We start from the raw sequence: 143,766 nt of genomic DNA, 5'->3' as shown, positions 1-143,766 counted from the left end.
GTTCAGTAAAATCCCCCTCAACTAGGGCGTACCAGAGTGACCTTTTATCCCTGCTGAGAGGAATTGCTGGCTAACAGAAGACAGTATTTCTGTAACAGAGGCAGCCGCGATCCCGTGTGGTAAGAGGCTGCAGACTGGGGTCTATTCCCAATTCAAGGACTGACTGCATAACCTCGGACAAGACACTTCATTTCTCTGTGCCTCAGTTACCCTCTCTGGAATAATGGGGGTAGCAGAGCTCACCCACTTTTGCAGAGCACTGTGAGATGTGCAGGTCTGAAGTGCTACACAGATGTATGACTAGTATGATCACTGTTGCATAGCCAGTCAGTTACGGGAAAGGCTCTGGAGTTGGTAAGTACTCCGGGAACTGAGCTCGCTGCATGCCCACCACTACCAGTAACGACAGCGTCAAGACACATGGCGTATGCACTGTATTAGTGGGCTGGGAAGCAGCAAAATGACAGCTGGGAAGAGATTTGATTAAATGAATCCAGACTGTTTTTGCCTGTGTCCCAGCTGTGGAGGGACTGAAATCTCCTACCAGAGGAGCAAATAAAAAGAGGCAGCCTGAGACTGAGACATTCAGCTGGCCTAAGCCCCAAACCATGTAATAGGTGAATAGATTTTTAAGGCTAGAAGGCACCATTAGATCACATAGTCTGAGTTTAGTTCCTCAGACCCCAACTGCCCATTAACTGAAGTTATCATTCGTATTAAGCAGTCCTCATTGCTGGCTCTGTTCAGTGAGGTTTAATCAGTTTCTCAAGCTTTTGGATAGCAGAAGTGCATACACCACCCTGAAATATGGTGTGGAGCACAGATGAGCTTGTGTTTAAGGCACTGGACTGGGACTCTGGTGATCTGAGCTAAATCCCTGTCTTTGACACAGGCTCCCTGTGTGTCTTTGTGCAAGTCACTTAATCTCTCTGTGCCTCGGTTCCCTCTCTGTAAAATTAGGGTAATAGCGCTTCCTTTCTCCTATCCTTTGTCTGTCTTGCCTGTTTAGCCTGTAAGCTCTTTGGGGCTGTCTCTTGCTCTATGCACGTACTGTGCCTAGCACAATAATGAGGATATCTAGCTCTCTTGTAGCACTTTTCATCCACAGATCTCAAAGCACCTTCCAACAGAGGTAGATATCATTGTTCCTATTTTAATAGGGGGAAACTGAGGCATGGGAGGCAAGGTGATTTGCCCAAGGTCACCCAGGAAAGCAGTGGCAGAGCTGGGAATAGCATGCAGATCTCCTGAATGCCCTGATCTTGGGTGGGACCTCTAGACACTATCATATAATAATAAAGGTAGAACTTTATAATTTATCTGAGGAACCCACGTACGACGAATGGTACATAGAGACACACAGATGGAGATATACTCTGACAGATACAGCTGGCTCCTGAGCTTTGAGAGTCTTTCTCCATAGTGAAACTTCCTGCTGCTCCAGGCTGCACTGCGCTGGCCTGGCAGGGGACCAGCTCTCTTGCGTGCTGCTGGCTAGTGCTCTTGTGCTTTGGGAAGAGAGGGGAACCTTTCCCTTCCCAGCCTGTGCTTCTGGCGCACATCTGAGCCACTCCGGACTGCCTTGCCCACAAGGAGGGGTATTCCTGAGCTCCCGAACACAGCACCCCCGCCCCGGAACTCCTGCTTGGTGGGGCTGCGCAGGCTGACGCATGTGGCTCCAGCCAGGCAGTAAGGATGTGACCTTTTCCTCTTGACAGGCACAGGGCAATCCCTGGTCATGCTGTTAATCAGCACTCCCAGTCCAGAATCATATTTCAGCTCTGGGAAAGCAGAAGCCCCCCCCCCTCCCCTACACTCTCGCAGGGTGAACGGGAATCGGAACCACAGGGCTCCCAATTTCTGCTGCAGTGTATGTCCAGATCTGGGGGCTGGGAGAACAGGAATTATTTTTATTTAAGTTAGGACACGACACTGGGGAGTGTGTGTGTGTGTGTGTGTGTGTGTAATTTTAGACAACACAAAATCACCCCAGATGAAACTGACAGAATCAAAGACTATCAGGGTTGGAAGAGACCTCAGGAGGTATCTAGTCCAACCCCCTGCTCAAAGCAGGACCAACACCCACTAAATCATCCCAGCCAGGGCTTTGTCAAGCCGGGCCTTAAAACCCTCTAAGGATGGAGATGCCACCACCTCCCTAGGGAACCCCTTCCAGTGCTTCTCCACCCTCCAAATCAGCTGTCCCCCATCCCTCCCTGTGTTCCTGTTAGCGACACTTGCAGCTGCTGTGGTTCATCAGCCTCAGGGAGGTGGTTCGCTTTTCCACCGGGGCTGGGCACAGCTCTGAACACGCGGGCGGAATCCGTTCGCAGAAGCCAGGCAGAAGACCTCAGTTCCCCCCACAAAGAACCCAGCTCCTTCCCTCACTTTCCAGCGGGGACCGTGGACCAGGCGAGCCGCTCTGCAGAGGCTGAGGCTTAACACATGGACCTGCCCGCGGGTCTGATAGCGCACCGAGGCGGCTCCAGTTTCCAGCTCAGCTCTGCGGCGTGCGCTCTGCGTCCTAAATCGTGTCCGGGGATCGAGTCCTGCCCCCCTGGCAGTGACTCTGGGGAACTCAGCAGCGCCCCCAGCTGGCGCTGGAAGCAATGTGAGCCTAGAGCCCCCACGATACAGGCTACAAATCTCGTTTCCACTTTTTCCCTCTGGTTTTCCTTAGTAATCGCTACACCCCCTTAATAAATCCTCCACTCTGCGCTGGGAGGCTCCCGTTTAATGCTCGGGATCTTTACCCGAATAATACGCGCAATAATATCAAATCTGATGAACTAAGAAGGGGCTATTAGGGTACGCCACATGGCCTCCCTACCAAACAGGCAATCCCTCCCAGAGTCAATCCATATTCAGCACCCACCGGCTGTTACACCCCGCGTCCCCTGGCAGGCGGCACCGTTTACTTCTCACGCCTGTGGGGAAAGGGGAGCTGGGCTCGGGGTTTAAAGCGTCCAGGCGGGCGTGTGGCAGGGACACGTGCCCGTGCCTGGAAGATCTGCTCACACCGTCTTGTCTCTTTGCAAGTAGCAGGGGAAGCGTCCACACGCAGCAGTTCGTACCTGGACCGCAAGGCAGAGTCGGTACATAACGATCCCCGTAATGTTCCCACAACTAACCTCCTCCGTTTGCCCTGGATCCAAACGGGTCTCTTGAGGCGCCGGAATGAGCCCCCCCCCCCCCGCTTGCTGCGCGAAAGCACTTTTCAGGGCTGGGCTCAGACCCCCGAAAGCCCAGCTCGGGGTGGGGCGCGCTGGGTGTCCCCCCACCTAATCCGGCCCACTCCCTGGTGCGGCGAAGAGCCAGGCTGTTATTCCAGGGCCAGGCGAGTTCAGAGGGCGGAGGGGGGCTGATTGTTTTCCAGCAGGGCCCTCCTCCCAGCCGCTTCCCCCCCTCCCTGCAGACAATGAGTCCCCCACCCTCCCTCCCTCCGCCCCTCGGGTGACCGTGATTTGCTCCGGCGGCTGGGGGGCGATCCCAGCCCCGGCCGGCGCTTCCTGCGCGGCAGCGCCCCTATAAAGCCGTGGGCACGGAGCGAGCGGAGGCATGACCGAGGTTTCCCAGCGCCGGGCGTGCAGGGGAGCCGCCGATTGCTCGCGGGCAGCCCCCGGTGCTCCGCTCCGCCGCCCCGCACCATGCTGCGGCTCTGCCTGGCGCTGATGGCCACGGCCCAGCTCGGGCGCTCGGCTCCCGCCCCGCCGCCGCCCGCGGGCGCTCAGTGCATCGAGCACGTCTGCTTCGGCGTGTTCTGGGGGCGCCAGCGGTTCCCCGACGCCGGCCGGCTCTGCCAGGCCGGCGGGGGGCAGCTCATGACGGTGCGCTCCACGGTGGCGGAGTCCGCCATCGCCCTGCTGGTGCGGAACCGGAGCGACGCCAGCCTGTGGATCGGGCTGCAGCTGCCCGCGGGCCAGGCGTGCTCGGACCCCGCCCGCCCGCTGCGGGGGTTCCGCTGGGTCACGGGCGACGAGCGCACGGACTACACCGGGTGGAGGCCGGGGGGGCCCGTCTGCGGGTCCCAGTGTGTCGCCGTGGTGGCCCCGGAGCTCACCTGGGAGGAGAAGCGGTGTGACTCCGAAGCAGACGGCTTCCTGTGTGAGTACAATTACCCCGGCACGTGCCCCAAGCTCTCCCCCGGGGCAGGCCTGGCGGTGACCTACACCACCCCCTTCGGGGCGCAGGACAGTGACCTCCTGGTCCTCCCTCCCCAAACCACTGCCTCGGCCCCGGCCCTGGGCGTGGAGCTGGTGTGCCAGGAGCACAGCAGCGGGGGCATGCGGTGGAGCTCCGCCAGCCCCGGGGCCTGGCACTGCCAGCTGGAGAACGGCGGGTGCGAGGCGTCGTGCCAGTGGGACCACGGGACCCCGCACTGCACCTGCCCCCAGGGGAAGCGGCTGGACCAGGATCAACGCAGCTGCTCTTCCCTGTGTGCCGACGCCCCCTGCGACCACCACTGCGTCCTACTCCACATGAACTTCACTTGCATGTGCCACGAGGGCTATGAGCTGGCTGAGGATGGCATCAGCTGCAGAGACATCGATGACTGTAAAACCAAACCGGACCTTTGTGACCAAGTGTGCATCAACACCGATGGGGGCTTCCACTGCCAGTGCCACCCGGGCTATGAGCTGGTGGAGGACAAATGTGAGGACGTCATCGATTGCTACGAAGAGAAATGTCACCACCAGTGTGTTGATGTGCCCGGGGGTTACAAGTGCAGCTGCTTCAGTGGATACGCCCCATCCCCCCAGGACCCCAACAAATGTGTCCTCTTTTGCAACCAGACTGAATGCCCGGCAGACTGTGATCCGCATACACAGGATACGTGCTACTGCCCCGATGGCTTTGTTTTGGATCACCACAATGGTAGTGCAAAGATGTGTGTTGATATTGACGAGTGTGAGCAAAGCTATTGTGAGCAGCTGTGCACGAATAAGCCAGGCAGCTACACGTGTCAGTGCTGGGAGGGGTACAGCCTCCACAAAAAGCACTCATGTATTTCTGACGATGAGTTTTCAGGTGGGACGGATTCCTACCCAACAACAGCCGCCCCCACCCGTGTCCCACCGAAGTCAGACAGCCTCCACCCCGGAGTGCTGATTGGAATCAGCATTGGCATCTTGTCCACAATTTTGGTCCTGATGGCCATTCTCTACCACCTGATGAAGAAGCACTTCCCAGGTCATGTAGCCATGGATTATAAATGTAGCAATAGGACAGAAAAGGAGGTGGTGCTGCAGCAAGTTCCCCCGGGATGCCCCTCTGCTACCCAGAAACTGTAAAGAATCCCACTGGATTGAAAGGAGAAAGACGGAATTGGTTGGAATTTTTCACATTTCCGATGAAAAATTTTCAAGGAAAGTGATTAAACTAGCTGCAGAAAAATATGCTTTGCAGGAGATGAGAAAACTGAATGGCAAAGCATATAATGCTGAGCTAATCCCATTTGTGCATCTTTAAAGAAACCAGTAGATGCCTTTTTAATGTCCCCCCTTTTCCAGACTTGGCGATCTTTCCGGGGTTTAAAGAGAGAACTTTATTTTTTGTGCATTGAGAACTGCCCTTGTTTGGAATGGACTATTGAAATCTGACTATCAAAGAAGAGAATATATGCAATGGACTAGTCAACAATAATAGACTTTGAAGTGGTGTGGTGAAAGTGACTTTCATCCAGAGACAGTGTCATGAGTTCGTTCCCACATCAGACTGGAGCTACTGAGCAATCAGGAAGAGTTGGAATGCTCCTGCGACAGACATAGGTTTGGCTTATTTTTAAAAAACTGCTAATTACTAACAAGTACCAAAGATCTTTCCATCAGTTCTTCTCCTGCCTTCCATGGTCCTGTCCTCTTTGTTATCTGTAAGAAATTGTAGCTCCCCACGTTTATCTATCTTAGGGGTTTGTATTGACACCCATTACCACAGTATCTGAGCACCTTTCATGTAAAATCAATAGCAAAAGCAAAGCCCCTAATGGACTTTATGGAATCTCTGTCCCTTCCCCCTTTCAGGGTCAGAACTCTGCTTATTTGGTTGCTGTTTGTTTGTTTGTTACAGGTTTCTTTGTTTTGGGTACATGTAGCTGTCAATGGTGTGTCATTCTTGCTATGGTGGAAAAGCCTTCCCATGTGATGGTTGTGTCTTCCAGTCACATTTTCTCTAGAGGTTTTGTTCCCCTTCTCTCACTGTCAGATTAAAACGCCATTAACAAAACCACTTCATATTCTCCTGTTGATAAGAACGTATGAACCACCATTTTGGGTCAGACCAAAGGTCCATCTAGCCCAGTATCCTGTCTTCCGACAGTGGCCAATGCCAGGTGCCTCAGAGGGAATGAACAGAACAGGGAATCATCAAGTGATCCATCCTCTGTCACCCATTCCCAGCTTCTGGAAAACGGAGGCTAGGGACACCATCTCTGTCCATCCTGGCTAGGGACATCATCCCTGTCCATCCTCCATGAATTTATCTTGTTCATTTTTTAAATCCTATTATAGTCTTGGCTTTCACAACATCCCCTGGCAAGGAGTTCCACAAGTTGACTATGCATTGTGTGGGAAAAAATACTTCCTTTTGTTGTTTTAAATCCGCTGCCTATTAACATGATGGCAGGGGCATTTTTGCCCAGTGCTGCTAAATCCCTCGCCCCCTGTCCAGATGGTTGCTATGGGCCCAGTCCTACCCACACAGTGGCAAAACTTCCATTGACTTCAATGGGAGCAGGCTCAGGTCTTCTGTCTGCCATCCAGTATTATAGTGGGCAAAATCTGAAAAAAAATTCACATTTTCCTTTTCCAGGTCCTTTTATCAAGTGTTGAGATGAAGGGTTAGGAGGCTATAAAAGCCTAGGGTCAGACCAGTGTTCAAAGGAGACGGGTAGTACAACCTTCATGAGATTGTGGGAGAAAATACGCCCAAATGCTCAGAGGACTCTGAGGGCCTTTTTCTGCTTCTATTAAGCCAATGGAAGCTTTGGCATTGGCTTCAAGAGGAGCATGGTTGAGCTCTACTGGATAGGGCCCCGTGCCTATGAAATATTGCTATGCAGCAGTGCTCAGTTTTCTAGCAGCACATTTTACAATTCTGGGATAGCAAACCCAGACACAGAGGTGACGGCTTGCAAACGAACTGATTGATAAAGAAGCATGCAGGCTACCAGCTGGTTGTACTTAAGAAAGTTTACTGTTAAGAGATTGAGAAACTTGATTTTCCTAATCTTCCTCTTTTGGGGTGAAAATAACTGTAGGTACATACAAAGTGAGACTGCTATCACATGGTATTCTTTTTTTCCTGATATGTCAGAATGATCAAAGTACATTTCAACTTTTGAAAAAAAGAGAAGAAGAAATGTTACCTGAAATCTAGCTTTCTTACTGTAAATGGTTCAATCCACAGTTTTGTAAATGCGGCACATTTGTAAATAGTTATTTATTTATTGGAACTATACCCTATGCAATGCATCATCACTTTGTGATTTCACAGGCATACAAATAAAGCTTGACAAGCCTGGTTTATAGAAAATGTGGTAATGAAATGTTCTCTCTCTCCTCTCCCCCCGACCTCCCTGAATAACAGCAGATGCCAGTAACGAAATCTGGCTGGTAACTAAATCATTCTTGGTTATCAGAAGTGCCCAACTCCCACAGATCCCATTGCAGTCCATGAGTGCTGCAAGTTCCAGCACCTTTGAAAATCAGGCCAAATGTTCTTTTGTGACTATTTCGCAAGTGTGATTATTATCAGTGATAGTGGACTGTAAATAATGGAGAACAAGATTAACATTAAAAGATCAACGTTAACGAAATAGAAATAAAGTGATAGCTACATAGGGCCAAATTTATCCTTCGTGTCACTCCACTGAAATATCTATCTATCCACACGTACAAAACTCCTTTGAAGTCAGTGGATTTTTGTGCATGTGAACAGAATTTGGCCCTGTGGGAGTTCCCTGTGGCTGAGACAATTTGGCCATGTGTCTTCATCCAAATCCTGTTGACTTGAATGGGAGTTCAATATGAGCAAGGACTGGGCCTGGAGTTTGTACATTACTGCAGATAAAATCAGCTGTAGTGGCACCTGTGACAGTAGAAATGCAGCTCCTGCTATTATCCTCCTTTTCCAGTTGCTCATAAATTTGACAAATAAATTTGGGCTGAATTTATTCCCATTCCCAGCCCAGGGGTGAGTTTATAGAAAGTTTCAGCTAAAAGTTCTCAGCTATTTTTTGAGTGCTGCACAGGGGAGAAGAGAATCTCCTCCATCTGTTCTGGTTAGAAATTGTGGCGCTGGTGCATTAAACACAAGACTCAGAGTGGGGAGGCCTGGCGGGTTCCACCCTCTCTTTAAAAACTCTGTGCTCCACTTTCCCCAGGTGTACAAAGGGGCTAAGATTACCTTCCTCTCAGGAGGGTTGTGAGGATCGATTAATCCTTGTACAGTGTTTTGAGAATGAAAAGTGCCGCATGAATAAAAATAATCACAGAAGAAATGTCCTGCCAAGTATCCCAGTTTTACTGACTTCTGCAGGGAACAGAGGGTCCTATGGGCATATATGTTTTGAAGAAATGGGGAGGGATCAAGGGGAGGGGAGGAAAGGTTACCAGAAGCATTTTCTTGGGCGAGAAAATGCAATTCAAAGGTGCTGGGTGAAACTCTGGCCCCATTGAAGTCAAGGGGGGTTTGGCCATTCATCTCCGTGGGGCCAGGATTTCACCCCCGAGAGAGAAGATGACAATAAAAGATGAAGGGGTGGCCCACTATCCATGCGTGGTGAGGAGGTTTTGGTCAAGGGTGGCTGGTTTTGCAAAGCTTCCATCCAGCGTGGCTGGATTCCAGTGATCTCATTCAAGGAGGGTTAGGAACTGGTCACCTGGTTCAAGGGCAGCAGCTAGGTTGTGGAGCCAGTCCACGTAGGTGCAACTCAAGGAACTTGCAAACTACTGGCAATTTTTATTGCGGTTCCCCTGCCCCCTTTCTGTCACTAAACCAAACCAACACAGCAAGGAGAGTCCCAGAACCAGGAAATTAAAGGGAATTTACTGTCCATCCAGGCTGATAAATCAGAACCCCAACATCATCGGGAAGTGCCCTTGTTTCTGTCCCCCCATTGAGGGGCTTGTGTTTGGCTGCAGGAGTTACCTTTTAGTTATTTTTTCTCGGCTCTGCTCACTGTCCCAGGATTCGAGCCCAAACGCTCCTACCCGCCCCCAGCTGCACGGGTCCAGCTCCTTGGAGGCCGACGATGTAACTGAGAGCAGGATTTTCCCCTTTGGTTTTCTAAGAGTCGATTACCACCACTAGCTGCAGCAACTCCAGTACCCGTCATTAGCCATTTTAATAACGGCCCTTTCACAGAGACTTTTTGGCCATGTCCCCTTATTACTCACAGGCTTTTAAAGTCTCAGGGCCTGATTCTCAGTGACCTTAAAACCACTTTAACGTAAAGGAACCTCAAAGGAAGGGATGAAAATGGCCCTCTGAGAATACCTGGCCAGTGAAAAGCTGGTGAAGTGCTCTACCCCTGCCTGGCTTCCAGATCCCAGCACAGGAGATGGGTCAGGGGCGTGGCTGGACTGGACGGCACTACGGCTGCTCATTGCATCTCAGCGCTAATTGAGAGCCATGGGAAGCAGCGTGTAAATTAGAGCCACCCTGAGGCTACTCTGACGTATACCAAAGGGCAGGCAGAGCCCTGCACAGCCCCAGAATACACTTACAGCAACTTAATCCCCCCTCTTCATCTCTGCCTCTCCCTCCCCCCTGTGCAGGAAAGGAGCAACTGGGAATCAAGCTTTCATTATTCTAAGAGGTTTACATTATGTATGTCCACTTCAATTTTTATTCAAAGCAGCGACAAGTAAATGAAATACAGATGTTTCCCCTAGAGCTGCTTCAATGTATGCCCATAAATAATATGGGTTTGTTTTAAAACAACCCCAAAAGTTTACATCTGACAGTGCATCCAAATGTTTCCCTTTGGGTGGCATATGAAAGACTCAATCCTACACCAGGAGGCTCGCTGGAGTCCGGGAGACCCATGGGACAATTCCTATGAGTAAGGGAAGTGGGACTTTGTGTGATATGATGAATTCCAGCCCTACAAATACCCCACCTGCCACTGATGTCATCCCTTGAATATGGGTTCCAGATGATCCACCCCACCCTGATTTACGTATGGGAGATCTTGGACGGCAAAGTCAGGTCAGGGTTTAAACTCCCAGCTGAGCCTTCATTTGAATGAACTCTCGGAAGATCCAGCTGTGGGTGAACGATTCCCCCTGATTTTGGTCCTTTTCTCCCTCTGCCTTTTGAGCTTTGCCCTGGGCTGCTGGGTCAGCCAGCTCGCCTGGCCGCAGACAGCGGGAGAGCCACCAAATATTGTTTTAACTGTTCAGGGTGAAGCAAAATGTAATTGCCAGGCTCTCTCCGCGGGCCGTGGAGGAGATGCACACAAGGAACTTTCCATCCCGTTCAAGCGCCTTCCCCACACGCCTGTGACAATGGGGCAGAGGCTGCTGCCTCTATGCACCCTCCGACGCCCGAAAGGGGATGGAGAGGAGGTGGACCAATCATCCTTGTTCCCCTGCCCTCCAGGCACTGGTCAGCTCTGCTCCCAGGCACTCAATGGGCAGTATGGTGCCTTCATTGGAAGCATGTAGCAACAGGCATATTCTTTCTGTGCGTTAGGGAGCACCAGCACAAATTCCTGGTAGTACAAACGGGGGAAAAGCACAAGGAGTCTTGGTACAGGGGCCAAGTAATTGAAGTTAAACACAGTGACTGCTCCTTGTTGGAGCTTGCTAGGGTGCGGCCTACCTCATGGCGGGAGGGAAGCCTGTGGAGGCAGTGCCCCTCCCCTTGCCATCCACACACCAGTTAGCAGAGCAACCAGTTATAGAGAGGAGATATGCTAACCAGTCATGGAGAGGAGAACATGCTGCCATGACCCCCGCAGCCACATACTTATAAATAAACAACACTGAAAAACAACTCCTCCTCCCGCCCAGGAAATAGATTCCTCTAGGGACTGCCAGTGGAATTCATGTCCTGTTCACACTGCCAGCTGTAAGGTCTTGATCTTGCACCTTGTTACTTTGCTCCTTGTGCAATCGTTTACACCAGTGCAAGGTGCGTACAAAGTAGGTGCAAAGCAGTTGCATAATGCTACCTCTCTGATTTGGTAGCCTTTAGCATTCGCTTTGTCTTGGGGTAAATGACCCGGGAGGTTGAATAGCAGGGAAAATCAGGAGGCATTAAATACCCAACACTTGAGTTTTTGAATTTTGATTTTTAAGTGACAAAAATAACCAAGCTAGAGAAATGAAGCTTCATTGAAACTTGGTGATTCATGGGGAAACTGATCCAGACTTTTACAAAGCAAAGCTACCAGTCTGGTCCAGATTCCAAGTCCTTCATTTGGGACAGGCCACTTTTAATTGTTTAATAAAAGCAAATGGAAGGTACCATGTGCACGGCTCCTCTGTCCTCATGTTAAATGTACATTGAACATTGTCCCCTTCTCCGGTGAATCCAGGCTTGGTAACTAGGTAACGTCCTGAACAGAAAGGGAAGGCCAGAGAAACTTCTGAACACCAACAGTAATGTTCTTCCCCAGGATATATGCTGGTCCAGAGTCCCTAAGCCTCAGGTGGGACGTTCAAAAGCAGTCAGTGTTGGTCTAAGGCAGGGGTGGGCAAACTATGGCCCGGGGGCCACATCCGGCCTTTCAGACGTTTTAATCCAGCCCTTGAGCTCCCGCCGGGGAGCGGGGTCCGTTGCTTGTCCCACTCTGGTGCTCCAGCCGGGTAGCGGGGGCTTGCCCTGCTCCATGTGTGCCATGGCTCCGCATGGCTCCTGGAAGCAGCGGTATGTCCCTGCTCCAGCTCCTACACGTAGGGGCAGCCAGAGGGCTCCACACACTGCCCCCAACCCAAGCACCGCCCCCACAGCGCCCATTGGCCAGGAACCATGGCCAGTGGGAGCTGCAGGGGCGGCGCCTACAGATGGGGCAGCACGCAGAGCCGCCTGGCCGCACCTCCACGCAGGCGCTGGAGGGGGGACATGCCGCTGCTTCTGGGAGGTGCCTGAGGTAATCGCCGCTTGGAGCCTGCACCTCTGAGCCCACGCCCCAACCCCATGCCCCAGCCCTGATCCCCTTCCCACCCTCCAAACCCCTTGGTCCTGGCCTGGTCCTACACCCCAAACCCCTCATCCCCAGCCCCACACCAGAGCCCGTACCCCCAGCCAGAGCCCTCACCCCCTCCTGCATCCCAACCCCCAATCTTGTGTGCATTCATGGCCCGCCATACAACTTCCGTACCCAGATGTGGCCCTGGGGCCAAAATGTTTGTCCACCCCTGGGCAAAGGCCTTAAAAGTTACGTTGACATAGCTATGGTGCTCAGGGTGTGAAAAATTCCCACCATTGAGCACCTGGCCAGTCTGACCTCACCCCTGGTGTAGATGTGGATAGGCCAATGGAAGAATTCTTCCTTCAACCTAGCTACCAACGCTCAGGGAGGTAGATTACGTACAGTGATGGAAAAACCCCCTTTTGGTGCTGTAGGAATCACCTACACTATGGCACTACAACGGTGCATCGCGGCAGTGCCAGACCTGTGCCATTGTAGCAACTGCAGTGTAGTCTCACACTGCTCCCATTGAAATAAAGAGGAGTTTTACCAAATGGGAACAGAGTTAGGTCTGGTCTATATATGAAAGTTGAACTGGTATAAATATGATGGTTAGGGGTGTGGTATTTTTTCCTGAGACACTTATACTGGTACAAGCTTTAAGGAGGATACAGTTATGCTGGAATAAAGAGGCTTTACACCAATACAGTTTATTCCCCACCCCCACCTCCTACCAGTGTGTGTGTGTGGTTGTTCCTCTTTAACCACACCAGTATAGCACTAGCCCTGTACCAGCATAGTCAAGAGGCACAGCTTTCTAGTACAGACAAAGCCATAGGCCGACACTGAGTGCTTCTGAAAATCCCATCCAATGTATCTGAACTAGCTGCAAAATTAAGAAAAAGGACCCCCCCTTAAATTGATAATAGTAAAAGTCTACTATGTCCTCTGACCCTTCTACTGGGAATAATTTATACAGCAGAAAAACAATGGAAAAAATCAATTAAATAGCCACTGGTGAAAAAGTCACAACATAAACAAAAACCTACTCTATAGTCACCCCTATAAGAAGCCATCCAGTGGGATTTTTCTTAATGTTGTCATCCTAACTCAGTCAGAGTGGAAATAAGATGCATGTTTTTATCAGTGAGGGTAATTAACCATTGGGACAGGTTGCGAAGGGATGTGGCAAATTCGCCACCACTTGGAGTCTTTAAATCAATATCTGACGTCTTTCCACAAGACACACTCTAATCTAGTTCATCCTGCAGTGCTGGGTTTGATGTAGGACTCACTGGGTGACGTTCTGTGGCTACAGGGGGTCAGATTAGGTGACCATTCTGGTCTTAGATCTCTGAATCGAAGCCACTTAACTAAAGCACTCTCGAGAGTTGACAATATCCTGAGTTACATGCCGTGCCAAGGCTCCTGTGAGCAGCAAGGGAGAGAAGGGCGTGTTTCGATGTTGGGAACATTTGTAGTCATGGGGCTGAGTGCTGTTGTACACACCCAAGGCATGGCAATATCCCAGCACAGGACACACCCAGAAATTAGCTTTGTATTTTTTTATTGCTTGAGCATAATTGAAATGTTATTAAAGAACCTCTTCCAGGCCAAGATCCCTTTGCCTCCCCTGTGTGCAATTGAAAGTTAAGAACAGTGTAACAGTTGTCAAAGTCGAAAGGGCAGCACAGGGTTGTCCTTTGGGAACATAACCTTTGCCTGTACCTCAACTGGCAATGATGCAGTTGAAGAGTGATCAGCAGCTCTGGGAAATCGTGCAGGGCCCAGCACCGGCAGTTGTTGTGCAAGCGTTTGTGGGGCCTGAGTCTCCGTTGCCCTGCATCTTGTGCTGTCCTTTACATGAAGGCAAAATGGGAGCGAAATGTTACCGGATCAGAACGCTAGGGCACATTACACTGGTGGAAAGGACTGCAGAAAGTGAAGAACCAGGAGAAGCAGCCCCATGACGAGCTGCCAAGATAGTGCAGTGGTTAGCCAGAGGCCATGAGTCACTTAATGCCATTTTACAGGGCGTATCCAGCAGATGGAAACCCTGACATAAATCTTCCCAGGACCACTATGGCTCCCAACGCCCTAATCTCGAAAAGATAGAAGCTCATGTTTATCCACGCTGCAAGCTGTCTCATCGACTGAGAACGGGACTACTCGCAGTGCGGAATGGTAATCACAGGCCTGGTGTGGGCCCAAATTTGAAGCATCTTAGATAAACCTGTCCACCTCAGATTCTTGTACTCCTTTGTCAACTGACAGTGATGAGGATTAAGGTGGTCTCCAGTGTCCATGTGACTACTTAGATTGTGAGCTCTGAGACCGTCTTTTGGTTCTGGGTTTCTAGTGCAACAGAGTCCTGGTCTCTGACTAGGTGCTATGGTAATAATAATAATTAACAGGAATGCGTTGTAGAAAAGAAGACCAATGGGACCATGTTGATGGATGTGGCCGTACCAGCAGACAGAAATTTAAAAAGGAAACAAGACGAGACGATAGTGAAGTACTATGCAGAGCTGTGCCACAAAGTGGAACGATTATGGAAAACGCGGACGACGATGAGTCCAGTGATTGGAGCAGTCGCTAAGGGTATGAATGGGCAACTCAAGAACATGGCGGGACATCATGATCAGTGACTTCCGGGAGGCAGTGTTTTAGGTACTGCAAGAATTTTAAGGAAAGCCAAATGAGAACAAGTGCATTTGAGCACCTAAAATGCAGGAATTCCGCAGAGGGTGGAACAAAACCCCTGACTACCCAAACCTTTGGAGTCGGTTCATGGTTAGGATTTATTGCTGATTCACTGGGATACATTTTAGACTGTAGCTCCCCACTTTTAATGCCTAAAGATCTTGTATGCTGTGAAGGCTGTTTGTTTAAAAAACAAAACCATCCCCATAATGTAATACTTAGGGATAATAATAACAGCGTTACAGGCCAACATTATGGCTTTTTATTTTTCCATGGCACAATTACAGATCGGATCATTCATGGCACAACTACAGCTCAGTCCTACCCACCACTGCTCTTTCTAAAGAACTAAAAGAATCTCAAGCATTTCAAAAGTCTGGATTCTGTTTATGTTCATGTCAATGGCAAAATTCTCATTCACTACATCGGCGGTAGGCTGTGCCTTAAATCAGTATTTTGGGGTTAGGTTACTGTCACTCATTGAACTTTCTGCAAACTAGGGTACTATTTTCCCTTTAGAGACACTTTATTAGGTTAATGGGTGGATTTTCAAAAGGACCCCGCAGCCTCCTTTGCTCTTAATAGGAGTTGTGCCCTTCTGAAAATCTAGTCATAAATTGCTAAGGATGGCGCATCCCCTTCCGAACACTGGTCACAAAAGATTAAAGAAGATACATTCTCTCTCTCTTGCATTTTAATTACCAGCCTGGCCTTAGAAGGGCTGAGCCTATTCCCAGTGAGATCAGCAGAAAAACTCCTCCTGAAGTCATCAGGCTCAGGATGTGGTCCCAATGCTGACCATTAACCTGTATCATATCCTTAGCCTCTTGTGCTGAGCAGGCTCATAGAATCATAGAATATCAGGGTTGGAAGGGACCTCAGGAGGTATCTAGTCCAACCCCTTGTTCAACGCAGGACCAATCCCCAACTAAATCAAAAATATTTTTAAAGTCATGTTGGCAATCAGTTTGATAGAGAGAGAGATTTTTTTAAAATATGGAGATATACTGATCTCATAGAACTGGAAGGGTCACAGCAGGGCCAAAAATTGTCCCTGACAGATTTTTGCTCTAGATCCCTAACTGGCCCCCTCACAATGCTGGGTTTAGCAGGCCAATGTTCAAACCACTGAGCTATCCCTCCCCCCATAGGAAACAGCCCATGTCAGAGAAGCCCAGCATAGAACCCTGCCCTGTGAGCAAGTGCCCAGGGATGGGAGTGGCTAAGAGTATCCTCATTCTAGGCCCTTTGCCACCTTGAGTGGCTCCTTACTCCAAGCATGGCCCCCATGGTCTCAGTGGCGAGGGGCTGCTCAGGCTACAGAAGGAATCGATCAAGACACAAGCCCGGCCACCCAAAGAGAAAAAAGCAGGTGCAGGTCTCTCAGCCAGCTTACCCAGCACCCGTACAAGCCCCATCCCAGCCGCAGCCAGAAGCAACTGGCCCTCACGCTGAGGACTCACGCAGGCTTCTTTACCCCGTTCGTCTGTTTGTGAAGGGTGAGATGCAGCGGCGGGGCGATGGTGCTCATTACAAGATGCTGGTCCTGCCAAGACGGGGGCTGGGCCAGGAGGAGGCACCCTTTCAGAGGGCAGCGGTCCCGAGGAGGAGGACACGTGCCGTCTAGAAGGTGGTGGTCTTTGCAAGGAGGGTGCCAGGCGTACAGCAGGGCTCAGGGTGCACCGGCTCCCGCTGGCAATGCAAAGATGGGCACATGCAGCCCTTGCTCGTCTCCTCCCCCTTGGGGACGGCACAGTAATCGAGCGGCTCCTCCTCCTCTTCCTCCTCAGCGGCGCCCAGGTCCGGGTGGCAGCAGCAGCAGAAGCGGGCATCGCAGCACCGCCGCAGCACCCCGTGGAAGGAGTGCCTGAAGTTCTCCGAGAGGAAGCCATAGAGGATGGGGTTGGCGCAGCTGTTGGAGTAGCTGAGGATGACAGAGGCATTGTTCACCGTGGCATCCAGGTGGCCGGGCAGCAGCAGGTTCACCAGCTGAACCACATAAAAGGGCATCCAGCACACCACGAACATGGCCACCACGATCAACACCAGCCGGGTCAGCTTCCCCTCCGAGCGCCGCCGCTGCTGCCAGCCCACCCGCTGAGCCACCGCCCGCATCTTGCCCACAATCAGCAGGTAGCAGAGGCCCATGGCCAGCACTGGCAGCAGGAAACCCAGCAAGGTCGTGTAGACCACAAAGGCAGCTGACCAGGCCGGACTAGGCCACAGCAGGTTGCAGGCCACCGCTCGGCCGTCGTGCGTAGCGGCTGTGCCGGCGAAGATGGGGATGGGCGAGGCCACCAGAAGCGAGAGCAGCCAGACCCCTCCGTTGACCATCTTGGCCACCCTGGGCCGGCGATAGGTGGCTGCCCGCAGTGGGTGCACCACAGCGATGTAGCGGTCCAGGCTGAGCACGGTCAGGCAGAAGACGCTGGTGAACATGTTAAGCCCGTCCACGCCCAGCACGGTGCGGCACAGGGCCCGGCCGAAGGGCCAGTGGTGCAGCGCAGCGGAGGTCGCCACGAAGGGGATGCTGAGCATGAGGAGCTCGTCGGCGATGGCCAGGTTGAGCAGGTAGATGTTGGTGGCCGTCTTCATCTTGGCGTAGCGCAGGATGACGAAGATCACCAGTGAGTTGCCGAGCAGGCCTAGCAGGCACACCAGGGCGTAGACACACTGGATCACTACCGTGCCCGCAATCTCTCCGGTAGTGCCACCCCACTCCTCTGCCCTTTGCCACTGATCCAGCTGTGCCAAGGAGGCGCTGGCGTTGGGAGGGACGTCGGAAGCCATCCAGCTGGATGGAGTCCAAATAGCCCCACTCGCCTCCTGGGAACCCGCAGGCAGGTGGCTGGCATCGGTGCTCATGCTGGCAGCTGTCCCATCGGGGGGAGAGAGAGAGCAAGAGGCTGCAGGGCCTGGATGCTGTTGGGGATGGATGATGCTAGAGCATGGGTGATGCTGGGGAGGGGGTGACTGCTGTGGCGGGGGATGGCTGGTTTTGCCTGCTAAGGAATGGAGGCTGCTGAAGGATGGAGGCTGCTGCCAGGAGCTGGATTCTGGTGGGGGACGAATGGCTGCTGCCTGCCAGCGGATGGTGCTGCCGGGGGATGAAGAATATCGCCGGGGTTGGAGGATGCTGCCTGGCAAAGTACGCTTCTCAGCATGCAGATGGTTCAAAGAGAGAGGAGGAAATGTGAGTTTTCAGTGCCTGTAGCAGCAGCAGCTGCAGAATTGTGCTCTCCGCTGCTGCTGCCTGAATTGTCAAATCGCTGTCATACACCTCCAGTAGCTCCAATCACAGGCCGCCCTCTCGCAGGCGAGGGTGCCTTTGATTTGCTTCACGGCTAGACAACAGTATACTGCAAAATGCAGCCCTCGGAAGGTTCGGCATTGACCGATTCAGACAATGGATGCAGAGCCAGGAGTGTGCTTTTGCTGCGACGCCTCTGCAGCAGTGGCAGCTGGCCGTTAAATAGAAAGGAACAATACTTGAACTTTTCAGCTTTACTCGGGCGCTCCACAGACCTTGATTATTTCATTAGCCCCTGCAAGGAAGGGAAATAAATGAAAAATCTTTCCTGCAGCTGAGCAGTAATCCGACTCCGCAGACAGCCGCAATGACATCAATAGGCTCCTAATAAGGTCAGCAATAAGGTCCTAATCAAGGTGAATAAAGTTAGCGGGCTCTGGCCCCTGTAAAGGCCACTCTCCTTCCATTTTCATCTGAGTTACTCTCATTTGCTTGAATCATTTCTGGCCTGTAATAAACTGTTTCCACAAGGAGGTACAGCTTTCTGATCAGGAGTTTCACATTTAAAATCAATGCCCACCCTTCCCCCTTCTGTTTGATATTCCCCTTGCCAGTGCTCTGAAAATGGCTAAGGGAAATGCTTCCTTTTTCAGTATCTCCACTGTCTGTCCGAGCAGCCTGTTAGAATGGGGTGGGGGGGAGTTCATAACACACAGATCAAACAGTTGCCGGTAACTCTGCGTAATAGCTGCTGGTTGCATTGCAGGGGCAATACGGGCATCTTGCCGAGGGGGAAAGCGGCTCACGGCAAAATTGTCCCCGATCAGTAACAACATTTACATTTATCATCCCCAAGGACTGCGCAAATTGTATACATACAGGAATCAAGGAGGTACCTGTGGGAGATGGTGATGCAGGCAAGCGGCACACAGCACAATCCAAGGTGTCGCCACATGGGCTAGGCTTTAAAGGAAGGAAGGTTGCCTTGGCAACTAGAGATGGCCCTCCCTGATTGGCTGGTGCTCAGGTGTTTGGTTTGAAATCACTTCCCACTGCAGAGAAGAGCAAAGGGTTGGGGTTTGCCTCCCCCTCCCCCTGATGGAATTTCTCTTGCCAGGCTGGATATAGAAGCAGAGTTGGGGAAAGGAAGGAAGCAAATCAAATAAAACAGTGGTTCTCAATTTGGGGGTCTGCAGACTATGTCTGAGGGGTCCGCGCAAGGCTTAGACTGAAAACTGACTGAACAGAATTCAACTATATATAGATTTCCAAAGGGGCCCACGCCTCCATTCGTCATTTCCAAAGGGGTCCGCCAATGAAAAAAAAAAGGGGTTGAAACCCACTGAAACAGACCAAGCAAAAACGGAGCGCAGAAGTCATGCTGATCCCCTCACTCCACGAGCAGTCCCATTGGCTTGGATTATTCGTAAAGTCCCATGAGGTGTGTGTAAGGCTATCGGAATCCGTCCCTCCGGGAGCAAGGGAGGGATTCTCTGAACAAGCCCAATGGGGAAAGGGCAGAGTGGGCTGGATCTCTAGAATGAGGCACACAGCAGAGAAAGGGACCTGGGGAGCAAATGTGGACCCTAGTTATGCCTAGTGAGGTGCAGCTAAAGCAATGATCCCAGCCTGACCCAGAGCAACTGACCAAACCAGTGGCTCAAACAGGCGTGATGTGATGGAAAATCAAGGTGCAGCCATCAGCCTGTAGAAATGGAGTAGTCAGCTGTGGTGGTAGCAAGGGATTTGACCACCCGTGTGTCTATTCTTTTCTAGAGAGACAAGGTGGGTGAGGAAATATCTTTTGTTGGACCAACTTCTGTTGGTGAGAGAGACAAGCTTTCAAGCCACACTGAGCTCTTTGTCGGGTCCCCTTTTCTATTTGTTTTCATTTCGCTTTTTCTGTTCATTCATTGTGAATGTCTTTCTTTGGCATTGCTACCTGGGGGCCGCTATCAGAACAAGCCAGTCTTATCTTGGTAGCGGAGTTGACAGGGGATTTGTCCATGGCTCACATTTCCATCAGAAGATGTAGATTCATGGAAACTGCAACTTTTTGCGTAAAGGTATCAGTTCAGCCAAAGTTTCATTGGGAAGATTTCTCAGCTCTCAAGTGGAATTTCTGGAGGGAGGAGAGATGTGGGGGATGGGCAAGGGGAAACCCAGGTTCAAGTCCTTGCACTGCCTGATTCAGACCAGAAACTTGAACTTGGATCTTCCACCTCTCAGGTGAGTCTCCTAATCATTGGGCTATTGGCTATTCTGGGGTGGGTCTCTTGCTCTCATTTCCCCCCCCCCAAATTGGAAAGGTCCTGGGTTTGTTCCGATGTAGAATGGAAACGAATGTTGAAATGCTGAGGGGTTTTTGCAAAACAGAATTCTTGTTTTCCAGCCAGCCCAACTCTGTAGTGGCTGTGTGGTATCTATCGGGGTCCTTTGAAGATATTTTGATCATGTCTGTGTGTTTGAGTTTTCATTCCAGGGCTGGAGGACTGTGGCGATGGGAGTCCCAACTCTCCCCAGGAGATAGAAAGGAACTGGATAGTTTACATAAGGGAAATAATTGCTCCGGGTTTCTGCTCTGAAGTGAGCACCACTCACAGCATCATCTACATGGGTGTCTCCACAGCATATTTTATTTGGAAAATACGTATGTATATCTTGTAACACGGTGGCTTGCTCGTGGGCTGGAGAGCCTGAGGCTAAGGCAGCCTGGATTAGAAGAGGAGACTTACCTGAGGGGAATCGGGACATTTAACATAAAAGGCAGCAGGAAGCTTCAGGGGTGTGGCTGGTTGGGAGGGTGGGGGTCAGATGGATGCATGGCCAGAGGCTGGAACTCTGGCCAGAGAGGGCTGGGAACTGGTGGCTTCAGGTAGAGCGTATGATTTTGGACTTTATGTTGAATTATTTTGTGATCAAGGCTCCTATTGTATTTAGTATTAAACCAGCCTCAGAAAGAGGTGATAAGCCACAACAAAGACTCTGTGGAGTGTGAGAGGGAGGGCACTGCAGAGAGACCTGTGGCCACAAGTGGGTGCTCAGGTGATGACCGCCTCTACATAGCCCCTGAAAGCTTTGTGCTGAGAGGTATCATAGTAGACACACTGCTTGTGGAGTAAGTGACCAGAAATGGGACTGGTTGAGCTGTCTATTTGGGACATGCAACGTCACCAAGAAAACGACACACTTCTTTTTATAAATAAAGACATGATGGAAGGAGGAAATCTAATAGGCTGGCAGAGGTTCTGGAGCAGGTTGGCTGTCCCCTCACCTTGTTAATTAAAATATTCCCAACGCATTATATAAATGTTATAACACAAAGGGTGTGTCTCCAGTGGTCTGGGGCACCTGATTCTAAGCATTTCATCCCAGGCCTGTTTCTTGTTCCTGAGGAAGGAAATGGTGGTACCTTGCGAAGGAGTGTACTACCTCTTTAAGGGACAGCCAGGTGCTCACAACTAAAACTACCTGGGGTAATCAAGAAGGCTACCTGCTCCACCTTAAGGCTGTCCTGTTTAAACAGGAGCAGGAAGCAGAGCAGAGAGGGGACTAGAAGGTATCCAGTTTGCAAGTAGTGGTGAGATCTCCCTCCAGAGGCTGTGGCCAGTTAATTCCGATGCAGCCCGCAGTCTCCTCCGATTTCCAGCGGTGCCAACGCTCACGACTTAGACCACGGCTGGAGCCAGCTTCACAATGTCATGAAAAACTCCAGCCCTCGTCCAATTTCTAGCCCTGCCCAGGGGGAAGGCCCCTCTGATTGGTTGCCTCTTCCACTTCCCTGCCTCCTGGGGAAGAACAGCCAATCAGGGCTGCTTTGGCGGCAGGGAGAGCTCTCTCCTCCCCAGCCTTCGGGACCCAAAAGGAGATTTTGGGTAAGGGAAAGCAGAGAAGGGAGCAGAAAAACCCCAGCAGCTTGGGGCGACCCTGCTCCCTCCTCTCCTCTCCTCTCCCCCATCCCACATGAGCAATGGACCAGTCTGCTCTCTGCTCCTCCCCTCCCACCCCTCTCCAATCCTGCAACACCGAGCGGGGGTGGAGGTGGAAGAACCCCTGGAGCTGCAGGAGGTGCAGAGGTGCACTGGGGGGCACAGGGCAGTTGTGGGGCTGAGGGCTGGGCAATATTAATTGCTAGGTGGGGAACAGGCAGATATGGGGCTGGGAGCGCAGAATGAATTAGAATTTGGGGGGTTAGGGAGAAGCTGGAAGCTTCGCCCCACCCGGCAGTCAGCGAGAGCACCCAGAGCAGGGGCTAAGTCACCCCACGGTATAAAATTGGGGGAGATGGCGGCACTGTAACTGTCTCACACAGGCACACACTGGGGCGAGCAGAGGGAGGTCAACAATCAAAAGACAGCCCCAAATCCCCAAGCGTCGCCTTTAGAAACAAAACCCAGCTCTTGGTTTTTGTGGCCGTCTCATGATTTTCTGGAGTCTGACTCCTAATTTTTGACCCTTTGAAGTTAGCGATCCTGTTTCTGGCACGTGTTTCGATGGCCTCCTCCTTGCCCTCAGCAGTCTGCTTCCACACGTCCAGCCACCCTCCATCGTCTCTCCTAGAAGATGCCTCCCTCCACAACTTGTTTGCAGTGGTGGTGTAGCCGTGTTGGCCCCAGGATATTAGAGAGACAAGTTGCGGGAGGTGATCTCTTTTATTGGACTGACTTCTGTTGGGGAAAGAGAAGCTTTCCAGTGACACAGAGAAGAGCGCCGTGTGGCTCCAAAGCGTGTCTCTTTCACCTACAGAAGATGCTCCAATAACAGAGATTTTCTCCCGCACTTTGTCTCTCCCTTCACAGCTGACTGCTGTATGGAAAGCACTAAAATACCTGGGGCCAGATCCTCAGCTGGTGTAACTGGCACAGCTTCAGCTTCATGCTGATTTATACGAGTGGAGACTCTGAGGAGGTACAGGTGCCGGGAATCCCGCCCAATGCATTTCATCATAGAAACTTCCCCGTTGCTTTCTGTGTCTTGCTGGAGGATCCTGAACCTTTGAGTGTGGTGAAAGTGAAGCCTCAGTCTGGCAAGCTGATATGAACATTCCTAAAAGAAGCTATGGCCAAGTAATACATTCTGTTCTGGAGGTGGGGGTGCCGTGTTAAACAGGGTTCCTGTTACAGCACTAAACCGGAAGGTGTGCAATAAAACAGGGTAATGGAATGCAGATTACATTGAATTGCTCCAAGGGCTAGAATTGAACAGGAAATGATTAAATACTCCTTTACTGTAAAAGAGGAAAGTGGTGTGCTCCACAACTTCTTAGCAATTACCGAGGTTTTAGCAATTACTTATTCTTACCATGGAATTTGGCTTGAAACAATAAAAATTAACCCTGTGCCCTGAAATCTAGTGTTTAATTAGTATATTGAGTCATTAGAAACATCATCAGCTGGCAAGTGAGATCAAAAGTTCCATGTACTGTGTTAATAATATATCATGGGCTTTCATACATGTCTGAATGCATGACATTTTGCAAAGGCATACTATGCCCATGCTCACATTGCTCTGAATATTGTCAGCCGGACGTGACATAGTTGAAACAAACTAGTGACTTACAGATGAGGCAATGCTGATGTCTTAGTTAAAACACTAGGCTGGGACTCAGGAGATCTAGATTCCATTCTTTTCTCTGTCACAGATTTCCTGGGCCTCAGTTTTCCATCTGTAAAATGGGAATGGTAAATCCTTCTTTTCTCCCACCATTTTGCTGTCATCTCCATTTAGACTGAAAGCTCTTCAGGCCAGGGACTGTCCCTTACTGTGTGTTTATGCTGTGCCTAGCGCAATGAGGCCTGATCTTAGTCAGGACCTCTAGGTGTTACTGTAACACAAATAAATAACAAAAGTTATGCAACTATCAACTCACGCACTATTTAAAAAAAAAAAAATCAACCTGCCACAAAAATCTCTCTTTCCACTCCCTCCGTGTGAAATTCCCCCAGACCTAAATTTCCTTGGTCTGAGGCCTAGGACAAGCATTAGTAGTGCTGGACTGTTGACGGGTTTAAGGACTAATGTCTCATAGCCCATTTGGACTTAGAATTTAAACTTTGTACCATGGGATAGGAGATAGTCACAGCTTTCCACTGAGTGCCTGTTTCTAACCCCGACAGGTCCTGAGATCTAGAACTTCAAGGTCATGGCATTTGCATGTCCAGAAAAGCTATTTGAGGTCATTGTAGAGGACTTTTAAATTGATTGTTTTTCACTTTTTTCTCCGTCTGAGCCTTGCTCAGTCAGACTCATGGTAACAGTGAAAATTGGGATTTCCATCCCAAATTGGGATGAAAAGTCAAAAATTTTTGTGGAAAGGAAAGCTTGAAAATATTTCAGTTTGGAAATGGTGAAACATTTCTGATTGAAACAAAACATATTTACAGTCCCGAATTCAGAACTGTGATTTTTTTAATTTGGTGAATGGAACGGAAACATTCCATTTCAGCATGGTTCAACTTTCATCTGTGTCCCCCTTATCTGCTGTGGTACCTCATGGGAGACGTAGTTTGAGTTGTTCATGCCTTCATTATCCTCCCTGGGCGAGTTTCCCTGGTCAGATTATATCTCACATGAAAAGGGAAAATTTTCAGAAAAAAAACAAAATATTTTGGCAAAATCAGAAACTGCATTTTCTGCAAACAAAATAAGAAACCAAACCTAACTATATCAATGGAAAATTCCCAACCAACTCTAGTGTAACTAAGGAAATTGGAAGGTTAGAAAATAGTAGTCCCAACAAAAATTTGAAAGCAGTTTAAAAAACTCCTGAATTTGTGAGACAAACTGGGTGAGATAATTTCTTTTAATGAGACCAATTTTTGTTGCTGAGAGAGACAAGCTTTGCAGCCACACAGAGCTCTTCTTCAGGTCAAAAGACATGGTCTCTACTTGTAGGCGATGATGTTTCTAGTGACTCAGTATACTAACAGCTAAATGCTGCACTGTAGCACACAGGATTAATTCTTAGTTTTTCAAGCCAAACTCCATGGTAGGAATAGGCTGGTGGTAACTGCTAAAACCTCAGTAATCGCTAAGAAGTTTTGGTGCACACCACTATCTTGGGACCAACATGGCTACGATACTGCATAGATCCTGACTTTGTGTGTAAAATAGGTGCCATACAGAAAATATACAATGGTGCGGTGTAAAGGTTTTGCAGGCCTTCATTGAGATGATTAGTGTAACTCACTTGTGGTTTTCAACTCTCAAGTGGTAAGAAAATATATATGGGAATTTGTTTAAATTTTGAAAAATGACAACATCTCCCCCAGCTCTAGAGTTCAAAATTACTGGGGAAAATATTATTCAAAAATGTCTTTGTTTTGGGTCGGAAACTGAATTTCCAATGAAAATGTTTGGTGAAAACTCAAAATTTGGAAAATGCCCACCGGCTGGACTCATGAGTGATATGGCCATTCCCAACCCACGCTTATGAAGCCTTTGTATGACACTTCCTGTATCCTCATGTATATTCTCTCTCTTGCTCATTTGTTGTGAATTTTAGTGCCTGTGACTTAGGTTGGATCCACAGCTTTGGAAGCTCCCTCCTTATCAATAATAATAATTAATAATTAATAATATGTCTTGCCTTAGTGCCTAAGAGCCCCAATCACAGACAAGGACTCCACGGTACTAGGCACTGAACAAACACATAACAAAAAGACAGTCTCTGCCCCCAAAAGCTTACAATCTAAGTAGAGGACGAAAGACAGCCGGTGAATACACACAGACAAAGGGGACACAAGGAAACAGTGAGACAATACTAGTCAACTTGATAGCAGTCTTAGCATATCAGCTGTCTAACCATTGTCAAGTGTTCTGTAGGCATCATGGCAAAGGAGAATTTTAAGGAGGGATCTCCAGAAGATGTGTTGCCCAGGACAGAGTGATGCAATTTATCCCAGGCTCACCTACAGAATTCTCTCATACTCTTAACAGGTGGGACGATGCTAAGTGCTATATGGGGCATATTCTGATCCCATTAATACCACCGGACTCCACAAATGCTTTCAGTGCTACTCAGCCTGAGCAAAGGGAATCAGGATCTGCCCCAATGGCAATGCCTATGAATAAATGAGAACACTGTGTCCCCTCTTCTAAAGTATCAGAGGGGTAGCCGTGTTAGTCTGGATCTTTAAAAGCAGCAAAGAGTCCTGTGGCACCTTATAGACTAACAGACGTATTGGAGCATGAGCTTTCGTGTTTGAATACATCCGACAAACTGGGTATTCACCCACGAAAGCTCATGCTCCAATACGTCTGTTAGTCTATAAGGTGCCACAGGACTCTTCTAAAGTTGTCTTTGTGGGTGCCTATTGCATGCCAAAGTCTGTACTGTGCTAGACTTGGCGAAGCACTGCCAAAAACACCAGATGAAACAGATCTCACAAAATGATCCCTCCTGCTTTATTGGAAGAGCTTATCTTAGGAGCAAATCCACCTCCCAGAACCCAGCTGAATCCTTAGGAGATCCACAGGAGGTCATGAGAAGGAGGAATCCTTCCCGGAAGACATGGAACAACAGCAGAGCTATCCCACAGAGGCTATTCCCTCCTAGTGCCTCCAGTTACAGAGGGAAGGAAAGCAAGAGTATGTGTGGTGCAGGGCATTAGTCTCTTCTCTTGTTCACCCTGCCCCATAACCAAACTCCCCTATCCCCTGCTGCACAGAGACCCACCCCATGAAGGATGTGCAAGTCTCCTGCCTAGCCCCCCAGTCCTACCAACCTTACATTGCTGTGTCACACTGGTTCCACTGCCAGGGGCTTTCAGCGCCTGTAACGGGAATCAGGATTTACCCTTTATAGAGAGAAGAAAATACCCTTATCTTGTAATGCCTCCTGCTCTGCATGTGTCTGATCAGCGGGTTAAAGACTGTGTTTGCTCAATCTGGATTTAGGGAAACTGTTCCCTGCACTGTGTTTATCTGCTAAGCAATCAATGGGTGAGGCTTTGCATTTTTTGACAACTGGCTAATGAAAATACGTCCTGTCCTCCCTACAGTATGATCAGTCTGGAGTTTCATCTTCAAGCAGGAAGCTTTTCTCTTTGATGCATCTTTTTGGACTCAGCAACTATGGAACCCACCCCTTCTTGATTTCATGAACTGTCTGAAGTCATTTCACATGAGATACAATGCTAGTGCTGAAGACTCACTGCTTCGACTTCCTTACCACAACCGGTATGCGTTAAGGTAATGCATTCAAAGCCCCTGTCATCTAATACATGTAGGGTGAAATCCTGGCCCCATGGAAGTCAAAGGGAATTTGACTGAATACTCATAATTTTTGACTGTATTATTGTGAAACACTCACTGAGTCCACAGGGCTCATTTTCACTGTAACATTAAAAAATGTTCCTTTCTATTTGTATAATTACATTTATTATTTGTATGATGGTGGCACCTAGAGGTTGCATCTGAAATCAGTGCCTTCCAGACCAGTGCTAGGTAGTTCATACACGTGGACAAAGATAGCCCCTGTCCCAGAGAGCTTACATTCTAGACAGAGAAAGGCGGGGAGGCAACAAAGATTATGGGGAACTCAGGCTTGGACACCAAGAAACCCAGGTCTCCCAGGAAGTCTGTGGGAGAGGCAGGTAGAGTAGAACCTTGGTGTGACGAACACCCTGGGAATGGAGGTTGGTTGTGAACTCTGAAATGTTCGGAACTCGGAACAAATAGTTCTGGGTGTTCTTTCAAAAGTTTACACTCACAGGTCATGCTCCCGTGATCCCCTGGGTTTCCCCCAGACCCCCATGCACAAACCTGTTCTCTGCCTGAACCCCACAGCCCTGATCCCCCTTTCCTCTGAAAACTCCCATGTCCCGGCAGCCCCACTCCTCAGTGAGTAAATTTACTCAGGCAAGTCTATGGGGCTACTCTGCTGAGTAAAGTTGCACATATGCTTGAATGTTTGCGCCTTACCGATAGGGCTCTCTGTGGGGAAGGAATCCATTCAGTGGATTGCCAGGGGGTGTTGGGGAGGAGCACGGCTCGGTAGGGGCATACCATGGATAATATATATCAACACTGAGAGCTATTTGTTTGTATAACTGTCACTGCTGATACTTATTAAAAAATACTGGGAAATTGCTCAGTGTCCCTAAAGCCTCACATTAGGCAGCAGTTCAGATTTTTGTACGAAAATGCACAAAGTGTCATCACATTCCTTGTTTGCCTCTAATATTAGTGCAGACCAGCACTTCCCTCTTCATTCTCCACATCAAAGGTTCGGTGTTTTTTAAAGCCAGAAGAGGGCACTGTCATCACCGACCACAGTGTTTCTCAGCCTTTTTAATACCAGGGAGCAGCTTGCTGCCTTCCTAAAGTGAACCTTACTAGGGAGATCTCAGGGACCGGTCATTGAGAAACACTGCTCTAGCCTGACCTCCTGCATAACATAGGCCAGAGAACGGCACCCAATAATTCCTGCAGGGGAGGGAGTGATATTGCCTTTTTACCTTGGTGACCATGTTTGAGTCCAACAACTTGTGGTTGAATCAGATTGCATTTTGTAAAAAGACATCAATCTCCATTTAAAACCTTCAAGTGGTGCTGAATTTGTCACTGCCTTTATTAAGCTATTAATTACTTTCACTATTAAAAAGTTGCACCTTATTTCCAATTTGAATTTTCCCTACTTCAAACTCCAGCCAATATATCTTGTTGCTGGAGGGCTGAGCACTACGCCTGACGAGAGGGCTAAAGATACTAACTAAGGGTACGAAGATAGGCCATGTTGGACTGATTGAGGTTTGAGCCCAGGGACAGGGCTACCAATAGAGACATAGCCAAGAGCACTGTGAGAAGACTGTTAGACTGTGTCCCCCTTAAAGGGGCCTGTTTTCTTGTGCATTTACAGGACATTTCTCAAGATCGGGGGACAAAGGACAAATGATGTCCCAGGAGGTTCCAGGAGGTGAGGGTGGCAACTGTGATGGTGCAGTTTGCTCCTTCCCATTTTCTCATCTTCCAGTCATCCAGCTTTGTGGGAGACAGCTTTCCGCCCAAAGTCTTTTTAAGGCCCCTAAAGGGAGTAATGGGCAGAAAATCCCGTCCCCTTGTTTACCAAAAATGATCTTAACACAGTCCTTGAATTATGGCAGTAGGCCTTTCTATTTCGACCTGTGGTTTTCGACCTGTGGGTCTGCAGGGGTCTGCCGACTCTGCCTAAGATTTCCAAAGGGGTCCACACCTCCATTTGAAATTTTTTAGGGGTCTGCAAATGAAAAAAGGTTGAAAACCACTGATTTAAACTAAGCCAGTCCCTCTGTCTCCCTTTTGCACCTTTCCCCCAACAAAATGTATTGTCATAGGTTATTGTAACACTTTATAAACTTTTATCCACTTTCCCACAGTTAGGCGGACAAGTGGGGTAGACCTACCAGGCCCCAGTTATCATTCCAGACCTGGCATGGAGGCAGGCACCACTCATCATGAGTAAGGGTAGCAGAAACCTGCACTAGGAATCAAGGGTCTAAAATACATTCGGCCTTTTCTTTTTCATTCTTTTCTCCCTTACACGTCCTTCCTTTTCTGTTTCTCCAGCACATCTCTTACTGCCCTTTCATTTCTCTTTGTAAGTTCTGTTCATCTTTGCCTTCTGATCTCCTTTCTGTGTCTGATATCCCTCGAATGGCAAACGACTTTCAGATCTTAGTTAGAAGCTGAAAGAAGCAAATAACATAATGGAACCTTAGATCTGAGGACTGCAATGACCTTTCTTCCAGGAGTGGCACCAGTATCTGTTCCATGAATTCTCTCAGGTACCCAATGCTGGCAGAGTGTGTTATTGTGGTAACTTTGTCTCTTTGCAGTAGCCAGGGTCTGAAAATGTTAATTTACATGGGGATACGGTTGGAATGCATAGCTGGCTATTCTTTCCCTTCTCTAGACCACTGAGCTCAGTTCGGGGTGGGTCAGATTAGGAAGGGAATCAAATATGACCCGGGGATGTAAAACCTTCTGTGAAATTGAGACTCCATGACAAACTCTGAAGATCCATTTAAATCTGCTCTGATTCTCTCAATTAATCTGTGGAAAAGGTACCAAGAAACCACAAGGAGCAAGAAAAGAGATTAGGAGGACAACAGTTCATGCTAATAACATAACCTACCTAGAGCTTTAACTAAAGCTGCTGCTTCCTTCCTGATAAGCAGTTACTGAGACAATGACCTTTAATTTGAAAAAACAATGTACAGTTATCCTAGAATATTAGGGTTGGAAGAGACCTCAGGAGGTCATCTAGTCCAACCCCCTGCTCAAAGCAGGACCAATCCCCAACTAAATCATCCCAGCCAGGGCTTTGTCAAGCTGGGCCTTAAAAACCTCTAAGGATGGAGATTCCACCACCTCCCTAGGTAGCCCATTCCAGTGATTCACCGCCCTCCTAGTGAAATAGTGTTTCCTAATATCCAACCTAGACCTTCCCCACTGCAACTTGAGACCATTGCTTCTTGTTCTGTCATCTGCCACCACTGAGAACAGCCCAGCTCCATCCTCTTTGGAACCCCCCTTCAAGTAGTTGAAGGCTGCTATCAAATCCCCCCTCACTCTTCTCTTCTGCAGACTAAATAACCCCAGTTCCCTCAGCCTCTCCTCGTAAGTCCATTAGGACCATTATGCCATTAGGGCCTGATTTGAAGCCCATTGAAGTCAACAGCAAGACTCATGAGCTGGTCAAGTTGAGATATTACATGCTAAATTATTTTTCCTCTTGGTTTAATATAGCTAAAATTGCAGCATCTGCTCAGGGTAGGGTCTAGCATCTGTTCCCATTTTGATGGTCAGGCTTAGGGCAGGTTATATGCAAATGTAGCAAGGAGCTAAAATGTATAAATGGACTATGCTTGTAAAATGCTGTTTGCTTAAGCAGGTCTAATGAGAAAATTCTAGTTGGCACATTGTGTCCTGTCAAGAAAGAGCTGTCATGTTTTATTTTTTATATTCTCCTGGGATGCCTTACAACAATTTCTATAAATTGTCTTTGAAAATAATGACAGTGTGGTTCATGGAGCTGTAACCTTCTTCTCCACGGTTTTGGATATCCAGGGAGAGTGCATGTATCCTCTGTTAATAAAAGCAAATGTCTGCACTTAATTTAGTTTAATGAACTTTCAGATTGAAGAGGGGTAGAAAGCAAAAATGACCCAGATGTTCAGCGTGGGCAAATCTGCACTGCTCCATTGACGTTAGATTTGGTTGGGAAGTGAGACGGTGTCCCCTGGCTCCATGAGCAATTTAGGTAAAACCAAACACTTTTTTTAACTTTTGCTGAAAATCTTTAAAGTTCACCAAAAACATTTGTTTGTTTTTTGGCAAGTCAAAAACCACCGAACTGAAAAAAACTTTCCCTCTGGGTTTTTGACAAAACCCAGAACAATTTCGAAGGAAACAGAATTTTTGTAATGGAAATTTCCACTTCCTTGAAATGGCATTTTAAAAAAAAAAACATTATTGAAAACATTTTGAACAGCTCCAATTGACATTAATGCCAGTTTACACTGGAATAGGATCTGTCCTAGTTAGCTGAAGTGACATAGCTCCAGATCAAGTTGTTTTAACGTGTATCCTAAAGCACTGGTGAGTAAAACCAGCACCGCTCACAAGCCCTTGCTAGAGCATATAAGAGCTCATTGTAGCATAAGAAAACAATAGGCTGTGGCATCAGCAACAGGTTTAGGCAGAACTCTTTGCACGGTCATGGAAAGAACCTTTCTTCCTGTTAAGAAGAACAGCCATGACCTGTACGATGGCTCAAAGTAAGGGATGAAGAGAGGTGGAGACTATATACAGAGGAAAATAGGCTCAGCATGGAGAAGAGAGGTGGACCCCGCAGGCGAGTGTAGAATTCTTGTCTGTAAATCGACTCCTGCAACTAACCTGCGCCATCTAGCTGAGTGTTTGCAGAGTGGTGCCCAGCCAAGGGAATCCTTGTTAAAGCAGCTAGATGTGTCCATACAGGGAGAGGGCTAGGGCAGTAGCAAACCTTACAACCAGACATGCAAAGTGCAAGCTGTTAATTGCGAGCTGGCATCACTGTGCGAAGTGAGTTGGTTATTAGGCGTATCCAATAACTATTGTCACAAGGGAAGATGCTGCAGAGCAATAGTAATGGTGATGAAACCTGATTGAAGATAAAAGTAAAAGGCCTAGGTATTTCACTCCCCCACTCTGCCCTCCGGGTTACGGACACTAACCTCGCAGTATTGTGGCAGGGGGATTCTCCGAGTGGTGAATGGCTCAGCTGAGTAGGTACAATAAGGCTCACTTGTGTATCCAAGACCAAGCTGTCTCTCAAACCTCTTCGGTACGTCTACACAGCTTGGGTTGATGGACACACACTAGCTCTGCTCAAACTAGCACCTAAGAATAGCAGTGTGGTGGCAGCAGCAGCTTTGCCTGGTTGCCCAGAGTCTGTACCTGGGATCTCAGATGGGGTTATCTCCCAGCTGCTGTGTAGACATACTCTTAACGGCAAGCCTTTGACACCGTTATAGAAGGAGCAAAATGTGACCGGGTTACATGGTAACACAGGTTACAGTTTCCATAGTAGTGCAGGTGATTTATATTGAAGGGAAGGGAATTGCAGCTAGCATAGCAGGTAGATAGCAACTCTGTTTCGGAAACAGAATCTTTAGAGGAGGAAATTGTCAGGTGTACTAATGACAATACCCCTGTTGTGAGGGGTACTGGGGAGAGTCTGTTAGGCCAGCTGCAGGGGATAGTTGATAAATAGTTGGTCCAGGGCCTGTTGAGCAATGTGGCCTATATCTTTGGGGACTGCAGACCAGGGCAGTACCAATATAGTGTCTCAACTACAGGGAAGGGACAGTTCAAGTAGGTGCCACAAGAAGGGGGGAAAGAGTATAATTTTCTCATAAGTAGGTCAGGGAAAATGCTGACTAGAGCTAGTCAAAAAATGGGATGAGCTTTCACAGAAATATGTTCCCAGCTGTATTGCTAACATTTAGTAGTTGTTAGGGTGGAAGGCACCGGGTTGTGCTGTTACACATAGTCTTACAAGTTCTTTTCCTTAGTGTGTGAGCAAGCTTTTAGCCTCTGAAGAAATGCTGAATTGTTAGTTTTGTTGTTGCAGATTTTTATGATCAAATGTGTCCAGCAGCAGGGGAATTTGCTTTCTGCCTTGATCCCAATCACTAGAGTCAATCTTGGAGACAGAAGCTTCCTGGATACTAGGCACTGGGATAAGGCTGAGATTTCTGGAAGAGTTGTTTCTGACTAGGAATACTGTATATAGTGTAAATCATGTTATGCTAAGAATATACCCAGACTCCACATCACTGATTTGGGAATCCATGTCCTCCAGTGGGAAGCTGACCTGTGAGCCCCTGGACATGTGCAGAAGAGCAACATTATCTTATTTTATTTTACCTTTTAGGATGATGTTATTGACCTGACCGGAGTGTAGCTATGTTCATGTTATACTGTAGAAATGGTATACTGCTGAGTGACTAACACAGAGCGCTGCATATGTAGGAGACCCCAAGTTATGAGCTTGTTGTTGAAGATGAGGAGGTGTTACAGAGGTGAGAAGTGTGTGCTCATCCAAATAATTTTGGTTTGGAAAATAAAGTTGATGAAGCTGGTCCTCTCTTGAAAGTGGATTGCAATGGTTGCATTACATTTGATATACAAACTAATAATTTATTAAGGAGGCACTATTTGTGGGGCTATAGTTTCAGGCTGAGTCAGGATTTTGCCTTTGACAGGATTAGCAAACCTCTCTGGATACACACACACACACACACACACACACACACACACACACACACACACCTTATGTTTATTGTGTGAAGTCTATTAGTTCTTTGCATTGTATTAATGAGTAAAACCCTGATTCTTATTGTACGCCAGTCACATGGGCTGACACGTGATCTTTTGGAAAAGGTATAAACATATTTGATTTGCTCACATCTGTTGGAAGCTGGCGTCACAGGTGTTGCCCCCTTCAGACTGCTGAGTTTGAGATCACACAGATCAAAGTGTAATACACATAGTTTTAAACATCTCTATTTGTTAGAGTGGCATCTGGAGAACCCAACCGAGATGAGGGCCCAAACTTTTTTTTTTTCACTTCATGTAGGTTTTTGCGGGGGGGGGGGGGGTCATTTGTTAAAATAAATCTAGCTAAATCTCAGAACTAAAGATCATTTCCAAACATTTTGTTTAAAAAAGTTGAACTAAAATTTGACTTAGGTTTGGCTAATAAAAGGGAAAAAAATCTTTTTGCCAAATTTGACCCAAATTTCTGACTAGTTTCAGTTGACCCCAAATGACATTGGTGAATAAACTATTTGTCCAAACATATTTGCTCAGCTCTGTACTGGAGACATAAAGCCCCAAATTCTCTTAGATGTAAACAAGTGCAGACCGTAGTCCTCAGTTTTTTGCTGTGATCTCCTTACTAATGACAAACATGTGGCTATGATTCAAATGTCTCCCATTTATTAAACCGCAGCGTCTGGGGAAGAAGGGGAAGGGGGCTGAAAAATTGATGCCAAGATGTCAGTCACAGCTCAAAATAGAAACAATGAGCACTGGAGGGAAAAAATGCAAATCAGGGATTCAAATGCAGTGGTGTGTGATATCAAGTGCACTTACAGCTTAGATAATAACCCATGTCTTCAGTGCACCTTGAGGTATTAAACACGCACAGGCCCTTAATAACTGTTACTCTTTATTCTGATTCCTGAAACAAAGCAAAGCGAAATATCTGAGAGGAACTGAGCTGAAAGCAAGAGAACTAGACACATTCAGACTAGAAATAAGGCACACTTTTCTTATCAGTGAGGGTAGTTAATCACTGGCACAATTTACCAAGGGTTGGGGTGGATTCTCTATCACTGGCAATTTTTAAATCAAGATTGGATGTTTTTCTAAAGGGCGCAGTCTAGTTCAAACAGGAATCAATTCAGGGGAGTCCTATGGCCTGTGTTAGACCAGAGGTCAGACTAGATGATCACAGTGGGCCCTTCTGGCTTTATAACTGCTGAATAAGAACAATTTTTCTGGTGCTCCTACGTTTGAGTCCCTGTGTTTATCAGCAGGGCCGGCTTTAGGCACTGCGGGGCCCGATTCGAAAGAGCTGCCGCCGAAGACAGCAGCGGGACTTTGGAGGCAGCGCAATTGGCTGCCGGTGCCTTCGGCAACACGTCGGTGGAGGGCCCTTAGGGACGTTGCGGGGCCCTCTTAGGGGAGCGGGGCCTGATTCAGGGGAATCGGATGAATCGCCACTAAAGCCGGCCCTGTTTATCAGTGAAAGCTTAGGCCCTGCTCCAACAACTCTTAAGCATGTGTGTAACGAGTAGTCTCATTTAACTCAGAAGTACTGCTCCTATGAGTAAAGTTACACAGGAGCTTCACTGTTGGCTGGCTCGGTCTTAAATAAATAAAAACTCTTTTTGTTTTTTTAAAAAGATGTTTGGTAAAAAGCCCTCCTTTCCTGATGGCAAACACAACCCATGCCAATACAAGCTCAGTGCACCTCAGGAATTTACGCCAGATTCTCAAAGGTGCCTAAAGATCCCAATACGCGCCTCGTGGGAGTTTCAAAAGCGCCTACGCTGGTTAGACACCTAACCCCTATTGAAACCAACCCGCTTAGTGACTTTTGAATATCTCACTAGGCAACTGTCTGCACCTTTAGGTGGCTACATTCCTTTAAAAATCTTGCCCTGTGTGTGTTAGGGGGCAAACAGGGTTGTGTGCCACTTCCCTGCAGCCCCTCTGGGCCCTGCAACAGATTGGAGCAGTCTCATGTTACTTGGCTAGATAGTACGGAACCCTTCCAGCTGCGGTGCAGACATACCCCGAGGGGCATGCAGTGAGCTCGCCCTTCCCGCTGCACGGGCTGTAATCGCAGTGGTCAAGCGGCTGGAAATTCCTACTGCTTTGCCGCTGTTTCTGGTGAAGGAGGTGCACAAGCCCAAACGTTTCTGTCCATCTCCAAGTATCTTGTAGAGCAGATTCACTGGCCTCACTCATTGGCGTGGGCAGCTTCCCAGTCCTGGTGCTGCCCGACGGCTAGTTTAACGGTGTTAAACCACACACAGCTTGCTGTGGCCTCAAGGGGCCATCCTCCAGATGGGGATTACTGGAGTGCAGCCGCACTCCTGTGTCTACCCCAGACACTGGGAATGTCCCCAGCAGGTCCCCTAGACTGGGGGCTGCACGGGGGGTGAGGTGGAAGCCAGCGTGGGCTGTTTGTGTCAGCAGGGATCCTGCTGTAGCGGTGCCAGGGACTATGACAGAGCTTGGGATTAGCCCGTTGGGAAGAAAGGGGTCATGGATTGATCAGCAAGGAACGGGAGCATAACTTCACCGTTGAACTGGACGGAAGAGGGACCCGACATCCCGCACAGGTAGGCATCTACCCTGGAGAAAAACACTGGTTCAGAGAATTTCATGTCCCCGATATGTGTGGGCGTATTGCTGTGCCCCCTCTGTGGAGGATATGAGAATGCTATATCCTCAGCTAGGGCACTGTTGCTCAGGAGGTTCCTGCTTCGACTCCTCAGTGTATCCACCAAGATGGTGGCCGTTCTATATGGTTCTTCTCATACAGCGTCGCCTTTAACACGCTGACGAGCTTCACCAAATCCCTATGCTAGCAGCAGGGCCGTCCCTAGAGGGGTGCGGGGCCCGGAGCAGAAGTGACGTTGCTTCCGGGAGTCGGACTGTCCATGCCGGGGGTGGATAGGGGAGGCTGGGGGAGGTGGTGCCTCTACAAACAGCCAGGTGTGGCCTCGTCCACATTCTGACCCCCAAAAGGGCCCCGCTTCGGCGGCGCTGTTGGGCTCCAGGGGGCTGAGGCCACGTCGCCTGCCTTCCTGGGGCTGGTGAGGCTGCAACGGCACCACCGTGCAATCTTCCTCCTGGCGTGCTCTCCCTCGGGTGGAAGGGGCGGGGCTGCCAGCGGTTCACACATCACCCATGGGGCACTGACCAATTGCGCCAGCCCATGGAGCCCCCACCCCCTGTCCCGATTTTTCACACTTGCTAGCTGGTCACCCTAGCTCTGACTACCAGAGTCCTATAATGAAGGCGGTGAGACTTCTTTATGATCGATATCACAGTTCCCAAGAACTTAAGATGATCCAAGATCAGGGCCAGCCCCATTGTGCTGGGCACTGCACAAACACCTAGCAAAAGCCAGCTGCTATTCCGACGAGATTATGGTCTAAAGAGAACAAAGGAAATTTTGGAGATCTAAGGTACAGAGAGGTTAAAAAGCTGGGGCTAGAACCCAGGCTTCCTCCAGCCTTGCCTCACTTCAGCCACAAAACTACCCTTCAAGCTGAGCTGCTGTCCTCATCAGCCCTCCCTGTGCTTCAGAACAGCACTGGTATTCTGATAACAGTGAAATCACTGCCCGATGGTAAATGGCTAATCTCCCCGTGAGTATTTTACTGGGGGATTTGTATAAATACTGGAAGTGTTTGTGTAATGATATAATGGCCTCTTTGAAGGGATTTTACTGGTGATCTCATTTTATACAGAGGTTTACACAGACGTAGATTCAGGAGCTGTGGGAAACTCGTTTGACGGATTCTTTGCCATTAGCAGCTCCTGAGATTGGAGCTTGGCTTCTCTTTCATTTCTTCCCTTGGCCAATTGATTAAGTATAAACAAATGTGTTTAGAAACAAACCATCCCCTGCTTTAGACTTGGATTTATCCAGACTAGGAATGAATGGAACTGTCTTTAAGCTTTGAGGAACAGATTCCTGAATAGAAGCCAATGGAATGATACTGATTTTGGGTGGGAGTTAGTGGAAAAACGACAAACTCGTTTTCCAAAAAAATGTTGGAAGTTGTGCTGATTTTGAAGGAATCTAAACAGACCCATTTTTCATTTTTTGTGGAGATGATTTCCTCCCCTTACCCCCGCAAAATGTTTGAAAACACCATCAGAATATTTTCTTTGCCAAACCTCAGGTTTCTGGTCAACAAATGTCAATAAACATTCTTGATTGAAACAAGTGTGAAGAAAATCGGAAAAAATGACGTTTTAGTGAAAAATATTGGCACATTTTTATTTAAAACATTATTTTTGAAGAAAAAGGCGAGTTTTCAATGGAAAAACTTTTTGTTCACAAAACGTCAACCAATGATCTGTCCCTGAAAATGTGTTGCTAAGCACTCCCCGCCCCCACCTCCCAATGACTTGTATAACTCCCATTCCTCTGCTCCTTCTTCCCATTCTTACCTGGGACTCTGCTCCTCCTGGTGGAGGTGTCCAGCAGCTTTCTCCCTGTATCACCAATCCCATCCTTGGCACTTTCTGGAGAAGACAATTGCTTCCTTTCTAGATTTTTCTAGGAGACATCTGGGTTCTAGCTACCTCGCCCTCCACATGGATGGAAAAAGTCATCTCTGGGCCAGTCGCCCTGACCTTTCATCCACAGAGCGGCAACAGAATATGGAAATCGCCCACTGATCTCCACTGCCTTTGAACCAAAAAACCGCTGATCTGTAGACAATGCCAAAGGCTGTTTGGGCAGAAGTGAGGTTTGAGACAGTGCCTATGCCCCTCCCCCCCGTACTCGCCATGGAAGGAGAAATGAAGGATTCTTGTCCTCGAGGAGATCCTAGGGAGGTAACCCTGAGTCCTCCCCACAAGAAGACCCCATAAGGTAGTGGAGACCCAGGCTTGTTGTGGGGCGAGTATTTATGTGGGCCTGGGAGGAAGGTTGCTAGAGCAGGATTCTGGGGGTGAACTCAAAGCATGCAGACATTTGGCTGGTTATATGAACTGAAGCTGAACTCTGAATTTTTGCAGGTTTGCTCTTCACTGGTAATGACCGCTTTCACTCTCTGTGGGGCCAGAACTCACCAGAAAGCTAGAAACTGGTTAGATGTTCATGGATTATTTTGAGGAAATTTTCACTTTCTTCCAACATTAGCTGACAATTCGCTGCATCCATGAACACCCCTACCAACAAGCCGGTTTGCTGGATTACCGGCACACTGCAAACCTAGAGGGGGCACACAAAAAAGAGGCAAAAGCATTTTAAAAAGTCAATTGACCATTCATGAAGCACTTGGGGTTTTTTTTTCTTTGTGACACAGGGCCAGTGTGGTATTGGGGATTGTGCCTTTAAGGGCTGAGCTTCCCAGACAGAGTGGACAGGGTGCTGTGAAGCTCTTGGTGGTATGCACAGCCCATTGGAACAAACACAGAGTAAAGTTGTGCTCCAATGCCACGCCCAGCACTTGCAGTCAGAACCCATGTCCACCAACACAGCACAGGTGAAACTTTTAAGTATCCTCAGACTTGCCTCTAAGGACCTGGTTGTGACTGGTCTGTGAATGGTGGGATGGAGAACCATGTAAGGCACCTCTTCCCCATGAAACTTACAACCCCTCTGCAAGTGTTGTGTGATGTTTCACCCCATTGCCCACAAGACAGAGGATGTGAGTTGGTTACAGACACAGCTATGGAGACTGGCTCTTCAGCCGTAGCTGTGGAGATTTGGGCTTTCAGTCCCTGGGTCATTGTGACACAAGAAACTAAGTGCCAACAGACATGGGACACAGAGGGGTGTGCACAGGGGTTACAAGAGTCTCCTGAGTCTGGCATGTACATTCTAGTTTGCCAAATAATGTCCTGGGAGGTATCAAATGAAAGGTGGTGTCACCCTGCTCATCAATACCATTGCGAAATGCAAGTACGGCTCTTGTATATGGAGTTATGAATATACACTGAAAAATATGTTCTTAAAGCTCTGTGTCTAGGGACTGGTCCCCAGCAAAAGTGAAAAACAAGTTTTCTGTTAGACAAGAAATGTTTATCTAGCTGGCCGTTTACATGTAAGATAAGGATTGTGTAGTTCACAGTGGGTTTCCTCTCACCAATCTGAACTGAATACTAATGAAGGGTTGTGAAAACTTAAAAGAGAGAAAAGTAACCAGCAAAAGCAAGCAGCAGGAGTGAGGGGAAAGCCTGCCTTGAGGTGCATATCAGAGGTTTGCTCGAGTATATTTGTGGGACAAAGAAGACACCCTAGCATCTTTCACTGCCCTAGGAAGCAAACAGACAGCATGGTTGCTTCATGAAAGATGGGTCCCAGGCAGGTTTGGTTGAAAACACTGGTGGGCACTTTGGGTGAGATGGGCTTCTTTAGACAGGAAGTTCACCTGTTAAGTTTAGTCTCTAGAAAGTGTGCTCTGATTTAGTTTTATCTGGAGCCATTTGTTACTCTTACTCACTATCACTTACATCTCTGTTCTTTAATAATACATTTACCCTTGTTTTCAGTATCAATATAGCTAAGAGCTGTGGTGCTAAGCATGCTGCTATAGGGAAAGATCTCCCAGCATGCAATGCTACTCCTATTTGCTTTATCCTTGTACCACCAATCCCATTTAAGCCACTGAAGCACTTCTGTCTCTTATCCCTCGCCCCTCAACCCACGATTTCTGTGCACTTTTACTTGGCTGCACTTTGAAGCAGATCTTGAACTTAGTTTGAATATCAGGTTTATATATATATATATATCTCCAACTGTTTTTCATTTATAAATTACAATTTTAATATTGAAAGTGCTGGAAATGTAATTGCTTTGAAATTTTGTTGGCGGAACTGCAAATGTATATTAAAAAGTACAGTATATCCAGAGGGAATTTATCTGTATTTCCCTTCATACTGGAACTGAGGTATGCTTTCCTGACGCGTGGGACTTATGTTGCAAAAGCATGATTGGAGAGCTGCAATGTAATCATGAATAATCAAAATGAAAGTTATTCAGGAGGAAAGCAGAAAGATGAGGGCCAGTCAAAGTAAACCAAGAAAGCCTGGGTCCCTAATGACCCTTTCCCTTCTTAACTTTTCTTGCATCTGTTTTAGTTGGCTGTACTGAGCGCATGTTGTCAAATTCATCATTGATAATACCTGGATGGAAAACCATATGTAAAGTGAATTAATGAAATCAGTGTGTGTTCTGCGAGGGGTACGTGGAAGTGCATTGAGGCTATTTTCAACCTTCTTAAGCCAGTTTGAATTTGACACAGAGCAACTGGTGTAAAGACACTTGGAGGCCGTAGTTGCTTGAAGTGGCTTCTAAGGCCCAGATCTTGCAATGAGCTTTATAAAGGCAGAGCCTTGAGTCCGCACAAAGCCCCACTGAAGTCACTGACATTCCCTGTGAGCCAGAGGCCTGTCCATGCAGAGCTCATAGCAAGACTGGAGCCTTGATCTATGAAGGCACATTTTGTGGTTTTGTAACTCACTGTGCCTGACTCCACAGGGGACACGAGTCTGTTAGAGCCCCATTATGGGTGTTTAGCCATTAATGTTCCTGGTTCAGTCCCTGGTGTGTCAGCCAAAATGGCAGCTGTTGCATTTGTCCCGATTTGTGCAGACAGAGCAAATGCATTTCTGTCGACACAGTCAGTGGGTACGTATCTGGGGAGCATGCACAACTTTGGAGGCCAGTGGAAAGTTTGCCCTTAAATGTCATATTGTTACCCAAGCAGCTAGTCAAAGTTTGGAGCCCTGGGAATGTTCCAGTTAGGAGGGAAAATTGTGCTAGGTATTTCTTTGATGCAATCTTGTGTATTTACAAGGAATGTCCAAAGTCCAGAAGGAATCAAATAGCAGGAAACAGCTTATTTTGCTCACAGCACCAGGAACACTCTTTTCAGCCTGCACCTCTGACCCAAAAAACCTCTGCCCAGGTTTCTTCCAGGGCAGACATTGTGCTTTCAGCTGCTGCTTCAGGCTGCAGTGTTTCTCTCTGGTCCTCTGTGTTCTGCCTTCTCTCTCTCTCTCTCACACACCCACCCACACACACACACACACACACCCTCTCTCTCTCTCTCTCACACACACACCCCTCTACCCAAAACAATATCTGGCAAAAGCTCCTTTTGTCCTAGGTGGGGGGGGAATATCCTAATAGTTATGTAAATTGAAGGATACATTCAAACCTATCAATCTCAATGAACTCTTAGCTCAGCCTATAACAAAGTTTCATCCAGCTCCCAACAATATTTATATTATCCAGCTATCTGGGTTTTAAAACCACAGGACCTTGTTAAGTAACCCTGAAATTGGAATTTTAAGACGGGATTTTTAGCTGTGCTCAGTTTTGCTGTCATTGATGTCAATGGGAGTTTTCCCAGTGAGTTCAGGGCTAAGCCAATGCTGAGTGCTCTTGAAAACCTCTCCCTTAGCTTTGACTGAATCCTGGGCCATCTCCTCAGCTGGTGTAAACTGCTGTAGTTCCATTGTCAATGAAGTCTGTGGGAAAGACAGAAACAGAAAAAAGTCAACTTAGTCCCAGTCTGTCCACTGAACCATCCCCCTGCCTACCTTCAACACCAGACAGAATCCCTTTGGCCACCTACAGGGAAGTGAGTGCAAGCCACACTAAGGGCTTGTGTAGAAAGTTTGCTTCTCACGAATGGGGCAACTCCTCACCTTCCCAGACCTGAAGATGAGCTCTGTGTAGCTTGAAAGCTTGTATCAGGGGGTAGCCGTGTTAGTCTGTATCCACAAAAACAACGAGGCGTCCGGTGGCACCTTAAAGACTAACAGATTTGTTTGGCTAATGCCCAAATAAATCTGCTAGTCTTTAAGGTGCCACCGAACTCCTCGTTGTTTTCTCGAAAGCTTGTGTCTTTCGTGAACAGAAGTTGGTTCAATAACAGATATTACCTCCCCCACCTTGTCTCTCTATTATATTTATTAGATGTTTTAACTAGATAGCGGTTGGTGGTGGTCTTGCTTTGTAAAAGCAGCTTCACAAATACGTCAGACACAGAAATTCCAGTCTGAGCCTAGAAACTCCAAAATCCTAACATAAGATGCGTAGCTAATTATATGTGTTTTAAATATATTTTACACAACGTGAGGCTACCTACTGGATTGCAATTTATTGTAGGTAAGGATCTTAAATGCCTACTTTGTAACCAAACACAGAGGGTAGCTTTACAGAGACTAAATTAACCAGCGAGTTGGGTACAATAATTGTTACTCTGAACATTTTATTTGTTGTTTTCTTCAAAAATACAAATTATTTCAGGACATTCCCACTGTAACCCCAAAGATCATTATTCCTCCACATCTTCTCCAGTATTTATGACTTCCACTTTCTTTATATATATATATGTCCTTAGCTTAAATAGAATGAGATATCATTGATGAAGGATTTTGCAGAACTCGTGGTCAGAAAACAGAAATTCTAACAATTCTGAAATTTTGTTTTCATCCTGAATTGGGATGAAAAGTCAAAATATCAACAAAAAAAATCGTGCAATGGAAATTCCAAAAACTTTGATTTGGAAACATCAAAAAAACCCAACAAAACCTTATTGAAATGTTGCATTTCTCTATTGTCAAACCATTTTATTTCTATAAGGTCAAAACATTGTAATATAACTGTTAAATATAATATATCTATAGAGCTTAATACTGTAATATAACTGAATATAATATAGACGTCTTAACAAAATCAAATTAGAGAATTGAAACAAAATGAGAAAGTCAAGATGAAATACAATGTTTCTGTTTTGAAATGCTTCCATTGGAGATTTTGTCGAAATTGACATGTTCCTTGTCTACAATGGAGACAGCGCGTGGCAAGCCATGATAAAGTTGCCATGTGGCCCCTGCTGTCATGCACTCAAAGTTCTGTTATGCATGTTGACTTCCTGCTGAGTGGAGCAGGAGTACGTCAAAGTGCACTATGGAATATTTGGTGCATGGTAACAGCATCCACATGGCCACTTAGCATAGGGCAGCCTCACATGCTGTAGATTTACACCCTGGTTTACAGAGCAATAGTGTCCATACGGACAAGCCCTTTCATTTTGACAAAATAGTGGACAGAAAACTGTTCCCTTGAACATTTTTTGACCAGATCTATCATTTTGTAGTCATCTTCCCTCATGGCCACACAAACGGACGGGTTATACACATGCAAGAATTGTACGCTTCCCCTCCCAGTCCAGTTTATTAGCAATCTGTCATCTGTTAGCATGTATTTTTGCCAACATCATGGTTTAAAAGGCTGTGGCTCCTCTCAGCTACAAGGCTTATGTGTGGGGCCTCCATCTTGCAAACACTTGTGTATGTTTGGCTTTACTCATGGGAGAATTCCCGCTGAAAGGTCCGGCTTGGAATGATGCATCCGGTCACTGTTCTGTCTTGCTATCTGCAGTATCTTTAAGCATTTGAAACTTCTTTCTTCTTACTCATGTCGGAGAAAACACTCTGCCCCCATTTGGAGGCATACTAGCTCCAGAAACAATGTGAGACCTTGCCTTAGTCACCGAGACGATCTGGTTGCAAAATGCACCTAAACCTTTCCAGGCTCTCGTAACATTTAAGTTGACCTTATTTAATATAACTCTGCCTTAGTGCTATGCTGTGTAATTCCCAATAAACTTCTTATTTGTGATTGTGATTGGCTACGCTGCTTGTCATGCAGTAGCACCTAGAAGCTCCGATCAGGGCTGGGTTGTGTTAAGCACAGTACACAACTGTAACAAAAAGACAGCCTTTGCCCCAAGACGTGTATAATTTGGGGTCATAGCACAGCTTTCTGTATGGGGGGGGGGGGGAAGAAAGCAAACTCCAGAAGCAAAACATCCTGCTCGCACATGGGCAGGAAAGGGTGGGACCCTCCCCCACGATGCACCTGGCAGCCTATGGGGAGCATAATGTCGCAAACTCTCCCTCCTAGACTGATCCAGGGGCAGTGCAACGAGGTGCTAGCTGATCCCAGACGGACAGTTGAGCCCTCTGGGAGCAGCTGCTTCCCTAGAGCTTTCCATTTGTCAATCTCGCTGCAATGCGGGGAAGTGAGTAACGCTGCCCCTGTTTTCTCCGGCGGGGCCTTTCCTCTGCCAGACGTGGCCACAAACACAGGGTGACGTCCTCACGTTCATTCAGTCGTCACGAGTTTTTCATGAGTTTCTTCAGTAACAAATTCTTAGCACGGGACTGTGACTTTAGGCCCAGCCCCAGGCTCTGGGTCCTGAGTCAGGTGCACTACCCCAGGGGTAACCACAGGGGGCACTGTGCCTCCAGAGACATCCTTCCTCAGAATTCCAATTCCTACCAGCTCCCATTTGCTCTAGACATCAAAATGGTGCACAGCCTGCACCAGATCAGCTGCACTATCCAGCCCGGAGGAGAAGCAGAGCCAAGACTCCTCCCATCCCCCACTCACTCCTTCCCCATCTGGGTGCCTGGGCCAAAGGCTTGATTAGCCTATGGGTACAAGGGGAATTTCCTTTCCCTTTTCTGGAAGGGCTGTTATCTTGGCTAACACATCAGGGACTGAACCAGGGACTTCTGGAGTTAACAGAATGAGCTGTTTCAGGCTGTCTCCGGAGGTGGGACTGTCACAGACTGATCTCCTTTGCTGATTGGGCACAGAGGGAGACCTAAATCAGACAAGTCGAGGGGGAAGGCAGGAGACACGTAAAATCTGCATTTCAGAAAAGAGAGGTGGGAAGAAACAGCCTGCAGCTTCTTTCACTACCAGACACCATGTTGTCTTCCTTACTTTTGAGTAGCCTTTGCTTTGAGGGGTAACCTTCAGGAAAAGGGGGACTGCATTATACAAGTGAGGGGCAAAACCACCCCAGGTTCTCTCTCTCTATCCATCTCTCTCTTGTCACCTAGGAAGACAAAAGAAACAGCCACTGGACTTTGGAAGCAGATCCTGACCTGAGCGTTTGGTCAGCAACGTTCATGGGAACATGTGGTAAGGGACTTCCTCTGGGACCAAGTCTAGTTAAGTTTAGAAAGCGTTTTATCTTCATTTCCCTTGTAACCCTTTCTGACTTTAATGCCTCATTACTTGTACTCACTTAACATCTCCCTCTTTGTAAGTAAATACACTTGTTTTATTCTTGAATTAAAACTAATCCAGTGTTGTGAACTGTGTGGGTAGCTCCAGTTAAGGTAACAGACTGATCTCCTTATAGAGGCAATGGACCTAATATATCTGGACTGTCCCGGAGAGAGCTGGACAGTGCCGAACACGTTTTTTGGGGAAAATCTGGGACTGGGAGTGTGTTGGGGTCACCCTGTGAGTAGTAACCAAGGCTGGTGGAAGTCAGAGTGTGGCTGGTGTGTTGCTGACAGGCTGGTGGGGTCAGAGCTGCTGGACCAGGGCTGTGGGTGGCTACACACAGACACTCAGGGTGTGGCATGTTTGGCTGTTTGAGAGGAGCCCAGGTTGGAAGCTACAGCATCAAAGCATTATGAGGCACCCCAGGTTGCAGAGCAAGTGGTGACTGGAGGCCTGGCTTGACATAAGTAACTTGCTTCATTTCCTAGTGGGCATAACTGGGATGGTGTGGAAGGTTAAGTTGTACGTAGGGGCTTGACAAACAGTATCCTGGAGTGAGGATGTCTGTGCTAGCTAAGATAAGCAGCAACACCCTGATGCTAGGGACTATGGGCAAGATAAACCTGGAAGGTAAAGATCAGATTCGACATGAACAGCACATGGACAAAGCATGCTGTACAGGGATTGGTTCCTGCAAAGTAACCAACCCAAGCCAATAATGTGTGATTTAATGCATAACAAACACAATGTAATGTGTATAAAGGAAGAGATGGTCTGTGTAACTTTGGATATATGATACGCCCGATACCCACCCCCTATGCTTGAGTCTGATCAACTCAGCATAGCTTTGCTGTGTGCCAAATAGAGGAACCTGAGTGATGAAAGCCAGGGTCAAACTGAGTGTTTTGGATCCCTGGGAACAGGATGAAATCTTCTCCCAGAAGTGGACAAGGTGCTCTGGATAAGCTAAATGGAAAAGGTCTCGGGGGGAATCTCAACAGTGACACAGCCCCTCACTGGTCTGGATTGCACCCTGGAATGTCATACCCATATTCTTGATCATCCTTCCATATACCAATGTATACATCAATTTTAAACAAGGACGCATAATTAGAGGCATAGTTCCTAGTAAATAGGGCACTGGGCTGGGAGTCAGGAGATCTGAGATTGATTGCTGGTTTTGCCACTGATCTGCTGGATGACCTTGGGTGAGTCACTTCATCTCACTGTGTGTCTCTTTCCCTTCCCATCCCACCCTGGGTGTGTCTTGTGTATATATAGATTAAAAGGTCTTCAGGGCAGGAACTGTCTCCACTATATATCCGTACAGTACCCAGCACGATGGGGTTCCAATCTTGGTTGGGGCCTCTAGATGCCAACACAACATTAATAATAATAAATAATTGGCTGGAAGCAACCCCCACACAGAGCTGCTCACATACAACATTCTCCCCAAAAGTATAAATAATTTGGGTGTGTAAGGGCTGTGCATAAGGACTATTGCTGTGTCAATGTACAGTGGCTATGGAGTCATAAACAGGCACTGGTGTAAACTCTGCTTTACATAGGTGCAGTGCAGCTACATTAGAGATTTGCACTGGAGTAATTATGTCACATGACTTCATCATGGTCTATAAGTACCTACATGGGGAGATGGCCAAAGTGCTGGCTATGCACATGCACCGAACTCCAGTTTGGTGTGCTTGAACAGAATCTGAGCTGGTGTAAATCATCAAAGCTCTGGACCTCTGACAATTTACACCAGCTGCGGATCTGCCCTGCTATGATTCCCTATTTTCTCTGCTATTTTTGTCTGGTCATTTGAGAAGCACAAAAACTCTTTTTTTTTTAGATGTGTTAGAACAAAGACTCTAAGAATATATGATGAAATTTGAGTCTGACAGAGGACATCACTGGCATGAAAGGTACTGTGATGGGGTGTATCAGGCTCTGAGGCCCCCTGCTGGAGGCCTTCTAGTCCTATCACACCTGCCTCAGAAAAAGAGCAGAAGAGGTGAGTCCTCCAAGCTGCTTAGAGAGGCTGCAGGGAAGCAGCCAATCAGATCCCAGCAGATTCATATAAAAGGAACTGCAGGGTTTAAGCAGCTTCAGTTGCTGGCTAGAGCTAGGGGAGTAAGGAAGGTTCTCTTGGCTGGCTGCTGGAACTCAAGCAAGACTTTAGCCTGAGGTGAGGTTGAAGCTGAACATGCTAGGGCTGTGGGGAAGTGGCATGGGGAACAGTAGCAGCAACACATTAGCTAAAGGGACCCAGCAGGTGGCTGCTATTTGTAGGGTTCCTGTGTTGGGACCTGGAGTAGTGGATAGGCCTGGGTGTATGTGTCTCCTCCTCCAGATGCAGGTGATGTGGCTGAGTGACCTGAGGAGAGAGCTTATCTGGGCCATGGGAATGGGCTGAAGACTCCAAAGGTGGGCAGTATGTGTTGAACTTTAATACCCTGGGAGGGGGATGCATTGAACTGAAAGAGAGAGTCAGCTGGGGTTGATCAAGGCTCACTATAGAGCAAAGAGTCTCCGGGGAGGAAGCCCTGGGGGCACTGCTCCATTCCTGAGCAGGGACTATTTGAGAACTAGCCCTGGTCGGGCTGTGGACACCAACCAGGGTACTGGGAAAGGCCCTATTGGACTTCTACCCTGGAAGAGGTTTGTTTTACACATGAACTGTATATGACTCAGCTGAGTCACTGAAAACCCCCTTGAACAACAGGGAGTCCAGTGGCACTTAAAGACTAACAGATTTATTTGGGCATAAGCTTTTGGGGGTAAAAAACTCACTTCTTCAGATGCAAGGAGTGAAAGTTACAGATGCAGGCATTATATAATGACACAAAGAGAAGGGAGTACCTCACATAATGCCTGCATCTGTAACCCTCACTCCCTGCATCTGAAGAAGTGAGGCTTTTTTTACCCACGAAAGCTTATGCCCAAATAAATCTGCTAGTCTTTAAGGTGCCACTGTACTCCTTGTTGTTTCCATGAATACAGATCAGTTACCCCCCTGATACTTGCCACCTGAACAGAGCACTGTAAAAGCTGAGAGAGCAGGCATATGCACACCTGATAGAAGGCACTCACATGAAGTGAGTGGCCACCCATCACTGGTGCCTTTAAACACCTCTAAATATCTGATTCTTAAAAAAACCCAACAATATAACGTCCCGTGTAAAGCCTGATCCTGTGAGCAGGGGTTGGAGTCCACCTACTCCAACTCATAGCAGGACCCTCACTGCATAGTGCTGGTATTATTAAAAAAAAAAAATCTCTGGGGGGGAGAGAGGGGGTGTTGAAATGTTCCTGACCTTCCAGAGCTGTCCTCAAGATTCTATTTTTATACCATCGATGTGCAGATCAGATTCATTCCCTCTGTCCTAAAACACTCAAATGTTTTAGGAAGGATGGACTCATCAAGACATTGTTTTAAAGAACAATAACTTGTGATAAGCTATAGGGGAGGATTTGGAGGCATATGGTAACTGACCAATAAAATACCACTCATAGTGAAAACCTGCTTTTTTTCCCGGCCAGCAGATTAACTCTTCTACTGTATATTTCCTCCTCCTCCATATAACCACTCATAAAATCTGCCCTAAAACACACCTCTGCTCTGATACCTACAAAACCATGTCATAATGATTCAGGACAGGGCCAGCCAGGACTGCTGCTTTCTATACCAGCTATGATTTCACTGGGATCTTGTTTTCATCCCTCAGTCCCTCTGTTCACATGCTGTCATATATTCATACTGTGATCTCTTTAGGGCAGATTCCTCCTTTTTTTATTATAGCACCAGAACAATGGGGCCCCATAATTTCCGCCTATATGTGGCCTACTATTTGCTGAGAGTTCACATCAAAGATTTGCTTTGGCAAGCTTGTTTGTTAAGCTTTCTCAGGGTTCTTTACTATTTCAGCTTGGATATTTGCATACATTGAAGATACAGTGGTTTGGGGCTGATTTCATTTAAGTTCAATTTCCTGTGGTATAAATGAATAATGCAATAACTCAGTTACATATATACTGCAGACTATTCTGTAGTGCTGCATTACAATGAACCCCCTGGAAAGGACATACCATGCTGCAAACCCCCCAGCTATAAAGAAACACACTGCATTAGGAGTGTGAGCTAGACTCATAGCCATCTGGGCTGGTGAGGCACAGGATGGAAACACTGAATCCATTGCTAGTGAACAGGGTCAATTTTCCCTCTTGAGTTTAGGCTCTTGTAAGCTGGTCTACACACCTTGAGTCCATTTGAAAACACCCCCATGCAAAATGCATCTGCCCCTGTAACGGGTCCATGCAAAGACTCTATTACAATCATCATGTGACTCTACCACAGAAACTTCATGACATTCTGAGCTATGCCTTCTTGTTAAGAATCTTATCTGATCCAAATGCAGAGTGCCTGATTTATTTTTCTTAAAATAGAGATTTTCAAACTGGTCCTCACGGTACTCCTGCGTGGTCCACAAAGCTTCTCTCGGTGACTATGCTCCTCTCATTTTCCAGATGTTGATGTCATAGCAGCCCCATCTAGGATTCTTTTTCTCTTTTCAGAGTTTAACCACCTCAAATGGCAAAAAACAAGGCTGTTGCCCACAGTGCAGAGAGATGATTATTTCTTTGGATTAGGTGTTTCTCTGGTGGTGGTTTACACCATCTGAGGATGGAGCCTTTTCATTTTAATCATGTATGAATGTAAAACAATGATTTTTTTAAAATTTCAGATGAGAGAAAAAAGATAAGGGTCAGATTATGATCCCCCTCCTTCATGCGGTGTGCCACCTTACTCCACAAGTAGTCCCATCGATTTACATGGAACAACTCGGAGTTAAAGTACTACTCAAATCACTTTCCATTGGGGGGGGGGGGGGTCAGTTTTGCAGTGACACTCGCTGCAGGCACACTGCAATAAAACTGGTAGCATTCTTGGCTCTGACCATTCGGAGGAAGCCAGTGTCCATTTTTAATGGGGCATTTGACATTCTAATGGGAACAAACAGAGTGACATGCAGTCCATCTCCCAGAGGATGTTATTCTAAATCTTAGAGGGCCACTATCATTTGGGGAAACAGAAAAAATTGATTTTCCTGATATTGTTCTGCCCCCTTCAAAGGAAATTCCAGCAGTGGGAACCTTCCATGAAACAATAAAATGAGCTCATCCTGGTCAGGGTGCAAGGGCTCAGACAAGGCGACCCCTGTGGGTTTTTTCTAAGATTAAATGGTATTTTCCTCCTCCATCTGAAAGCTGATCTTGAAATAACAAGTGGATGGATTTTGCTTTCTCTGTCCAAATGTAAGAGCATTTATTAGCACTCTATGGTTATTACAGTTCTCTCTCCATCAAAGGAGTGATGTTCTGGAACAGCCTTCCAAAGGGAGTAGTGGGGGCAAAAATACCTCACTGGCTTCAAGACTCAGCTTGATAAGTTTTTGGAGGGGATGGGATGAAGAGACTGCTTACGAAGGCATATAACCGATCTATGACTGCTAGCAGCCAATATCTCAACAGCTGGTGATGGGACACTAGATGGGGACGGCTCTGAGTTACTACAGCAAATTTTTTCCCAGGTGTCTGGTGGGTGAGTCTTGTTGATGTGCTCACAGTCTAACTGATCACCAGATTTGGTGTTGGACAGGAATTTCCCTCGGGGTCAGATAGACAGAGACCCTGGGGGGTTTGCCTTCCTCTGCAGCATGGGGCACGAGTCACTTGCAGGTTTACGCTAATATAAGTGGTGGAGTCTCTAACTTGAAGTCTGATTCGGACTCCAATAACACAGCCTGTTACAGGAGTGGTTGGGGGAGGTTCTGTGGCCTGCAATGTGCAGGTCAGACTTGATCATGATGGTCCCTTCTGGCCTTTAAAGTCCAAGTCTACAGTAAGGCCCTGATCTCGCAAGCTTTCCCCTGCTGGCAGACCTCTTCTCCCACATGGGGCTCCATTGAAGTCACTCGGACCCCGGGCAAGCATAGGGGTGTGCCCGAATGGAACAGTTTACAAGATCAGGGCCTAAGGCTCCAGTTCTTCATCCACAGACACGTGCTTAGCCTGTGCATTCCCATTGCAGTCAATGGAACTTGGAGAGTTAAACCACATGCTGACTGATTCGCAGGATCAGGGCCTGAGATAGGAGATGGCAAACTTGTAGCTGTCTAGTAGAGCAGCACCCATCTGGCACCTCCTGAAGACTTGGAGGATCTTCTCTGGGTGTGGTACCAGGCAAAGGAAGGCCTCCATGTCCCAGTGGGTGCTAGGCTTGGCTGATGGGCTCAGCTAGAGGCAAGTTGTGTCCCATTTCCTGCTCTAGGCAGAATAACAAACCCAGAAAAGCTAAAATAGGAGGTTTGCCTCTGCAGGGCCACGTGCCTTACAGTAAGTAGGTTCTCTAGGGATACACTTCATGGTTTTTGGTGTCCGTGGGGGTATGTTAGCAAATGTTTGGCCGTGTTCCGTGGCTTTTTGCAAATCTAGGTGCTGTCATAACTATTCAGGCAAACAAGCACAGACTGACCCATCTACCCCCAATCCATTCCCTGCCACATTCATTCTCTAGGCTCCTCTGACTATCTCTCTCTCCTTAGCTAGTCCAGGTGTTTCTGATCTCCATCTGGTTACTCTGAGCCTCTTCAATCTCACTCCAATCCATACAGCAGTGAAAGCTTTTTGAAGAGTTTAGCTGTGCCCACCAAGAAGCAAGTTCTGGCCTACACATGAGTAGTTAAAGTTCAGGGGAATTCACATCCACACTTGTGAGCAGAACTGAGCTCCACTGCATACTTTTTGCTGTCACCTTCTGCTCAAATGTTTACTCATGGAATCTTGAAATCAATTAGAAGTGAGATTCCAGTGATCCTTTGTCACTGCTCCTAAGTCCCTTTATAAAATGGGATATAGAGTTCTAAGTCACTTAGTGCTTCTGAAAATTTTCCCTTTAATTTGTGTGCATTTCATATGACACTTTTTTTGCTGATGTGTCTACACTGCACTTACTGTCATTCATTAGTGTTAGACATGCCTGGCAGCTTAGCAGGACAGCAGTTTTCTAGCTGTGATGCTCCTTCAGGAGGTCCAAGGTTTGGGCTGGAACGAACTTTGAGAATTACACATGAGACAGTTTTTGGGCAGCTGTCTTGTGTTAGATTGCTTTAGTCCTCTTGCAGAAAAGCATGGGGGGCGGGGGCTGGTGTTCTGGTATCTGCCCAGAATGGGAGAGCTATTAAGGACCATCAACAATTCAATATCCTATAGATGAAAGAGGGAGAGAACTTTACCCCCCAAAAATCATGATTTCCCCCACTCCCAATTTTTCACTTACACACTTGGTCAAAAATGTTTTGAAACTCAAACTGTGGATGACAGTATCTGGGCTGGTGTGGGGAACATACCCCAGCACAGGAAGAGTTGAATTAGGCCAGGTGAGCCCAAACAGCTAATTAGGCTGCAAGCAGGGGAGCTTCAGGCTGGAGGCTGCTAATTAGGAGCAGGCAGACCTGTATAGGGATAGGTGGGGCCTGTATAAAGCCAGGTAGCTGGCAACAGAGAGGTGGCAGTGGCTGCTGTGGGGAAATGGTCTGCAGTCTCTCCCTGAACAGAGAGAGCTGGCAAAGCCAGAGAGAAGAAGCCAAAGGAAACAGTAGCTAGGGATAGGACTATACAGGGACCAGGGCTGCTTGTGACAGGCTCCTTGGGCTGGAATCCAGTGTACAGGGTGGGCCTGGGTTCCCCTACCAGCCACTGGGAAGTGGCATTGGAGATGCCAGCCAGCAGGTTGGGAAAGACTGAGTTCCCTTGAAGAGGACCTTAGTGGCCAAGCCACAAAGAGGAGGCAGGAGGAGCGGGACAGCGGAGCGAGGGAAGATGGAAGTAGCTGCTACTGGAGGGAGAGTGCAAGCTGGTGGCGCTAATCCCCAAAATGTCCAGCAGGAGGCACCATGAGCTGTAAGTGAACCCAGTGACAGCATACATCAAAATCTCAATGAAAAGAGAGAAATTGTGGGAAAATGTCACCATTTTTGTTCATCCATACGGAACATTTGCTTGACTGGGTCTGTCTGAAGTAAATCTTTCTCTAGGTCCTCTCTCCCCAGCTGCTCGCCTTGTGTGAGGAGAGCTCCTTTATCAGAGGAAGAACCTCTCTCCAATCTGAGCCTTCCCTGCTTGCATAATCAAAGCAGAGGAGACAGGCAGCAATACCTGGTCAAGCCCTGCTAACGAGCTGCTTTCCCCATCCCTGTATCTGTACCCCATAAAAGGCTCTGGGGGAGGGGGAGCAGCATCTGGCCTTAGAGGGTTCCCTCATAAACCCCCCAAAGTTCTATTCTAGATCTGCTTGGAAACTGTTCCCCCCCACACACACACACACACACTGGAAAATTAACTGTTCATTTAAAAACCACAACCCCATCCAAAACTTCAGTTTTTTCAGTTATTGAAAATTGCTGTAAAAAATATTTTGCGGGCTGAATTTTGTTTTTTGGTTTTCTGAGGGGGGGAGGGGGAACCAACTTAGAGGAAAGCAGATGCTTTTTGTTTAATTGAAAATACAATTTTCCATTTAAAAACAAGTTTGACAGACAATTAAGATCTAGCTTGTACATCCAGCTACACTAGGTAACCTGCGATCAAGCACAAACGCAGTGTTACCAGGAAGTTGAGGGGGCTTCGCTCTCTAGTTGAGCTGAAGTAGTTGCACTTGAGTCAGTGGTGGTGTATATCTGTAGAGGTTGTTATGCGGTGGAGAATCAGATCCAGTGACTTCTCCAGGACCGCTCCTGGTAGCGAGCACTATACACGGGATGAGCACTCTGCCCCCAGTTCAGGAAAACACTTAAGAACATGCTTAGTTTTAAGCTTAAACCTGATTCAGCAAAGCACTTAAGTGCTTGCGGGATTGGGCCCAACCTTTGTAAGAAATTATGTGCATGCAAACTAAGTGTACAATCAATCAGTAGCACACATGGCAATTAAAACTCTTTCTAGAAGAGATGCTCTAGCTCAGCCCCAAGATGTCTGCAGGCTGCACAGCAAGTAATTCAGTCTTTGGACACTTTTGCAAAAACTCAAAACTTCAGGGTATGGCATCATGTGAAACAACGTCAAAAGTGTCTAAATGCTCACAAAGTTTTGCGTAGGTCTAGAGACTGTTGTAAATACCATTCACGCTAGTGTTGGTTCCAGCAGTGAGCCCTGAGTTATGTCTGACACTGCAGGAACACAGTGGTTCTTTGTCAGTTGTAAGATCAGGGCCTGCACTGAGAGATTCTTTGAAATAAAAATATTGTAAGCTTTTTTGTTTAAAGCCAACTAAGGGCCCAATCCTGTAATGTCAGGGGCCTGACCCTACAAAAATTTATGCATGTGCTTAACCTACTCTTGGGAGCAGTCTCATTTGCTTCAATGGAATTACTCACAGGAGTAAAGTTAAGCCCATGCAAAAATTGTTGCAGAATTGAGGCCTCATGAGGCTAACCAGGACCTTTATTCATGTGTAAGTGCCTGTGGGATCATGACATAACAAAGCCAGTGTAATAAGAACTAGATATCCAGGCAGATGATTACAAAAGGGGTAATACAGGAAATCATAGACTATGCCAATAATGAGTTGACTTTTATGTTCTTTACTCCTGTCCTTTGCAGATAGCAGCTATGATGAACCTCCTGTAGCCAGAACTGTGAATTTCATTTTCATTGTTCTTCCCATAAACATCATTGTTCCTATTCACGTGTCTTTCTTATCATCTCTTTGCAAACAGACGCTCCTTCCTTTGAAATCTTCCTGCCATGTTTTACTTTGAATGACGGTTTTCCATTGTCCAGAGAAACAGATGATTGTGCTTTGTTCGAAGAGCTCAACAAGGTGCAAAGCAAACATTGTGAAGCAGTCTTAGTACTACTTTAAGTGAAAGTGTCAGGATAGGCTGGCTTTTTTTAAATCGGTGTCTATTTGCTGCATTTTTACTCATCCTATCGCATTCAAATAGAAAGCTTGATTTAAATCTCTTACCTGGCCCAGATCCAGGACAGCATCTGAATTTGTTTCATTTTAAGCATGTTTAAATCTGACTGACTTCAATGGGATTTAAGCATGTGCAGAAAGTGTAGCATGTGCTTAAGCGCCCTTCTGGAATAAGGATCCTTTCCTAAATCAGGACCTCAAATAAAGCATGCGTCTCTAGATGCCAGAGGAAAGTTCAAGCAAATAATCCCAAGCTTGTCTATACTGTACTTGGAAAGTCCCATAGTAAGGTAAATTGCAATTTGGGCTACCATATTGCTCTAGTTCATTACTATGGCCAACATATAGATCTGGGACGCGTTCCATATGGCTCAGCTCAACATAGGGCCCATATCAGTGTAGCATCTGAGCACCTCAGATTCTTGCATTTATCCTCCAACACCCATGTAAATCCAGTGGGAGTTAAGCTGCTAAATACCTTTTGAGGATCTGGTCCAGAGAGACTGACTTGCCCAAGCTCATAAAAGAAGTCTTCAGAAGTTGAATCCAGGCTATCTGTCTAACTACCAGACCATTTTTCCTTTTGTATGTCACTTCCCAGGAGGTGTACTTAGAATCCCCTTCCTGTGCCTAGTGACATATGAGGCAACCCATTTTACCATTGCTGTCTGACCAGAGCAAGATGTTCGACTACATCATAAGTTGTCTCCATGATCACAGCAGCCTTGATCATCTTTAACTTTTATAAAGACTTGTAGGATTGATTGTGTGATTGGGGTGTTTTTCTACCACAGGAATAAAAATGAACTACATACAATCCTAGTCTTTGAGCTCTTGTCATCTCTACTTTCCAGGAGTATTTATCTATTTCTAAAATAACAGAGCTTGTTCTGATTTCCTTGGGTGCCCTGTAGTATCTGTATATGTTCTGTGGCTCTGTACTAAAATCCAGTCACAAAGGGGAGAAATTTGATCTTGGCAATGACAGCATCTCCTTATAATTTAAGCTTTCCTTCAAGAGCAGATCTGATTGTTTGCTTACATGTCACAGCAGGATCTCCTGGTAATAGTTAACTGACCACTATCCCCATCACATAAACCATTTTTTGTAGTCCCTTCTGACAAGGCAGTGCTTGCGGAAATGGTTGCATACAACAGACATTTTGCTGCTGCAAAGGAAAGGTTATGGCACACTGAGCCACAGAGACCCAAATGAGATTAAATTCCCATTTTATTGCAAAGTTTTCCTCTCCTGGGGAGAGATCAAAGTGCTGGAATGGGATTCCACTGGATAAACATTTGAGTATAGCATTTCACTACTCATTTGAACTCTCTAATTATCACAGCTCTAATAATTTAGATGAGTTTAAACATCTCTTTGAATACAGAGTTTCCTTACTGCATGAGGCTTCTTGCTTTTGAAATATCCAGTGGGTATATTTACAGTTCAGGGCAAGCAGGAATTAAAGTCCTCATTGAGGGGTGGGAGGTGTTCACCTTTCTCGAAAGCTTTGATCATTTACTTATGGGCATTAGACACGCAGAGCTCCAGGACTGCTCCAGGAAGTTTAGTGCAGTCTAGATGAAACCTGTTTGATACTGAAACACTCAGGGCAAGATTGGGATGTGCATCTCACCATGAGCAAGGCATGGCATGCAGCTGAACCACCCCTGGGGAGGATTTGTGAATCTGAGGGTCACCTGGTTCTCCTCTTGCTTCGGGGCTGGGGGGAGGGTGTAGTAATCCGCTATTCAGTGGTACCAGTAGCAGAATAGTTTCTGCTCTACAACAGCCAGCACAGGATGGAGCCTTGGTTCTGCCTGCACCCCCCCCCTTCTCCACCCACTCTTCATGCATCTGTGCTGCCCCATGCTGCCTTTTCTCCTCCATGCATCCACACTGGCAATTCAGAGGAGGCTCCCGGGGATAAGAGGGGCATCTAACACTTCCTTGCATGATGATGCAGGGAAAGTCCCAGTTGTGCCCAGCTGTTTTGGGCCGATCAGATTCAGCTGCACCTTGAGTTTGGTGGTTTGTGTGTTTGCTTTTTTTCCCCCACCCCCTAAGGCACAACTTCTGAGTACCCTGCAAAGTGCTTTGGGATACAGACTGCAGGGAATGACATTGAACAGAGCAAGGTCCTGATCCGGCAACCAACTCCGCTTATGCAGACCTGTCTATATACAGCCCCGTTTACTCTCTCTGAGTGCTTGCATGAAACAAGCTGCTGGATCGGGGATTAAACCTGTATTGGAACAATGCACTTTCTTAACGCTTTTTAAATGTAAAAAGTTCCATAAAAGCACTAGGTAATTTGCCTGGTATTTTTACAGGTTTGAGCAAATGCTAGAAACACAATATTATCACTTCGTATTCTGGAACAGTCACACTTGTTACTTATGACAATGCTAGTTTTAGTCATAGGCAGTGGCAGATGTACCACAGACTTCTTGATCATTTCAAGCTATTTTTCAGAGCTAATTGTTTTGCTTTGATTTTGACCATTTTAAAATTTGTTTTTAAAGTAAAATTAAAGGATATTTTGAAAATTAACTAAAGACACTGTTTTAAAAAGCACAATGTAGCTATTTTAAAGTTTGATTTTTAACCAAAACAAATCAGTAAAATTGACACATTCACAACTTTTTGTTGCCAAATCTACATTTTTTCCCTGCGGGGGGGGGGGGGATTTTATCACTAGTTTTAACACTTATTAGCTGGTTGAAGTCAATCCTATGTTTTTTCCAAGGTTGATGTCAACCAGCTGTCTACACTTTAATGTGTTAATGCATGTTAAGACACCTTTTCCCTCATGTAGACATGGTCTACTTTACAAGTCATGACTGTTTCAACTCCCCTCTTCAATTGGGGAAAAATGTTAAATTCCTAGCTTAGAAAAACATGGTTCACTGTTTAATGGATCATTTGGGGTTTTAGCTGAGAGCCAGTTCCTTTACAAATTAGTAGCTGGACGTTAGCCCTTTAAACAAAATAAATGACTATAAAACTGCCATTGTAGCTGGTCTGGAATTAATTTCAGCTGGCTACAGAATTTAGCACAAAAGCCAACATATTGTTATTTCTTTGGGCTTTTTTAGTTAACTTCAGATCTGCAAAGGGAAGATTGTGTTGCAAAGTGATTATGAAAACTCCGCTTAAGAAAAGAGTAAAAATCAGGCATGACAATCCTGAAATTTTGGATTCATCTAGCATAGTTTCCCTGAGCTGCATCTATGCTTGTCCCCATTACAGTAGCATGTTTGTTTTCTGCACTGAGAAAAATATTTGTTCTAACCACCACTGTAGCTTCCTGCATGAAAGAAGGTCCTCTATTGGAGGAGGAGCCATCATTTGTTATCCAGGCCAAACTTTTCACTTGCTTATGCTCCTGCAACCTCATTGAAACGAACTGTATAGATCTATTTCCTAGCTGCTTTGTACCTTGTACAGTCAACTACATCTGTGAAATGGGTGTAAAATGCTATTAGTCTGCTAGACATCTTATTACCCCCTGGGACTCACTTTATTCTGGAGCAGAGCTGGGCAAAAGCTTGCAAACAAATTTTTGCAGTTGAAAAAATGCATATTTGACAACACCCAAACATTTTGCAAATCTGTGCAGTTTTTGCTGAAGTGTTTTGTCCAGGAAAAAAACCCGTAACTTTGGTTTTTAATTAAAATGTTTCACTTTGGCATGTTCAAAAATATTCAGTTTTAGGCTCATTTAACATTTTCATGAATGTGTTGGTTTTTTAACAAGTGTATTAAACACTTGGATTTTGTCAACTTTTTGTTCAACCCAAAAGGAGAAAAATGATTCAAATTTTTGATTTGCCAAAAAAATAATTTTCAGTTCAACATAAAACAATACATTTTTTTCAGAATTAGCAACAAGCCAAAAAATCTGTTTGCCCATCTCTTATGCGGTATCTCCATTGCTGGCAGTTTGCAACTATAGTAGCCCAGTCTGTATGACCTCATCTTAACCTTTGTGAATGAATAGTCCTTTAGATCTACCCAAGATAATCATCCATTCAAGATCTTTTTCTGCTTCACATTCTTCTGCCCTCAACTTTCCCTTCCAGTGCCCATAAATATGCATCACTCACTGAACCTATTAAAATGCTCCCTGCAAGTCAAATCTTCTCTTCATAAGATCTGAGTAGTGGAATGGTTCCAAAACCATAGGTTGTAACCCTACTTGTGGGGCTATGCTATTTGATGCTGTGTTGGGGACACCATTTAATGCTATAGATAAGTGTCCTCCTTGCCACATAACTTCGCATGCACTGTACATAGTTGTGCTGTGTGGAGGATGATGTTTCATAGAGCAAAATGGTGTCCTCCATCATCCATGTGGCATGACCTTGCATGTATGGTGCATGTGAGGTCATGTGTAGAGGATGCCATTTTTCTCTACATAATGGAGTCCACCATGCTGCCTGGGGTCATGGGAATGAATCAACCTCAAAATGGAGTTATGAAGACAGTTTGGGAATTGCACTAGCATTTGAGTTCCAGTCATCTCCAGTACAACTCTCCTTAGGTGTAAATGACTAAGCAAAGTGAAAGGCAGTGGAGAATCAGCCCTTTTGAGCCAGGTCCATGAAGCTGCCTCTGGGTCCACCAGCTCGGGCTCTGACTCTGTGTTTAGAATGAGCTAGGCATAGAATGGGAAGGATGTTGTCGTGTATAGGACTCTACAGTGGGATTCAAGAAGCCTGTGCTCATTTCTCAGATCAGATTATTTTTCTTCTGTGCATGTAAATTGCTCAATCAATGCCTCAATTCTGATCTCTAACTTGACGGTCATCCTCCTTTGCTGCACAGGGGCATTGTGAAGCTCATCAATTGATGACTGAGATGCTCAGGTGTTAGAGGAGAACTCTGTGTAGTTCTATACTATATGTGAGCTTTGTGCTGTTAACAGAGTATCCCATCTCACGGATGTGTGATCGTTTGGAAAATAACATGTCATTGTTTGAAATCAGGTGGAAAGGGTTACATACATAATGCAGCTCTGAGATGTGGCTACAGCCTTCACCCTCTTCTCCTCAGGGTTACAGGTCCTTGGCTCAATAAGGGCAACTGGTGCCTCCACCCACAGAAACCCCTCCTAGTGCAGAGAACACAGAGGGCCTGTCCCTTGGGACAATATTGAACATAATCTATTTCAGAGGAGTTTTCAGTCAGCTAGTTTATTTTTTGTTCTCTGTCTCAATTCCCCGAGTAATAAAATAACCAGGGCTTTATTAGGTATGGGGAACTCAGGATAGGGAACAATGGAAATCGGGAGCAGGTTAATACAAGACAAAATACATAAATTCTACCCCACTCAACATTGACAGTCAGTACAAACCACCCTATGCTACTGTCCAGAACCTGCCAAGGCAAATAGTGAGTTTAGACTCAGTTTTGATGGGTAGGTGTGAACAAAAGCACCCTGTATTCACACCCTACACATTATTGTAGTAATCTTTGTGTAAAATATGTCTTGTGAGGTATCATTTTAAAAACTAATGATCAGTGAGTTGTTAATCTATAACGTGTATACAAAATGTGAGTTATGAAATTGTGACTAACATCTGTTTACCAGACAAGTCTGGGCAGGGGGGTAAACCTGTTTCTCAAAGATAAAGGACCAGACACTTCTAGCCAGGTGCCAAAGTTGATTGGCAGTCACCTGTCAAGTGGTCACTCCTTGGCAACGAAGTGGAGGCTGTAACAGATCGATCTGCATCTTAGCAAACAACATGGAACCTCTCTCACCACAAGATTCCATGTTTCCTTCCTCACAGCTGGAATGAACTTTATCTAGAGGTAACCCTCAGGAAAATGCATTTCAAAGGGTGACTGGACAATAAAAGGGAGGGACAAACACTGCAGGAGATGGATAATCTACATAAGAAGACAAAGGAACCAGTCCTTTGACTTTGGGGGAGATCTTGACCTAAGCATTTGGTCACCATGTTGCTGGTAACATGGTAAGAATTTTACTTTGAACCAAGTCTAGCTTGCTAAGTTTTAGCTACTAGAAAGCATTTTCTTTCTGTTCTAACCACTTCTGACTAATATCTGATGTCACTTAAAATTTAACAAAGAGATAGGATTTTTAGTTTTAATCTAAACAAATCCAGTGCTGTGTTCAAACTGACCTGTTTGGTAACTCCAGTTAAAGTAGCAAACTGTTGAATATTGGCAAAGGACCTTTACTACCAGGCTGGACAGTGCAGAACACACATTTCTGGGGAAAATTTGGGAGCGTGGGGTCACCCTGTGAGTAGCAACCAAGGCTGGTGGAAGCCAGAGTGTTGCTGTTGGGGGTCAGAGGTGCTGGGGCCGTACACAGACACTCAGGGTGACCTGCATTCTGTTTGTGAGAGACCTTGCTTGGGAGCAACAGTAGCAAAGCCTTGTGGGGCACCCCAGGTTGAGGGGCAGACAGTGACACAACCCTCCCTGGTCTGGATTGCATCCTGGAATGGGGCAATGCTGAAGTTGGTGACTGGCTTAAAACACAATCAGCTCTACTACTGCTGTCAGCTACTTGTTTATTTTGATTTTCTCTATTGTAACACCCATACAATACTTGTTTAGCTATGACCAATTCCATCCATAGGGCCTGGCTCTAGCTCCCACTGAAGTCAATAAAAAGGTGGTTGTTTACGAGAGCTGGTCAGAAAACATTTGTCCCAACAGTTTTCCATCGGAAAACGTCATCCTGACAGACTGCTTTTGTGAAATTGTAATTTCAACACTTCATTTTGCCAGAGGGAGCTGAAAGTCTAGAAAAATCACCCCGTGCCACTCCAATATTTTAGAGTGAAAAGTTGATTTGTTTTGAAACGTACCTTATTTAAATATATAATAGTTAAAAATCAAACTTTTCAAGTGTCACAATGAAACATTCCATTGGTCCAAATCAATATTTTTTGGAATTTTATTTCATGAAAATTTTCAAAATGTTAGCTTCTTGTCTTGGTTCAGGACAAAATTTCAATCTCAGCATTTTTCATGGGATGGAAAACACATTTTCCAACCAGCTCTATTGACTGCAGTCGGCGCTGTATCAACACTAAGCATGTGTAAGAATCTGCAGTGGCATCTGTCTATAGCTTTTATAGGCAGTATGGAAGAAAAATGCATGCTGAAGACTGCATCCAGTCTACGAAGACTGATGTATCTTGAGAAAGACGATGGTGTGGTTAGACACAGACCAGAAAAGGACATGCTAGCTCTTGACACCTTAGATGCTCGCTTTCTGTTGAATGTCCATAGGGAAGAATCATGGGAGGCACAAATTTAATTTACTCGCATCCCAGTTAATTATGTCAGATAAGAAATGACGGAGCTTAAGTTCTTCCATGATCTGACAACCTACATCATATAGTAGGTGCTGTACTGACATAATAAGGCCCTCATCTTGGTTGGTTAGTAGTTTTGTTAAGCCAAACTTTTATGACTAATTATAACAGTGCCACCTTCGGACTCTAAATAATATTACATCTGCAATACATTATAAATATGTCATTGTTCTACCCTGTCCCCTTCCTCTTTACATGGCAGCATTGCCAAAAGTCTGATACCTCCATGAAAAATTCCAATGAACAAAACAGAAAAATCCAGCATTTTGATCTATACCTGGATTTGGCCGTTCACATTGTGAGGGAGAAGAAGTCTGAGCACTTAAAAACAAATGAAAACTAACCAAGACCACCCAATGTTGGGAATTGGTCCTGCTTTGAGCAGGGAGGTTGATTAGATGACCTCCTGAGTTCCCTTCCAACCCTGATATTCTATGAACACCCAATGAAAAATTAAGTGCAAAATTTATGGAAAATCCTGCCCAGCTTTCCATCACTTCAATATGAGGTTTTACAATTCTTCTGAACATTAATCCCTAAACTCATGAGGTATTGACAGATAAAAACATGTCCGATCTGATTTGGGGGAGGGAGTAAAGCAAGGCGATGATCAGAATGACATGATATTCAGGTCCTAGCTCTCTAGATTTCTCAAGGCTAGAAACACTTAGCAGACCAGCATAAATGCATCCAGCATAAATGCATTTCCCCAAAGATTCATCCTTGAGCTGATGCTATAAAGAAACTGAATGTTTCATAATGTGAACAATATTGAAATCCCAAGTTGTGTCAAACTGCTTTTTCTAAATCACCATATCCTAAATACATCCAAAATTCATTCAGTGTCTGGTGTGAATGTTCTCTAAACAATCAGTTTACCATTAGATTCTTGGAACCAAATCAGGGCTGTCTCTGTCATTACTCTGTACTGATAGACCCACCATTTATCCTAAATTGATTTTAAATACAGTTTTGGCAAAGGCATAAACTTGGATTGTTTGGGAACATTGCTGCATTTATATACAGTAAAACTGATGTCCAACAGTATCCAATTTAATAGTTGTTAAGAATTTCATAAAATTACATGATATAGATTGGGATGGCTTAGGGAGTTAGCAATGAGATGTACCATATATTGCCCTTCATCTCTAGGTGACTGGTTCAATTCCATCTGAGTTTGGCAGTGAATCGAAGCTGTTGCTATCAAACAGCTCTTTCCCTCACAAGAATGGCCATACTGGGTCAGACAAAGGTCCATCTAATCCAGTATCCTGTCTTCCATCAGTGGCCAGTGCCACCTGCTTCAGAGGGAATGAACAGAACAGGCAATCATCAAGTGATTGATCCCCTGTCACCCATTCCCAGCTTCTGGCAAACAGAGGCTAGGGACACCATCCCTGCCATCCTGGCTAATAGCCTTTGAGGACCAGCCAGATCCTAGTTTTCTAACGTGTATTTGTGGTGGTGAAGTCCAGTATTGCGGACAATTACAGGGAGCAGAAAGCACTGCTATGGGTCAGCAACAGAGGTGAGATTTTTTTTTTTACTGAGAAATGCAGTTTTGCAGGTAGTAAAGGGTTCCATGAAAACAACCTGATCACAACAGTATTTTTGACTTTTTCTCCAATAATTATTTTTGTTCTAGTTCTGAAAAACAAGCCCAAATGAAAAATGCATTTGAAACTATTTTCCATTTTCTCTCAAATGTTTCTGGTGAAAAGTCAATTTTCTGATGGTTTTAATAACATTGCATTAAAATTGTTCATGGGCAGCAAATTGGACTTTGCAGCTCCCCACAGTTTTACCCTGGTTGAAATTTCCATTTAAAAATCATGGAATATCCTGCTAAATGTTTCATTCTTCACTGGAACAAAACCAAAGTATGAAATTTCCCAAATATTCTTTAAAATTTCATTTTGTTTTGATTAAATTTAAGTGACAACTTATTTTCTTTTATATTTTCTTTACAACTTAATATAGTATGAGAAAACATTTCAATGTGTGTTTTGGTTTTGGTTTTTTTCCAGAAATGAAATTTTGTCCAAATTGATGTTTCCCTGGAAAGTTTAGATTTTGATTAAACATTTTTCATATGGAAAAAACACTTTGGAAAATTTGACCAGCTCTACGGTAATTTTCAAAAGTTTCTAAGTGACTTAGGAGTCTAAATCACATTTTCAAAAGTGACTTAGGGCTTGTCTTCACTAGGGAGCTAAACTGGCACTACCGCAATCGATGCAGCATCATCAATTTAGTGGGTCTAGTGAAGCCATGCTCAATCAATGGGAGAGCACTCTCCCACTGATTTTTTTTGTTTCTCCCACCTCCACAAGAGGTGGAAGCAATGTTGGCAGGAGAACGTCTCCCATCAACCTAGCATAGTGTGGACCCCATGTTAAGTAGATCTAAGCTATGCCAACTTGAGTTGTGCTACTTACACTCAAATTGTGTTGCTTAGATCAACCGGCAGCCATAGTGTAGACCTGCCCTTAGATGCTTAGGCTCTTAAATCTCACAAAGTCAACTTAGTACCAGATATTTGAACATACTTAGGTACCTAAAAATGCAGGTAGGTACCTAGTGGGCTTTTCAAAAGCAACTGCATGCCTAATTCTTATTGATTTCAACAGGCATTAGATGCCTAGGCACTCCTGAAAATCCCACTAGGCACCTATCAGCACCATTAGGTGCCTAAAATGTCTTTAAAAATCTGCCTAAGTCACTTTGGAAAATGGGACTTAGGTTTCTAAGTTAGTTCTGAAAATGTTGTTCTAGTCGGCAAACGTTGCTGATTTCCTTTCCCTTCTGACTTTGTTGATTTGAGATCTATTATATGTATGTTCCTGACATGTTAGAACAAGGCCAGAAAGAACCACCAGATCATTTGGGCTGACCTCATATAAATCTTGCATCTTTGCTCACTGCCACTGCACACTGAGATGTGGGGAACTTCCATTTTTCTAGATCAACTCCCAAATGCATGCTGCTCTCCTCTCCACTTAAGGCTGTCTCTTTTTAGTATAATTTAAGCAAATTTACTTTTATATTATCTGCATTTAATTTCCTATCTATTATGTCAGAATTAGTCTCACTCAACTCTTCCATATTGTCTTGCCATATTGTGCTTTAAATACTCCCTCCCACACAATTTAGCATCACTTCTTAACATAGACCTGTTAGTTCTTACACAATTATCTAAATCTTTTACTCGCATTATTATGATTCATTACAGAAGTACTTAGAGGCTTCATAGGATGTTTGAGCCCCATTGAGTTAGGCACTATACAAACATAGTAAGAGACCTTCCCTGCTCCAGATCTTAGTCTAAATATACGCAGTGTTGTAGCCATGCCAGTCCCAGGATATAAAAGACACAAGGTGGGTGAGGGAATATCTTTTATTGGCCCAACTTCTCTTAGTGAGAGAGACAAACTTTTGAGTTTACACAGAGGTCTTCAGAGCTGGGAAATGTACACAGTGTCACAGGTAAATACAAGGGGGGACAGATAGTTTAGCATAAATAGTTAACACATTTCAAGGTGAAATGGCCCATTAACATCCCTCCAGTCATAGGGGAGAAGACAGCTGGAGGGCACGCTCTCACCAACAGAAGTCAGTCGAAATATCCCAGCCAATGGATGGGAGAAAAGTACTATTATGATTCCCATTTTACAGATGGAGGAGGGGGAGAGAAACAGAGGCACAGAGAAACTAAGCAACTTGCCCAAGGTAACACAAGGAGTTGGGATTTAACCTGAGTCCTAGTCCAATGTCTTACACACACACCAAAAATTACCAAAATTCTAGGGACTAGCTATGATCCACATGGGCTGGAGCAGGAGAGAATCAGTCTTGGGAAAGGTGCATCTATGACTCCTTGTTTCCTTCCTAGATGGTCACTTTTGACTTTAAAGAGCCAGATTTCCTCTCCTGTCTGACTTTGCAGCCTATACAATGGTGTCCAGTCATGGCACTCTGTGAAAATGTCATTCTGTCTTGATATCTCCTGTGTCCCTTTGTTTTCAGAAATGAGGCTTTTAAAACTTCAGCAGCTGAGTAAGATAATGACCTCCCTTTGCTGAAACCATTTAGGATTTCCTCAATCAAGCTGTGCTTCCCTTAATGTCCCTCATGGCATCTCCTGAAATAGTTCAATACTTTCCTTACAGGCACAGTCAGACGAGAGGGCTGATTCAGAACTTCCTGATACAACCCTGGGACCTTTCTTTAAATAAAAGTGCTATACTAATCCCTCCCAGTCTTTGCTTAGTGAGTCTCTCATCTGATGCTACTCCCATTCTTATCTGCACATCCTTTACAGCCTGTGTCATGTCTTGGCATCTTATGGAACTGTAGCTTAGTAATCTTTGAGACAAGGTTGAGTGTTACTGGACACTTCCTGCTGTCACTTATTTCTGCTAATCCAGTTTCTTCTAAACTTGAGCCAGATTTTGACAGTCTACCCATGAAAATGTCCAGAAACTGGGAACAGAAGAAGCCACCTCTTAAAATTGCATTATTTTTAAAAAAGCTTAGGATTGAACTTGTGACTTTGAAGAATTCTGTCCAGCATTTTCAAACTGAAGCTGATATTTGTAGTGCCATTTTGCATCACTGAACTGGGTCTCCTGCTGTTGAACATCATTCAGTACAATGATAACTTTGTAAATATCATTAAACAATTACATGTTGACTTCAGTGCAGCCACCAGTTGATAACCTGGTCCCTTTGTCACTAGATCTCTCAGAGCTGCCATAAATGGCTATAATAAGAATAATGAATGCAGGATGATTAGCAGTAGTATCTCAGCACCTAGAGGCCACAATGGAGATCAGGTGCTAGGCACTGTACAGCCACATGGTAAGAGATTGGTACCTGCCCCAAAGAATTTATAGCCAAAGTGGACAAGACCGACAAAGGGCAGGTGGGGAAAGGAAGCCAGTTCCCCTGTCTGTGCTTGTCCATTATTTTGTTTCCAGAGGTAGAAGATGAGTTGTTCAATCAGTGCTTTCTACCCAAACCCAAAATCATCCCCTTTCAGCAGAGATCCCATCCTAACTTTCCAATCTGCTGGGACCAATACAAAGACCAGGATTCTGAATTAGCACTCTTCTACCACCTACACACTAAGAGTGACCTGAGCTTCCATTTGGCTTTCTTCCTCTTTCCAGTGTGTGTATCTCCATCAGAAATGTTCAAATACCATAGAATATCAGGGTTGGAAGAGACCTCAGGAGGTCATTTAGTCCAACCCCCTGCTCAAAGCAGGACCAATCCCCAACTAAATCATCCCAGCCAGGGCTTTGTCAAGCCTGACCTAAACCTTTAAGGAAGGAGATTCCACCACCTCCCTAGGTAACCTATTCCAGTGTTTCATCACCCTCCTACTGAAAGTTTTTTCCTACTATCCAACCTAAACCTCCCCCACTGCAACTTGAGACCATTGCTCCTTGTTCTGTCATCTGCCACCACTGAGAACCGTCTAGATCCATCCTCTTTGGGAACTCCCTTTCAGGTAGTTGAAAGCAGCTATCAAATCTCCCCCTCGTTCTTCTCATTCCCATGACCCTAACATTAGAACTGATTTGGAAAGACTTAACCTGTATCATTCTCTCCTTTGCTGCTGGTCTAACACTAGATTTATATTTTTTTTCTTTACAATTTTGAAAGGTCCCATTCTCACTGAGGGCCAGTTTGCACAGCCCCTACCTTGGGTGAGTATTGTACAAACAGTCTGGCTGAAGCCAACAAGTGAGTAAGGCCTAGATCCTCAAAGGTATTTAGGTGCCTCACTCCCATGGGAGTCAATGCTTGCCAGGGTAAATATGAGGTTCCACAAGCTAGCCCTACAAACTTGATAGTTAAATGAAACAAAAAACTCTCTCTCACCATTGACTTTCATCTTATGCTATCAGTCAGCAAGGTCACTGTGGGTGGTTGTTCTACTTTATTAATGTTTTTCCATTTATAAATGATGCCTCTGAAATGAATCAAACTTCTGCTGATTCATAATCTTCTCCTAAGATAACATGAGCACTGTGTGGCAATCAGCTAATAGCACCAACATTATGGATTTATTTATAGCTGGGACACTAAATGTTAAGGAGTATATTGAGGGGGGGAAATGTTCCCTATCCTTCCTTGCTGTAGGAAAACTCACTGGCCTATTTAACAAAAACACTGACCCATTAAATATGTTCCCATCTGTAGGGCTGTCCATTGTGGAGAGTAGGGGTGGAGAGTTCAGGTTAATTAATGACTGAGACAGTAGCACTTTTATTCTCTAACTGATTGGGAAGCAATTTATTTATACCAACCTCTAGGTTATATAAAGGCTCATCCACGCTTGCAAATTTACCAAAATAATTATTCCAGAATAGTCATTTCAGTATGAACCCCCAAGTAGACACTTATTCTGGAAGAAGGGTCCATATGGGGCACTATTCTGGAATAATTATTTCAGAATAGTTGTCTTGTTTCCAAGCCTAGATGAGCCCTGAGTCCCATTGATGGATGTTTATAGAAGAGCATTCTCAATGTGTGGAGCACATGCCTCTAGGGGGCACAAAGAACTAGCCATGTGTATCCAGGCACAAACATTCCTTGTTCTCCAGGGTCTTGGCTTTCATTTAAAACTTAACGTCTTTAGCAGTTTTGGTCCTCCAAAAATGTGATTCAGGTGTAACTGATGCCACAACATCTGCCTGAGTTTGCAGAGAACCTGAAACAGTAGCTTGGACGTGAGCTGTCCCGTTAACTCAATGCCGATGATACTTTACATTTCCACAGTGTTAACTAGGTCGCTGCTGCTGATGACACATCAGAAAGGAGAGAAGTTTCATATCTTTAAGATCTCCACAATTTGCTCTGAGTATCCATTTTGGGTAGGCCTTTCAAACCACATAGCACTGTTGAAAGGTAGAGTGGTTTCACTTTCCAGAAGAAGAGATCATCTTTCCAAGACTTGGGAACTGTTTGCACGGAGGATGGGATTAGCAGACAGTGCTTTTGTTACTCTCCAAGTTCCCCTGGCAAAAAGTATTGCCAACCAGCAAGACTTGCCTCGTGATAGTTGGTGTTTAAAAGCCCCAGCTGCTCGATGCAAGATCTTAACAGTTCAGGAATGAGAGCACCCCCTTATGAGCCATGCAAAGGAATGAACGGAGGAGAATAGGGCCTGGCCTGCACCTTTGGCTCTTCCCTTTACCCAGAGGAGGTCACTAGTATGCTCTGGCAATTCAAAGCAGTGCCAAGCCAAGCCTTACTTACCACTGGAGCCTGGTTTCTTTCTGTTTCAGGAGTGGGGGACAAAGGACTTGGAGCATTCTGGGGAGTCTCTCCCTATTGGCACATGTATACTTCTCTGGTGAAAACCAAACCAGACAAACAGGCTGTGGTGTATTTTAGTTGCACTAGAATTCTCAGTGTCAGTCCAGCAGCAATGTGCAGCACTGTTATGCACCTGAAAGTCAGAATTAAGCCCTGCAGGGATCTTTTTAGAGCCCTAGGTCCAGATCCTCAGCTGGTGTAGGCAGCACTCCATTAATCTTAGTGGCATTATTACGCCAACTGAGGATCTTGACTGAAGGATAAAGAGTCATGAAGTATGCAGATTTAATGGTTTCATTTTTTTAGAAAGCTCTGTGCTTGGAGGCAAACTATTATATGATTTGTTTTTGTTTTTTTTTTGTTTTTTCACTGTACTAAAATCAAGCACATCCGGATGGACTGATGCGTAATGCATAGTGCAGCTATACGAATATGAGTAGGAATCTTGTTGTAAACTAGCATTGAGCAGTATATTCATAACTCGTGGGAAGTTGCCCTTTGAACCTGTCAGTGAACTGAGGGTGATGTTCAGCAAAGGCCTGATCTAAATCCCATTGCGGACAATGGGTGTCATTTGGGCTGACCTCATGTAAATCTTGCATCTTTGTTCACTGCCACTGCACGCTGAGATTTGGGGAAGTTGGTCTAGAAAAATGCAACTCCCAAATGCATGCTGCTCTCCTCTCCACTTAAGGCTTCTCTTTTTAGTATAATTTAAGAAAATTTACTTTTGTATTTGCATTTAATTTCCCATCTGTTGAGACTAATTCTGACATAACTCTTCCATATTGTATCTTACCATATTGTGTTTTAAGTACTCCCTCCCACACAATTTAGCATCACTTCGTAACATAGATCTGTTAGTTCTTACACAATTATCTAAATCTTTTACTCGCATTATTATGATTCATTACAGAAGTACTTAGAGGCTTCATCGGATGTTTTGAGCCCCATTGAGTTAGGCACTATACAAACATAGTAAGAGACCTTCCCTGCTCCAGATCTTAGTCTAAATAAATGCAGTGTTGTAGCCATGCCAGTCCCAGGATATAAAAGACACAAGGTGGGTGAGGGAATATTTTTTACTGGCCCAACTTCTGTTAGTGAGAGACAAGCTTTTGAGTTTACACAGAGGTCTCTTCAGAGCTGGGAAATGTACTCGGTGTCGCAGGTAATGAACATTGGGATCAGTCCCTAAGCATTTATGAAATCCAGATGTAATGTAGATTTGCTGCTTAGCAGCAGTGTTACCATCCATTTAACAGCATCTTCCCTTAAAAATAGGACCAACCTAAGGAATCAAACCTATTTGCAAAGGTACATAATTAATTACCTAGATCAATGTAATTTACTCTGGCCTTCTCCCTCTGTCCAAACCAGGATCGGAGAATCTCCAACTGGAGAAGCATCATCTGATTTCAATGCAAAAGGCAGCAGAGTGATGTCCAGAACTGAGCCCTGCATCTTTATGTACAGTAGAGGAGTCCAGTGTTAATGCTCAGTACAAGCGCCTAGGCTAGTGAGAGGGAATATGACATTTGCTCCAGGGGATATTTTGCTTAGAAGTAGATCTTATTAGCACTAAGTAACTAATTGATTTTTCAGTTTGGTGGCTGAACTGAAAAATCTAGGGGAAAAAACTTGTTTGGGGACGAACATAAATATTTTGACCCAAAACAATTTTTTTCGGTTCTTCACTTATGTTACATTTTGTTTACCCTGTAAAGTATCTTTTCACAAATGTTGCTCAATTCCTAAAGATCCATTGTTTAAAATGGAAAGCTGAAACATTTGATTTCCAAAATGTCAAGACAAACTGTTTTGACACTTTTTTTATAAATTTGGCTGAAACTATTCACTATGTACAACTTGCATTTGTGACTTGTTCTGTTCAACCAAAAAATGCTTTTCTCAGTGAAGCAACTATTTGCTAAAAAAAAAAAATAAAAAGAAAATGCACCCAACTATAGATCTTATTTCTTTCCATCAGTGACAGGTTTGCTCAGGATTAAAAAAATAAACACTAACTATTTGTATGATCTAATTCCATAAAGCTAATTCAGACAGACATTTTGAATTCATCTTGCAGTCCTTCCAATACAAAATTCACTTAAAATGTCTATACCAGAAGATTAAATTTAAAAAGAGAAGGACTTGAGCTAATGTAATTGATACCAAGAATAAATTGATTCTTCTAGCTTAAAAGTAATTGGCACACTTCTTAAAGGGAGTCATGAAATCAGTCCCAGCAGAAGGACACTCATAAACAAAGGGCCAGGTTCTCAGTTCGTCATGAAAGAAAATAGCAGAAGGTACACAGGTCCCTGGGGCTATCCATGCAAGGACTGCTCTCCTAGGAAAGGAAAGCAGGACTGGGCAGGGCTGGCTCTAGGCACCAGCAAACCAAGCACGTGCTTGGGGCGGCACATTTTCAGGGGCAGCATTGCGGCCATCTTTTTTGTTTTGTTTTTGTTTTGATTCGGGCAGCAAAAGCCTAGAGCTGGCCCTGGCAGCAGCAGCGCGTCATGCGTTGGGGGGTGGGGGTGCCCTGGGGCTGCTGTGGTTCGTAACATGAGGGAGCAGCGCCCACACCTTGTGGCTGGGCCAGGCAGGCTCCGAGCGGGGGACACTCAGGCTGGGGGCCGCCCCACGGAGCACACGGAGCCGCCTGTAGGTGCCGCATGGCGGCTGCCCCCCCAGTGCCGCAGCCGGGGCTGGGCGAAGCAGCCCAAGCTGCCCAGGGACTGCGGCAGGGTGGCCTGCAGCAGCAGCAGCAGCAAGGTCATAGAGGGCGGAGTGCTGCCATGCGGGGCTCACGTCCTGCTCTCCAGGGCTTCCCTGCCCCGGCTCCTCTGCCTCCTTCCAGGGCGGTCCCCTGGCTCTGCCCTCCCAGGTCCCAGACGGTCCTGGAGGCAGGAGCCCTGGCTGGAGGGACCCTGGGCTGGGGTATGGCCCGGGAGCCCTGCTGCTTACCCCGACCCTGCCAGCACCGGGGCGGCAGGGGGTGTGGGTGGGGGGGTGAGAGCCCACGGCTGGGGTGGGGGGCAGCCAAAAAAATTTTTGCTTGTTTTTTGCTGCCCCTAGAGCCGACTGTGGGACTGGGCCCATGGAAAGGAACGCCATGATGTGCAAGTAAATCATTGCCAAGCCAGACTTGAGGAGCCGGAACCTGAGCTGCCGTCAATGGGTATAGTTCTGCCCAGTCTTCACATTTTTAAGCCAATTTAGTGATCATGAAAGGTCCTAGACAAATAGCCCAGGACAAGGGAGCCTTTTATTGAGACATGGGAATTGCAGAGCCTGGACAACAGCAACACAAGCCAGGGCTCTTGCCAATGAACCTACTTTAGTGTGCAAAACTGAGATCTGTGCGCCACAGGGGAGAGGTCTAAGAGTAAATTCCAGCCTCTGGGACTCGTTTTCTCAAGGTGAATCAATACCCCTTTAACTAGCAATCTTGGTTCATGCATATTGTAATGGATGAGTCTTTAGGGGATAGGTGTGAGCGGCAAAGAGAATCTGGGTGGGGAAATCTCTAGGGGAAGCTTATAAAAGCCATGGGGGATAGCCTAGAAAGCCACTGCAGTCCTGCAGGGTCAGTGCTGGCCCCAGTGACCTGTGCAACTGCAGGCAGGCATAAGAGACTGGAACCAATTCTGTTCAACACACAAGAGGAATGGAACCCAGCTAGGTCTCTCCTAGCTGAACCTGAAGAAACCACAGACCCCACTACCCTTCTCCTGGCTACCTACTGCAGATGCAGACTGGGAGGAAGGGTGGTCCAGGGGCTAGGGAGCTAGCCAGGGCAAGTTGGTTTCCTTGCTCTACCGGTGACTTCCTCTGTGAACTCGGGCAAGTCATTTAGGGCCACATTTCTCATAGTACTTGGGCCTCTCTCCCATCAAAACCAGTGGGAGTTGGGCACCTTAATACCTTTAAAAATATGGCCCTAAGGCTCCCTGGACCTACTTGCCCCATGAGTGAAGTGGGGTAACACTGTCCTACCTCACAGGGTCTGTAGGGACTAATGCAGAAAAGCTTGAGGTGCTCAGATATTCCAGTAATGGGAGCCTGTGATGAGGGGCTCACCCCCACCCCAGCCCTGAAAGGACTAAGGAAAGGCCAGTTAGTGAGACAGGCCATACAGGAGGGATTTAGGCTGGAGAAGCAACCCCTGAGTAGAAGACAGACCAGCTGAGCCAGTGGTGAGGTTGGGCAAGTATAAAGCCAGGAAGCTGGCCACAGAGGACTGCCGTGAGGAAGTCTGCAGCTGCTCTGTGTGTGAGAGCGAGGAAGGAGGGACCCCTGGGAAAGCGTAAGAGCCTGGCTCTGACAAAGGGTGTACCCAGGAGAGCGATGGGTGGAGAAGAACAGGAAGCAGCCTGGGGAGGGACAGCAGCAAGGCGGAAAACTGAGCAGACTTTTTGGCAGTGTGTTGTAGGGTCCCTGGCCTGGAACCTGCAGTAATGGGCGGGAAGGCCTGGGTTCCCCTCTGGGCCACTGGGACAGCTGGTCCATTGAGATTCTGTACCCCAGAAGGGGCAAGCCCATAACGATCTGGCCGGAGGGCTGAGTCACAAAGAGTAAGCTGGAGGGGGGGGGGGGGGGAACTGTGGAGTCCTAGAGGACAATGAGGGGAGAAATGGGGAGGTGTTGGACCTGGAAGAGAGCCAACCTCCAGAACAGCCAGAAGGAGGCACCACCTGCAGTGAGTAGAGCACCCCATGACCACCACAGAAAGATTTTTAGAAGGGCCCTTAGATTACTAGGGTATTCTACGGTGTGGCTCTGGAGAGAGGCTTGCTCAGAACTAGGTTGCACTGCAGCCCTTACCAACTGCTGATGAGCCCTGTGAAGTCACCACACCTTTTTTAAGCAGGTGGCCAGAACACATTGGGCCTTATCATGCCATCAGTTTTAAAGCAGAGCATTCTCTGGATTTCCCTGCTGCGATTCAGCAGTACCCTATGCCCAAGTAATTTAACCTACTAAAGTTAGAAAATACTGCTACCTTGTGGTGCTGTGGAGAGATGACATGGTGCTTGTTAATACTAGCTCTTTGCATCAGCACATCTCAAAGCACTTTACAAAGGGATCAGTGTCATTATCCCCATTTTACAGATGGGTGGGAAACTGAGGCACAGAGCAGTGAAGTGACTTGCACAGGTCACCGAGCAGGCCAGGGACAGAAACTAGCTCTCCTGTATCCCACTGCAGCATGCTGTCCACTAGGCCATACTAAAATATACTGTTCCTTCCCTGAACTCCTAAATGGAGATGCTTCATTCCCATGGGCATCCAGCCCCTTTCTGCAGCTTTGAAAATTCCACACTATAGGACTTGCATATATATTTTTTGTTTTGTCCTTATTAGGTCTTTGGTCTATTGTTAACCAGAATGGAGCAAGCAGTGCATTCTGAATGATTGCACCCAGGCAAATCAGGTTTATGGACTTCAACTAGATTGTATTGGGGCTGGAGGAGGTTGAAACAAAATGACTATGTAACTGTTGCTGTGATTTTCTTTTTTATTTTTTTTTTTACTCTCCACCCCAAAGGGCTGTTCTGGCATCTAGGGATTGCTGGGGTATAGAGACACCCTGGCCTCTCCTTTCCCCAGGGAAGCCCCTTCTACCAGTAGGCAGTGGCAGGTGATCAGAGGTCCTGATTCTCAGCGGCAAGGGGTCATCCTCATTTCCTATTGTTGGCACTGAGGGGCTTTTGTAGCTCAGATGCTTGGCACCTCACAGAATCACACCTTACGTGTGTAAAAGATGAGGCAAATTCCTTTTGTGTCAGGACAGGCAGGTATCTTCCATTCCACAGTACCTATCTCATTTGCTGCCTCATTAAATGAATAAAAAATTTTTTAATATAAATGGCTTACTCCTCTATTTATGTAACCATACTTGCAAAATGTATTACCTGCGCCTTTCCCCACCCAGTGTTTGATCCACAGGCAATAGCCACTTTCTTTTGCTCTCAGTTTACAAAGTTAGTCTTTTAGCCCAGGGAATAGAAACCTGTGCTTTGGGTTGGAGATCCTGGTCCTCTCCTTACTTATGACCCAAATTTTGAACTGCTGTGGACTTCAGCCTGTGTAACAAAACACTGGCAAAGTGTGTCGTATACCTACATGATCTTCCAATTCAGCTCTGCAATCCAGACCTTCATAGGTTATTTCCAGTTAGAACTGGCTGGAAAAATAGTAAGTTTTTTCCCAAACAAACCACTTTTGAACAAAATGAATTTTTTATTAATTTTCCATTTTCAACAACTGAGTGGGGAAAAAAGCTTGGTATACAGTTTTGGATTCCTTTTCTACTCCTCTTCTCCTCCCCCTGCCCCCCTTAGGATTAAAAACCCAAAACTAAACAGCCAACAATTTTCAACTGTTCAAATATTTCAGCCAAATCAAAAAAAATTGAAGTGAAAATGTTCGTTTGGTCTATAAGCCATTTCCCATTTTAAAAGACAATTTTTGTCAAAACTTTTTATCAGCCTTCTTTCCATGAAATGATGACATTGTGAACATGGCCCATGCATAGTCAATAGTTTTCCTCTGAATGCCTTCCATTAGTCAATTCTCTCCACTCCCTGTGCTCTTCCAATATGATTTCACACTGTTTTTAGCCTGCTGGAGTTTTGTTTTTGTTTTGTTTGAGCAATATATTCTCTTAGGAGACCAGTTAGCAGAATCCTTTGTAATGAATGTTTTCCATAATGTTGATAAATTACACAGCTCTAAGGAGGCCTGCAATGAAAGAGAGCTTTATTTTGAAAGTGGTCCTCGTGTCACATCATGTTGTGAAGACTGATTACTTGACACGACTGAATGATCCCTCCATTCCCCACACACACCATATCACAACGCATGGTGAAAACAAGAAACAAAGATGGCTTTTCTCCATGGGCTAAAGAGGCGCCAAAGAACTATCTGAAACAGCAGGAAGTTCTGCTCTCCAAAGATCTGGCTTGCGTTCCAAGCTGTTTGATGCATCTCTGTTATAATGATAGCGTGTTTTTGTAACTCATCAAAGAATACTTCATTGTTTCCCCTTCCCTTGATGTGTGTGGTGTGCTGTTATTCTTTGCCCTTAAGTCCTCTTCACCCACCTCTTTCTACTAGAGCAGCATGGGTTGATTCATTATTTCTCTTGAGACGCACTTCAATTGTGTGTGCCCTAAAACCAGATTCTGCTTAATTTACAAGCCTGATCCAAAGCCTATTGGCATCAATGGAAAAACTCCCATTGATTTCAATGGCCTTTGGATTAGGCCCCAAGCATCTATTTGTTGAGGTAGTAACAACCTGGTTCAGTATGTGCTTTGTGTTGACATCTGTTCCCAGTGCACAGAGGATGTGAGTGCATTGCAGCTCTCACTTTGAGAGGTTGTTTCTTTAGCTCATGCTGGGGTGAGCCTTGTCTTCAGCTCTGGAGGTGCCCACTTCAGTCCTCAGAGTATTAGCCAACATGGCAGCCATCTTGGAGCAGAGATTGTTACTGGGTATTGTTGTATTGTTTTTCCGCCACTCCATTTTAACACCATCAATTCTGCACTGAGGAATAAAACATTGGGTCTGAGCCTCCAGTGCCTTACATCAGTTTGACACCAATGTACTTCCATTGAAGCTCCACTGCTTCTGAGAGGCACCATTGAGCAAGGCTGTGGCTAGACAAAAGGTGCCTCAGACCCCTGGGCACAGAGCCCATCCAGTGCTCCTTCTGATTGTGTACAGATGATTAAGTACTCCACCAATGAGCATTCTTGACACATGTACCACCCCCTTCATGTCAGCCAATAGCATTGCAGCATTAAGTGGAGAGGATTGCTGGTGATTCATTGAATTGCCTCTGAAGCCAATGACTCTGCTTAAGGATGGATTCAGCTATTCCTAACTACAACTGAAATTTTAGATATAACAATCATTAACTATGTTTAATTGCACTAATTTCTTATCCATCTCCTATGCACTCATTTTTCATAACTGTTTTACTATATGGAAAGCCTTCAGGGTTAATGGCAAGCTGTTCATTATCTAAATAAGGGCAAAAAAGAGACGCAATGGCAAACTTTCTTAAAGGGCTCCAGTTTTACTGAATTCATGATTTGAAATTAACAGATGTAAATTCCCAGAAAATTCAAAGTAAATCTGAACTACAAGATTAAGGACTATAAATCTGTGGAGGATGCACTGTGTATTTTTAATATATAAAAGAGGTTTAATCACTGCTTTAAATCCAAAACTCAACTCAACTTTAACTATGGAGCCGTTACCTACACTTCCATAAATATGTAAATTTCTTTAGGATGCTTTTAATGTTCTTTCAGGTTACTAATAAATATACTTTATCTACAGGCAGGGTTCTCATGAATGTTCTCTCTGATCAGATACCAACACTAATTGCTTTGGCACATAACTAGACCCCTTTCCGCAGCTCAATACACTGCTGTTTACCCTTATCGTTTCTATATGGTCATTTAGCCAATTTTCAGTCATGTGCTCATATCCAACCTGATGTAAATTACAGTTGCAAGAACCGCTACGTGAAAAACTGGAGTAAACACTTTAGAACAATCTAGATACATCGACTGCCTTCTTTTTCACTACCACTATCCTGATGCTGCAAACAGTCCCATTAAATTAAATTGATTTCAAAGCAGCCAGGGCACATGGACTCTCACCCCAGTCTGGCAACACTGCTAAGGTTGCCTGACACTTCCCATATAAGACTCTGTTTTCAGTTGCTTATAACTGCCAGACTTTAACACTATGAACAAAATGTCTAGTGCTGGGTTTCTGCCTTCCCATCCCTATTCAGGTGCTTCATCTCAGCTTCACTTGATCTGCCCTGTGCCCTGATCCTTCTTCCCTTTCCTTTTTTTCCATTTAGATGATCCCCCTCAGCAAATCCACCCTAAATAAAATTTAAAAGTGGCACTTACTTGATGTTTGCTGCCATCACATTGTTCATTTTGTTTGTGTGTTCTACTCCTTCCCCCACCCTGTCTGCCTGGTCTACTTAGCCACAATTCTCTCATCTGTAGCCATCTGTTGTGTCGTGTCGTGTACCTGGATTATACTTGCACAGGTAACCTTAATTCTGGCGTTTCTAGCTTTTGAGCGCTTCACTTGCAACTGTAATAATCTTGTATATAGTTTTTGTGATCTATAATTCAACTTAACCTTAGCTGTGAAGTCTTTACCGCTGCTTCCATAATGCGCATATAACCAGCGCTAGAATTTTCACCCATTTCTTACTGACTCATTGTATCCCTTCTGGTTTGCTTCTTGTAGGTAGGGCAATATCTCAAATTGGCTCTGACCCAACAAACAGCAAGGAAATAGTCCTTCAACAGCTGCAGTAATACACCCTTCCTTAGTAATTCTGCAATGCTTATTCCACCCAGTGCTGGCTAACTGTGTTCTTATACGAGCAGCATTCTTTCCTCTGTGCCGTCCTCCCTTATCTGCTCTCGTTTCCTGCTCTGCCTTTCCTTCTGACCTGTATCAGTCTATCCAGGCTCACAGGTCTAACCAGCCTTTCAGTGAGGAAGAGGATCAGTCTGAAAACCTAAAAGGAAGGAGTTGGGTTAAACAGAAGCAGTGGGAAAGGGATTGCATTATGAGCCAAGTGCTCTAGGGAAATTCAGAGCCGTGAGGAAAAAGCGTCTTAAGAAAACTCAGTGGAAAGCTGAGATTTAATCCTTCCAGCTAATATTCAGGATACTAATTCTCTAGAAAAGTTCTGTGTATGTTGGGCCAGATCCACAACTGGTGTAAATCTGCAGAGCTGCCTTGAAGTCGCTAGAGATTTACAGCTATGCTGATTTACACTGGTGCAGGATCTGAGTTGTTAGCTGACATGGAGATTCATTTGAAAAATTAATAGCTCTAGTTTCCAGGGCCCCTATAACTGAGACCAAGAGTATTTCTTAGGGCCTTTGCTAGTTGGGGTTAATAGCCCTTGGCTTGGGACCTTGGATCATTGACTCCTTACTGGTCACTAATCCCTTAGAAATGCTTTGGGCCTCCATCATTGCCTGAAGTGTTGTTCTGCTCTGAAAAATGGCCCTGTGGGTCCTGTGTGTAACATGACCCCATGACTCATGCCCAGTTTACAAGTCCTAGATGGTGGGCCTGATCCTGCTCTCATGACACTAGCTTGAATAACTTCTTTGACGTTAATGGAGTGTAGGCAGCCTCTAGTTGAAGGGCCTTTGAACTTAATTGGGATTGTTTCAGGCAGGAAGATACAGCGTGCTCCAACCCAGCCTTGGAGACTCCAGCTCCCATGATGCTTCGGGGAAGACAGAGACCTTCTCTTCCGGGGGCAAGGGGAGCCTTGTCTTGGGTGCAGACGCAGCATGGTGTAGCTTCATTTTGTGGGGAGCTGCGACTGTCACCAGTCCCCTAGTCAGGGGACAGGACGTTCCTTGGTGGAGCTCTGTCCAAGCCAGGAGCTGCTGCTGAGAAACCACTGTTTGGCCAAGCAGGGAGCCGAGGAGGCTTTTACTGGGCATCATTAGGGCCAGGGCGGAGACCATTGCTGTCCCCAGAAGCGACTGAGGCCGGCCTGCAGTGAAGGCAGTGGGAGTAAGCACCAGCATGTGTGTTAGGGAAAGGGGCTAGTGAAGAGACTTGAAGGGGGTTTCCTTGAGTCTGAGAAGGGAAGGGGTCTAATGGGCTAACCAGGATCCAGGTTACTGAGCTCCGGTTATAACAACTCCCATCTCCGGCAGGGTTGTGTAGCTCCGAGTGATCCCAAGTTAGAATGGGTCTGCCCCTTGTTGCCATGGCTGCACTGGTTACCAGTCCAATGGAGTGCCAGCCCCGGCTTCCAGATCTACAAGCACACCCTTGCGAACAGGTGTCTGAAAACGCGGGGATGGGGTCGCTGGTGGCAGTGTAAATGTAGTAAGCTGGTTCAATTCTGTTTACTGCTGCACACTGCATTTATTGATTGAAGTGCCCCCTACTGAGGAAAAGTGGTTGTGACATTGTAATTATTCTCAATCTTATGTTTTTCTACATGGTTAGGAAAAGGCGTGTTAACTCCAGTCTGAGTATATTGTTTGTACAGCATTTATAATTGGTACTTGTAGGTTAGACCCACTGCATAGATTAGTTCAGGTTTATCCCTGGAGGCTCCCAGGCCATGCCAGTGAGTGTTGCCTGCTCCCAAATAACCTGGGAAGGAAAGGGGGTTTACAGCAGGATTCACAAGCAGAACTGAGCCTGTTTCTAACTGTCAGCTCTGCTCCTGCTAATTCATCTTCGCCTCTAGAGCTGAGTTCCTGCCTCGAATTAAGTCAACGGGAGTTTTGTCATTGATTTCAATGGGGCCAGGATTTCACCTTGAGTCACAGATTTCCTTCCATCACCAGCAGCAAAGATTTGGCAGACCAGATTAGGCCTTAACCTACACCTGTGCAATCCTAATGTCTTCCAGTTATGTCTCTGCTACCCTGTCTCCCGGTCTTTAAGGGGCTTCCCCAGGTGTAGCTAATTCTATTAAGGCTGCACAAAATAGAATAGGATTTGCATCTCTCTCTGCAGAGCTAACAGGAATGAAAAGCTATAAAAAAAATCTTGTCGCTAGGTCAGCAGACATGACTCTGAACACACACAGGGAACAGACAATAAGTAAAATTTTTAGACCATCTTCAACGTGAAAGTACACTCTGAATAAATACCAGGGTATTGAGTCCACTGAGAACAAGTCCATTGTCTGTATAGAAAGGGAAGCTGACAATGAGTTGAGCTGGAATTCTGACAATACTTCCTTGCTAACTGGGCTCTGTTCCAAGGAAAACCCAAAGCAGCGTCTGACTTCCTCGAATTAAATCCTAGTGCTAGCAAATCCTTTTCCTGGCAACTTACTGCACCCTTTTCAGAGGAAGTCTTCTGGAGGTGAGTAAGAAACCTGGCTTTGTGAAAGTCTGGGTATCACCTTAGTTGTGTTGGCAAATTCCACCATGACTGGAATCGCCCAGCGCTTCAAAGACATTCCCGTGATAGAACTATAGTGAAGGCTCCAGTTCAGAGAATGATGAAAGGGTCGCAAAAGCACTAGGGCTAGAGCCATAAAGTGGCAGTGAGGCACCAAAATCCCTTTAAGCGCCTAAAGTCAAAATGTAAACTGCCTACACCTGGAGCTAGCTGTGATTCCTAGCTCAGCAATCCCGCCTGGGTCCCATGGGCACAGAGCATGGCTGGCCCCGGCTGCCACTCACCTCTGCCTGTTACTGTGGCTACAGTATTGGTTTTTAGTGTGCTGGTTCGATGAGAGTTAGCATGAATGTCTGCATGAGCTGGGGTCACACCCTTGGCTCCTAGTGGAGACATAACCTTAGCCTCAACTCCTGCTCAGTGGCTGCCTAAGTCTGTAGGAATGGGGATTTGTAAAGGGATTTGCGCGATGTTCAGTGCCTACCACCTGACTTTCAATAGACGGGCGGGTATCTGTGCATGCCAATCCTGGAGCTGCCTTCCCAAATAATTACGCTCCTAACTTTGAATGCACAGGTAGTTGATTTGCATGCACAAGGGTGGTACTGACAGAGCAAATTAACTGCCAGACCCTCTGGTGGTGGAAATTGGTGTGGCTCCATTTAAGTAAATGAAGTTACACCAATTTACACCATATCAATTTACATCAGCTGATCTGGCTCTTGCTGCGCACCTATCTTTAAAACTAGGCCCTAGTCGTCATGTACAGGGGTAACCTAGTTAAAACTCTTACACCAGTAGACACTGAGTGCTATATCAAAGACCCTATCCTCCACTGGAGTAAATGGGATGTAAAATCAACAGCAGGAAACTGAAAAGAAAAAAGTTACTGTGAGAAATTGTTCCTTAGTTCAGGTTGGAGATTTGAGCCACTGCCGGAGGTAGAAGAAGGCAAAACACAGACTGGACATGAAGGAAAATGGGCTGTGCTCAGATCACATGATTCAGGCTACCGCAGTTGGAGTTGAATATCAACATAGAGCAAGAATTGGATAAACCAAGACACCTGGCATCTCATTTAGGAAAGAAAAGTACTGAAAGGAAATGTCCTGAATGCTAAGACCAAGGAAATATGGGGGGGAGGGAAGATCTGGCAGCTGAAGCTGCTGCTATGATAGGAAACTACAGAGCCATTTACCAACTGAATAAAGCCCGGCATAGAAATTTCAAAACAGGAAATGCAAAGCAAAGATGGAAAAACTCTTGCAATTGAAGTGGAACAGAACAAGTTGAGCAGAGCATTTCAAAGGAATCCTCAATTGACCCAGCCCTACTTCAGCACCAGATGTTGATGAAACATGTGGACCCGATCAACTTGACACATCAGAAGTACTAGCTGCAGTCAAGAAGCTGAAAAATAACACGGCGGGAGATGATCAAATTACAACAGAAATGCTAAAAGCAACCATCACCTGAATGAAACTGATAGTGGATCAATGAAGTTTGGGGGGGAAAAAAGACCCCTCTTCACCAGCAGAAGCGTTGTCAGAATACCCAAAAGGAAAGGATGATTTTGCTGACCATAACAGCCGGACAAGAGATGCATTACTCTGTGGGGAAATCCTTCCACAGTGCGATGGAACCCATTTAATAGCCAAACCCTTAACCCCTGTCTGTGACACCCCTTCCGCCCCTGCCCCAAAGCACGGAGCATGTACTCAGAGGAAACCAAATGGTGTAAGGAAATGACAGCACCCAAGCAAAACCTTAAGAAGAACCCCTGAGCAGGGAGGACAAAACAGTCCATCCCAAGACCATAGAGCAGATGGAGGTAGCAGCAGCAAATGACAGAGGAATGGAAAAGATGAGGTTCTGTCCTATGCACCAGTATTGGTGCAGGAAGGATGTAATGTAACTGCAGTAGAAAATAAAGGCAGTGAATTATATCAAAGAACTACCTGTCTAGAATGCTGGGGAACAGCACTGAATTAGAAACAGAAACAAAATATTTCTATATCTTTAAGGGTGAAATCCTGGGCCCATTGACTTTTTGCCACTTTCTTCAATGGAGCCATGATTTCACGCTAATCTTCATCGGTCTCCTGCCGTTCATTGTGTAGCAGTTCTGTGCAATGGAAGCTGTACAGTTTCTCCTCCTTGTAGTGTAAGTCAGCACGCTACAGGAGTCAAATGTCTGCGCAAAAGGTAGGTGCGTCTGTATCGTCAAGCACCTCTTGCTTGGTGTCTTGTTGTTTGAGGGTTTTTATACAAGGACTTTTGGAGTAAACTGTGTTCTTGGCTTTCCTGAATTATGTAATGTATGCGATACTCAGACTAAAGGGAGAGGACGTATCTCTCTGGCTTAGCTCAGGATGATCCACTCTGTTTGCGTGATGCATGTTGAGTTACCAGAGACATCCCTAAGGCTTTGCCCACTTGAGAAACCTGCCCTGGTTTTAGTACACTTGGGAATGGATTTATTTAAGAAGTGCATCCCCATTGTGCAGACACTCTCTTCTTTTGCTTTGAGGGCCTCATTTGGAAATAGACTCTCTGCAAGGAGTCAGCCTCAGCTATTTAGATTCCTGTATAATCCTCATCACCATAGTGTCTGAGCACCTCATAGTCATCCATGGACCATCAGCAAACCCCTGTGAGGTGGGGAAACATTATTCCCAGCTGAGGAACTAAGACAAAGGGTAGACTACAGCCCAGATCCTCAAAGGCATTGAGGTGCCGAACTCTCGTTGACTTCAGTGGGAGTTAGGGATACCTCGAGGATCTAGCCCTGTGTAGTCACACAGGCAGTTTGTGGAACTTCACTCCTGTCCCAGTCTAGTTCCTGCCACCCTTTAGAAACCTCAGGGAAATAACACTTTTAAACTGAGATACGGGGCCTGTACAAGGGTTTGCTCTCATTTTAACTAGTTCAGCTGCCAGACTGATTAGTTAGGCTTATTTATGTGGTACTGATTAGTTACTTTTTCCTCCATGACTTGAAGGATTTGCAAGCCCTGTGTGAACAATCTGTGCTAGAGTGTTATCTGCTGCCCTCTGCTGTTCTGTTACAAGCAGTTAAAACCCGTAGCTAGAAGTCACTGAGCCTCACACCGCAGGACCTTGCACTGTATAGTCAATTATGCTTGGCTGAAGTAGGTGTGGTGCCTTGGTGTTTTGAAAATCCCACTACCTGTCTAGCTGTATCTTTAAATACCTTTAAAAATCTGGCCTGACTGTCCCCTTCACTTAGGGCAGGTCTACACTTTAAAATGCTGTAGCGCTTTAGTAAAGACACCACTTCACCAACAGTGACACTTCTTCTGTCAGCATAGTTAATTGACCTGCGTGAGAGGTGGTAGCTATGTCTGTGGGAGAAGCCCCAATGCTGTCTGTACCGGGGGGTTAGGTTGGTATAACTGCATCACTTGTTGGGGTGTGTGTGTGGATTTTTCACATGCAAGAGCTATATAGTTGTAGCAAAGTAAGTTTGTAGTATAGACCTGGCCTCACACTAGTTTTTATGCCAGTGTAACTCTACTAACACTGGGCTAAACTCAGGGTAAATGAGAGGAGAATGAAGCCCATAACTTTTTGAAAATGTCTGATTATTTTAGCCTGCCAAATCTGTAGCCAGAAAACCAGGACAACAAAGGTCCAGGTTTTCTGCTGGCAATACAATAAACATCAGATATAGCCCTGATGTTGCTGTAGAATATTTTCTACTTTATTATTCCAACCACTTTCTACCCTGATACCAACCCCTGCCCTCTACAAAAAGTCCTCAGAAATGGGGAACGGAAAATAGTTCAATAAATATCCTCAAGCAATGTGACTTCACTCAGACCATTAGCCTGATATATTATTATTGCCAGGAATAAAATCTAAGCATGCACTCCAAGAGCATGATCCTATGATATGTTCCACATATGCCTAAATCACCCACTACAGACTGTCCAATACAGCTTGATGTCTGTACATTTCATTAATAAACCAGATAGTTTTAATGCTATGAGGTGAAATACTGGCCCCACAGAAGTCAATTGCAGAACTGCTGTTCACTTCAGTGGAACCAGGATTTCACCTTATACTTTAAGAGGGGTCTTTAAAAAAACAAAAACAAAAAACCCATCTTGCTTGGCTGATCTCTAATTTGATATGGTTTCTTCCACCAGGGTTTTTATTTTTCAACAGCAGTTTAAGGGCATGGTTGGCTAAGAACATTTGTCATAGCTATATAGCACATGGTTAATTACAGGTGAATCTTAACCTGCTAACCACCTGGATTTGCATCTGAATGTGTGCCGATGCATGGTGGTGGTGATTATTATAAGGTCATGCTGATGCCAGCCAAGATCAGTGCCCCAGTGTGCTAGGCACTATACATACATGTAGCGAGAGACAGTCCCTGCACCCACAAAGTTACAATCTAAACCGGCAAGAGACAAAAAGAAGGGGTAATGGGGAGAAAGGATTATTATCCTAATGTTACAGATGGGGGAATGAAGACAGGCCCATTAAGTTACTTGACCATGGTCATACATGTATTTTGTGGCAGAGCCAGGAATTGAACTGAGATCATAGTAGGGTTAGAGGCAGGATTATAGTCTGCTGCTCATCAGGGCCATTAGTAAATTACTGTTCCCTCCACTCCCTGTCAGAACAAGGGGGAGCAGAGAAGGAATCATGATTCCCCGAGGCAAAATTGCTTCCTGCATTGTCGCACTGCCAGCCCTTAGCCCTGGCAGACTGTAAAGGCACAAGAGGATTTGTGTGTGATCTAGCTACTACAGCTGGGTTGGAAATAGATTTCCCATCCCAGAAGAGATTTTGAGTTCAGTACATTTTCCTGTCCTGAAATGGGATGAAAAGTTGACATCGCAAACATTTTCATAAACTAATCCAAAACATAATAATTCAGTTCAGGTCAATTGAAATGTTTTGTTTCAATTTTGACCTTTTTAAATAGAAAAATTATTTTTTTTTTAGTATAAATTAACTAAAATTTTAAAAAGCTATTTTGAATAGACACACAATATTCATTCTGAAAATGTCAAAAAAGGAAGTTAGATTGACTTTGACTTTAGAAAAATGTTGGGGGGAAAAAATTTCCAATCAGGAGACTTGTCTAAAAAGAAAAATCCTTTCCTGCGAAAGTTTCATTTCAACAAATCAACATTTTCCAAAGAAAAAACATCTTATCAGAAAATTCCAGACCAGCTCTATTAACTACCCAGTAGTAAGTGGGCCTCCTTTTAGAACCAGGTTTTGATACTCTTATTTACAAGGGGTGGTATCTTAAGCCACACAATAGCCAGTTGATTTCAGTGGCATTATTCTAACGTACTGTTTATTGCAAGCACAGCTACCAAATCTGGCCTTTAAGAGGTATTACACCTTCTGGTCAATTGATAGAGACTTGACTCTATTTTTGAGAAGCATTTCTAATTTTCATCAGAAAGTGTTCAGATTGTTAGTGCTAGTCAGAGGGTTATTTTGCCAGAACATCTAAAAATGCAGCATAAGGAACTAATTATTGCTGTGTTCTCTATTATGTTATTCACACCTATTCCCGAGTCTCTGACCACCTCTAACATTTATGGGTTCACTGAAAACAACTGTTACAGAACTTGGATCCGTTTTGATAGTGAAACCTCCACTGAGAGTTGGGGGGGGAAAAACACTTTGTATGTTGCTTAATGGAAAATATGAAAGTCATCTGCAATATTGTTTCTCCTAAATTATACACCAAGCCAAAGGACAAAATGTCATTGGAAAACAAGATCATAAGGATTAGCAATGGAATCAAATTGGCCAACAGCTCCAAGGTATTCATCAAAAATCCAGGGCTTTCATAGGGTTCTCTTTGCCCTGCAATATGTATCTGACTGTTTAATTAGGCAGTGGCACTTTCTGGCAGTTGAAAATCAGAACATATCTTCTTCACCTGTTAGAGATCCTAGCTAAACAGGTTTTGTCTGGAGGTTTCTGGTACTTTCTGCTTGCAGCCATTTGGGAAATATTGCAAGAGAGCTGTTTTTTCATGGTATTTCATCATTTCCAGTCCCAGCTGGACTAAGTTCACACCCCTCCAATTTTGCTTAAAACAAGTGAATTTAGGGTTTGAGAACTGGTTGCAGACCACAGGTCTTTTATGCTAAATTAATGGACCACTTTTTATTTGGGCTTATTTTTCCTTTGAGGATGCGGGTGGCATGACCTGCCCCCTTGTTCAGTGTAATGACATTTATTAAGCTCTCCCTCGCCCCATGCAGTCCATACTATCTAACCCCACCTGTAAGTGCTATGTTCTCTCCAAACCCCTTCCCCGCCCCTCCCTCTGACATGCACCTGATACCTACAGCCCAAGTGACTTTTCCAAAAAGTGAGCTATGGGGCACCTGATTGGGGGACACACACTAATCAGTGATTGGTTCTGCCTGGGTGTTAAGTCTCTCAGCAAATTTTTTTTCTTTCTCTTTTTCCCCCTGCGCAAGGACTCAGGGTGAAAAAGCCAAAGACCCAGAAAAAGCCCTGGGAACATGGCCCTGAGAATAGCTAAGGGAGCTTTTGGGCATAGATGTTGAAAGGGGCTTCAAATTCTGGGCAAAGATGTTGTCTCTTGTTTTTGATTCCTGCTATGTTCAGGAAAACAGGACTTTGTACTTTAAAAAAAACAAACAAACAGGATTGCTTCATAGAAACACCTGACTTCATCACCAGTTTTTCCTCCTAACTGGACCATCCTGCCAGACCCTGAATTTTTAGCTAACTGCTCAAGTCAAAGGGGGCAACAATATTACGAAATGATGCTCCCTGCCCCCAAGAGCTTAGTCTCCTCCTCCCTAGTTCAGAGAACAGCTGAATTGACCCAGTCCCTCCCCCCAAACCGACCACAGCTCCTCCATCCTCTTTATTTTTAACCCCACTCTTTCCCTCGTCTGTTTTGATCAACTAGAGACCAGATGCTAGAGCAGATTTCCCGCGGTGTCTGGATTGGCGCCATATGCATCCTGCGCATTACAATAGCGGAACTGAGGAATCTTGTGATTTGTACAGGGCCCTGAAGCAACGTCCATACAAGTCCTTCCATTGACAGAGGGCTTTGAGCAAGCCTAGCAGCAGCACCTTTGCTCACTAAGCTGACCTCCTGTGTGCCAAAGGACGTTATATTTCACCCACTTACCCCTGAGTTGAGCTCGATAACTTATGTTTGACTGAAGGGTGCCTTCCAGCAAGACACCTGCCTGTGACTTAAAGACATCGAGATGGAGAAGCCACCACTTCCCCAGTCGTTTGCTCCAGTGGTCAGTCACTGGCGCTGTTAAATGTTTTGTGCCTTATTTGTCTGGCTTTAGGTTCCAGCCGTTAGGTCTTGCCTGTCTCTGCTGGATTAAACAGCCCATTCGTGCCTGATATTTTCCCTTTGACAGTACTTACCCACTGTATTCTAATCGCTTCTCAGCTGTCTTTTTGGTGAACCACTCAGATTGTGGTTCTACATTGGAAGATCTGAGGCATAGACTCTTTCTGTGATATGTCTGGATAGCCATGGTAATACATCTCCCTTTCTGCCTTTACCCCAGATGCTGAGGAGGGTTTGTATCTGCTTTTCTTATTGTTCCAGGCACAGGCGCTGTGTGTAACTCACATACGACTAGGTGCCACTGCTCTGAGCTGTGACTTTTGAGGTGGCTGCTGGGGTCTCATTATTTATATCCAACCGAGTGTGAAGGATGGCAGGCTGGATTGGACTAGTTAATAGTTTTTGAGAATGCATTTGGGGACATTTTATTATTTATTTGTATTGCCCTGGTGCCCTTGAATCTGCCAAGGCTTTTGTTTCTCCAAGTTCTCTGCTACTTGGATTGACTGTTCCGTCCAGTGTCTGCTGGGACATGCCTCAGCTTTCTCTGTGGCCGTTTTTTTGGCTCTTGTAAGGTTGGGTCATTTTTGTGGAGCTTGTCCAATTTTTGTCCTATCAAGGGCTAGTGTTTGTGGAATATTTACACCAAATCGCGCTGTCTGCAACCATTTGCTTTCACTAGTTAAGAGAACGCTGGAAGCCATGTCTCCTTTCTGGGGCTTGTATTTCTGTCTAGCTGGCACTATGTTTGTGGTTAGGACCTTGGACTAGAACGCAGGGCATGTGGGTTCCGTTCCTGTGCACCAGACTCCCTTGGGCAAGTCACTTTAAGCCCGGTGTTCAGTGGTATTTTTGGCACCTAACTCCCACTGAAATCCATGAGAGCTAGGTACCTCGATAGCTATGCGGATCTGGGCCTTACTCTCTCTGGGCCTTGGTTCCCTATCCATAAAAGTTTCCTACTTCACAGGAGGGGAAAATCCACTAAAGGCAGTGCAGGGCTCAGATGCTTGTGATGACAAAGGCCACATAAATAGCCTTCTGGGTGTGCAGTTTCATGGTCTTTCTGAAGTTGAGGCAGTTCTTTGCAAAATGGTTTCTGGCTTCCAGCAGTTTATGGTCTATTTCCACTTCTGCATATTATTGAAAACAATCAGCAGCAACTTGCAGCTCAACCAGTGCTGGACACATTAGCTTCATGCTGCAAATTTTAGCTACATTGCCACTACCTAAAGCGTTCAATGAAGAGGGACTTTCAAGGTGAGGTGAGAGGGGTTGGCTGACGTGGGTCACTGTTTCCTCTGCAAACCACTCTCCCAATGCAATGGATGTGGTTAACCTGTTTGTGCAGCCATGCAGAAAATAGCAAGCAGGAGCAGCTCAGCTTCTCTGTCACTCCCACGCTCCCCTCAAAGCCTAAGTGGGACCTGTGAAACGCTGATGTCCAACACCAGTGAGCAAGAAGCAAACACTGAGCAGAGATCCTGGCTCCTTTATAAAGATATGAAGCCAGATCCCCAGCTGGTGTAAATCAGTGTAACTCCACTGGAGACAATACACAGGTTGACCCCAGTTGTGGGTCTGATCCCCGGTCTCTCTGCTTTCACTCCATCTGCCCACTTCCCCCAGGATTGTCTTTCTGAACATCTGCTCTCCAAACAGGGGACTTTTCCACCTGGGAAGGAGGTTCTGGATCTCTGCCCCTTTCCTCCTTGGAATTTCCCCAGTCTGTTCCTCCCACCCCAGACTTCCACTCCTATGTGGTCACTGAAGGTTCAGTGCCACCCACATCAACCACAGCACCAGCACCTTGATTGCTCTCTGACCATGTGGTGGGATGTCAGTGTCAGGTGTGGATGGGTGAGAACAGGGACAATCTTGACATGGGCAGCTCTTCAGTGCAGACTCACATCTTCAACTGCAATCTTCTCTTCGGTGAGCATCACCCCAGCACAGACAGGCAGCATGAGGCCTAGGCATCACTTGGGCCTTTAATGCTGGTCCCTGGCCAGGGGTGAATTTCACTCTGTGTGATGGAGATGCATTATAGGGACACTTATTACCATTAGCTGAACTTGAGGAGATGGGGATAGTAATAGCCTTTCCACCAGCAAACTGCATCAGTCTTGCCATCTCAGAGCACTTGCTGGTTAGCGTGTGTCTACACTGCAATCAGACATCCAAGGCTGGCCCATGCCAGCTGACTTGGGCTAAGGAGCTGCTTAATTGCCGTGTAGATATTTGGGCTCAGGCTGGCACCCTGTGAGTGGGAGGGTCCCAGAGCTCAGGCTGCAGCCTGAGTGCAAATGTCTGCACCGCAATTCAACAGCCCCTTAGCCCGAATCAGCTGGCATGGGCCAGCCGCGGGTATCTGATTGCGGCGTAGACACACCCTGGGGGCTAGGGGCTGCTCATGAAGACAGACATAAATGGTGTTCTTCAGAGGGAAAGGTAGGGTTTTCTGACCCAGTATAGAGAGAGTTCCAAGCAAAGCAATGGACGGGGTACGGGACTGGAAGAGGCTGGGGGAGGGGGGAAGGGTATGTGAGGCAGGAGAAGCAAGAGCACATACCTCCACTCCCAGTGACCTGCTTCCCCAATTTATCCCTCAAAGCATGAAGCCCTCACCCATCTCATGACATGTGCCGTCTAATGTCCATCTACTCTTCCAGTGCCATGAACTGAAGCCAGGTTCCCTCACCAGCTTTCAAAAGCACTGCATGCAAACACAAACGTACCCCAATGCCAAAACCCTCCCATGGGGTTCACCAGCACCTCCCCTCCCTTCTCCAGAGAGGTGCCCCCAGATTTTTGGATATAAAAATCAGGCTACTCTAGCATTGTTAAACTACCTGTTATTTATGCCAAATGTGATGTAGCCAGCTAACTGTCCTTGGAGAATCTATTCTTAAACAGGCTAATTTGATTTATTCTGCATGCTAAATGTGTCTTATCCTCTCTATTCACATACAGCTAATAAAAACAAAGTGCATGCAGAAGTGCTCAGGGCTGTTTTGTGTATGGTTTCATTTAACAATTGTTTCAATTCATTACCTCAGACTTAGCAAAGTAATAACACAGCGCAAGGAACTGGGACTAGACCTGTACACACACATTGTTTCTGATGGCTTCAGTTTTGTCCTCATGGCTCCGCATGCCATCCCATCAAACAGCTGAGGAGAGGCGATTAGGTGGTGATGCAAACATAGTATTATAGCATCACTGAGACACAGGAAGCAGAAATTGATCGCTGAAAGAGGTAGATCTTAGTCAACACACAACTAGTGATAACACAGGGGACCCAAGGAGAAATCATTCACTGCTTTGCATTTTTCATTTTGTTACCAGCTGGAAACGAACACATGCTAGCATTTAATTCTCAGTAGAGCTGGATGAAATTTTTTGTTTAACTTTTTTCAGCTGCAAAATGTAGATTGAGGTTGACTAACCTTTTATGAACTCATGTTCGCTTTGCCAAATTGTTCCAGCTGGAAAGAAAAAAAAAATTCTGAAACTCTGTTTGATACAAGTGACTTCATTTCAAATTTTGCCTCAGTTTTATTTGTTTAAAAAAAAACAAATGAAATGAAGTGGTTTGCTTGGCCTCCTGACTTATTTTTACTTTTTCAGTTGGGCCAGCAAACTGAAAAACTGGTTACTGAGAAGTTGAGCTGTACAAATAGTTCTTAATGGGACACTGGTAATTTGGGCCCGTGGGAGCAATCTGATTGGCTGATAAGGTGTGTGTCTATTGGCTAGAACTGCAGCATTGCACTCTGAAAGGCTGACTCTACCTCTCCTTGTGGCACCAACTCATTTGTATTTCTGTAAGCCTGTTTACAAATTGGAGGAGAGTGTGACACGCTGAGCCATATTTTCTCTCTACAGCTCCACGTTCCCCTATCTGCTGCTGAGTCTAGTCCTTCACTCCCTGCTGGGTGATTTGTTTGAGGGCTCAGCCTAGTTGATCTGTTGCCACCCTTGTCTTCTCACAAATACAGAATCGAGTTTCCTCGCAGTTCCCGGCTTTCGCGTTCCCTCCTTGGAAATAGGCACAAGCTCCACTCTGAAAATTGTCACTGGGGCCTCCTGGGACGTGAAACCTGCAAAACAGAATGGAGGGGTTCAGTACGGGCTCTGATGGTGGCAGTGGACCCAGAGGCTGACACAGGCCGGCAGAACATGAGCCTAGAAGGGAATAGGGTGACCAGACAGCAAATGTGAAAAATCAGGACAGAGGGTGGGGGGTAATGGAGCCTATATAAGAAAAAGACCCCAAAATCAGGACTGTCCCTATAAAATTGGGACATCTGGTCACCCTAGAAGGGAACGAAGTCGTCTCTTCTAGGGGGAGGCTTGTAGGCAGACTACAAATAATGCTGAATTGGCACATTTACCACTGCTGATCGTGGTAGTTAAATGGCATTATTATAATTATAGTGCAGCCGCAGAATAACACCCACCACCATCGACCCCCCCAACTGCCTTCAGGCCCCTAAGAACTTCCTGTTACCCCGTCCCAGGGAATGGGGATCAGGGCACTTTTACCTCCCCAGGCCTGCTTAGCCCCATTCATCCTGAGACATCCAAAGGTGCCTTGTAGAGGGTGAGCCAATGGCTTGGCTTGTTCCTGGGTTTCTATCCATGGAAGCTGATGCAGACCTTACCAGAGGGCTCCTAGTGGCAGAGAATCAGCCCAGAAGTTAGACACCTGCAGCTGAGCTGGCGTCATGGGGCTGTTTAATTGAGGTGTAGACAGCTTGGCTCAAGCTGCAGCCTGAGCTCTGGGACCCTCCTAGACCCTGGACTCCAGCCTGAGCCGGAACAGCTACCCCAAAATTAAACAGCCCCTGAGCCCCAGTCAGCTGGCCCGGGCCAGCCACTGGTGTCTCATTGCAGTGCAGACCTACCCTCAGAGCACTACGGTGATGTAAATACACTTGCAAGCTCCCCACACCTGGGGGGCTACAGTCAGGCAACAGTGCTCTCACGGTGGGGAGGGGTGGTGGGAAATGGGCTGATGGACACGCCGGAGGCTCACAGTTCCATGGCAGAGCCCACATAGGTGTTGGTGCTACACATTGGCTCATCACAGAGGACGTCCTAGTGCCAGAGACTTACAGGCCAGAGGACAGAGCCACGCCATCCATCCAGACCCATTTCTTGGTGCTGGGGTCGTACGATAATCCAATCCAGTAAGGGAAATAATAGGGAAGGCCTTGGCGATCTTCAACATATTGATAGGAGGCTTTTTTTATGAAATCCTGCACGAGAATAAAGAAAGACCCTAAATGCCCTCCGGTGTGAATGACTAGATCAGTAGAGTATCCCTGATTCCCAGCACACTGTACTAGTCTAGAGATGAGTGGAATAGCTGAGGTTGGCTTGCACGCTCACTATATTAACCTGCCCTATCAGCTGCCCAGAACTTCCTCAAACAAACCCGGTGGGGGCTGGAGTTAGCCAGGCTGAATCTCAGCCCAGAGCTGCCTTTTTTTTTTTTAATTTCAGCAAAATCTATGTAGCCATTTCCATGTTAAACAAGGTTGAAAAATGTATCTATTTCCTAATGGGGACTTTTGCCCACATGAATTCAAAGGTGCTTGAATAGATTTTATTCATACATGGCTCATTTCATAGATCTGTGCGATCACAGAAGATCTAAACAAAAGGCCTTGTTTGAAGAAAATAGCTACAGTCGATTTTGATTTAAAGGGCTCTGATTCTTGTTTAAACTAAGGTATCTTATACCATTTCATCAATTAAAGAGGCCTTAAAATGGGCATAAATTACATATACATGCACTTTAACATCCCTTTATGCTGCTAGAGCAGAGTAAAAATACCTTAGTGTAAATGAGAATCAGACTCATAAATGTACCAACTTTTCTTGGACATATGCAGCAGGTTTAGATTTTTTCCTGCATTTCTCAATCTAAGCCCTAGAATGATGGCTGGGTAGTTGAAGGTGACTATATCGTTCAGCAGCCAAAGGCAGCTGCAGAGCCTTGAAATTGTGGCACGAAGCTGGAAACTCAGTATAATCCAATAACTTTAATGCAAAATCCAGGTTGGGGATTCAAATGCTCAGTCGCTAAATGCCCCCAAACAACCTTAACTCTGCCCCTTTCGTGCCACTATTTATGCCTTAACATAAGGTGCCTATCATTGTGAACTATTTCCCAATTAACACAGTAGACAATACGAATGTGGGGGTAGAGTGTGACATTACAATCTGCCCAGTGTAAGGGGCAACACATTGTGCTACCCCTTCAACAGCCTGGGAAGGAGACCATGACTTGGGGAATCAGAGTCTCCTTCCTGCTCCCTCCACTGCTGTAAGGAGGGAGTAAACTGCCAGATGGTCAGTCGCAGCTGTACCAGCTAGTACGTTGGGAGGATCCACCCCCGTCCCTCTCATCCCCTGGGGGAAGTAGCCACTCTCTGGGTTCTGCTTCTGCCTTCCTGTTAGGTGGGTAGCAGGCACTGTAATGTAAGTGCCATGGGGCTAGCTGGGCCACAAGGTAATCCACAATCCTCCTTTCATTTACCCAGTTTTATAGCAATATAATGATATTTCTCCTGATTTATTCATGGAGGATCAAGGCCCTAATTCTGATCCATTTGTTTCCACCAGTGGTTAAAAAGAGACTCATTTTTACCAGCTCTTCCTTGCCATCAATCTTGAGAAACCTGGACTCTTGAGAGGAGCAAAAGGAGCTACATCTTTGCCAAGAGAAGTTTTCATCGGAAAAGAGGTAAGAGGCTTGTCCCTGATGTATCCACCTCTCTGGACAAGGGCTGCTTTTATGTCCTCAGAAAACCAAACACATGACATTACTCTCTAGTGCATCTCTACATGAACGGTGCAACCTATTGTGGCTGGGATCTGGAGACCCGCCACCTGCCAAATCATCAGCTTGCCAAATCAGCAGAGCGGAGTTATATCCTCCTTTATCATTTACCTACACTTGTTCTTTGCTTCAATTATTATGGGATTTACAATCAAATTGCTGTTGAATGGTTGGCAGGTAAATTGCAAATTCAGCCGATCTACAACTATAAAGCTTTCCTAAGGAGACATCAGGTTCTAGTACACAATTTACCTCGCTCCTGTGTCAGATGCTGCAGATTCTCTGAGGCGTTTGCATTCTGGGCTTGGCAAATGTTCAACTGCTGGGTAAGGTTTTCCAGCTGCTGGATTAAATTTTCCTGTTGTCTGCTCAATAAAATGACTGAAAAGGACAGAACAAATTTATTTTAAAATAACAGTGGCTTCACACAGCAATGGTCCATTGAGTATGGCAATACCAAGAGTGATGCACTTAATATTCCAGATTCCTTTCAGAGCTTGAAACGATGTCAAAAAATGCACTCTCTCTAGAGTTTGTTCTGGTGTGTGGGGACACGTGACTGATTGATTTAGAACCTGATCCAGAAAATACTGGTGCATGTATTTAATTTTGCATGAATAGTCTTTTAAATAATGCCTAGTCTGTGAAATGAAGAGCCGTTCAAATGCTATTTTAATGGGAGCTAGTAGCTGCTAAGCTCTTTAGAAAACCAGGCCCCAAAATGACAATTCAGTGTTACAAATCAATGCAACAAACATTACTGCATGCCGACCCAAAAAAGTGATACATTTAACACCGCTGATTTGATCTGATTTTGGTTTTTGGTGTCTTCAAAGTATTTTTAAAAACTGTCAGCTTTGCAAAACAAAGCGTATCCATCCCAGATCAGGAGGATTTTCATTTCATTAATTAAACAAGAATAGGAACCTAACTAGTTTTAAGGTGGAACTTGATTAGTTGATTAATGCAATCATATGATGGGGTTGCCTGTGATAGCAGGGAACTGAATTTGATGGTCCCGGTGCTATGTCCCTGTGTAATAGTGTGCACTTAGAAAGAGCATAGAGAGGGGATTTCAAAGCATTCTGCCTAATATTAATTAATTATGCTCTCCAACATCCCTGTGAAGAACGGACCTGATCCCACAGCCCTTTCTCATCATTTATATGTTTTAAACTGGGCCTGTTCCTCATTCTAAGTCAGGTACAATATACAGATATTTATACAATCTACAGAATAAACCATCCCTGCATTACTAGCTAGTCCTCACCCAGCTCATCTATCCTGATCCCTGCCCCCCCTCCCTTCTTAACCCACCCTCTCCCCTTCTCAAAATCCTGCAAGAGCCAATGGCATTTCCAGCACGCCCCCAAAAGACAAGAGACTCCACTTCTGTCAGAAGAAGGAGGGAAGAAAGTTCCCCAGGCAAGGGCCCCTCCCTGAAGCTGCCCTGCCTCCAGCTCCCTCCTAGTTAAATGAGCTTGAGCAGCTCAGCTGAGTTCAACCATGGGGGTCGGACAGGAAGAGAGAGGTAGCAACTCAGATACACAGGGACCAAAACACAACCTCAGCCAGTAATGCCATTGACTTCACTGGTGCTGTGTCCATTTACACCAGCCGAGGAGCTGGCCATAAGCGTGTTATAGCTCCAAACCTTGAGCTGCATCTGGAAACAAGTTGGAAACCAGGGCAGGCGTAATGTGCTTCCTGGTAGGTGAGCAGAGCAGACGTTCTGCAGACGTAGGCTTTTCTGCACAGGCTTTAGGTGTAGCTCCATGCACAGCACAACAGCCACCCAGTCTTCAACTGGCCAAGGCACAGGTAACTGGAGCGAGGTCCATTTTTAAAAGAAATAGTCACCACTTCCATCCTATGCACCTGTGGGAAACACCCCTCCGGGCCAGCGCTGTTACCTGACCTGCCAGACACAGCCAGGAATCCAGTGAGAATCCCAGGCTAGGCATTTGTGTGACGAACAGCAAGTTTGATCTCCAATCCAAGGAGCCAAAGTTATTGCCAACATTTCATCTTGTTGCTTCCTCCAGCCTTTTAGCATTGCCCTGATATTAGTCTCAGCCTCTGTGCAATTGAGAGGTGCAGCAGGTGAAGACAGAGAATCACAGAAGATTAGGGTTGGAAGAGACCTCAGGAAGTCATCTAGTCCAGCCCCCTGCTCAAAGCAGGACCAACCCCAACTAAATCATCCCACCAGGGATTTGTCAAGCCTGACCTTAAAACTCTCTAAGGATGGAGATTCCACCACCTCCCTAGGTAACCCCTTCCAGTGCTTCACCACCCTCCTAGTGAAATAGTTTTTCCTAATATCCAACCTAAACCTCCCCCACTGCAACTTGAGACCATTGCTCCTTGTTCTTTCATCTGCCACCACTGAGAACAGCCCAGCTCCATCCTCTTTGGAACCGCCCTTCAGGTAGTTGAAGGCTGCTATCAAATCCCTCCTCACTACCTGAGTTTGATCTAGCTAGCTAGATAAGAACAGCAGTGAAGCCATGGCAGCCTGGCTGCTATCAAATCCCTCCTCACTACCTGAGTTTGATCTAGCTAGCTAGATAAGAACAGCAGTGAAGCCATGGCAGCCTGGGTGCTGGCTGCATGCGTATGTACCTAGGATCCCAGGGAGGAAGGGCTGGCTTGTGCCACCACCTGAGCTGCTGCAGCTTCACTGCTATTGTTACTTGAGCTAGCTTTGTTCTGCGCTCGGGTACGTCGACACGTGCTGCAATCACACCACCCGATGACAATGTAGATGTACCCTAAGTCTCAGCCAGCCCCACTGTCAATTGTCACTGCATCACGCCAGCCGAACCGGAGGAGACTGGAGCATTTCTTTAATTTACTCTTCATGATTTCCAAATGCATCCAAGCAAATAGCTGGATTCCAAGAAGGAAGAAAGCTCTTCCAATCAAGCCAATAAACGTACTGAAAAAGAGCCTGGGGGAACAAGATGGCCAAACGACCTTGGCTGGATAATAAATGAATACAGCAAGACGTTAAAATGCCCATCTCAATAACAAATTAAAAAGACGGTATAAGGCAATCGCTATAGAGTAACAGAAAAGAGACCCCTGGTGCTAGTTTGTAAATTAACAGGGCTTGTGAAAAGTGCTACGTAAAGGAACATTAAGAAACAAGTGAGATGGGATCACAGGGACTGCCAGACTGGCTCAGATCCAGGATCCCTCTAATCTAATCCAGTAACTGGCCTTCCAGCGTGGCTGGACCCAGATGCTTCAGAGAAAGGTGCAAGAAACTGCAGCAGACAGTTATGGCATTTCTTCCTAACCCCCCGAGGCAGGGCGCTGCTAGGGAAACCTCAGCCAGCTCCTGCCACCCCAGCCTCGGTTTGCCTAATCACTGACTGCACCTGCCAGGCAGGAGCTATAAGGCTGGGAGGAAGTGAGTGGAAAGCGGTGGGCGGAGACCAGGAGGGAAGAGAGGCTCAGGGAGAGGTAGGAGTCTGCTATTCTGTTGTTGACCAGGCCACTGTAAATAGCCTGTATACAGTAGGAAACTGGTGGTGGGAAACGGACTCAAATAAAGAGCATGGATGTTGCACTGCTTGGAGCGTCCCTGAGTCTGTGAGGAGCGGGGCCGAGGGGCTGAATACGACAGGGCGCGACGTGATCCCGTTACACCCCCACTAGCCAGAGGTTAGTTTATGCCCTGAAGCATGTGGGTTTATATCCCTTACAAAACTCTTGGCTTTTTAAAATAATCCTCTTTTTTTGTAATGAAATAGATCATTCAACTACAGTGCTTGATTCAGCGTTACCTTCGAGGAAAGGAAGATCTTGGCTTTCCCATAATATTAGTAATAAAGAATAATGTTTACCATCCTCGCTAAGCCAAACGCTTAGAAGTGAATAAGGCCCACGCTTTAAAAGCAAGATAAAAATGTCAGCTCTACAAAGGAACAGCAATGTCTTTCTCTGAGCTTGTGTGTTCTTAGAAACACCTGGGAATACCTGGAATATTTTAAAAACAAATTTCTTCAGATGTTTCTCATTAGTCTTTCATGACTGGTTGGTGATACCAAAAGCAACAATCAACATACATGGAAAGGTCTTGCTGAGGATAATGAGGAAAAACTCTGATTAGGGACTGCAGGAATTTTAAAGGGAAGATTAAAATGCCCGTTAGAGTTTCATATCTTATTAGAAAATGGTTCCCCACCTGCATAATCCTCAGGGAAACCAAGCATCCATCCATTTTTGAGCTTGGTAGTATTTCCCATTATTTCCATTTCTTGGGAAACCCCATATTCTCTTGAATAAGCACCAGACAAGACTCTCAGCACTTGCCTCCTTTATCTCTAAATCAGCTGAGTTTACCTGAGTTTCGTTAAAATTATGCTCTGCTAAATCAGCTGTTTTCTCTAAATCAGACTTTTTTTTATCCAAAGACACAAATTAATCTTCTCCCAGGAGAATAGAAAACAGACCTGAAAGCCCTTGAACGACACCTAGTGAGTATTAACTATTATATTAGATATTTGTAGAAGAAACTGAAGACGAGGCAGTTGATACCTTGCCTGGTAGGATAACACCCTCCCAAGCAGAGCAATGTGACAGGGACTGAAAGAAGAAAGGAAGCATCCCGTCCATATTTTCAGCTCCATTCAATGCTTCCGCTGATATAAACTAATCTAAGATTACCTCCCTCTTAAAACTGGGTTCATTATTCCAGAGACTTCCATTCGAGTCAATGGGGCTTCTTTCCTGAGTAAGGACTGCAGGATCGGGTCCTATGTACGTAGCATATTATTATCTGTTTTACAGATGAGCAATTTGAAATACAGTGAGATTAAGGACCTGCCCAAGTTATGAAACGTGTCAGTGGCATAGCCAAGAATAAAGCCAACGGTTTCTGACTAAAGGCCCAGGTGATTTTTCCCGCCAGAACTTACGCTTGGCACCAAAGATTCTCGCTGCTATCAGCAAAATCAGGCACAGTGAGAGGACGCCGAGCACGACTGCCATTGGTGACCAGGGAGGTGATGGAGTGGGAGAATCTAGCACAGAGAGAAAGTGACATGAACACAAGATGAGCAGAGAGAGGGCTGAATAATGAAGGTCACATTGGAGTTTATTTGGGCGGCACCAAACTCGAAAAGACCGAGACCAACCAGCCAGTTGAAAAAAAAATGCTCCAACTTAACTTCCGTGGACTGGAAGTTGGATGGGCCTGATCCTCAGCTGGTGAAAATGGAGTGCAAACGGGTGGTGGTTGCACCACCATTTACTTCAATGGAGCTCTGCCTGTTTGCACGAGCTAGGTTTCTAGTCACATTTCTCCATAGTCCCATATTTGTTACATGATGTACCTTTGCTTCCAGAGTTCTCAGGCTTTGGTGTCTGATGTTCAGAAGAGGGTTGACATTTCAGGTCCTCCTGTTCACCCATTTCTGGTGGGGCAATAGGAATAGACATTTTAGACTCGCCTCCAGAGGTTGGATGAGAGTGGATGAAATGCAGGCGGGTCTATAAAATAGATCATAAAGGCAGGTGCAGAAGCTTTCGGTGAAAAGATTTAAATAATACAATAATTTGTAGTATCTGGGTAAACTGAGATGAACAAAAATCATGGAATAGACCTACGAGCATAAAAAATGGCCACACTGGGTCAGAACAATGGTCCACCTAGCCCAGTATCCTGTCTTCTGACAGTGGCCAGTGCCAGATGTTTCAGAGAAAATGAACATAACAGGGCAATTATTGACATCCCTGCTGTCCAGCCCCAGCTTCTGGCAGTCAGAGGTTTAGGGACACCCAGAGAGAGGGAGGCAACCTGACCATCTTGGCTAATAGCCACCGATGGACATATTCTTCATGAACTTCTCTAATACTACTTTGAACCCAGTTATTCTTTTGGCTTTCACAACATCCCTTACAGGCTGACTGTGCATTGTGTGAAGAAATACTTCCTTTTCTTTGATTTCAACCTGCTGCCCATTAAGGGTCACCCGATGAAATTAAGTCTCATGTTATGTGAAAAGGTAAATAACACTTCCTGAGTCACTTTCTCCACATCATTCATGATTTTATAGACCTCCAGCATATCCCCCCATAGTCATCTCTTTTCTGAACAGCCCCACAGTCTTTTTAATTTCTCTGCATATGAAAGCTGTTTCATACCCGTGATCATATTTGTTGCCCTTTTCTATTCTAATATGCCTTTTTCAAGATGGGGGGACCAGAACTGCACACAGTATTCAAGCTGTGGGCGTACTATAATTTATATGTAGGCATTATAATATTTTCTGTCATATTATAGATCCCTTTCCGAATGGTTCCTCACATTCTGTTAGCCTTTTTGACTGCCGCTGCACACTGAGCAGATGGTTTCAGAAAATTATCTATGATGATGCCAAGATCTCTTTCTTCAGTGGTAACAACTAAATTAGACCCCGTCAATTTGTATGTATAGTGAGGTCATTAATCGGAAAGATATTCTGATTTCCACTACCCTTTCCCCGCCCTCATTGTGTGTGCGTATTCTGTGTCTTTTGGGCTTAAAGTTTTAGTCCGTAAAGTGCTCTCCATAATCAAGGAAAGTTAGGGAATATTGCTTCCAGCCGCCAATGCCTTCTGTCCACCCTACAACAAAAACCAAACCTGCCCATGCATAAAGGGTGACGCCAACCTCCTTCCCAGAAGTAAAAATCTTCCTGCTACCCCATGACAAGTCTTCCCTCATCTCCAAAATCCTACCAAAATTCTCTGGGTTTTCTTACCTGAAATATTCAGTCACCTGACATACAATAGGTAAGTCCCAGCTACAGCAAACACCCATTATCAAACTACAGTCCATGACAGCACCTGGGAGGGATACCTGAGTGTGCGTCCAGAGGTCTGTGAGCCGAGGACGGTCTTCTGGAATAGAGCTCTGAGTAGTGTTTCAACCCCGCTGCTGTTTATGAACCCCAATGGGTGCGGCAGGGGGCGGAGCAAGGCTCTGATCCTCCTCCCACATCTGCTTTACACGGGAGTAACTCCCTTGGCTTACTCCTGATTTACCCTGATGTATATGAGGTCAGAATCAGACTCTTAGCAATGCGTGTCTTCCAGTCGGACTGTCTGGATCTCAGGGGCCCAGCAGAGAGAGGAAGGATGATTTGCTCATTGCTGTTCCAGCAGAAACCGCACAGGAAGAGCTCTCTCGCTGCTAATTTGAGATGTGAAACTCCTACACACGACATTTACCTTGATGAGCTCGAGAAAGCAACACCGAGGAGGAGGTCTGAAGAAAGAACTCCAAAGACCAGCGGAGGCTCTTAAAGTGCTGAAGTTATTAAACCAGAGCGTATAGGAAATAGATGCTCAGCAGCTGACAAGGCTTGTTGGAAAAATACAGGCCAACCATTGCAAAGCAGGGTGGCTAAAGACGGGCTCCTGGGGCCCGTTCCAAATGTCTCTGAAGTCAGTGGAACGACTGCCATCAACCTCAGTGGCCTTTGGATCAGGCCCTTCAAGCCATATTACAGGATCTAGTCTGCGATGTTCAATGGAGCCTAGGGGAGTTAGATGCTAAATTTCCCCTGACTTTCACTGGGATTGGGGTGTCTTAATCCCTGAGGCCCCTTTGAAAATTCCAGACCTAACCGGTGGCCTGGTTTGTAGAAGGTCTCAGCACCAGCTGCTCCCCCTGCAGTCCGTGCGAGTTTTGGTGCTCACCTCCCAGGAAAACCAGGCCGCTGTTATTGAGGTGCCTACTTTTAGACACCCGTATTTCAGAAATCCCTGCTCTAGAGCATTGTCTTTGTGCTGTCAGGCCCTCTTCTTTCCCTTAGGGGGGACTCCACCAGGAATGGGATTCCAAACACACTCCCCGCTCTGCCTGGGCTGGAAGGAGATTGGGGAACGTTTTGTGCTCCCATCCTTGACATTTTCTTTTTTTGCTTCTGTGCCACACTCAGCCTTGCAAGGCCTAACTGATTTAGGAGCCTACATCTCATTTTCAGAAGTGAGTATAGCAATGCCTGAATACCTTTAAAAATCTAGGCCTCAGTGAGCAGGCAATGCAGTCTCAGAATGAAGGGTGGAAACTGAGAAGAGAAACAGCATCTGACTTGGACCAAGGTTCTTCATCAGCATATCCAGGGATCTTCACCCCAATATGTCCCATCCAGCACGCAGCAGCAATTCGCCCCAGCTGATGGAGGAATTGCATAACAAGGATATTTTTATGTGCCCCAACTCCAGGGATTATGGTAATTGCTGACAGCTCTGCAAAGTGCAATTACCCAGCATCCTAGGGAATGCCAGGCACCACAAAGGCCAGGTACTATTTCTGGAAAGTGCAGATCCATGATACATAACCAGCAACACCCATTTTAAAAATATATTCCCCAAATAAGTTACAGTAGTTGATCTCTTCAGAATATTAACTCCCCACCCCCATCCTGATGAACTCTACAAACACACACAAATGCGCGCGCACACACACACACACACTTCTGAAACCTTTTCAACAATTGCTTATGGTGGAGGACTCAAGGATGTTTGGTGTGAGATTTATTTTAATAGCAATTATTTAACTCATGTTTCAGATCTATGATGCGGAGTCTGCCTAGGGACATGGTGGCACTTGAAAATCTTGAAATTAGACAGGATCAGACACTACAATATGTACATCTTCTTGCAAAGGCAGAATCAAGTTTCTCCACAGTCTCCATCTTCGATTTTCCCATGTTGGATCCGCCCAGTAATGGGCCATTAAAGATCCATTTCAACGTTGGAAGCAGAGGATGGTTACCGTGCTAGTGGGGAAAGTCAGAGGTTTCTGAACTGGTAAGCCAAGATAAAAGAAACAATATATTGTGTTAAAGCATTGTGTGGTGCTGGGAACTGGGGAAAAATAGCTTGGAACCAGAATATTCTGGTAAGCCAAGTGCAAATATTGTTTTGAGACAGTGTATGGTGCCGGGGAACCGGGGATTAAATACAACTTGGAACCAGTATATTGAGAGAGGAGAAACACACAAGTACGCAGGGTTATATTGTTATAAAGGACTAGCAGGAGATTATTAGGAAGGCAAAAATACTATAACAAACAAAAGATAACAACAAAAAACAACAACAACACAAACAAAAACAACGTTGTTTTTCTATTACTACTACTACTACACATTACACACACACACACACACACACACACACACACAATCACACACAATCATTCATTCATGTTGTAGTTGTTAGTATGTTACCAGTTACTGCGCGTGGCCAAGCTGGCCAGGTATCTTGGTCATGAGGATGGATGTCTGGTGGATGGTCTGATGCTCCTCCTGGCTGGCTGGAGGGCAGATAGCTAGACTCAGACTCAAAGTCTCTTTAGAGTCAGTTTTTTTTTATATATATTTATCCTCATGAGTTGCCATGAGTTGCTTCATGCTGTTGTAAATCTCAATATGGCTGGTGGCTGGCATCATGTTATTGTATTTTTTGTTTTTTTTGCTTTGAGGTGTGGGTGGTGTGGTGGGGTGGATCCTCCGTCATCTCATTGATCTGATCATCTTGTTGATCACCACACACTGTTCTTTCTTCTGGAATTCTTCAACCATTCATTCTCATTATTTAAACTAGGCACTCATTTACATACACTCTCTCTCTTAATTACATCTATTTCACTGTCTCTTTCTTTGGTCTTTTTACCTTTTTGTGTTTATGTGATTTCTTTTTAACAATCAAGATCAAAGTGAGAGAAAAGTGAAGAGGAGAGGTGGGGATCTCATTTTATACACTATAACAGCTACTGTTTTGGCTACTTTAGAGTTATTTAATGTTAACAAGTTTTTTATACAAAGTATTTCTTTGAGCAGGCTTCACACAGACACAGCTGGTGGCTTGCAGGTTAGAATCACAAATTTACTTCTAACATAAACCTTTAGTTATAAGGCATCAATTAACAATGTCATTTTTATATAAACCATGTCTAATATAAACCTTCTTTAATATCCCTACAATATCAGTGTTATCTTAAAGCCAATGATGTTCAGCAAGCACAAGCAAGGTGGGTTTACCTTGGAGGACAAGGGGGATGCCCCGAAGCCTGCGGGTATGGTGAATCCGTGCTTACTAAGACAGGCATGTGAATACTTGGGGTCTAATTCATGTCTGGCTAATAGAGTCCCCGCACTGCATGAGAAAGGTTTGGACAACTTGTTCTTGGGGTATCAGAAGGGTTACGCTCCTAAGAAAGCCCAAACAGCAGCACAAGTCAGCTGTGCTCTGGATCATGCTGTAAATAAGCTTGTAAAGGAGCAAGATGTTTTGGAACATAAGCGAGAAAGTTGAGAACAGGAATTGGAAAAATTAAAATTGCAAAATGAAAACCTGAAACAGGACCTGCAAACTGCTGTAGCACAGAACGTAACTGAGGCGCAGCAGATAACAGCTTTAATCCATACATGTCAGGGCTTAGAGGAAAGAATAAATGTACAGGTGGAAGAGGAATAGGAGCCCCTTCCAGGGCCTCCGGTAACCCAGCCAGCAGTGGTAGTGTAAATACCTCAGTCTCCACAGCAAATACAAGAGGAAGTAATTCATCCTCTGGCTGAAACTGAAAAACAGACACTGGCTAAACAACTAGGTTCTTTGACTGAGAAAACATGTTTGTCTTGGCTGTTGGGATACCTGGTTAGAAAACATCTAGATCTTAGAGATTTAAGAGAATTGATAATAACTTGTGCTGGCCCTAAGGAATGAACAACATTGTTGGCAGAAATTGAGGCAGAGCTAAGCAAAGATAACAGAGAGGGTGCGATCCGGAAGGTAGCCCGATATTTTCTGACTCTCTCTGATTAAGGAGATTGGTTTTGTTGATGTATCAGGAGGAAGGGGAATCTGTTATGGCTTATTGTACTAGATTGTTGTTATGCTCTCTGGCTGGATCTGAGGAGAAACAGGTGACAGATTTAATATCTTGGACGGATTTGGATCGAGCAGAAATGGTAGTAAGTGGAACAAGTAGTTCTCCTCCCTACGGTAATCAGGCAGGCTATAATGGCTCCAACCACACTGACATGAGACGTGCCAGTTGCAATGCAATAGGACAAGGCAGAGAATGCTCTGGTAGGAGACACACAGTGTCTAGTTAGAGATCATTGTGAGCACAGTTATGGGCCAGACTTCAGAAAAGAGGGGCAGATATGGCTCATTTGGGTAGGCAACCTCTAGAGACTGTGTTAGCTGCTTTAAGTGATTTGATGGCAAGGGCTAGATCACAGTCATTGCTCCAACCAGGAGCTAAGGCTGTTGAGACCGTGGAAACAGGTACAAGAAACCCTTATGGTTTGTTATTCCAGGAATTGGCTCAGATGGACGTGGTGACTCCCCATCCAGGTGGCTCCATATTTCAGTAAAAATGCCGTAGCAACCCCTACCCCCAAGATTGGATATTAGTGGCCAAATTACAGCCCCAAGTAACTAATAGACCCTACGTGGAGATGGGGACAGAAGGAAACATATAATGGCTGCTAGCATTAATTGACACAGGAGCAGAGGCAACTTCAATTAAGTCAGTGCAGGAGGATGTCTTCATTATTCCGGAAGCATGAGACAGAGCGTTCCATTCGAGTCAGTAGGTTTCTCACATGAGTAAGGACTGCAGGATCAGGTCCTATGTACGTAGCAAATTATTATTCATTTTACAGATGAGCAATTTGAGATATGGCCCGAGTTATGCAGCACGTCAGTGGCATAGTCAAGGATAAAGCCAACAGTTTCTGACTGAAGCCCCTAGTGATTTTTCCAACCAGTACTTATGCTTGGCACCAAGGATTCTCGCTGTTGTCAGCAAAAGCAGGCACAATGAGAGGACGCCAGGCACAACTGCCACTGGCAACCAGGAGGACGATGGAGTGGGAGAATCTAGCACAGAGAGTGACATGAACGCAAAAAAGATGAGCAGAGAGAGGCCTGAGAAACGAAGGTCACATTGGAGTTTGAGTGGCACCAAACTCTAAAAGACTGAGACCAACCAGCCAGCTGGAAAAAAAACATGCTCAAACTTAACTTCCGTGAACTGGAAGCTCAATGGGCCTGATCCTCAGCTGGTGAAAGTGGAGTGCAACCTGGTGGTGGTTGCAGCGCCATTTACTGCATTGGAGCGTGGCCTATTGGCATGAGCTGGGTCATAGCTATATTTCTCCATAGTCCCGTATTGGTTACATAGGGTACCTTCGCTTCCAGCATTCTCAGGCTTTTGTCTCTGATGTTCAGAAGAAGATTGAAATTTCAGGTCCTCCTGCTCACTCATTTCTGGTGGGGCAATAGGGATAGACGTTTTAGACTCGCCTTCAGTGGCTGGATGAGAGTGGATGAAATGCAGGCGGGTATATAAAATAGATCATAAAGGCAGGTGCAGAAGCTTTCGGTGAAAGGATTTAAACAATACGATGATTTGTAGTATCTGGGTATACTGAGATGAACAAAAATCCTGGAATAGACATACAAACATAAAAAATGGCCACACAAGTCCAGTATCCTGTCTTCCGACAGTGACCAGTGCCAGATGCTTCAGAGGGAATGAACATAACAGGGCAATTATTGACATCCCTGCTGTCCAGCCCCAGCTTCTGGCAGTCAGAGGTTTAGGGACACCCAGAGATAGAGATGCAACCCTGACCATCTTGGCTAATAGACACTGATAGAGAAATTCATGAAGGATATGTCCAATACTTCTTTGAACCCAGTTATTCTTTTGGCCTTCACAACATCCCTAGCAACGAGTTCCACAGGTTGACTGTGCATTGTGTGAAGAAATACTTGCCTTTGTTTGCTTTAAACCTGCTGCCCATTAATTTCATCGAGTGACCCTTGGGTCTTGTGTTATGTGAAAAGGTAAATAACACTTCCTTAGTCACTCTCCCCACATCATTCATGATTTTATAGACCTCCAGCATATCCCCCCTTCGTCATTTCTTTTCTGAACAGCCCCACAGTCTTTTTAATTTCTCCGCATATGAAAGCTGTTTCATACCCGTGATCATATTTGTTGCCCTTTTCGGCACCTTTTCCTATTCTAATATGCCTTTTTCGAGATGGAGCGACTAGAACTGCACACAGTATTCAAGCTGTGGGTACACTATGGATTTATATAGAGACATTATGATATTTTCTGTCATATTATCGATCCCTTTCCTAATGGTTCCTAACATTCTGTTTGCTTTTTTGACTGCCACTGAACATTGAGCAGATGGTTTTGATGACACCAAGATCTCTTTCTTGAGTGGTAACAACTAAATTAGACCCCATCATTTTGTATGTATAGTGAAGTCATTAATTGGAAAGATTTTCTGATTTCCACTACGCTTTCCCTCCTCTCGTTGTGTGTGCATATTCTGCGTCTTTAAGCCCAAAGTTTTAGTCTGTAAAGTGCTCTCCATACTCAAGGAAGGTTAGGGAATATTGCTTCCAGCCGCCAATGCCTTCTGTCCACCCTACAACAAAAGCCAAACCTGCCCATGCATGGTTCAATGATAACGAGCCAAGCAAACCTCTTTCCCAGAAGTAAAAATCTTCCTGCCAGCCCATAAGTCTTACCCTCATCTCCAAAATCCTACCAAAATTCTCTGGGTTTTCTTATTGAAATATTCAGTCACCTGACATACAATAGGTAAGTCCCAGTTACAGCAAATGCCCATTATCAAACTACAGTCCATGACAGCACCTGGGAGGGATACCTGAGTGTGCCTCTGGAGGTCTGTGAGCTGAGGACAGTGTTCTGGAATAGAGCTCTGAGTGCTGTATCAGCCCCGCTGCGGTTTATGAACCCTGATGGGCGTGGCAGGGGGCGGAGCAAGGCTCTGATCCTCCTCCCACATCTGCTTTACACGGGAGTAACTCCCTTGGCTTATTCCTGATTTACCCTGGTGTAAGTGAGGTCAGAATCAGACTCTAGCAATGTGTGTCTTCCAGTCGGACTGTCTGGATCTCAGGGGTCCAGCAGAGAGAGGAAGGATGATTTGCTTGTTACTGTTCCAGCAGAAACCGCACAGGAAGAGCTCTCTCGCTGCTAATTTGAGATGTGAAACTCCTACACACAAAGTTTACCTTGATGAGCTAAAGAAAGCAACACCGAGAAGGAGGCCTGAGGGGATAAATTCACAGACCAGTGGAGCATCTTCTAGTGCTGAAGTTATTAAACAAGAGCGTATTGGAAATAGATGCTCAGCTGTCGACAAGGCTTGTTAGAAAAATACAGGCCAACCATTGCAAAGCAGGGTGGCTAAAGACGGGCTCCTGGGGCCTGCTCCAAACCTCACTCAAGTCAGTGGAACGACTGCCATCGACCTCAGTGGCCTTTGGATTAGGCCCTTCAAGCCATATTGCAGGATCTAGTCTGCGATGTTCAATGGAGCCTAGGGGAGTTAGATGCTAAACTTCCCCTGACTTTCAATGGGATTGGGGTGTCTTAATCCCTGAGGCCCCTTTGAAAATTCCAGACCTAACCGGTGACTTGATTTCTAGAAGTTCTCAGCACCAGCTGCTCCCCCTGCAGTCTGTGCAAGTTTTGGTGCTCAGCACCCATGAAAAGCAGGCCACTGTTATTGAGGTGCCTACTTTTAGACACCCGTATTTCAGAAATCCCTGCTCTAGAGCATTGTCTTTGTGCTCTCAGGTCTTCTTCTTTCCCTTAGGAGGGACTCCACCTGGAATGGGACTCCCAACACACTCCCCGCTCTGCCTGGGCTGGAAGGAGATTGGGGAACGTTTTGTCCTCCCATCCTTGACATTTTCTTTTTTTGCTTCTGTGCCACTCTCAGCCTTGCAACACTTAACTGATTTAGGAGCCTACATCTCATTTTCAAAAATGATTTAGGCACTTGGGAGCCAAAATCCCAGTGACAGTCAATAGGTTTTAAGCTTCTAAGGGCCTAAAGCACTTTGGAAAAAGAGAGGTAGGCTCCTAAATCAGATAGACGTTGCAAGGCTGAGTATAGCAACGCCTTAATGCTTTTAAAAATCCGGGCCTCAGTGAGCAGGCAATGCAGTCTCAGAATGAAGGGTGGAAACTGAGAAGAGAAACAGCATCTGACTTGGACCAAGGTTCTTCATTAGCACATCCAGGGATCTTCACCCCAATATGTCCCACTCAGCAGCAATTCGCCCTGGCTGATTGCAAGGAATTGCATAACAAGGATATTTTTATTTGCCCCAACTCCAGGGATTATGGTAATTGTGGACAGGGAATGCCAGCATCCTAGGGAATGCCAGGCACCACAAAGGCCAGGTGCCATCTCTGGAAAGTGCAGATCCATGATACATAACCAGCAACACGCATTTTAAAAATATATCCCCCAAATAGGTTACATTCATTGATCTCTTCAGAGTATTGACTCCCCACCCCCATCCTGATCAACTACACACACACTTCTGAAACATTTTCAACATTGCTCATGGTGGAGGACTCAGGGATGTTTGATGTGAAATTTATTTTAATAGCAATTATTCAACTCGTGTTTCAGACATATGATGTGGAGCTGCACCAGGGGAGTCCATAGGTCTTTTCCGTCCCTCGTGTCTATGATTGTGGAACACACACACACACACGTCTGTACACGCCATAGGCTCTGGAGAGTTACAGTTTACTCTAGTGGTTCCCAACATTGCATCAATACAGCCCATACAGCCAAGAAAATAACATTAGGTGAGGTGAGGTGTGCAGATTTATCCAACCACTGCAGGCGCCAGCAGATGAAGTTAGGCCGTAGGGGAAAGCGATTGTAGTCAACTCTTGCACGTGCAACATAAACGAGCAGATGGAGGAAATTACCAAGCCAGGAAATGAGATTTTCCCATCTCTGTTTGGTTTAGCAGACTGCCCCAGGCCGGCAGTCCCTGTTCCATGTGAGGTAGTTCAGGTTCTTGTCAAATCCTTCATCTTCTCACACAGGCACGATCGAGTTTCTCTGCAGTCTCCAGGTTTGAAATTCCCACCTTGGATATAGGCACAAGCGCCGTGCCGATACTGCTGGTAATCGGCTTCTGGGATTTCAAGCCTGCAGTGGAAAAAAGCACCATTTACATTGCATCTTAATAACCCCTCAGCCCCCTGCCTCAGGTCACAGTGCTTGGATTCTGTGTTCGTCCTGGGGACAGTAAGCGATGCTGAACCAATGTGTTACCCAATGTGTCTGAGGAGACTCTGTGACCACAGGATCACTAAGACCTCATGGCCCTTGTGTTCTTTATTCCCTCTCCCATTGTGATATATCGTGGCCAGAGATTTCTCCAGTTTGGTGGTGGGAGTGTGAAATACACACACACACACCACCACCACATTCAGTCACAGAAATGGAAATGGTGTCCGTGTGATCAATTCATATGTCACATGGGTCTGCAATTTTTCAGGCACCTTAGATCAAATCACCTGCCCTCTGCCTGCTAACCCAGCTCACTGGGACACTGAAAACCCTGGAGCAGTATGGAACAGCTGACTTTGCTTTTGTGACTCAGTCTGCCAGAGAAATCATAGAATCATAGAATCTCAGGGTTGGAAGGGACCTCAGGAGGTCATCTAGTCCAACCCCCTGCTCAAAGCAGGACCAAACCCAACTAAATCATCCCAGCCAGGGCTTTGTCAAGCCTGACCTTAAAAACCTCTAAGGAAGGAGATTCCACCACCTCCCTAGGTAACCCATTCCAGTTCTTCACCACCCTACTAGTGAAAATGTTTTTCCTAATATCCAACCTAAACCTCCCCCTCTGCAACTTGAGACCATTACTCCTTGTTCTGTCATCTTCTACCACTGAGAACAGTCTAGATCCATCCTCTTTGGAACCCCCTTTCAGGTAGTTGAAAGCAGCTATCAAATCCCCCCTCATTCTTCTCTTCTGCAGGCTAAACAATCCCAGTTCCCTCAGCCTCTCCTCATAACTCATGTGTTCCAGCCCCCTAATCATTTTTGTTGCCCTCCACTGGACTCTCTCCAGACATTTACACTGACATGTGTAGGTAGAGAAAAGTTATTTTAATAGACTTAGGAGGGTTTTATAGTTCTACCTGAGCCCTGTAGTGTTCGACTCATGGCGTAACGAAGTCACCAGGCTCTCTAAGTAGAGGGATACAAATAGGACTCCTAATACACTTTTATTGTAAAAAAACAAAAAACAAAAAAAAAACTCATTTTTGCAGCAATATGTGGCCTGTATAGAAACCTGGCAGGGTTGCATTACCCGGGACTGACACCAGCGAGTTCAGCTGTTTGTCACCCAGTGGGTGCTGGATAACCAGCTCCTCCTCCTCCTTTGCCATCCCCAGCCAACAAGCCCACATTGGACCCCAGTGTGTCTGGCTGCAGCCCATGGCAGGGGGAAGGAGCAAATGTCTTTCTCCCCCACGGCCTTCTTGGCCTTCAGGGCTGAATTTGTGTCACTAGAGGCCCAGCACCACCTACTATCAGGCTCGCAAATTGAGGGCACTTTGGGGTGTTTCAGGATAAAAGGCATCACAAAGGAGTTAGAATTGCTCAGAGAACGGCACTGTGGGAGCTGGGGAGAACAGGAAGTTCCCAGGGGCCTGAACCCCAGTTGAGGCCAGTGCTGTGGGTTAGTATCTCTTCTTCTCTGTGTCTCCACTTGAAGGAACCCACGTAACGCAGGCTGTCGGAGGCTCACAGTGGAGAATCAAACACAGGACTAAGTGCTGCGCTTTGGTCAATAGCCGAGGATGCGCTAGCGACAGACTTACAGGCCAGAGGAGAGAGCTGTGCTGTCCACCCAGACCCACTTCCTGGAGCTGGAATCATACGATAATCCAATCCAGAAAGAGAAATAATATTTAAAGGCTTGACGCAGATCAAAATAAAGAAATGATTCTTGTTGTATGAAATTCTGCAGAAGAATAAAATAATGTGTTAAAACCTCATATTCCATCATGTGGGTATTAGTGGAAGTGGCTGGACAGGGTAGAAGATCAGGAACTCCCAGCACACGGTATCACCATAGGTGGTCTTAGAGGTATCACTACAGCTAAGGCTGAGTTCCCACTTCTATTACAGTAACTGGCTGTTTCAGTGACCAATAACTTTCTCAAACCAAATCCTTTTGGGCTGAAATTGTCCAGACTGAGTGTCAGGCCAAAGCTGAATTTTATAGCAAAATTACAATAAAAACTATTTAGCCATTTTTGGGTTATGGAAGGGTGCTAAAAAACACCCGACATTTCCCCCAAATGTACCAGTCAGGAGCTGGTGCACACATTGAACTCAGAGGTGCCTGTACTGGATTTGTGCAGACGTGGCTCATTTCATAGATCTCAAAGGGATCTAAGGAAAAGCCTGCTTGAAAGAACTTCAGCTCGGTTGGTTTAAGTTATAAATGTTCTAACTTTTCTCAAATATTCCCAGTCCCTTTAGATTTTGCTAAATCCCTTTCACTGGTTTAACTGCTGAGAGTGTACAAAATGGTTAATTGAAACTTTCATTGATATCTGCTCAGTACCTGAGTGGGTTTGAATACAGGGGGCTGTGAAGGACTTTAGCTTCTTTCAGTCTCTTTTAGAGGTGCCAGTTCCTTCAGGATTCATGATGCTTCATGGGGAAAGTTTTCAAAACCCACCAGATGACTGAGTCACCCAATTCCATTCATTTCAGTGGGAGCTGGGTGGCTGAATTCTCTACTGGTCTCTGAATATTGCAGCCAGATTTCCATTCTTAGTTCTGCCACATGGTTCCCCAGCAGCCTTGGGGAAGTGATTTAGGAGAGACATTGCAACCATTGGTGCCCCTTCTCCAACCACCAATGAAAGCTGGCCCCAAGCAGAGCTCCTAAAATGGCAGGTGGGCGAAATGAGGAGATGAAAGACGGTGTGGTTATTGCCATTGGTGGTTTGGAGTTGTTCACCACAAACAGAGTTCTTTGGCAGAAAAAGAAATGTTCTGGCCATTTTCATGGTCACCATATGGCGTTACCCACGGGGCTGTCAATACATTTACAAGAACTGATTCTGTTATCTTCAGACTCTGCTTGTTTGGGGGAATCTCCCTGGCACTTAAAATCAAGCTGCATCTGAAGATGACAGGGCCCTTTGTGCCATGCAGGGCATTGCTGCAGAGTCACAGCACCCTGCATGTAGCATGGGGATGGATTGTGTGTTGGGAACGGTCCATCCCACACATTCAGCAGTGGAGTCGCTGCCGATTAACACAAGTTTTACTCCAATATTTTAAAAGAAACTCAGATTCACCTTCTCTTCCTTGCTCTCAGTTTTAAGCAGCCGGGCAGATTGAGATGAGCAGTAGGACTGACACTGGTCCCATGTTCTGTCCGCAGCAGCAAAAAGGTACGAGCTGTCACTGGACTGTATCCACCGTACTGGACATTTGTCCCCTTGAACGAACAAACACCGCTGATCAGTTCACCAGGATCCTGCCTCGCTCTGGTGTGATGAGGTGTGCTGGGGACATTGCTGTCAATCCCTGGGATTGTACTCCAGCCTTAGACCTCGGCCCCCATGGCTACTGTTGTCATGGACCATACAGTCAAGCAATCCCATCATCCCATGGGGCTGGGCCCTTTCCCTCCAGGAGCTGTAGCTGCCAGGCAGGGAAGAGCAGGCTGCCTGAAGGGACTGGCTTCCCCAGCAGCATGATGGGGTGACTGGAGAACCAACCCCCACCATCGTGGTAGAGGCCTGACTGCCCTCCTGAGCCCCAGTCAGGTTGGGGGATGGGAGCTTGTCACGAGCAGGGAGAGGGGCAGCCAGAAGGAGCACATTGGCCCAACTCAGCTGAATCCCAGTTGCTAAGGGGAGAAGGGAGGAGCCAACTGTGGAGCTGGATGTGAGAAATGACCCACAAGCTTCAGCCTGAGTGTACTGCCCTCAGCTGGGAGGCGTCGGGCCACGGAAGGGGAGTTTATTCACTGACTGCCTTCCATTCCTTCCTCTCTCAAGGGACAGGGGAAAAGCTGAGCTGTTTGGGCTGAGAAGCGAGGTCGGGAGGGCTCTCCATCCCCACCACACCCCACCCCACGGCTGGCCAGTGAGATCTCCTGCAAGCACCTACAGGGGAACTCCCATCCTAAGCCCAAGCATTTTGAGACAGAAGGAATCTCCTGTACGGATCTGGGTCTGGCTGGTTGGGACAGCGACTCCTCCTCCTCCATTTACCTCTGTTGCTTGGCAGCTCCTGCGGAGTCCCTTGGTGGATTGTGCTTCGACTTTGGCACAACTTCAGCTGTTGGGTGAGATTTTCCACCTGCTGGGTGAGGATTTCCTGCTGGCCACGCCACTGAGTGTCTTAAATGTCAGAACAACACAACAGTGTCACTTACCAAGGCTAGGGCAGAATTTACAGAGCAGTCGTTCTCCGAATCATGGTGATACGAAAGCCTCAGCTGAAACATAGTACAGTGCAATGGGTCCATAAAACCCACCCTGATTAGCCTAGATCTGTTCAGAAGATCCATGCGCAGCATGGCACACAACCATCGTATTACCAGTGCATTGTGGGTATCTGTCCCACAGCTCAGATCTTCTAACTGGGGACCTTCTGCAGCAGCTCTTCACACCTGGGTGGGGCTGTTCTACAATTCTTTTGAGAACGTCTACTGTAGAAAGTCAATTTTCTGATGTACGCAGTAGCACACATTTTTTAATATTGAACAGCGTTGGTACTTGCATGAAAATGTTCTGTATTTTTTAAACAACACAGGCATTGGGACTGCAAGCCAGATTCTCAGCTGGTGTAAATCAATGTAGTTCAGTGACTGTGTCAATTTCCTCCAGCAAAGGATCTGTCCCGAAACCCGTATGTGTACAAATACAGACGCTGCAGTACCTTAAAACAAAACCAGTCAGGCCTATAAGGGGCTATGTCCATTCCACGGAATATTGGCTAATTGATTGCCCTTTCTGGGTGACATGACGCTGAGAGCTTAAATGACTGACTGATGAGAGGATAAATGTTGGTTGAGCTTTGGTCTGGGTCTATTCTGCAGCTCCTCCTTCCAAAATATGACAGTATACCAGTACTGAGCGCCCACAAGGCATAGCTCTGGGATATGTGACTCATTTGAGAACCAAAGGTATAAATGCTAAACAAAGTAAATTAGTTTAGATATGAATTAGGGAACTAACGTAAGAGGTTTGAGACAGTGAGACAGAAATCCTCGGGGTGAACCAGACCCTGCTTCAGGGGACATTTAACAGACCAAGGACCTAAGAGATGAAAAGCCGTCTCCCTCTAGATATATCAGCCTTGTTTGCTAATCAGGACACTGTGTAAGGCCAACATAGTGACTGAAACTGAAAACAGACACTGGCTAAACAATTGGGTTCTTTGACTAAGAAAACGTGTTTGTCTTAACTGTTGGGATACATGGTTGGAAAACATCTAGATCTTAGAGATTTAAGAGAATTGATAATAGCATGTGCTGGCTCTATGGAAGGAACGACATTGTTGGCTGAAATTGAGGCAGAGTTAAGCAAAGAAAACAGAGATGGTGCTATCCGGAAGGTAGCCTGATATTTTCTGACTCTCTCTGAATTAAGGAGATTGGTTTTGTTGTATCGGGAGGCAGGGGAGTCTGTTATGGCTTATTGTACTAGATTGTTGTTATGCTCTCTGGCTGGAACTGAGGAGAAACAGGTGACAGATTTAATGTCTTGGATTGATTTAGATGAAGCAGAAAGGATAGTAAGTGGAACAAGTAGTTCTCCTCAGAGAATGGTTGGTCGGGCTCCCTACAGTAATCAAGCAGGCTATAATGGCTCCAACCACACTGACATGGGACGTGATATTTGCAATGCAATAGGACAAGGCAGAGAATGGTGTGGTAGGAGACACAGAGTGTCTAGTTAAGGATCATTGCGAGCATAGGTATGGGCAAAACATCAGGAAAGGGGTGCAGCAGGGAGGGGAGAGGGGACAGCCTGGGAAAACACATTGACCCAACTCAACGGCCTCCCAGTAGCTAAGGGGAGATGGGAGGAGCCAGCCATGGAGCTGCATACAGGAAATGACCCACATGCTTTGGCCTCAGTGTACGGCCCACAGCTGGGCTGCGTCAGGCCACAGGAGGGGAGATTATCACTGACTACATTCCTTCCTCTCTCAAGGGACAGAGGAAAAGCTGAGCTATTTGGGCTGAGAAGCAAGGTCGGGAGGGTTCTCCATCTCCACCACACCACATGGCTGGCCAGTGAGATCTCCTTCAACCACGTCCAGGGGAACTCATATCCTAAGCCCGAGCACTTTGGGACAGAAGGAATCTTCCGTACGGATCTGGGGCTAGCCGGTGGGGACAATGGCTCCTCCTCCTCCATTTACCTCTGTTGCTTGGCAGCTCCTGCGGAGTCCCTTGGTGGTTTGTGGGTTGGCTCTGGTAAACCTTTGGCTGCTGGGTGAGATTTTTCTGCTGGCTGTTACACTGAGTGACATCAGAACAACACAACAGTGTCACTTACCAAAGCTAGGGCAGAATTTACAGAGCAGTCGTTCTCTGAATCAGGGTGATACGAAAGCCTCGGCTGAAACATAGTACAGTGCAATGGGCCCATAAAACCTACCCTGATTAGCCTAGATCTGTTTAGAACATCCATGCACAGCATGGCACCTAACCATCGTATTACCAGTGCATTGTGGGTATCTGTCCTACAGCTCAGATCTTCTAACTGGGGACCTTCTGGCTCAAAACAGAAAAAGAGACACTCCCTAAATAACTGGGTTCTTTGACTAAAAAAAGTGTTTTGGATACATGGTTAGAAAACATCTAGACCTTAGAGATTTAAGAGAATTGATAATAGCATGTGCTGGCTCTAGAGAATGAACGACATTGCTGGCAGAAATTGAGGCAGAGCTAAGCAACGATAACAGAGACGGTGCTGTCCGGAAGGTTGCCCGATATTTTCTGACTCTCTCAATTCAGGAGATTGGTTTTGTTGATGTATCAAAAGGAATGGGAATCTCTTATGGCTTATTGTAGTAGACTGTTGTTGTTCTGCTCTCTGGCTGGAACTGAGGAGAAACAGGTGACAGATTTAATATCTTGGATGGATTTAGATTGAGCAGAAATGGTAGTAAGTGGATCAAGTAGTTCTTCTCTGAGAATGGTTGGTGGGGCTCCCTACAGTAATCAGGCAGGCTATAATGGCTCCAACCACACTGCCATGGGACGTGGTAATTGCCTTAGCAACCCCTGCCCCCAAGATTGTATGTTAGTGGCCAGATTACAGCCCCACGTAACAGATAGACCCTATGTGGAACTGGGGACAGAAGGAAACATATAATGGTTGCTAGCATTAATTGACACAGGAGCAGAGGCAACTTCAATTAAGTCAGCGTAGAAGTATGCTTTCACTATTCTGGAAGCATGAGATAGAGAGTTCCATTTGAGTCAATGGGGCTTCTCTTGTGAGTAAGGACTGCAGGATCAGGTCCTATTTACGTAGCATGTTATGTTTACAGATGAGCAATTTGAGATATGGCCCAAAATATGCAGCACGTCAGTGGCATAGCTAAAGGATAAAGCCATCGGTTTCTGACTGAAGCCCCTAGTGATTTTTCCGGCCAGTACTTACGCTTGGCACCAAGGATTCTCGCTGTTATCAGCAAAAGCAGACACAATGAAAGGACGCCAAGCACAACTGCCATTGGCAACCAGGAGGACGAGGGAGTGGAAGACTCTAACAGAGAGAGAGAGTGACAAGAACACAAAACAGATGAACAGAGAGAGGCCTGAGAACAAAAATCACACTGGAGTTTATTTGTACAGCACCAAACTCTAAAAGACCACCCAGTTAGAAAAAACATGTTCAAACTTAACTTCCGTTGACTGGAAGCTCGATGGGGCTGATCCTCAGCTGGTGAAAGTGGAGTGCAACCTGCTACGCCATTTACTGCATTGGAGCGCTGCCTATTTGCATGAGCTTGGGTCATAGCTATATTTCTCCATAGTCCTGTATTAGTTACATAGAGTACCTTCGCTTCCAGCGTTCTCAGGCTTTTGTCTCTGATGTTCAGAAGAGGATTGAAATTTCGGGTCCTCCTGTTCACTCATTTCTGGTGGGGCAATAGGGATAGTCATATTAGTCTCGCCTCCAGTGGTTGGTTGAGAGTTGATGAAATGCAGGTGGTTCTATAAAATAGTTCATAAAGGCAGGTGCAGAAGCTTTTGGTGAAAGGATTTCAACAATACAATGATTCGTAGTATCTGGGTAGACTGAGATGAACAAAAATCATGGAATAGACATTCGAGTATAAAAAATGGCCACACTGGGTCAGACCAATGGTCCACCTAGCCAGTATCCTGTCTTCTGACAGTGGCCAGTGCCAGATGCTTCAGAGGAAATGAACATAACAGGGCAATTATTGACATCCCTGCTGTCCAGCCCCAGCTTCTGGCACTCAGAGGTTTAGGGACACCCAGAGATAGGGAGGCAACCCTGACCATCTTGGCTAATAGCCACTGATGGACATATCCTTCATGAACTTCTCTAATACTTCTTTGAACCCAGTTATTCTTTTGGCCTTCACAACATTCCTGGCAACAGGTTCCACAGGATGACTGTGTGTTGTGTGAAGAAATACTTCCTCCTGTTTGCTTTAAACCTGCTGCCCATTAATTTCATCGGGTGACCTTTGGGTCTTGTGTTACGTGAAATAGTAAATAACACTTCCTTAGTCACTTTCCCCACATCATTCATGATTTTATAGATCTCCAGCATATCCCCCCATAGTCATCTCTTCTCTGAACAGTCCCACAGTCTTCTCAGTTTTTCCTCAGATGAAAGCTGTTTCATACCCATGATCATCTTTGTTGCCCTTTTCTGCACCTTTTCCTATTCTAATATGCCTTTTTCGAGATGGGGCAACCAGAACTGCATGCAGTATTCAAGCAGTGGGCGCACTATGGATTTATATAGATATCTATTATAACATCTGCCATGTTATCGATCCCTTTCCTATTGGTTCCTAACATTTTTTGACTGCTGCTGCACACTAAGCAGATGGTTTCAGAGAACTGTCTACGATGACACTAAGAGCTCTTTCTTGAGTGGTAACAACTAAATTAGACCCCATCACTTTGTATGTATAGTGAGGTCATTAATCAGAAATATTTTCTGAATAGCACAGAATATCAGGGTTGGAAGGGACCTCAGGAGGTCATCTAGTCCAACCCCCTGCTCAAAGCAGGACTAAACCCCAGACAGATTTTTGCCCCAGATCCCTAAATGGCCCCCTCAAGGATTGGACTCACAACCCTGGGTTTAGTAGGCAAATGCAAAAACCACTGAGCTATGCCTCCCCCTCCTGAAATACAATAGGTAAGTCCCACCTGCAGCAAACACCCATTATCAAACTACAATCCATGACAGCACCTGGGAGGGATACCTGAGCATGTGTCCGAGAGTCTGTGAGTCGAGGCCGGTGTTCTGGAATAGAGCTCTGAGTGGAGTATCAGCCTTTCTGCAGTTTATGAATCCCGATGGGCGTGGCAGGGGGCGGAGCAAGGCTCTGATCCTCCTCCCACATCTGCTTTACACGGGAGTAACTCCCTTGGCTTACTCCTGATTTACCCTGGTGTAAGTGAGGTCAGAATCAGGCTCTAGCAATGTGTGTCTTCCAGTCGGACTGTCTGGACCTCAGAGGCCCAGCAGAGAGAGGAAGGATGATTTGCTTGTTACTGTTCCAGCAGAAACCGCACAGGAAGAGCTCTCTCGGTGCTAATTTGAGATGTGAAACTTCTACACACGACATTTACCTTGATGATCTAAAGAAAGCAACGCCGAGGAGGAGGCCTGGGGGGATAAATTCACAGACCAGCGGAGCCTCTGCAAGCGCTTGTCAGCTGTCAACAAGGCTTGTTGGAAAAAAACAGGCCAACAGTTGCAAAGCAGGGTGGCTAAAGACAGGCTCCTGGGGCCTGCTCCAAACCTCACTGAAGTCAGTGGAATGACTGCCATCGACCTCAGTGGCCTTTGGATCAAGCCCTTCAAGCCATATTGTAGGATCTAGTCTGCGATGTTCAATGGTGCCTAGGGGAGTTAGATGCTAAATTCCCCTGACTTTCAATGGGATTGGGGTGTCTTAGTTCTTAAGGCCCCTTTGAAAATTCCAGACCTAACCGGTGGCCTGGTTTGTAGAAGGTCTCAGCACCAGCTGCTCCCCCTGCAGTCCGTGCAAGTTTTGGTGCTCAGCACCCATGTAAACCAGGCCACTGTTATTGAGGTGCCTACTTTTAGACACCCGTATTTCAGAAATCCCTGCTCTAGAGCATTGTCTTTGTGCTGTCAGGCCCTCTTCTTTCCCTTAGGGGGGACTCCACCAGGAATGGGACTCCCAACACACTGCCTGCTCTGCCTGGGCTGAAAGGAAATTGGGGAACATTTTGTCCCTGCATTCTTAACATTTGCTTTGTTGCCTTCTGTGCCATGCTCGGCCTTGCAAGGCCTAATGGATTTAGGAGCCTATGTCTCATTTTCAGAAGTGAGCATAGCAATGCCTGAATACCTTTAAAAATCCGGGCCTCAAAAATCCGGGCCTCAAAAATCCGAGACTGCAGGCAATGCAGTTTCAAAATGAAGGGTGGAAACTGAGAGGAGAAACAGCATCTGACTTGGACCAAGGTTCTTCATCAGCACATCCAGGGATCTTCACCCCAATATGTCCCATCCAGCACTCAGCAGCAATTCACCCCTACTGATGAAGGAATTGCATAATGAGGATATTTTTATTTGCCCCAACTCCAGGGATTATGGTAATTGTGGACAGGCAATTACCCAGCATCCTAGGGAATGCCAGGTACCACAAAGGCCAGGTGTCATCTCTGGAAAGTGCAGATCCATGATATATAACCAGCAACACGCATTTTAAAAATATATGCCCCAAATAGGTTACATTAATTGATCTCTTCAGAGTATTGACTCCCCACCCTCATCCTGATCAACTACACACACACGCGCGCGCGCACACACACACACACACACACTTCTGAAACATTTTCAACAATTGCTCATGGTGGAGGACTCAGGGATGTTTGGTGTTGAATTTATTTGAATAGCAATTATTCAACTCGTGTTTCAGATCTATGATGTGGAATCTGCCTAGGGCCATAGTAGCCCTTGAAACTCTGGAAATCAGACAGGATCAGACACTACAATATATACAGTAGGAGGCGATTGGCAGGGAGCTGCACTAGGGGAGTCCATATGTCTTTTCCATCGCTCATGTCTATGATTGTGTAACACACACACACGTCTGTACATGCCATAGGCTCTGGAGAGTTACAGTTTACCCTAGTGGTTCCCAACATTGCATCAATACAGCCCATACAGCCAAGAAAATAACATTAGGTGAGGTGAGGTGTGCAGATTTATCCAACAACTACAGGCGCCGGCAGAAGAAGTTACGCTGTAGGGGAAGGAGATTGTAGTCCACTCTCACACGTTCAACATAAAAGAGCAGATAGAGGAAATTACCAAGCAAGGCAATGAGATTTTTCAATCTCTGTTTGGTTTAGCAGACTGTCCAGGCCTGTTCCAGATGAAGGAGTTCAAGGTCTTGTCAAATCCTTCATCTTCTCGCACAGGCAGAATCGAGTTTCTCCGCAGTCTCCAGGTTTGAAATTCCCACCTTGGATATAGACACAAGCTCTGTGCGGATAATGCTGGTTACTGGCTACTGAGATTTCAAGTCTGCAGTGGAAAAAAACACCATTTACACTTCATCTTAATAATCCCTGAGCTCCCTGCCTCAGGTCAAAGTGCCCGGACTCTGTGTTTGTCCTGGGGACAGTAGACGATGCTGAACCAATGCGCTACCCAATGTGTCTGAGGAAACTCTGTGAGCACAGGATCACTAAGACCTCATGGCCCTCATGTGTTCTTTACTCTCCCTCCCATTGTGGTATATCGTGGCCAGAGATGGCTCCAGTTTGGTGGTGGGAGAGTGAAATACACACACACCGCCACGTTCAGTCACAGAAGTGGAGTGGTGTCCGTGTGATCAATTCATATGTCACATGGGTCTGAAATTTTTCATACACCTTAGATCAAATCACCTGCCCTCCATCTGCTAACCCAACTCACTGGGACTTGATCTAACACTGAAAACCCTGGAGCAGTGTCAAACAGCTGACTTGGCTGTGTAGGTAGAGGAAAGTTATTTTAATACACTTAGGAGTTTTTTACAGTTCTGCCTGAACCCTGTAGTGTTCGACTCATGGCGTAACGAAGTCACCAGGCTCTCTCGGTAGAGGGATACAAATAGGACTCCCAATACATCAATACATTTTTTTTTTTACAATAACTCATTTTTGCTGCAACATGTGGCCTGTATAGAAACATTGCAGGGTTGCGTTACCCGGGACTGACACCAGCGAGTTCAGCTGTTTGTCACCCAGTGGGTGCTGGGTAACCAGCTCCTCCTCCTCCTTTGCCATCCCCAGCCAACAAGCCCACATTGGACCAGTGTGTCTGGCTGCAGCCCATGGCAGGGGGAAGGAGCAAATGTCTTTCTCCTCCACAGCCTTCTTGGCCTTCAGGGCTTTAATTTGTGTCACTAGAGGCCCAGCACCACCTACTATCAGGCTCGCAAATTGAGGGCACTTTGGGGTGTTTCAGGATAAAAGGCATCACAAAGGAGTTAGAATTGCTCAGAGAACGGCACTGTGGGAGCTGGGGAGAACAGGAAGTTCCCAGGGGCCTGAACCCCAGTTGAGGCCAGTGCTGTGGGTTAGTATCTCTTCTTCTCTGTGTCTCCACTTGAATGAACCCGCGTAACGCAGGCTGTCGGAGGCTCACAGTGGAGAATCAAACACAGGACTTAGTGCCGCGCTTTGGTCCATATTCAAGGATATGCTAGCGACACAGACTTACAGGCCAGAGGAGAGATCTGTGCTGTCCACCCAGACCCACTTCCTGGAGCTGGAATCATACGATAATCCAATCCAGAAAGAGAAATAATATGTAAAGCCTTGACGCAGATCAAAATAAAGAAATGATTCTTGTTGTATGAAATTCTGCAGAAGAATAAAATAATGTGTTAAGACCTCAAATTCCATCATGTGGGTATTAGTGGAAGTGGCTGGACAGGGTAGAAGATCAGGAACTCCCAACACACTGTATCACCATAGGTGGTCTTAGAGGTATCACTACAGCTCAGGCTGAGTTCCCACTTCCATTACAGTAACTGGCTGTTTCAGTGACCAATAACTTTCTCAAACTAAATCCTTTTGGGCTGAAATTGTCCAGACTGAGTGTCAGGCCAAAGCTGAATTTTTATAGCCAAGTTACAGTAAAAATGATGTAGCTATTTTGGATTATGGAAGGGTGCGAAAACACACCCGACATTTTCCCCAAATGTACCAGTCAGGAGAAACCTGCTTGAAAGAACTTCAGCTCAGTTCTTTGAGTTATAAATGTTCTAACTTTTCTCAAATATTCCCAGTCCCCTTAGATTTAGCTAAATCCCTTTCACTGGTTTAACTGCTGAGAGTGTACAAAATGGTTAATTGAAACTTTCATTGATATCTGCTCAGTACCTGAATGGGGTTGAATACAGGGGACTGTGAAGGACTTTAGCTTCATTCAGTTTCATTTAGAGGTGCCAGTTCCTTCGAGATTCATGACACTTCATGGGGGGAGTTTTCAAAACCCACCAGATGACTGAGTCACCCAATTCCATTCATTTCAGTGGCAGCTGGGTGGCTGAATTCTCTGCTGGGCTTTGAATATTGCAAGCCAGGTTTCCATTCTTAGTTCTGCCACATGGTTCCCCTGCAGCCTTGGGGAAGTGATTTAGGACAGACATTGCAACCATGGGTGCCCCCTTCTCCAACCAGCAACGAAACCCGACCCCAAGCAGAGCTCCTAAAATGGCGGGTGGGCGAAATGAGGAGCTGGAGGATGGTGTGGTTATTGCCATTGGTGGTTTGGATTTATTCACCACAAACAGTGTTGTTTGGCAGAAAGAGAAATTTTCTGGCCATTTTTATGGTCACAATACAGCATTACCCACAGGGCTCTCTCAATCTATTTACAAGAACTGATCCTGTTATCTTCAGACTCTGCTTGTTTGGGGGAATCTCCCTGACACTTAACATCAAGGTGTGTCTGAGGATGACTGACCCCTTTACGCCATGCAGGGCACTGCTGCAGAGTCACAGCACCCTGCATGTAGCATGGGGATGGATTGCGTGTCGGGCACGGTCCATCCCACACATTCAGCAGTGGAGTCGCTATTGATTAACACAAGTTTTGCCCCAATATTTTAAAAGAAACTCAGATTCACCTTCTCTTCCTTGCTCTCAGTTTTAAGCAGCCGGGCAGATTGAGATGAGCAGTAGGACTGACACTGGTCCCATGTTCTGTCTGCAGCAGCAAAGAGGTACGAGCTGTCACTGGACTGTATCCACCGTACTGGACATTTGTCCCCTTGAACGAACAAACACTGCTGATCAGTTCACCAGGATCCTGCCTCACTCTGGTGTGATGAGGTGTGCTGGGGACATTGCTGTCAATCCCTGGGATTGTACTCCAGCCTTAGACCTCGGCCCCCATGGCTACTGTTGTCATGTACCATACAGTCCGGCAATCCCATCATCCCATGGGGCTGGGCCCTTTCCCTCCAGGAGCTGCAGCTGCCAGGCGGGGAAGAGCAGGCTGCCTGAAGGGACTGGCTTCCCCAGCAGCATGATGGGGTGACTGGAGAACCAACCCCCACCATCTTGGTAGAGGCCTGACTGCCCTCCTGAGCCCCAGTCAGGTTGGAGAGATGGGAGCTTGTCACGAGCAGGGAGAGGGGCACCAGAAGGAGCACATTGGCCCAACTCAGCTGAATCCCAGTTGCTAAGGGGAGAAGGGAGGAGCCAACTGTGGAGCTGGATGTGAGAAATGACCCACAAGCTTCAGCCTGAGTGTACAGCCCTCAGCTGGGCTGCGTCGGGCCACGGGAGGGGAGTTTATTCACTGACTACGTTCCTTCCTCTCTCAAGGGACAGGGGAAAAGCTGAGCTGTTTGGGATGAGAAGCGAGGTCGGGAGGGTCCTCCATCTCCACCCCACAGCTAGCGCAGGAGATCTCACTGAAGCACCTACAGGGGAACTCCCATCCTAATCCCAAGCACTTTGGGACACAAGGAATCTCCTGTACGGATCTGGGTCTGGCCGGTGGGGACAGTGGCTCCTCTTCCATTTACCTTGGTGGTTTGTGGTTTGGCTTTTACACAACTGCAGCTGTTGGGTGAGATTTTCCACCTGCTGGGTGAGGATTTCCTGCTGGCCACGCCACTGAGTGTCTTAAATGTCAGAACAACACACCAGTGTCACTTACCAAGGCTAGGGCAGAATTTACAGAGCAGTTGTTCTTTGAATCATGGTGATATGAAAGCCTCAGCTGAAACATAGTACAGTGCAATGGGTCCATAAAACCCACCCTGATTAGCCTAGATCTTTTCAGAACATCCATGCACAGTATGGCAACCAACCATCATATTACCAGTGCATTGTGGGTATCTGTCCCACAGCTCAGATCTTCTAACTGGGAACCTTCTGCAGCAGCTCTCCACACCTGGGTGGGGCTGTTCTACAATTCTTTTGAGAACGTCTACTGTAGAAAGTCGCTTTTTTGATGTACACAGTAGGACACTTTTTGCAATATTGAACAGCGTTGGTACTTGCATGAAAATGTTCTGTATTTTTTAAACAACACAGGCTGCAAGCCAGATTCTCAGCTGGTGTAAATCAATGTAGTTCAGTGACTGTGTCAATTTACTCCAGCAAAGGATCTGGCCCGAAACCCGTTTGTATACAAATATAGACGCTGCAGTACCTTAAAACAAAACCAGTCAGGCCTACAGAGGGCTATGTCCATTGCAGGGAGAGTTGGCTAATTGATTGCCCTTTCTGGGTGACATCATGCTGAGAGCTTAAGTGACTGATTGATGAGAGGGTAAATGTTGGTTGAGCTTTGGTCTGGGTCTGTTCTGCAGCTCCTCCTTCCAAAACATTAATTAGCGTGTACCAGTAATGAGCGCCCACAAGGCATAGCTCTGGGACATGTGACTCCTTGCAGAACAAAAGGTATAATTGCTAAACAAAGTAAATTAGTTAAGTTAGTTCCCTAATTCATATCTAAAGAGGTTTGAGACAGTGAGACAGAAATCCTCGGGGTGAGCCAGACCCTGCTTCGGGGGACATTTAACAGACCAAGGACCTAAGAGAAGAAAAGCCGTCTCCCTCTAGATATATCAGCCTTGTTTGCTAATCAGGATCCTGTGTAAGGCCAACATAGTGACTGAAACTTAAAACAGACACTGGCTAAACAATTGGGTTCTTTGACTAACAAAACGTGTTTGTCTTGGCTGTTGGGATACATGGTTGGAAAACACTTAGACCTTAGAGATTTAAGAGAATTGATAATAGCATGTGCTGGCTCTGTGGAAGGAACAATATTGTTGGCTGAAATTGAGGCAGAGCTAAGGAAAGATAACAGAGACGGTGCGATCCGGAAGGTAGCCTGATATTTTCTGACTCTCTCTGAATTAAGGAGATTGGCTTTGTTGATGTATCGGGAGGAAGGGGAATCTGTTATGGCTTATTGTACTAGACTGTTGTTGTTCTGCTCTCTGGCTGGAACTGAGGAGAAACAGGTGACAGATTTAATGTCTTGGATGGATTTAGACGAAGCAGAAAGGGTAGTAAGTGGAACAAGTAGTTTTCCTCAGAGAATGGTTGGTGGGGCTCCCTCCAGTAATCAAGCAGGCTATAATGGCTTCAACCACACTGTTGGAGCATGGGATATGGTATTTGCAATGCAATAGGACAAGGCAGAGAATGGTCTGGTAGGTGACACACAGTGTCTAGTTAGGGATCATTGCGAGCACAGGTATGAGCAAAACATCAGGAAAGGGGTGCAGCAGGGAGGGGAGAGGAGACAGCCTGGGAAAACACATTGACCCAACTCAGCAGCCTCCCAGTAGCTAAGGGGAGATGGGAGGAGCCAGCCATGGAGCTGGATATGGGAAATGACTCACATTCTTTGGCCTCAGTGTACGGCCTACAGCTGGGCTGCGTCAGGCCACGGGAGGGGAGTGTATCACTGACTACGTTCCTGCCTCTCCAAGGGACGGGAAAAGCTGAGCTGTTTGGGCTGAGAAGCAAAGTCGAGAGGGTTCTCCAACCCCACCCCACCCCACGGCTGGCCAGTGAGATCTCCTGCAAGCACCTACAGGGGAACTCCCATCCTAAGCCCAAGCACTTTGGGACAGAAGGAATCTCCTGTACAGATCTGGATCTGGCCGGTGGCTCCTCCTCCTCCATTTACCTCTGTTGCTTGGCAGCTCCTGCGGAGTCCCTTGGTGGTTTGTGGGTTGGCTCTGGCAAACCTTCGGCTGCTGGGTGAGATTTTTCTGCTGGCCGTCACACTGAGTGACTTAAACGTCAGAACAACACAACAGTGTCACTTACCAAGGCTAGGGCAGAATTTACAGAGCAGTCATTCTCTGAATCATGGTGATACAAAAGCCTCGGCTGAAACATAGTACAGTGCAATGGGCCCATAAAACCCACCCTGATTAGCCTAGATCTGTTCAGAACATCCATGCGCAGCATGGCACCCAACCATTGTATTATCAGTGCATTGTGGGTATCTGTCCCACAGCTCAGGTCTTCTAACTGGGGACCTTCTGCAGCAGCTCTCCACACCTGGGTGGGGCTGTTCTACAATTATTTTGAGAACTTCTACTGTAGAAAGGAGCGTAGCTAGTGGGGTGCAGGGGAAGCAGCCACTTCCCCTCAGCACACTTTCCAAAAGCAGCGTGCCTTAGTTAGGGGTTACCATGGCGCCCGCTCTGCTCTGAAGCTTGGCCTGCCGGTGGGCGCTAAACTCCTGCAGGCAGGGGGCGGGCAGGGGCTGGTCCCTGCGGTGGGGCGGGGTGGCACCGGGCACAGGAAGTGGAAAGCAGTGGGGCTGGTACCGGGAGCAGCATGGAGCGGCTGCGATAGGTGGGTGCAGGCGGCCCAGCTCCCCTCGCCCGCCGCGGGGCGCGGGCTCCTCCTCTGCAGCAGTGCCCACCGCGGGGCTGGGGCTCTCCCGGGGCTCTGCCCTGCATGCGCCCAGCACCCCCGGGGCTGCTCCTGCCTCCCTGGGATGGCCCCACATCCCCTCCCCCAGGGGCCTGGGGTCCTGCTGCGGCTTGCACCCCTCTGCCTCCTCTGCGGGGCAGGCAGCCCCAGGGGGTTGAGGCCATGCCACGCCTTCCCCAGCTTCCCCCTCCAGCAGCCCCCACACCGCCCTTCCGGGCCTGTTCAGCTCGGTCCCACCGGGTCCTGCCCGCCTCATGCAACCTGCCCCTACCATGGGGCCACCCAGCCCAAGGGGACTGGGGGAGCCGCAGCAAAGCCCCGCCCAGAGCTGGTGCAGGAGACGAGCCTGGCTCTCAGCCCAGGCTCCAGCATCAGCCTGCAGCGGGGAGCGGAGCCACCCCCCGCCAGCTCGGCTCAACCCAGCCCTGCTCTTAACGGGACACGGACCCCACTGCGGTTCGGCCCGACCCGGGGCATGTGGGGGTATCACCTCACCCCCTCGAGGGGGGGTGGGCGGAGCAGCGCAGTGTGAGGGAGGCCAGCCAGTGAGTGGACCCCCCGAGGCGGTGGGCGCGCGGCGGCGGAGGAAGAGGGGGGGCATGGCAGAGGAGGAGAGCAGGGGGGGCTTTTTTGTTTGCTCCCTTTTTTAGAACCTGCTACTATGCCTATGCCACTGTATGCACATTTTGCAACATTGAACAGCGTTGTTACTTACATGAAAAAATGTTCTGTTTTTTTAAACAACACAGGCATTGGGACTGCAAGCCAGATTCTCAGCTGGTGTAAATCAATGTAGTTCAGTGACTGTGTCAATTTCCTCCAGCAAAGGATCTGGCCCAAAATCTGTATGTGTACAAACGCAGACGCTGCAGTACCTTAAAACAAACCCAGTCAGGCCTACAGGGGACTATGTCCACTGCACGGAGTGTTAGCCAATTTATCACAGGTGACTGCCTCAACACCCCAGTGGTGTCTGCATGGGTTGTTATAGCCTTTTTTCTATGGCGTGGGGGTGCCAATTAACCCGGTGAGAGGCTACACCTGGAGGAGAGCCAGGGCTGATGAGGCCTAATGGCTGGTGAAGCCCAGCTGGGGAGAGGAGCTGGGGCAGGGAGGAAGAGAGGAGGTTGGTGGTAAGAGAGGGTGGCAGGGAGGAGCTCGGCAGTCACTCCCTAGAGAGGAGGGGAGTTGGCAACAGACAAGGGGGAGTAAGCCCTGAGGCCCTGCCTTGGCTACAGACTGATTATGACAAGAACCCGAGAGTGGCGAGATAGCCATAGGAAGCAGAGGAAGCTCCACTGGTAACTCGGAGTGAGCCAGACGATAGGAAGAGAAGTGGGAAGCAGCCTGGGGAAACAGCCATGGGGTCTGGGAGTGAGCAGACTGAGGCTGCTGGCTAGAGGGTCTCTGTGCTGGACCCTGGAGTATGGTGGGCCTGGGTTCCCCTACCAGTCTCTGGGGCAGTGGGTCAGACTGGGCAGTGGAGCAGAAGACTGCCAGAGGCACTTTGCCCAGTAGGACTTTGATACCGTGGAAGGGCAGGACTACAGTGAGCTAGCCAAGGCAAGAAACACCTTGAGCGATGGGGAGGGAATAACCTGACTCCAGAGACAGAGAGCGAGACCACGGGGTGAGGAAACTGGCGATGAGCTAGCCCCCAGATGGACACAAGAAGGAGCCCCAGCGGCGAGTAGAACGCCCCGCAACAGGGTAGAACAAAGGCACAGAGAAGTAACGTGACTTGTCCCAGGTCAGAGGCCAAGCTGTGACTAGAACCCTGGAGCAGTTTTAGTATGTTGTGGTGGGTCTAACAAAATGAAAGTGCCTCCTGTCCAGTGAGACTGTGCCCAGGAACTGCCCCGGGGTTTGGGGTGGGCTACTGAGATGATTCTAACTATCCTCTCGCTTACACTCCCCTAACTGAACTGACTCAGTGAACGCTGAAATTGCCCTTGGCATGGCATGTGGGGAGACTCTCTGGGCTCCCACCTGCTGCAGGAGTGGAGCCCTGCTCCTTCCCACCCTAGTGTCATCCGTTCAGTTTTATTTCAAGGTTCTTCCCCTTCAAAAGTGCATTTTTTTAAAAAACGAAAGCCAAGATTTTCTCTCACATCACTAGTTCCCCCAAGGCATGGAGAGGCTATGTATGGTGCAAAGGCCTGCTCCACCCAGGAGTCCTAATTCCTAGTCTCTTCAGTGGTACACAGAATCACTGTTTGTCTTAAACAGGAAGGCACTTGTTAAAGAGAACCCCTGCAATTATAGACAGACTTCTACCCAGCTTGAGTTCCAGTCTTGTCTCTCTTGTTTACCAGGGTGCATACTCTGCCTTGAACTGCATACAGAGATAACTAGTGGCTGAATAATATACAGCAAATGATATGGTATTAGTCTCTGCTATAGCCACTAGACAATGCTGTCTTCCCCTTCAAAACATTATAAGAACTCAGGTCAGATTCACAATGACTCCTTTTTCCTGTACTTACCCTTGAAAACCAAAACTCCTGTTGCTATCGACAAAAGCAGGCAGAGAATCCCAAGGATAACTGTAGTGAGCAACCATTGAGAAGGCAGAGGATCTAATAAAGAAATACAAATAATACATCATAATTATTGACATCTGCAAAGCTGCAAAATGAACATCAAAAATAAAGTACCTAATCAGAAAAGGAAGGGGGAGGGAGGAATGTAGTTGTCTTAAAAAAAATCTCCTAGAAAGAGAGCTTTTGATTTAAAAAAAGAAACTGAGTAGCAGAGCCAATGAACAGTAAGCTAAGAAGATAATTCTGGCCTTCCGGTACCACAAATAGCTACGGGCCCTACCTTTGAAAAAGTGTGTGAGTTGCAAAGCAAGTAATGTGCGTGCAGTCATAGAGACTCAGGGTGCAAAGGCAGCAGTAGATTAGCCGATCACTGAAGAGGCTCCTGTAGCAGAGGCTTACTGTACCTGAGAGGCCTGGGAATAAAGAGAAGGAAGTGTCTCTGGAAATGAAGAACGGAGACTCTAGGTATCTAGACCTTGCCACAATTAAAGTTGATACAGGTTCCCAAACCAATATATTGTCAGCAAAGTTACACCAGAAAATCAGAAATAAGCCTGAGCTGGGGAAAAAAGAGAAACAGCAGACAGAGCACAGGGGAGAGAAATGGCCAGTCAATGAGATTTCAGCCAGATGATGTCTGTGAAATCATTTGATTTTTAGTGAATAGGGATCAGGAAAGTCAGACTGTATTCCCCCACCCCGCAACAGAGATGTTATTTCTAGTGGTGCCAACTCTCTCCATTTGATCATGAGTTTTGCAAAATGTTTGTAAAGCCCCAGCTGCTGGAATCATGTTACCTGAGAATCTCAAATTTCATTGTAAAAAAAAAAAAGGTAAGATTCTTGTACTCATTGGTTGTGGAGACCAGACTGAACTCCTGCCCCTAAACACCCCAATGCCAGAAGAAACAAAAGAAAACAAAATGTCATATTTTTACATCTGATGATTTTTAGTCCCAACTCGTGGTTTTTAAATGCTTGGGGTTGGCAGTACTGAATAAGCAGCAGACAGTGATGATCTGTGCTTCTGTTCAAGATTTCCCCTCTAGTGGTGATAATGTTTTACTTGTGTAACTCAAATGCTGCACCCACATGGCTACAGCTGAGATACGACAGCCATTGGCTATCTTGAGAGAGAAATTCCAACTTTAAGGTGCTTGATATAGTGTCCGGAGCTATGGATTACATGTAGATGTTGGATTATTGGCAGTAAAGTAATAGAATGGTCAGGAGTACATGAGTCGTTAAAAGGTACAATACAGTATTGTGCTAGTCAGTTACTACAGGTAGAAAGTCTCATGGGGTTTTAATATGTGGCAGGTGGATTTAATAGGAGGTATTTAGTAGGATTTAAGAAGAAGAGTGTTGGATATGGGTTGCATTGGTGGTGGTGAAGAGTAGAAAGGCTAAATTCTGAGCAGCAATCAAGACAAGTTTAGCTCTGTTTTGCTGTGATGATGCTGTTGTTCCATACGGTACCTTTGTCTCCCCCACCTTGGGGTCTTTGGCTTCCCTGCTGCTTAGCTGAGGTGTGATGGTTCGGTTCCTGGCACGTTACCGATTCCTCACGTGTTGCTGCTGAGATTATAGAGACAGAAATTTTAGACAGAAATTCACCGTTAATTTTTCGCAGGAGCTGCCAGCAATATTATACCAGGAATAACTCTGCGATGGTGGAGAGGAGGGAAAAACACAGGGCCCAATGGAGAGACATTCCCAGTAAATAGGATATCAGCTGTGGAAAATACAAAGGTGCTGCGAAGACACTTGTTTTTCCGATGGTGGGTGAGGAAGCTCCATCTGTGTTAGGGACTGCAAGGTGTGAATAGCTAAGACAGGTCACCCGTATAACAGGAGCCTGTTGTGGTCTGAATGACAAGTTCCAGGAGAATTTATTGATGAGATGGGCTGGCGTGAGGACATCCCTGAGTGCTGCCCTGCTATCATTCTACCCAGGGCAGTTCCATTAGCACGGAGCAGCTGGGCTCTGCAGGAACTAACATGCCTCTTGCATTTCAAAGTGAGAAATCAAGGCAGCCGACTGGCTGGGTGCATCCAAAAGTGAGGACACTTTTTCTTACTAAGAACTGAAGAGCTTTAGGGTGAGATTCTGGCCAACCAGTGCACAGCTGCAGGGAGAAAGAAGGCAGAAAGAGCTCCCTCTGCCCTTTGTATCCCTTTGCGGTGGTTGACCAGAACTGGTGTGTAGCACATGTGTGTCCTTCCCTGGAGGCTAGCTGCCTGAAAGGAGATGATTTCTCAAGTTAGACCAGCTCCTGACAACCTACATTAGAAAATTACCATAGACTCTTAGGCACTTGTTTGAAAACCGTTGACTAGAGCACCCCACAGAATGCAAAGGACACTTAAGCTCATGACAGCATCGGTTCAAACGAAGCCTGAGCTAAGACAAATTCCCTAGCAAGGGCAATGTTATCGGAAGCTGAGAGTAGCATGGAACCTGATCCAGACAGACTTGTTTACTGTGAAAACCCACTAACCCCTGCTGATAAAACATAGACAATGATGCAAGAAACTTGCAAAGATACAGCTCTAAAATCCTCAGAAGGCTGAATCTTGAGTGATAGCCAGAGGTGAGGAGAAATCTCATCCACTGGCTGTTATTGTTAGTCTGCTTTTGATAAGCTTCTGATGGTTAATGTAATCCTTAAACGGAAAAAAATAATCAGTGAGTCCATGCATCATGAGGAATCAAGTGTTATGTTGCATTCATGATGAATTTCTGGGAATGAAATTAAGCGAAGAGAAGAGCTAGAGTAATCTTTATTAGCCTGGGACAAACACACAGGTTGCTGATCTGGATTTGAAATGTAGTGGTCACGGCTATAGAATCAGAGCATTTTTAGTAAGGAAAACAAAGACCTTGGCAAAATATATTAGACGACCTCTTTTCCTTTGTAAGCACGGATTATTTAGTGGTAGAGGACTCGTATTCAGGCTACTTTGAGTTTTCTACCAGGTACCCTGAACGAAACACCATTAAGTGTTATTTCTGTACAATAATGTTTTATTATGTACTGTACCTTTGTCACCAGGTCTCGGCCTTCTAGACTCATCAAATTTCAGAGCTGAGTAGGTTACCACATCCTCATTCATTTCCGGTGGAATAGACATTTTAGACTTGGTTTTAGATGACTGAGGAAGCTGGGTGGGATTCAATGAGAAACTCATGGGTACATGAAGATCTCTATTTACCGTGACAACTCTGTCTAGGCCTTGAACTGCTGAGTTTTATAGCATGTTATACTCTGAAATGACACTTAAAAAAAATGTTAAGGTTGCAAAATCAAGCACGCAATAATTCGGAAATGCCAGATTTAAGGTTGCCCATGCAACCTTAATTCACCCCCTTGTGCATTTTGATACAGTCTTTAATTACACAGTCACATATTGTTTTTTCCACAGGGCCCCTGCTTCATTCAGTGCTCAGGATGGATGGTGCTCTGTGAATGGGTAGTTATTCAAGATCTCTTTCTGTTTTCATCATTTAATATGTGGCCCCTTGCATTATCTACTGTGCACTATTCAAACTCTGCACTGAATACAGAATTATTGAATTCCTCATTGACTTTTCTATGCTACTCTCATGGTAGTACGTTAGCACTTTGCAAATGTTAAGGAATTCATCTTCCAACATCCCTGTTTGGGGAGGGGTAAGCAGTATTTGCATTTTAAGGATGGGGAACCAATGCACAGAAATCAAGGCCAAAATTGTCAAAAGTGTTAACTAATTTTGGCTGCCCAATTTAAGAAGCCCGGGACCTGATTTGTCAGAATACTTTGCTTTTTAAAGCACTTTATTTGTTCTGAGAAGAGCTCCCACTGACCTCAGTTTCAGCTGTGAGTGCTTAGTACTCTCGCAAATCAAACCCCAAGTATCTCAAGTCAGAGCCCCAGGAAATGAGGAGCAGACAATTACTGACCACTTGTGAAAAGTCTCATTGAAGTGACTTGCCCAGCATCACATAGGTAGAGTAGGTAGAATCCAGTCTCCTGGGCAGTATTCAACTGCCTTAACCAGAAGACCCTCCTTTCTCTTCCCATAAGCCCCTGCCTCATTCACTGCACACCTTCCAGCTTCTGCCACAAATGACACCAGGGTCCTACAGAGAGCAGCCTCCTTCACTGCACACAGTTCCTAAATGCTGTTTCGAAATGGAAAGTGCTGTTTAGCCATTTTGAATCATTTCGTTTCAGTCAAAACTCTTTTTGGAATTCTTGATGTAATGAAAAAAATGGACATTTCAACTTTTCCTTCTGATTCAGAACAGAAAACAATATGAAATTGCCAACCTTCCCAGCCAATGGAGAGTTCCATTTTTTGAACAGCCCTAATCATAACTGATCTGAGTCCTGAAGGGAGCAAGAGCTTTATATATATATATATATATATATATATATATAATTTGAAAAGGAGACTTTAAAAGGCAGCAACCCAAAGCCCCTTCAATGTTGCTAAACCAAAAGCTAAATATTGTTGTGAAATCAACGTTCTGCTGTCAAGATTCTTCTGGCTTCAGAAGGAGCTAGAAAATAGTCTGCTACAGGCTGCATCTAATGTATAAAGAGCCGAGAATTGACAACTGAGCTGCCAAAGTCTTCTGCACCAGCTTTCCATGCAGCAGTTCAAGTATAACTGTGCTTCCTATGATAAAACTAGCAAGGGACATATATAGGACCAGACTCTGCTCCCAGTTAAACCACTATAATTCCACTAACTTCACTGGATCTACTCCTGGTTTATTCCAATATCGCCCCAGTTAGTCCTGGGTAAGTCTGTCTCTACACTGGGCTAGTGTAATCAGCATGCTGCGCTGGAGTCGACAGAGGGATGCTGATATATGGAAGCTAAGGGTCTGGCCCATTGTGCCTTATGACAGGAGAACACAAGAATCTGATTCTTTTTTCTTGAGAACATTAACTCCTTTCAGAAAAGTCTCTTCTCCCATTTCATCTGATCATGACGGGTTTCAGTGGAGTAAACACAGCAGTGCTCTCTCCCCTTTGCTCTAAGACCAACATTAACCTTTACCCCCAAGGACAATCACCTCCAACCTGATCCTGCTCCAAGCTGCAAAATCCTTCCACCTGCCCTGTGACAAACATTTCCAGCTGCCTCCCAGCTCTATTTCCTACCGAGACATTGACAAGCAACTCCAACCTGGCCCTCAGCCTCAGTTACCGGACACTTCCTGTGTATTTTCCAAAATCATCCTGCTTTCCTTCTTGGAAGACATGATTCTCTAAAACAGGATGTAGCCTGCTCTAAGGATGCGCCTCCCCCTTCCCTCATGCCCCCAGGATTTGAACACAGTACCTTTGTTTATCTCCAGTGGTTCACAGGCAGAGGTTCTGAAATGGACCCTGAAGTGGCACGTCCCACCATATATGAGGGGGATAAGGGAGAACAATGATTGGCTGTGCAAAGTTCCATCGGAAGCTGCACAGGAAGCTCTTGCTGCTAATTTGAGACACGGTCCTTACCTAGCGTGCTAACCAAAAAGGGACTTTAATCTTTACATGCAATGAGACCTTTTTACTCTCTTATAGCACATGGAAGGAGGTTGTGAAAGGTTTCAATTTCACATGAGAGGTCACCCACCTAAAAAGGTTGAGAAATGCGGATCTAGTGCACAGAGCCCTGCATGCAATCTTGGGCACCTTACACTACCTTGCTGCAGTAACTCCCATCTGGGCCTCTCACAAACAGCCCAACAGCATGCAAGCCTCATCCTGAGTGTCTGTGTGTACCTGCCGCCTGCCAGCTCCACGTGGGTTACGCTCTGGCTCTCACCAGCCTGCGTTATTCTGCAGGGTGACCCCAACACACTCCCAGTCCTGGCTTCCCCCCCATCAACGTATGTCTTGTACTGCCCAGCCCTGTCCTGTCCTGTCCTGTCCAAATATATTGTCCATTATTCCTTTTAAGAGAATAATATACACCAGTGTATTACCTTAAATAGTCACCCAGACGCTCTTATCTGATCCAATGTGTTTAAGTTAAACAATAAAACAAGTGACTGAACTACGAAGAGAGAAGTTTTAAGTGAGTACAAGCAATGAGGCAGAAGAGTCAAACATGGTTACAAGAAGAATAAAGATAAAACCCTTTCTAGTGCCAACTTAGCAAATTATATTCGATTTAAAGCAAAGTTTCTCCCAACATGCGTCCGACAGCATTCCTGACCAAACTCTTCAGGTTAGGGCCACTCCGCCAGAGTCCAACCACTCCTTCTTTTTGTCTTCTGAGGTGCAAAGCGAGGGAGAGAGAGGAGGGGGTCTCTTGGGGTGTTTGCCCCTCCTTTTTATCGTTTCGGTCCCCCTCTTGGAAAGCATTTCCAGCTGAGAACCGGAGCCAAAGACTCTGTGTGGAAGGATGTTCCTTCACCTTTGTGAACTTCCTTTGTTTTATCCTTCCCCATCCTGAGTTTTTGGAATCCGTTATTCACACAGCTCTCATAAGGAGTAGCTGCTTCGGGGTTGGAGATTTCTGTCTTTCATCCTATGCTGTTTCTCTTTGGACCATTGTGGCAGATGTAACAGTGAGACACGTTGAGTGAAGGCCTGTGTCTGAGCACTGAAGAACTAAGCCCAGTGGCACTTCATCAGGTGCTTCACGCAATAGACTCCTACCCTACAGATGGCTGATATGCTCAGACTAGCTCAGTGCAATGCACTGTCATAGCCTTTCAGCTGTCATCAAGGTGTTTAAACTGGCTCCCTGCGAGTGTTTGGAGGATGGTGTGACGGGTTGGATCACAGAACCCGCCTTGGGAGCTGCCACTCGATGTGCCAAGACTACTTCTGCCCCCGCCTTCCCTGCCAGCTCGGGGCCCCAGCACCCTGTCCTGCTGAGCCAGACACTCCTGTCTGCCCCAACACAGACCCAGGGCCTGAATTACTTGCCCCAAAGCTGCAGGTTTACCTGAAAGCAGCTCACAGAAGTGTTCCTGTCTTTAACACTCAGATGCCCAACTCCCAAAGGGGTCTAAACCCAAATAAATCCATGTTACCCTGTATAAAGCTTATGCAGGGTAAACTCATAAATTGCTCACCCTCTATAACACTGATGGAGAGAGATGCACAGCTGTTTGCCTCCCCAGGTATTGGTACATACTCTGAGTTAATTAATAAGTAAAAAGTGATTTTATTAAATACAGAAAGTAGGATTTAAGTGGTTCCAAGTAGTAACAGACAGAACAAAGTCAGTCACCAAGCAAAATAAAGTAAAATGCGCAAATCTATGTGTAATCAAACTGAATACAGACAAGATCCTCACCAGTTCCAGGATGCTCCCTTTTACACTAATCTTCTTTTAGCCTGGGTCCAGCAATCACTCACAGCTCTTGCAGTCACTGCCCTTTGTTCCAGTTTCTTCCAAGAATCCTGGGGGGGTGGAGAGGCTCCCTCTTTAGCCAGCTGAAGACCAAATGGAGGGGTCTCCCATGGGCTTAAATAGACTTTCTTTTTGTGGGTGGAGACCCCCTCCCCTCTCCTATGCAAAGTCCAGCTCCAAGATGGAGTTTTGGCATCACCTCGGCAAGTCACATGTCCATGCTGAATGAGTTCCTTACCAGCCAAGCCACGTTCCTGGGAAAGCCCAGATGTGTATTGGTGTCTCCAAGTTCATTCTTCGCTCAAGTGTTTCCGGATTGGGCACTTACTGAGAATAGTCTTTTCTCAGGAACCTGACCAACTGCGTCACTACAGCCTACTTAGACTCAAACAAGTATGCAGCCAATATTCAGAACCTCGAATACAAAAATGATACATGCCTACAAATAGGATGAATAGATTCAATAGATCATAACCTTTGCAGAGATACGTTACATGGCATATGTAGTATAAAACACATTCTAGTTATGTTATATACATACATTCATATGCATATTTCCATAAAGCCTTATGGGAAGTACCGTCACAGATGGGTTGTCTACAAGCTTCCAGGCCCCTTGCAACTTCCCTCCCATTGATTCTCAGAGAGGGAGGTAGACCATACGTCCTGGATGTTTTCACTCTTAACTATCAAGGAGCCCTGCTGCAGCTCTGAGCCTTGCGTGGTCTCTGTGCTGGTGGCACTTACATTTGGAGGCTAAAGTGGATTGAAAAGGGAGGGAAAGCTCCCATGGGACCAGCCCAGGAGACAAACAGCTAGGGGAGCATTGCTTTAGCAGTGTGTGATGGAATGCACCCCTATAGTCACACCCTACGCACTACTGTAATAATCTTTGTACAAGGCGTGCCTTGTGTGGTATCATTTGAAAACTCATAATGTGCTGATCATTGATATCATGGTGAAATGTGTGTGGCAGCATTCTGTGTAAAGTTATAAATTTCCCCCTGTATGATGTTAAAAATACACGTTCAGACTCACGTAACATCAAACTGGTCAAATAGATCTGTCTTGAACAAAGGGGCGTGTGCTTGTCTTAGTTTGCAATTAAGCAGTTGACTGGACCCATGTTCCTCCCAGATGGTTCATTCCCAGCACAGGTTAGCTCTCACGCCGGCTCCTTCGACATCCGATGGCCAAACAGCAACGGGAGCGGGATTCGCTCCTTCCCGGGCGGCTGGTGTCTTTCCGGGCTGCCAGGGGGCAGCAGTAAGCAGCGGGAGTGCCCAGGGAGGCCGGAGAGCGGCCGCAGCACAAACCCAGCCGCCCTCGACGTCGCGTGGGTCTGACTCCCCCGTGGCGGGAGTGGTATTTCGGCAGGCAACTGCTAACGAGAAGAATGTCACGTCTGCATCTAATCGCTCCAGCGTGTGGCTGAAGCAATGGCCTCACGCAGGCCTGCTGCTGTCTCCGCGCACCCTGCGCCATCCATGGGTCCTGGCAGGCTCGTCCTGCTCCCGCCTGCACTAGGGCTTGGGCCGACCACGGCTCAGCCTGAGCTGCCTGTATGTGTCTGGCTGCTCTGAAGGGTCAGTGGAGGGCGGCTAGTTATTAAGGGCAGCTCCAGGCACAGCTAGGGGGCAGCGTGTTTGGGTCTCCCCACTGAGTGGAGCTGGCAGCTGACTGACGCCCCGTTGTGCTTTGGAGAGGACGGGGGAGCACGGCTTCCCCCCGGGTCCGTGTTCAGATGCTGCATCCGGGGGCAAAGTTTTGGAAATATTAGCCCCAGATCTTTTCAACTGGCAGCTTAGCCCTTTGGCGCGCTGCCCGCCGCGCCTGGGGAGATCCCTACCGTTTCATTCTGCACCCTGGCCTGGGAGGAAGATCCAGCGGGTCAGTCCTGGAGCAGCACGGACAAGCCAGCCTCGAGGGAGAGCCGGGAAGGCTGCTGTCCTGGCTGTGCGATGCCAGCGCTGTTTATCGTGTGCTGTGTAAATGCTAATCAAAAACACAGCGCGGCTTTGGACTGGCAGCTGCACCCCGCAGGATAGCCTTGTCCTTGTCCCCTATGCTGCTCCGCGCCATGAATTCCAGGGCACAGAGTGGGGTTAGGTGGTTTTCCTTGGCACCACAAAGAGCCAGGGAGCTCCTGGAATCCTGCTGCCGCGTGGCGAGTTTGCGGGTCTCATGCAATCGAGCGTCCTTTACAAAAACTCACGAGACCAGCTTCACACACAGACTTTGGGGCACCCATCTTTGGCCTTCGCCTGGCTCCCGCTTCCACCGCCGTCCTGCACCAATGGCCCCTTTCTCGCCTCCACCTCCCTGCTAGTGTTAAAACGCTGACCTTCGTTCCCGGCTGCTTGGCAAATTATTGCCCACTCAGATGAATTCCAGTTGCAGACATCGCTCCTGCCCCCACAGGATTTTCCGGCAGCAGGAGATTGGTGGGAGGAAGAGGATTTGGACTCTATGGCCTTTTACCTTATTTTGCCTCATTTGGGCAGATCTAATGGGATGTGCAGCCCCCACAAGGCAGCAGACACTGAAGAGTTAATGACGATTACCAGCACTCTCCCAGCTGGGCTGAAGTGACCATTCGGAACAGCTGGGGTAAAATGCTGCACCCCAGGCAAAGCAGGGGGTTGCTGGAGAGGCTGAACGCTGCTGTGACGGTGCCCCAAGGCACCCAGAGGGGCAAACTTCCTGGCAGAAGGATCCAGGGGAGGTTGCCAGAGGTAGGGGACAGCCTGGGAAGGCAGCAACAGACCTAAATAAACAGCCTTTGACTGCCCAGCACAGGCTACCCGAGCTGGGGCCCTCTTCCAGCTCTGTAAGGGGAAGGAGTGCACACCCCAGACTCAGGGGGGTGGTACTAACATAAGTGTGTTGGCCTTTATTTTTTTCCCTGCTGTAATTTCCTTTGTTTCTCCCTGATGAAGGAGGGAGATACTAGACTGGGAGACTTTAGGCAGAGGTCTTACTCCCCTGACAGGGGAGGGACTCCAGTGACCAGCCAGAGGGCTGGAGCTGGAGAGAGAGGCCAGGTGG

General features: G+C 46.3%; 4 protein-coding genes and 1 long non-coding RNA gene across 7 annotated transcripts; 2 read left to right on the top strand and 3 right to left on the bottom strand.

Moving 5' to 3' along the window:
- The first annotated feature begins 3,578 nt into the window (after positions 1-3,578).
- Positions 3,579-5,707, top strand: THBD (thrombomodulin). Its single transcript, XM_039528509.1, has one exon. It carries the CDS (start codon positions 3,648-3,650, stop codon positions 5,289-5,291), a length of 1,644 nt encoding a protein of 547 aa, XP_039384443.1. The 5' UTR covers positions 3,579-3,647; the 3' UTR covers positions 5,292-5,707.
- A 10,300-nt stretch (positions 5,708-16,007) lies between these two features.
- SSTR4 (somatostatin receptor 4) lies at positions 16,008-18,122 on the bottom strand. The gene has a single exon (XM_039531676.1). The coding sequence runs from the start codon at positions 17,705-17,707 to the stop codon at positions 16,466-16,468; it is 1,242 nt and encodes a 413-aa protein (XP_039387610.1). The 5' UTR covers positions 17,708-18,122; the 3' UTR covers positions 16,008-16,465.
- Positions 18,123-53,501: 35,379 nt separating this feature from the next.
- On the top strand, positions 53,502-110,877 carry LOC120401480. Of its 3 annotated transcripts, none has more exons than XR_005596478.1 (4): positions 53,502-53,883; positions 96,549-96,669; positions 105,336-105,576; positions 110,776-110,877. It is a non-coding gene; the product is annotated as an uncharacterized LOC120401480 (long non-coding RNA). The 3 variants fall into 3 exon arrangements; XR_005596477.1 differs by having other exon boundaries at positions 110,773-110,805; XR_005596479.1 differs by lacking the exon at positions 110,776-110,877 and having other exon boundaries at positions 105,336-105,770.
- Positions 110,878-112,648: 1,771 nt separating this feature from the next.
- On the bottom strand, positions 112,649-120,792 carry LOC120400443 (C-type lectin domain family 12 member B-like). The gene is made up of 6 exons (XM_039529003.1): positions 120,714-120,792; positions 119,064-119,195; positions 116,938-117,031; positions 115,979-116,126; positions 114,482-114,624; positions 112,649-112,790 (listed from the first exon to the last, which is right to left on the bottom strand). The coding sequence occupies exons 1-6, from the start codon at positions 120,790-120,792 to the stop codon at positions 112,649-112,651; spliced, it is 738 nt and encodes a 245-aa protein (XP_039384937.1).
- A 3,495-nt stretch (positions 120,793-124,287) lies between these two features.
- LOC120400442 (oxidized low-density lipoprotein receptor 1-like) lies at positions 124,288-135,364 on the bottom strand. The gene is made up of 8 exons (XM_039529002.1): positions 135,309-135,364; positions 134,841-134,968; positions 133,305-133,397; positions 130,058-130,165; positions 127,932-128,030; positions 127,026-127,168; positions 125,612-125,754; positions 124,288-124,429 (listed from the first exon to the last, which is right to left on the bottom strand). The coding sequence occupies exons 1-8, from the start codon at positions 135,362-135,364 to the stop codon at positions 124,288-124,290; spliced, it is 912 nt and encodes a 303-aa protein (XP_039384936.1).
- Between the last annotated feature and the right edge of the window lie 8,402 nt (positions 135,365-143,766).

This window comes from Mauremys reevesii, linkage group 3, assembly GCF_016161935.1.
Source record: "Mauremys reevesii isolate NIE-2019 linkage group 3, ASM1616193v1, whole genome shotgun sequence".
Taxonomy (NCBI): Eukaryota; Metazoa; Chordata; order Testudines; family Geoemydidae; genus Mauremys; species Mauremys reevesii.
The sequence above is the reverse complement of the archived record's forward strand: the minus strand, read 5'-3'. Positions and strand labels throughout refer to the sequence as shown.

Bases quoted from the DNA above. Each gene is read 5' to 3' on its own strand.
- THBD (XM_039528509.1), top strand. From the start codon at position 3,648: ATGCTGCGGCTCTGCCTGGCGCTGATGGCCACGGCCCAGCTCGGGCGC.
- LOC120400443 (XM_039529003.1), bottom strand. From the start codon at position 120,792: ATGAGTGAACAGGAGGACCCGAAATTTCAATCCTCTTCTGAACATCAG. The intron at 117,032-119,063 runs GTAAATGGAGGA...CTGACATTTAAG, and splicing joins GGAGCTGCCAAGCAACAGAG to ACACTCAGTGGCGTGGCCAG. The intron at 112,791-114,481 runs GTAAGTCTGTCG...TTTCCACTGCAG, and splicing joins ACAGCTCTCTCCTCTGGCCT to GCTTGAAATCCCAGAAGCCG.
- LOC120400442 (XM_039529002.1), bottom strand. From the start codon at position 135,364: ATGTTAGTTCCTGCAGAGCCCAGCTGCTCCGTGCTAATGGAACTGCCC. The intron at 133,398-134,840 runs GTACCGTATGGA...TTTCTTTATTAG, and splicing joins CCAAGGTGGGGGAGACAAAG to ATCCTCTGCCTTCTCAATGG. The intron at 125,755-127,025 runs GTGAATCTGAGT...ATTCTTCTGCAG, and splicing joins CTGAGAGCAAGGAAGAGAAG to AATTTCATACAACAAGAATC.
- SSTR4 (XM_039531676.1), bottom strand. From the start codon at position 17,707: ATGAGCACCGATGCCAGCCACCTGCCTGCGGGTTCCCAGGAGGCGAGT.